Here is a 144179-nt window from a genome sequence, read left to right as displayed (position 1 = left end):
GGATTTCATTTTTGTTATTTTTATTTTACTTCTGTTGATTTCTCTCTTGTGCTGACTCGTTTTTACGTTGATATTTTTGAGAAAGCCTCTTGATTCTCCATCCAGGTACTATCTTTCCATCACTCCTCTTATATTTTTGTTGTCCCATGTGCATTGCATGCTTATTTTTTTACATTGAGGACAATGTATATTTTAGGTTGGGGGTGGGAGATTAGGTTTCCTAATCAGCATTTTCTTGGTCTTGAGCAAAAATTGTGAAATTTTTAAAATTTTTTTGGACTTTCTTGTGAATTCGAAGGGATTTTTTACGGCCATCTAAGGCACTTGGAATTTCAAGATACGTGATGTTGGTAATTTAAGACGCTTGGATTCAATATCTGTTGGATTTCATAGTTAAGTTTGAATTGTTAATCCAAAATTAGAAGTTGTAAACATTGATTGAGTTATGATCTCACATGTCACATCTCGCTTTCACGTTAAGGTTTCAGTTTGATATTGAAAGATTTACTTGGTACTCACTAAGCTTGAAAGGAACCAACCTGAGAAATTGAAAGGATTGGGCGAATGGTCTATACCATAGGTTTGCTCCCTATAGGTGTAGATTTAATTCCCTATGAATGATATGTGAAAAATTTGGGTGTACAGTTTTCATCATAGGTTTGCTCCCTGTAGGTGAGATTTTGATTCCCCTTCTTGGTGTCACTTTTAATGGAAAAACCAAAAGCTGAAGGAATGAAAAGATGATCTGTGAGGCAAGTTTTGGTTATCATGAATTTTTTTATTAGTTACCAGTGATATCCTGAAATAGAGAAGTGAATTTTAATGATGATAAGCTGAGATTATAATGTATGCTCATAGATCTCAATGATTAGAATTTTTCTAATTAATGGAATAATACTTTGAACTTGATTATGAAGTTTACCGTGTGCTTGAGTCTAGGAGAAAGTAATATCCAACATTCATGAATCTGAGAATTCTCATATCTGGATTATTCTACAAAAATCACTCAAGTTTATAGAAATTGTTCTGTAATTCTCAACTTACTTTTCGCATATTTTGCTCGGGACTAGCAAAATGCTGGTCGGGGGTTATGTTGAGGGTCAAATATTGCATATCAGACCCAGTTATTGCATGGATTTACAAGCATGATACCGTTTAATAGCCTGATTTAATCGTGTTTGTGATGCAGAGTGTATTTACAAGCATGAACTGAAAAAGGGTGCTTAAACCATGGATTTGACGCTCTGATGACACCCAAGGCAAGGGATGGACTCCAGGGGACCAAGATCGATGGAATTACACACCAGGGATCCGAGGAAATCAAGTTATTCACGTTAAAGAGGCTCGAAATTAGTGAAAAATGCAACATCACATAGTTCTTGCCATCTGATTGGCTCAAAACTTCATACATGGCCTGCGAGCCATAAATTAACCGTACATATCAAATTTCAACCCTCGGATCACTATGGAAGTGCCCCAACTGACAAATCAGCCCATAAACCGTTGATTCTGGGCCCACCTGATATCTGGAACTGTCTCAACTTTGGTCTCGGCGGTTTAAATAAGATGAGAAAACAAATGGATGGATCAGATCTTGCATATACATTATAGTGGGCCCCGTATACACAGCGTGTACATAAGGTACACAACTGCCGCGAGCCGCACCGAATCCACGTACAGCGGGTCAGCGCTGCTGACCCACGTCTCCTTCCCAAACACGGCAGCAGCCGTTTCACGCTGCGTAACGGTCGGACGACGTCCGTTTTACGGACGGTAGTGGGCCCCACAGTGTAATTTTTCGGATGATCCAAGCCATCCATCTTGTAGAGGGCCATGAGTTCTTCAAACCCATGCTAAACTTTTGGACCCATGCAAGCACACGTGCACGATACAGAGGCCATAAGTGGACTGCCCTGCAACATTCAAATTGATGTTTGGGTGATTTCTTCTCTGATTCCGCGTCAATGGACGTTCAAAACTACCCATTCTTGACCGAAATTTCGTTCTGAATCCAATGGACGGGGTGGATTTCTTCAAAAACACCTTTGTGGGGCCCACCGATCACGTCAGCGCCGGACGTGCGAAAGGCTACGCACGTCCGTGAAATTGGATTTTCCAGGCAGTTGTGGCCCACCATCTTTGATCATATGGCAGATCTGAACCGTCCATCGTGTAGACCAGCCAAAATACTTCTAAGAGACGCTGATTTTATAAGAATAACGCAAGGAACGCGAGAGTTATGAAGCTCCGAACTTAGCTGCGAAAAGGCTTTCGCTGCGCGTGCGATAGCTTCCCAAATCCGATTTCCACCACTCCAAAAGCTATAAAAAGAGTTCCAAACGTGGAGAAGAGGTCATGCTTGAATAGGGGACGTCAGATAGAGAGAGAGGCAACAAGAGGGCTCGTTTTGGAAGGCTTCAACATGGGATGTTCGACAGGGAGCTAGGAAAGTAATTTTTGTTTTTTTTCTTTTTTCTATTCTTTTCTTTCTATTGTATTTGTTTTGGGATCCAGCCCATTCATGTTGGGCTGAACCTCTTAGCTAGGGCTAAGAGGTGAAGCTTGCAGCATGATGGGGGACCTTTTTGCTTGTGCCTTTTGTTTAGACTGAACTGATGTTGATTTTAGTTGATTATTAAAAGAATATTTTTCTTAGTCTTTAATGGTCTGTTGTGACTGAAATTACAATGGGTCTGCAATGGCTTTGAATATTTCTTTTTCCCTTTTAATGTTTATGACGTCAGGAAGCCCTGTTGTTCACCATCGTCTCATGGGCATGGTCGGATGGCGATACCCTTCCTAATCTTCATACATTGTTGGTTGGTTGGTAATTAGTTTAATTATATTGTTTACTTTGTCTCCTGGACATGGTTTGGTGATGGAATCCATTCTAATTCATATACCTTTCATCTTTTGAAAACCGGATCGAGTAAGTTCAATTTAAATTCCATAATTCTTGATGCAGGCATAAGATCTCCCTGATCTCTACAAGTGGATCCTCTGAATCCCTAGTTTCTTTCCTCTGAATTCCTTGAAGTTTTAGATAATTATTCCACAATTATTCTTTAAAATTCTATTTGGTTAGATCACATCTTAGTCTAGTTCTAACTCTACTTGGCTTCAGATAACGTACAGGTATCAGTCCCTGTGGATTCGACCTCGGTCTTACCGAGTTTATTACTACATCACAACCCTATACTTGGGGAGTGAACATTTAGGTTTAGGTTTAGGTTGAGGTTTAGGGAATTGAGTTTAGGTTATAGGTTTAGGTTTAGGTTTAGGTTTAGGTAATAGGTTTTGGGATTTGGGAATAGTTTTAGGTTTTAAGTATAAGTTTAGGTTAGGTTATAGGTTAAGGTTTAGGGATTTGAGTTTAGGCTATAGGTTTAGGTTTAGGTCTAGGTCTTGGTTAAGGTTTAGGGATTTGAGTTTAGGCTATAGGTTTAGGTTTAGGTCTAGGTTGAGCTTAGGTTATAGGTTTAGGTTTAGGTTTAGGTTTAGGTTTAGGTGTCGGTTTGGGTTTTCGGGATTTGAGAATGGGTTCGGGTTTAAGTTATAGGTTTTGGTTTTAGTTTAGGTTATAGGTCTTGGGAATTGGGAATGGGTTCAGGTTTAGGTTATAGGTTTTGGATTTGAGAATGAGTTTAGGTAATAGGTTTTGGGATTTGGGAATAGTTTTAGGTTATAAGTATAGGTTTAGGTTATATTATAGGTTAAGGTTTAGGGATTTGAGTTTAGGCTATAGGTTTAGGTTTAGGTCTAGGTCTAGGTTAAGGTTTAGGGATTTGAGTTTAGGCTATAGGTTTAGGTTTAAGTCTAGGTTGAGGTTTAGGGAATTGAGTTTAGGTTATAGGTTTAGGTTTAGGTTTAGGTTTAGGTGTCGGTTTAGGTTTTGGGAATAGTTTTAGGTTATAAGTATAGGTTTAGGTTAGGTTATAGGTTAAGGTTTAGGGATTTGAGTTTAGGCTATAGGTTTAGGTTTAGGTCTAGGTTGAGGTTTAGGGAATTGAGTTTAGGCTATAGGTTTAGGTTTAGGTCTAGGTTGAGGTTAGGTTATAGGTTTAGGTTTAGGTGTCGGTTTGGGTTTTGGGGATTTGAGAATGGGTTCGGGTTTAGGTTATAGGTTTTGGTTTTGGTTTTGGTTATAGGTCTTGGGATTTGGGAATGGGTTCAGGTTTAGGTTATAGGTTTTGGATTTGAGAATGGGTTTAGGTAATAGGTTTTGGGATTTGGGAATAGTTTTAGGTTATAAGTATAGGTTTAGGTTAGGTTATAGGTTAAGGTTTGGGGATTTGAGTTTAGGCTATAGGTTTAGGATTAGGTCTAGGTTGAGGTTTAGGGAATTGAGTTTAGGTTATAGGTTTAGGTTTAGGTTTAGGTTGAGGTTTAGGGAATTGAGTTTAGGTTATAGGTTTAGGTTTAGGTTTAGGTTTAGGTAATATGTTTTGGGATTTGAGAATAGTTTTAGGTTATAAGTATAGGTTTAGGTTAGGTTATAGGTTAAGGTTTTGGAATTTGAGTTTAGGCTATAGGTTTAGGTTTAGGTCTAGGTTGAGGTTTAGAGAATTGAGTTTAGGTTATAGGTTTAGGTTTAGGTTGAGGTTTAGGGAATTGAGTTTAGGTTATAGGTTTAGGTTTAGGTTTAGGTTTAGGTAATAGTTTTTGGGATTTGGGAATAGTTTTAGGTTATAAGTATAGATTTAGGTTAGGTTATAGGTTAAGGTTTTGGGATTTGAGTTTAGGTTATAGGTTTAGGATTAGGTCTAGGTTGAGGTTTAGGGAATTGAGTTTAGGTTATAGGTTTAGGTTTAGGTTTAGGTTGAGGTTTGGGTTTTGGGATTTGAGAATGGGTTCGGGTTTAGGTTATAGGTTTTGGGATTTGGGAATAGTTTTAGGTTTTAAGTATAAGTTTAGGTTAGGTTATAGGTTAAGGTTTAGGGATTTGAGTTTAGGCTATAGGTTTAGGTTTAGGTCTAGGTCTAGGTTAAGGTTTAGGGATTTGAGTTTAGGTTATAGGTTTAGGTTTAGGTCTAGGTTGAGGTTAGGTTATAGGTTTAGGTTTAGGTCTAGGTTGAGGTTAGGTTATAGGTTTAGGTTTAGGTTTAGGTTTAGGTGTCGGTTTGGGTTTTGGGGATTTGAAAATGGGTTCGGGTTTAGGTTATAGGTTTTGGTTTTAGTTTAGGTTATAGGTCTTGGGAATTGGGAATGGGTTCAGGTTTAGGTTATAGGTTTTGGATTTGAGAATGAGTTTAGGTAATAGGTTTTGGGATTTGGGAATAGTTTTAGGTTATAAGTATAGGTTTAGGTTAGGTTATAGGTTAAGGTTTAGGGATTTGAGTTTAGGCTATATGTTTAGGTTTAGGTCTAGGTCTAGGTTAAGGTTTAGGGATTTGAGTTTAGGCTATAGGTTTAGGTTTAGGTTTAGGTTGAGGTTTAGGGAATTGAGTTTAGGTTACAGGTTTAGGTTTAGGTGTCGGTTTAGGTTTTGGGAATAGTTTTAGGTTATAAGTATAGGTTTAGGTTAGGTTATAGGTTAAGGTTAGTTTAGGCTATAGGTTTAGGTTTAGGTCTAGGTTGAGGTTTAGGGAATTGAGTTTAGGCTATAGGTTTAGGTTTAGGTCTAGGTTGAGGTTAGGTTATAGGTTTAGGTTTAGGTTTAGGTTTAGGTGTCGATTTGGGTTTTGGGGATTTGAGAATGGGTTCGGGTTTAGGTTATAGGTTTTGGTTTTGGTTTAGGTTATAGGTCTTGGGATTTGGGAATGGGTTCAGGTTTAGGTTATAGGTTTTGGATTTGAGAATGGGTTTAGGTAATAGGTTTTGGAATTTGGGAATAGTTTTAGGTTATAAGTATAGGTTTAGGTTAGGTTAGAGGTTAAGGTTTAGGGATTTGAGTTTAGGCTATAGGTTTAGGATTAGGTCTAGGTTGAGGTTTAGGGAATTGAGTTTAGGTTATAGATTTAGGTTTAGGTTTAGGTTGAGGTTTAGGGAATTGAGTTTAGGTTATAGGTTTAGGTTTAGGTTTTGGTTTAGGTTATAGGGTTTGGGATTTGGGAATAGTTTTAGGTTTTAAGTATAGGTTTAGGTTAGGTTATAGGTTAAGGTTTAGGGATTTGAGTTTAGGCTGTAGGTTTAGGTTTAGGCCTAGGTTGAGGTTTAGGGAATTGAGTTTAGGCTATAGGTTTAGGTTTAGGTTTAGGTTTAAGTTAAGGTTGAGGTTTTGGGTTATAGGTTAAGGTTTTAGGTCATGGGTTTTGGTTTAGGTTAAGGAGTTAAGATTAAGATTAGGTGTAGGTTCAAGTTTAGGTTTTGGTTTAGGTTAAGGGTATGGTCCGTGCAAAGCAAATACAGATATAAATACGGTCATCCGACATAAATGTCAGGCCCTTCCAATGCTGTCCATAAAAAATGGACAGCTTCATCATGGTCATAATAGCGGTTCCCTCTTTCCAGGGAACCCCGCTCTTCCGAATAGCTCCGACGCACATCCGGGTCTGCTCCATTAATTTCGATCAAATACATAAACACGGCCTATCCAAATGGCCAGGCCCCTCCAATGCTGTCCATAGGAAATGGACAGCTTCATCATGGTCATAACAGCGGTTCCCACCTTCCAGGGACCCCCGCTCATCCGGATAGCTCCGACGCACATCCGGGTCTGCTCCATTAATTTCGAGCAAATTTAATGGAGCAAATACGTAACCACTTGGTCCCAAATACTTACTTTAAAAAGAAAATCTCTCCTGTTTTCTCAAATTTTCTATTTCGATCTTTTTTAGCTCAAATCCATGTCAATGCATGAGAATCATACATAAACATGGATTTTAAGCAAAATACATGAGAGAAATTACAACATAGATATCATGCACACGATATCACATAATTTACTGTTTAATGACCTACACATGTGCATTCTTGACAAGAGACGTACCAGATGCTTGAATTTGAAATATGCAGCTCCAACCCTCCCACATGCAACATCCACCTGAAAGAATGCGCATAACCGTCATGCTTGAGTAATCAATATAGGAATGTACAAGTAAAACTATAAAACCAGAGATACTCACTGCATTTTCAAGATCTCCTCTATAGTTGACGATTCATTCTAAAGCCCTTCTCCCTCCTCCTTTACCCGGGCTTGGGACCGGCAATGCAAGGAATTGCATTGGCAGAGTTAAAAAAGAGCTTAGGCTCCATTTGGTTTTCAAACAAAAATGTTTTTATAAATACTAATGTGATGACCAAATGGAGCCTAAGACTATAAATACGTTCAAATATAGAGTACAAAATTTATTCAATATTAAAAGAAATAAAAAAGACAAGTGCCAAATTAGTTCAAAATGCACACAACAAGTTCAAAATTAGTTCAAAATGCACACAACAAGTTTAAAATGAGTTCAAAATGCACACAACACATGTTCAATTATGCAGTACCAAATTTACTGCATTTAGGCTTCTTAAAATGCACACAACACATGTTCAGCGTATGCATTTGCATATCAGCAATAATATCCAATTCAACATCATCATCACCTCAACAATAATATCCAATTCAACGATGTAGTTTATTGTTGGAGTATAAAAACATATAAGTGTTGCTGGGGAAATATCACATGGACCATAGAATATATCACAAAAAAAAAAGGTGGGACTGCTCACCTTTACTTGAAGTTCCTTCATTGGATGAGGTGTCAGCAAAGCTTGGATTGTGGTAACAATAGGCCCTTAAAATGGAAGAAGGGAATATATGTAAGGCTCTAGAAGCATTGTACAATACTTTTTCTTTCAAGAAAAGGAAAGAGAAAGAAGGGATTTTGTAGTTCTTACCATTTGGGTAATCCTCTTATAGCACTAGTGCCCATGGACAACAAGTAGTCGCTCCAGAAACCAGAACTGAGCATTAGAGAAGTCACTAGGTGGTTGTTCTTGGCATTGTCATGGCCTCGGATTGATCTCAACATGCAAAAGAGAGTTAGCTCTTGGATTATTTTGTGTGTATTAACGTTGTATGTAAAATAAAATGGAAGATAATTACACAACTCACCTTAACGCCCTTTTCCCTCCTCCCTTACCCGAGCTTGGGACTGCAATGCAAGAAGTTGCATTGGCGGAGTTAAAAAATGGCTTAAGCTCCATTTGGTTTGAGAAAAAATTATATTCATAAAGATTGATGTGATGACCAAATGGAGCCTAAGACTTATATGCAAATTTACTCACCAATCAACACAGGTTGGAATCGTCGAGCTAATGCTTTGTCCTTTTCAAAATGCATCCTGTGTTCATAAATAGAACCTGAAGGTTCCTGGTACGTGCCGCCTGCAATTGGATGAGCCCAAATGTATTGCGCAAATTTCAAAACAGAATAATGGGTCTCTATAACTGTGGACCCACCTCTCATAATTGTGAACTTTAATGTGAGTAAACATTGGTTGATGGTCAAAACTAGCTAATCGATGATCATATCTAGACTACAGTTAATAGAGCTACCATAAATAAAACAGAAGAGATTAAATGAGTTTAGATGTGCCCTCTATGATTACACTAGGATAAAAATAAACCATTTAAATGTGTCTAACTCAATTCAAAAGTCTGAAAACATTTAGTTCCAAATACTTAATAAAAAATCCTCCCATTTAGTCATCATCCATTTCTGTCTACAACCTACAAAAAATAACAAAAATAAATCAATTAGTATTCAAGATCACATACAATAAGTTCTACTGCTTAAATAAAATAAAATAAATAAGTAGGCTGCTCTAATCATAAATTGGCACACAGGTGTACGCCAAATGTGGATTGTTGCATCCAATAACAATTGAATATTTGTTTGGAGAAGTAAAAATGTACCTTTGACACTCAAAGAATGAGAGAAACAAAGAACTATTGAAATTCATATGTATGGGAAAATGATAGGAACACAATGCTATTGAACTTTTACCTTGAGGACTACTTTGCACATGCTTCTTGCCTCCATGAAGAATATTTCCTTAACACTAAATATTCTTTTATAACAGGTTTTATTTCATAATGAATTATGAAGCTTAGGCATTCTTGACAGCTGCACATGATGCATGTCCTGAAATTTTGGAAGGAAGTATCATAGAACTATCATTTTTGTCAATGATAATCAGATGATTAGGATCATTCAACACAAACAATTTTTGAAAAGGGATGGAACAACAAGAACTCATAACATATATCACACAAAATTAAGAAACTAAATACAGTGAAAGAAGAAAAAAAAAAAAAAAAAAACCAAACAAAACAAAACAAAATAAAACTTGGAACGTCAATGGCCCTGGTTTGAGATGGGCTAGCAACATCATATTAAATTGTGATGAATGTTTGTTCAACTCAGGCTGGCATTATCCAATCTGAACCTAACTAGAGGACCCTTTCAAATCAGATTGCTTGATCTCAACCATCATGGCTAACAATAATGGTTGAGAGAACAATATAACTTTCCACGATTAATTGACAAAGGGCACAAATTGAAGAGGGTTAGGATTTCAATCTGGGAGATTTCAAGAGTATCCACTATGTACAATAGGACCATTATATCAATGGTTCTGCTAACTGAACCATGGACCCACATGCATGAAATCCTATATGTCAACAAACACATAGTATGTGTTTACTGATGAGCAGGATCCTATAGTTCCACTATGTAATTAAAACCACCGGTTCATCACATTGAGGAAAGCGAAAAGAGTAAACAACCAAGCTCTGCCATGGTGACACCAAGTGGAAAAAAAGAGATGTGCACCAGTTCACGTGCACGTACCCATGGCACATGGGTTTGCATGTACATGGGCTGGCCTGTACATGCTTTCTGGCTTAGAGAAGCCCAAACAACATCGCATTGATCTTCAAAATTCTGGTGGCCCCATTCCAGTTTCAGCAGACCGAGGAATTCAAAAAAAAATAAAAATAAATAACAACAGTGCATCGCAAACGGCTAATGCTACTCGAAGTCTTTAATAGAATGGTGAAATAATGTTATGAGGGTAAGAATGTAGGCCTCATACATTCATCTACCAAGAAAATTTACAATGACACACAACCTAAGTAAAACCTAGATTGTAACTACTCAGTGATAGTTTGAGCTGGAGTCACAGCTACAACTAATGTTACTTGTCCAAGGTCAATTAATAAAGATCCATTCACTTGGATTTGCAGTTAAATAAGCTTAGCAAATTTCAGCTGGACCAGCCATCTGATCAGCTGCATATGTTACATAAGCCAGAAAATTCATCTCAGAGTTTAGTAGCATTGAGGGCCTGAAATAATGAGGGGAAAAAAAGGTTAGGCATTCAACACAACCTTTTAACCACAATAGAAATTGGAATGGATAAATTCCCAAAGACTAAACCCGTACGTGCAAGTATTCAGTGGGCCTTACCATTTGGACAGTTCGGACTTGAGTTACAGGCCGTGTGTATGCTAAGGGAGCCTCACCCATATCCTAGCTATAGTGCATATGGCTTTTCTGTGCCAAAACCCTTTCCTCAAATATGTAACAAACACAATCAAAATCTCAACCTTGGTGCAAAAATAGCATTTGTTCTCCCTGAGATTGTCAGTACAAAAATTCTGAATCCTCTTCCTATTGTACAATGCATTTTCAAACGTTGGTCCCAATGAAATTGATGTGGTAAGATTGGAAAGAACTTAAACTTATGAATAAAGGATGAATATGTACTAGTTATGAGGTTCAAATCCTTCACTAATGTGCCAGGAATTAGCTTCAATCAACTCAGGATCAACAACAATGATAAACAATGGCAATTAGAAGGATATATACATAGAATTGCTTCATGCCATTCACAGTACCACCTTTCTATCCTTATCACTTTATACACCTCTTCTGACATTTGATGTGTATCTGGCAGATTCCCTTATATTAGATGGAGTGGACGTAACAGGGTATCCTGTCTTTAATGATCCAAAGGTTTAGTAATTTTCCCCTACATCTTTGACTAGCAAGCATCCCTAATTTGTTTCCACTAAGATATAACACTCCACGAAAGCAGGTTCTAAATTTCACACTTGGATGAGAAAAGATCTAAAAGCAACTGTTAGTTTGTTAGGGATATCAAAGGGTCCGACCTGGACATTTTATAAGTGGTCTCTGCAATCTTTCGCATCAAAACCCTAGATCTGAAAAACCATTACAGGATATAGAGCATTTTATCAAAGATCTATAGGAAGATATCGACCATTCTTTTCAAGATATCTACACCATATATCACACATGAACCCTAGATCTGTCGAGAATAGAGCATTTTATCAGCGATCCATAAAGAGATCGATCATTTCTTTCAAGAGATCTACACCATATATCACATACGAAACCTAAATCTAGCAAGAAATCAAGGAAAATCAAAATAAAAGGGAAGAAAATGCATAGATCTAATGAAAAAGATCTCAGATCTGAGGTAAACTCACTGACCTGGATGCCATGCTCGAGGCAGTACAGCTCCCAGCAGGCATTGCCGACCTAGATACCGGCCTGACCGATGTGGATCAAGATGCACTCTCTCATTTTCTGAGGTGGAATAAACCGAGAGAGAGAGAGAGAGAGAGAGAGAGAGGATTAGGGAGATGGAGCAGAGATCGGGAGAGAAATAGGGTTAGGGAATAGACAGGGAGAGAGAGAGAAGGTTAGGGAACGGAGAGAGAGAGAGAGAGAGAGAGAGAGAAAGAGGGAGATTGAGGAATTTTATGGGCGCGGCTCTGTTTTGAGCGCGCGCCCATTTGGGGCGTCGATTGGGTAAGACGGACCCATAGACGGTCCTGTTAAGGGCTCCGTGGGGCCCACCATGATGCATTTGGTTTATCCATTCCGTCTATTAATTTTTATAAATATTTTTACTTCATTATCTCAAATTTCAAGTAGATTGAAGGCCCAAGTTGACCACACCATAGGAAGCACATGTGATTTAATCTCCATGTTTCCTACCGTGTGGTCCACTTGAAGCTTCAATCTACCTGATTTTTGGTTTCATGCACTAAAATAATATTTTAAAATATATGAACGGCTTAGATAGAAAACATATATTTTTTTGGGCCCTATAGAGCCCCTTACACCATCGTTAATTAGTCGTGGCGTGGCAACATTTTAGCTACGGATTAAATCCGTAGTAAATATAGCTACGGTTTATATCCATAGCAAAATACTAACATGGTCCGTAGCCTTTGCTCAATTTTTTGGTAGTGATCACACCCTCCTCCAAAAGGGAGCAACATTCAATTCCAGCTACCTCTCGCCACTGGGAGTCCACCATCATTTCAGTAACCCTTCCATTCTTGATCCATACGAAGAGGAAGCAGCACAAGCCCTACAGCAAGGGGCAAGATACCATCCGCAAGGCAAGTCTGAGATTGAGGAACTATGAGAGCAATTACAAATGGTGCAAAATCAACTCCAAAGGCAGCAAGGAGTGGACCACCCATCCACCAAATTCATGGACCTTTGTCCCTTCCCAAACACCCGGGTACCTCCAAACTTCGAGGTACCAAAATTCAAAAGGTATGACAGTAGTGGGTGCCCTACAGCACACCTGAAAGCATTTTGTGGGGAACTCAATGCGATAGTAGGGAATGATGGAGCCTTGATATGGCTCTTCCAGAAATCCCTTAAGGGTGATGCTTTGGATTGTTACACCTCATTAGACAGTCATCAAATCAGAACTTGGGAAAAACTCTCCCAAGCATTCATTGACAAGTTCTCATACAACCTGAATATTGCTCCAAGAAGATCTGACCTAGCTGCCTTGAGACAAGAAAGCGATAAATCCTTATCAACATACGTAGGACAATGACGAGCCATGGCAGCTCGAATGAGAAACTCCATCGATGACGAAGAGCAGATATCCATGATTGTACATTCAGTAAATCCCAACATTTCAGGATATCTAATCTCATATGCATACGTAAATTTCTCCCAACTCATCTGAGCTAGAAAATAGGTGGAAGCCGGGATTAGGGCTGGGACCATTTCCTCATGGCCACAGCAGACCCCTCCAATCAAAAGAAACAAAGTCGAAGGGAAACCCATTGGATATGGGAATGGAAACAGAACTGCTCCCGCATAACGCACTACGAAGATTAATAACATCGCCACTAATACTCAAGGCAGCCAATATGCTCCACAATCGGAGCCATGACAAGACAGACATTACTAGCCACAATCAAACAGGCAGTACCAACCACAACAAGCCCAACAGGGATATCAGGCATAGCCATATCAACAACAATTGCAACAGCCTAGGGGAAATGTGCAAGGTCCACAGAAGCAGGAAATGTTAGGAAGGAAGTTCACCCCTTTAGCACAAACATACAGTCAAGTTTTGACAATGTTAATGCAAAAGCAACTCTTGACACCACTCCAGTCTCGACTTCCACCTAATCCCTTGCCACCTGGTTACAATGAAAATCAGTACTTCGCATATCACCAGGCTCCTGGCCACCTAACGAACCGCTGCTTCACTTTGAAACATGCGGTCTAAGATTTAATTGAGAGCCAGAAGATTGCGATCACCCCACAAGCCAACAATACAGCTCAGACCAACATTCTCCAAAATCCTCTATCATTGCATCAAGCAGGACCCAGCACACCCAACACTTCTACCGTCAACCACATTGAAGGAGGGCAACCCGCGTACTCCTTTCCACATCACTCCATACAAGCAATCATGCCCGATACAGCAAATCGAACATGAGGATATCAACAGGCGCCATCACCTGGACCACGGATATTCCTTGAAGCGGCGCCCGCAATACAGCCACTTGTGTTCCTAGAAGCAGCACCCGCAACTCAACCTCTCATATTCCTTGAGGCAGCACCTAATAGGTCTCAGCCTCTCATCCCTCAAGGGGCACCCCAAGCACTCACCAGGTCATACCACGATCCCCAAGGGGCACTTTGAGCCCCAACCTCAGTAAATCCAAATAGGTCGAATTCCAAACCCCTCACTCTTCCAATAGGCCTCCCTGATCTCGCCCCACTAACCTTGTAAGGGGTACCTCGGGTTCAAGCACCAACTTCCTAATGCTTCACCAACTGGCACATGCCCAGAGGATCCCTCCCACTCATCAAAAGGAGGAGGAAGACTCCGCTACCAAAACCGGTTAAGACCTAGTAGTACCTCAAAAGAAATCATCAAGTTTATCACAAACAGTTCCAGCCACAATCTCTCAGCATCAAGAACCAATGATATATCTGGAAGGAAGAGCAGTTCCCTCCTACGACCCAAAAGCAGTCTCTTGGCATTACCTAGAATGCGATGAGGTGGGTAACAACGGGAGATATTCCAGGAGAGATAACCCGAACCCAAAGGAAACACGGGAAACTTTGTCAGGAACCACTTGCAAAACCAATGCTACTTATGACATAGCAGCTCAACTCAAAACCATTCCCGCACAAATATCCATTTAGGAACTTCTATGCATATCAAGATCGCATAGAGAAATCTTTGCGAAAACATTGAATGATGCCCATATCTCTCCTGATGTACCTCCCGAAATGGTGGCAAGTATGATTGGACAACTCCTCGCACCACGGGCCATCACTTTCTCTGATGAGGAACTACCACCTGAAGGGCATAAACATGGACGCTCACTAAATATAGTTGCCTGTCACAAGAATTTCAAAGTCCCACTTGTGCTTATTGATAATGGATCCAGTCTTAATGTTTGCCCTTTAACGACTGCCGAACGGTTAGGGATAGAACCGTCTTCCTTCAGACCCAGCACCATGAGCATCAGAGCCTTCGATAACTCCCGAAGATAGGTGGAGGTAGAAATCGACCTTTAATTGCAAATTGGACCAGACATGACCCTTGTCATGTTTCAGGTCATCGACATTCCTGCCTCATTTAACCTTTTGTTGGGGTGGCCATGGCTCCATGTTGTTGGAGCCATCCCATCTACCCTCTATCAAAGAGTTAAATTCCCTTCGGGAGATCAAATCATTTCAGTATTAGCCGAGCCAGAAACCATCCTACCGGTGACAATCAATATCCCAAAAACCAACATCCCTGTGATTAATGTTCAACATACAGAGGGTGACATATCGTATCACAGTTTCAAATTTGAAAATGTGAATGCAATCGCCAATCCACGACCCCTCTCTGCTGAATATGTCATCCCCCCTGCTGAACGATTAATCCTGAACTATCGTACCGAATTCCATGAAAAAGGTATGGTGGTAAAACCAGCACCTGCCAACGTACAAAGACGAGGACTGGAATATTAACTGACACTAGAAGACCAAGTTGAAAGGCCTAAAAAGGGTCAACCGTTTGAGTGCATACCCATCAAATTCATCAAGGCTGGTACAGTTTGTGAAGACACGATGATTTCCCTTGAGGACCACCTTCAGCGGCTCAAACTCTCAGAACATTCTAATCAAGAGTCTAGCTGGCCACCGATAAGGTGGGATAGGATCCTCAGGGTATCAAAAGCACATCCGAAGCCAGGGGCAGAACCTCCAGACCCACCACATGAAGCTAGGGGCAGGGAAACAGGGTCATCCACAGGAGACCCAGAACCAGGAATGCCCCTTGAAAAGGACGCAGGCAAGAATCAAGAGACACCTATCTACACCCACAGCCAAGGGGACTCATCCCCATCACCAGCTCAGCGACACAAGAGGCAAAAACAGCCCATCCATTAGGTTGACAAAGGAAAATGGCCTGCCCTTGACTGGACGGATGTCAAGGTCCCATCATCAGATGAACCTGAGGAGTTAGAACAACTCCAACCCCTGGGTGAAGAAATCGAATCAGATTCTGACTCTGAGCCCAGCCCAGCAGACATCATGGTCATCGAGACAGGTGACCCTTAGGAACAAACAGGTCAGAACAACAGGATCGAAAGGGGGAAAGAATTGCGATGATTAGCCATCCCCCTAACAATCGAATCAGCCGGTGAACCATCCATCAATGCCGGCCTAAAAAAATGCCAATGTAAATAGCAGTTGGTATCCCAAACTAGGGCAAGACCAATCATGGTTCGCAATATCGTCCTGTTCAGGATACCTCGGCGACACAAAAAAAATCAGAAAATCTTCAAAATACAAAAACATCACATATTTCAAAAAATACAAAAAAAAAAATCAAATATTCCTCAAAACCACAAAACATCAGAAAATCTTCAAAATACAAAAAATAGAAAAACTTTCAAAAATGACTGTGCCAAACACTACACATACAGTGCCTAAGTTTAAGGTCGAATTGTATGATTTCGATCTAGATTTGGACTTCGAACTCATGGGTTTGGATGAAACACTAGATGATGGAAATGATGATACTGCTCTTGAATTCGAGGATTCTCTCGAAAAGTTCGAAACAGAGGCCAATGTTGTAGCAAATGATTTCGAAATTGTAAACTTAGGGTTAACAGAACTCCTCAGATAGGTGCGCATCGGAAGATTACTGTCCCCAGAATATAAGTAGAGGATGATGGAATTTCTAAAACCGATGTTGTCTAACTTTTCTTTCTCTTATGAGGACATGCCAGGGCTGGATGAAGATTTGGTGGTACACCATCTGCCAATAAAGCCTGACATGAAGCTTGTCAAGCAAAAGTTATGGAGAATGAAACCAGAATGGGCCCTGAAGATTCATGATAAAGTCATCAAGCAATACAACGCGGGATTCTTGGTAGTCTCCAACTACCCGGAATGGCTCGCAAATATCATACCAGTTCGAAAGAAGGATGGGAAAGTCAGGATGTGCATCGACTTCAAAGATCTCAACATAGCAAACCCTAAAGATGACTTCCCTCTGCCTCATATCGATACACTGGTAGATAATACAGCTGGACACAAGTTCTTCTCCTTCATGGATGGCTTCTCAAGCTACAACCAGATCAAGATGGCCATTGAAGATCGATAGAAGACTTCTTTCATCACTCTATGGGGAATTTTCTGTTATTGGGTCATGCCCTTCGGGTTGAAAAACGCGGGAGCCACATATCATCAAGCCATGACTGCCTTGTTTCACGACATGATAAACGAAGAAATGGAAGTCTACATGGATGACATGATCGTCAAGTCTCGCATGATCGAAGGACACTTCAAAGACCTCAAGAAGCTCTTTGACAGGCTAGAAAAGTTCAAGCTCCGTCTCAATCCGCAAAAATGTGTATTCGGGGCAATTGGAGGCAAGCTGTTAGGCTTCATTATCAGCGAAGATGGTATTCGAGTGGATGAGACCAAGACCAAGGTAATCATTGAAATGCCACCACCCAAGACTGAAAAAGAAATTCGGGGCTTCCTCGGGCGAAACCAGTATATCAGCCGATTTATCGCACAACTCACTCCGGTCTGTGAGCCCATATTCAAGTTACTACGGAAGAACTCTCCAAAGGAATGGAATGACGAGTATCAAGCGGCCTTCGACAGGATCAAGAAATACCTGCTGAATCCCCCGGTGCTCATGCCACCTACTCCAAGTAAGCCATTACTACTGTATATCTCCATCGCAGCAGAAGCAATGGGGTGCGTTCTTGGCCAACACGACGATACTGGAAGAAAAGAGAAAGCGATCTACTATCTAAGCCGACGATTCACAAACTATGAAGCCAAATATTTCAGCTTGGAAAAGACATGCCTTGCCTTGGTCTGGGCAACACAGTGGCTACGACAGTATACGATTGCTCACCCGATCCTTCTACTCGCTCACATGGACCCGTTGAAGTACTTGTTCTAAAAACCATCACTAACAGGTAGGATAGCAAAATGGCAGCTACTGCTTTCAAAATTTGACATCACATATGTCACCCAGAAAGCAATCAAGGGGCAAGCACTGGCCGATCACTTAGCAGCACACTCCCTGCCCGATTACCAACCATTGAAGAACTTCTTCCCTGATAAGGACATTCTCCTGATTAAAGAAGAAGAAGAAATGAAGGCAGGAGTGTGGACACTCTTCTTCGACAGAGCGGCAAACTCGAAAGGGAGTGGAGTAGGTGCCATATTCTACTCTCTCGAGGCCGTCCCAATTCCCATATCCAGAAGGCTAGCATTCCAATGTACTAACAACGTAGCAGAGTATGAGGCATGCATCACCGATCTACGAGAAGCCATCATCCTCAACGTGAAGAAGTTACGAGTCTTCGATGACTCACAACTCATCATCAATCAAATAAAGGGCGATTGAAAGACCAAGGATGAAAAGCTAATCCCTTATCATGTGTGTCTGGAGAATTTAATCGAAGAATTCGATGAGATCACATTCTCTTACATGCCCCAAGTCAAGAACCAATTCGCGGACGCTCTGGCTACCCTCGCCTCAATGTTGGAGATCCCAAAAGGAGTGGCTGAATGGGAACTCACCTTTGAGCTCCAGGAAGAACCTGCATTCTGCCTACAGATTGACGAAGCTGAACCTCCCTCAATTGATCGGCCATGGTACACAGACATCAAGGAATACCTCGAACATCAGAAGTACCCGGAAGGAGCAACACCAGTTGATCGACGCACCATCCAACGGCTAGCGGCACAGTTCGTGATCACTGGAGGCATCCTTTACAAGCGATCCTTCAACCAAGTCCTTCTCCGCTATGTGGATGAGACAGAAGCGGTACAAATCATGTCAGAAATCCATGAAGGACTATGCGGCCCACACATGAATGGACATATGATGGCAAAAAAGATCCTATGACTCAGCTATTATTGGCTTACGATGGAGATAGATTGCTGCAAACACGTCAGGAAATGCTTCAAGTGTCAGGAACATGCAAACCTGATCCATGCGCCCACTTCCGAACTCTATAACCTGACATCACCATGGCCCTTCTCTGTATGGGGATTGGACATCATCAGCAAGGTCAGCCCCAAAGCATCAAATGGGCATGAATACATCCTGGTGGCAGTAGATTACTTCACCAAATGGATAGAGGCAACATCATTCACCACCATCACAGCCTCTCACGTGGTCAAGTTTATGAAGAACAACATCATTAGCCGATATGGGATCCCTCATGCCATCATCACAGACAACGGAACTCCGTTCGTCAATAAAAGGATGGGCGATTTCCTTGACAAGTTCAAGATTCAACGCCACCGATCAAGCCCTTACCGTCCTCGAAGGAATGGCGGGGTCGAAGCTGCAAACAAAACTATCATCCGTATACTGGAGAGGATGATGAAGACATTTGATTAGTCAGAAATGCTTCCTTACGCACTCTGGGCCTATCGAACGTCTGTACGGTCTACTATAGGCGCAACTCCACATGAGCTCGTATATGGAATGGAAGCAGTGCTGCCAGTCAAAATCGAAATCTCATCACTACGGATACTGCTGGAAAGTGAGGTTGAGGAAGGCGAATGGCAACAAGCAAGGTATGATCAACTGCATCTGGAAGATGAAAAGCGCATGCGAGCGCTAAGCCACTCCCAGTGTTATCAAAGAAGGATCGCTCGAGCCTACAACAAGAGGGTCCGAAAAAGAAGCTTCAAAGTTGGCGACATGGTCATGAAGCGTATCTTGCCACCACACATACCAGATCCCAGAGAAAAATTCAAACCCTCATGGGAAGGACCGCTGATCATCCGTGAAGTACTCCAAGGAGGTGCTCTTCGACTCAGCAACCTAAAAGGAGAAGATCTTCCCGAGCCCATCAACGCTGATAGTGCGAAAATCTATTCTAGGTAACCATACCTGACTCTGTCAATGATTACAATTGCAAAGCTACCCCTTCATTTCCACTAAAAATAAAAAGTATATATATCTGCCACCTCTCCTATCAGAAACACACGTCGTCTCTCCCAAAATCGCAAAAAAGAAGAAGAAGAAAATCGTAAAAAAAAAGAGAGAAGAAAATCCCAAAAAGAAGACCCAGAAAGGGGAAGTCCATACCTCATCCCCAAACAATCCAACCAAAAGCAGCTTATGATTATATTCGAAGACAAGGACAGGAAGGAAACTAGTCGGCCGGCTATGAAGGAAGTCCATCCGTCACTCCCAACAATTCAAAAAAAAAAAAAAAAGGAAAAAAGGCATGCCTAAGTAGAATGGGTGAGTTGAATACCTGAAAGGGCGGCTCGAGTAAAAATAGCGGGCATGTAGCGGACTTGGTGAAAATCCAAAAGGGCTCTAAGGGTAAAAACAGCACAGCTGCCAAGGGGCAGGCAATATAAAAAACTCGGGACATGGTGAAAATCCGAAAGAATGCCATGGGCAAAAATGACAAGAAAGCCGGATGTGGTGAAAACCTGAAAGGGCGCTACGGGCAAAAATGGCAAGAAAGAAATAAAAAACAAACAAAAAAAAGTACAGGTATAGAAGAAGCCGAGGCAACAAGCACCGCAATGAGATATAAGGAAAAATTAACTTTGGATCAGTACTCTATCAGACCCTGCTCAAATCTAGAGAATGTGATCCCAGACACCCTCTCAGGAAACTAAGACCCTAAGAACACAATCTAGGCTACTGTGTACAATGTGAGCTAAGCCCAAGATTCTGATCCTAATCATCCAAAACACAAATCCAAACACAAGCAAACACTGGCAAATTTGGCACGAACAAAATTTTATTTTCTGTGAAAATCTTTTTTACAAATACTTTACTTTCTTTCTTCATAAAAGCAAAAATAAAATTTTCTCATAAGCAGATGGTCAACATCAGGAATTAGAGGTAAGCTCCTACCTCTCGTATAGTGACAATCTCTACTTGAGCCTCTCTACCTCCATATGCAGGTAAAAGGCCTCATCCCTATCTAGGCGATGTGCCATAAGCATGCTCTCATCATACCGTCGTCCCACTGCCAGTCGGTGAGCCATATCCTCACATGTGTGGCGAAGGACAGCGATCTCAGAGATCAGGTGACCATGTGTGGCTAGCAAAAAGGATGGATCGATGAAAGGGCGCTCCTCAAAGGCCTCAAATGAATCAATGTCACATCAGGAAGATGAAGCAATGTCGTCCACCATATACCGATCAGCAGCCTCATCAGCCAAATACTAGCCAGGGACCTGTCGAAAAAGTGACTGCTCCACAATCCATCGTTGATACGGTGCTGTCGCCAAGGGAGGAGCCCAAGACTCGAGATCCAGAGCTATTGCATCCAAGGAGCCTTAACAGGAAATCTAGACTCGTCTATATAAGGCAATCAAATCGGAAGGAAGAGAAGCATGTCCAAATCTAGAAAAGGCGAACTCCGGAATATCCTGCTAAAAGCCGAACTAATGAAGGAATTGCATAGGATGATAAGAGCAGTACCCCCGAAGACCCAGCAACAGCAAGGGAGTGCGAGCCGCACTACAAATCAATGACAAGCGACAGAGCCAAGTGGCCTCCCAACTAATCTCCCACCCTCGAAGCTGAGAGAGCATGCGGCAGTACAATGACTTAGTGGCCTCAGCACCAAGGGGAAGGCCATCAACCAACAAAAACAGCACATCATCGGGGCGAGAATCAGGCCATACAAGCACATGGGTCATATAAAAATGTTCCCACAACCATTCCTAGGAGAGGAATAAACCAAGCTCAAGTTGCAAGCAGAAAAGGAAGAGATCAGAGCAAAGAGTACCTGAAGAAAGGAGTAACAGCCCCGGAGGATATGGGTGCGTCCAAGTGAACACTCGGTCAGTCCCAAAAAGAGCTCTGCCAGCACTACAGAAATAATGCTCCTACAATGCAAGACATGACGAAATACATCCAGCAAAGCCGCCAATGATGACTGCCACCAGCTTGAGAAAAATAGCTCAGCCAGGACACAAAATATCAGCACATTCAGACATTGAAGCTGGCAATCTGATCCAAGGCCACCTCGGGAGGTAGAACAACGACCATACAAAACCTCAAGCGAAAGCTCGCCCGCCCTACCCTCAGCAGTAGGGAGAGCAGTAAAAAATCTGAACCAAGAGATCAGATCAGAAGAACGAACTGGCTCAGACGAGAGCACGTCAGGTTCCCGAGTGAGGGGAAGACCTGATAGGCGTGAAAACTCCTCCAGAGATGGGTCCACCTCCAAATCATTAAAGGAAAATAAGTTCAGAGATGGAACCTAGTCATACAACACCGCACTCAATAGTCACCAATCTAGGCGAACTCGGTGGAAATGGAGGACCTCCCGGAAGCCCAAGGAACTCAGCTCAGAGATTTCAAACTCAGTCAGGCTCTCAATCCAAATGTGTAACCGCTCTGAGCAAGTACCGTGGGGCTGCAGCTGATAAGTACGGACGGGCACGCCCTCCACAATCTGGGTCCCTGGGTCAACGGGGGAATCATCAAAAATAGGCATTCCCTTGTCTAACAAGTCTATCTCGTGATGGTGAAAGAAGCCAGCCTCGCTCATTGCATCACGCAAGATGTCCTGGAAAGCTGCAACAGGCGGGTCCGAACCGCCGATAATCACCACCTCATGAGTAGTCTGAAATGCACAAGCCCCAGGAGTTGCAATGCCCGAAGTATCCCAATGGCTGACAGGACCTGTACTTTAGATCCCAACAGTAGCTGACAATCCCATCACTGACCCAAAATCTGCACCAAAAATCTGACCCAAGCCATCTGCAAGGAGTACGTTACTTGTCAAGTCCAAACCGCTCGAGCCGCCAAAGTGGGACCCACCACCCATCAAGGCCTGATCCGTCACACCTACGTCACCCATCACTATCATACTATTCATCACCATAACGCTATCATCCACCCCACCCATAATCATCCCTCCATCAATCAAGCCATCAGTCGCCATTATCGCACCTTCCTCACCATTCAAACCATCCATCCTCATCATATCAGCACCTGCAAATCTTGGTGGCCCATCTGGTATGGACACATCAAAAGCATCCAATCCCATCAGCCCATCCTCATAACCACTATTGTTGGAGGAGAGATCCAAGCCATAAATAACATCTACCTCCTCAAAAGAACCCATCATTCCTCCACCAACCTCCATTAATGCCTCCCTAAATGGATCATCTCCATCATTTATAGGCCCACCAACCTTCCCATCATTCAGGGACCCACCAACCCTCTCATTAAGACTGGCCATAATCAATCAAAAAAGGGGGAGACAAAAGAAGAAAGGAACAAAAAGAAGAAGAATGGGATAAAGAAAACAATCAGACGGCCAGGGCAGGATGAGAATAACAGAGGAAAAACAAAAGGAATGAACAGAGAAGAGAGAGTTCGATGGAAGAAAAGACGAACGGTGACAGTATTCCGCTTACCACCTGCGGTACTCCAACCACCACCGTTAGATCTAACATTATTGCATCAATGCAGCACCTGACAAGACAAAACGGGTGACAAAAGTCAACAAGCGGTAGTAAGACCACCGCCCGGGGCCACTTTCGGACGAAGATCGGGCAGTGTCCACTTCAAAGGGCCAGGACCTCAGAATACACCTCCATGGGATCGCGAAAATGATCAAAAGATTGACCGAGAAGGCAATATGAAGCAACTGATGTTTCATATAAACACGGGATTACATAGTTAAGAGTACATGATTACATAATGTAAGGAACTAATCGTCATTAGGAATATAAGCGTCCGTATCCTTGCGATGAAAATGGGGCCCCAAGATCCCTCCTCCAGCAAAACGTGCACTACCACCAGGAGCCTAACCAGATTGTAAGATCGGACCAATGCCGTGCTACTCACACCAAGAGCTATACTCTCTATCCGGATCGACGAAGGCGCTAGCGTCAAAACCCTCCAAGGCAGTGGCTAACTCTCTCTCAGGGATGGATCTCTAATTAGATGGACCCGAAGGCGGACTAAGTGGCACTAAGGGACTACCAGTCAGTTGCCAAAAAAGCATCTCCCTAAGGTACCACTTCGTCACACGTGGGTCCTCCAGAATGCGACGACGTCGTGAGGCTTGAAAAGCCTCCTGAGCTCCAAGAGTAAGAGCCGCATTCAATCGAAGATACGGCCTGGTATGGAACTGTAAAAAAGGGAGAAAAGTCAAGGATTGAAAGATGAGCAGAAAAACAATACATGGGCAACACAAAATAAGACAAATCACCTACAGCATCAGGGACAAGGGCATCGATGTTCGACCTCCATGCAAGATCAGAAAATAGACGCGTGCTGCTGCGGTTATCCTTATACCACAGCATCATGCAAGGAAAGGGGGCAAATGATCGATCAAGGTGGGTGTTAAGTGGGGAAAGTGATAAAAAAAAAACAGACCTGCGTAAAAATGCAATCAGAGGAGGACACACCACACCATCCCCAGAGACAACAGTGCAGAAAAGACATCAAGAAGGTACCTCGATGACTGGGTAAAAGCTAGTTAGGGATCAGCTGATAAAACGACTAAGCTTGTTCAACCCTTCGTATAAATGGGCCAGGAGGGCCACATTCCAGTTGTACGATATGGGAAAGGTGATGTCTGCCGCAAGCAACAATAGGTGGGAACTCACAAGCTCATTCCCGTAGCAGAAGATCATCGTTCCCATAGTGTACAGAATTAGGGCACGAGGCTTCACCACAGCCGCAGCTACGGTCTTAGGGATCCGCCTGGCAAAGTTCGACGATAACCAGAGAAGTTTGAATTGAGGACCGATAAATTTTGTGGCATCTGGCATCATCCCCAGTAATTCCATCTAGTCGTCCTCAAAAGGTACCGGAAGGTCATCCTCGAAGGGGACAGATCCTCTATCATATCAGAGACCCAGCTGCACATATATATATCGTAAGGAGTGATCCCCCACTCCCCAAAAGGTAACTGGAAGGTGTGAGTCTCAGGGTGCCACCGTTCGGTCAAGGCAGACAAAAGGGACATGTTCATCTTGCTCAGACGAACTCGAAATAGGTGGGCGAATGGAGTGCACTCCAATACCTCAAAGAATAGAGGCTGCGGATCATGGAACCAATCGGGCCAATGTGTCTTAACCCCTCGTCCTCTCAAGATCACGGGCGCGCCACCCTCCCGGGCTATGTCAGATAGGTGTCGGCCCTCTTATGGTACATAATACGAATCAGTCGATTGACGGGAAGGACCAACCTCATTTCTGCCACGACGAGGCATGCTGCACAGGCAAAGTCCACAAGTGAGTATCCTTCTCAAGGCCCAGGCCCATTTCCAAAAAGACCTACTTCCAAGGCCCACTTCAAAAAGCCCATGACAAGGCCCATTTCAAGGCCCCATTCAAAAAGCCCATGTCTAGGCCCATTTCAAAGGGCACATGAGTTCTAGGCCTATTTTTTAAAAATCCCATCTCCATAAGGCCCAAGCCCACTTCCAAGGCCCGCTTCAAAAAGTCCATTCCAAGACCCAAGTCCATTTCCAAAAAGACCCATTCCAAGGCCCAAACCCATCTCAAGGCCGGAGCACATCTCAAAGCCCATTCCGAGATCCAAGTCCATTTCCAAAAAAGCCCATCTCCATAAGGCCCAAGCCCACTTCCAAGGCCCATATTCAAGGGTCCATCTTCCCAAGACCCACTTCAAAAGGCCCATTTTCCAAAACCCATTTTTTTAAAGGCCCATCTTTCAAAGACCATCATCTAACACATCTGGCCACATCATCCATCCAATGGTCCAGATTGTCCAAAAAAAAAATCCAAAAAATCAAAATAAATGATGTTCTAAGGATGGGGCCCCTTTTCTTATCACATCCCATTCCAACAATAAATAAATAAATAATAATAATACACAAAAAATAAAAAAAATAACAAATACAACATGATAGTAATCCAACCAAGCATTTGGCCCAAAAAAAATCAACAAAATCCAATGGATCAGATCCAATACAGACGGTCCGACGGTCCCGATCACGGCCCTCTCCAAACCCAAGAAGAAATCCAACCCATCAAAAGCTCCATAAATGAATGGCCCAACAAAGATCCAGCAAGAACTTAATGGCTAAGATTACCTGAAATTAAGGAAATGCAAAAATATATATAAGCTGAAAAATCAAGAAAACTCCACCAAGATAAACTCCAGGGACCACAATGGAGTCCCTGGACGTCCCAAGTGCTGGATTCAAATAAGGGAGGAAGTGTCACCGGACGGACTGACGCACCCAACAGACAAGCGGTCCAAATGACGGATCGGCGGTAGCCGGACTACCGCAAGTGGCAGTCCGACTGCCGCCCAACCAAAAGCGCCTTAGGGCAGCTGGCCTGTCCCCTTGGGGTGGGTTGGAGCAACCGGTTTTCACCTCTAAGCATTGGACAATAACCCCATAAAAGATAAAAATAATATTAAAAAAAAAGAAGAAGAAAAGATTCCTCTCAAAATCTCATGACAAGTCCAAATTCTCACGAGAAATTGAACCTTAAAAATTGTTGGAAAGACCAAAAACAAAATAAAAAATAAAAAAGAAGAAAAAGAAAATACATAAATAAATAAATATATAAAATAATATTTTCAAAGCAACATCGCCAGGGAGTCTAGCTCTACAGAGGATGACTCTTCCCAAAAAAAAAAAGAAACCGGATGAACACAACCATCCGAATCATCCAAAAATCCACAAAAAATATATTACAAAATTACTAGCCCCATTAATTTATTAGTGGAGGACATCTGACTTGTGCAAAAAAAAACCAAATGACGATGCCCACCCGCGAGATCGAACGGATATTTTTCAAAAAAAATCCAAAAATGTTTTCAAATAAAATCTCTATGGAGTCTAGTTCCAAAGAAATAGTTTTCAAAAGTTTTTCAAAAAAAAAGACGCACGCGACTCGTAGTATATTGAGGAATCTTCCATATTCTCCAGTTGCGGTCAGTGCAAACAGTTAAATAAGATTCGATCTATTCCCGTTTCCCCCGTGGATGATCGAATCTGTACATGATACATGTACGATTGCCCCGACCTCTATATCTGGACAGTCGTATAAATGCTGGTAAAAATGATTGGATCTATCTCTGGAAAGAATAGTCAAACTCAAAGTGACAACAATCCATTGTAACTAAAGTATCAAAATCAGCAGACTGCATGGCGAAAGATTACCTGCACATACCTAGTCCGGGATGTTCGAAAAATTTGATCGAGTCCAAGTCGGCGTAGTGAGTTCCTCGTAAAGCCGCACCAACGCACAGGGCAACTAACCACTTTGATGATCAAATGGAACGAATACTCCTAAGGTGATTACGTAGCAAAGGAAACGACAAACCAAACAGTATGGGAATCCTCGTAAAGCCGCAACAAATGCATAGAGGCCCTTACTTTTCAGACCTACTCTCCAATGCTATCAACAATCTGACGTGAAAGGGTTGTGATTGGTGACCCGTAAAGCCGCGACAAATGTGCAGGGGACAATCACAACATTTTCCTCAACCCTGGTGATATGTGCAAGTCATCTTCTTTCTAAACAGTTAACTGACAATGATACAATGACAGGCAATAGATTCGAATCACTACCCTTTCTGAGCAGAAGGGTGGGGTGTCTACTCGCTTTAGCCTTCCGTTGCTCACAACCTTGGCCAAAGAGGGGCATCTGTAGACACCCCACATAGGCTAACATCTCAAGAAGGCTAAGACAGTCCAGAAACCATGCTCATATCCTAAACCAAACCCTAATCCCAGCCTAAACCGAACCCTAATCAGACTAATCACCCCCATCACCAAAACCATAAAAGATTTAGTCGCAGCGTGGGCGCCGATTTTTAGTGTTTACATAAAGGAAAGATATAATATTCTAAAGATCTTCAAGAATACTTAGAGTGTTTTTTACGAAATCACAATTGCCAGAATAATAAGACCTGGAGCCATCTAGAGGTATTTGAAAGCAAACCAAGTGGCTGAGAGGCATCTAAGAAGATGCAATTAAGAGAAAAGGTGCGGTTAAGAGGCATCTAGAAGTAGACCGAGCGGTCGAGAGGTGTCTAGAAGTGGACCAAGCGGTCGAGAGGCGTCTAGAAGTGGAACGAGTGGCCAATAGGTGCCTAAAAGCAAAAAAAGTGGTCGAGCGAAAGAGTGTAGACACCCCACCCATATTTGAAGATCTAACTCAATGTCATTGAGTGGCCTTCGATGACATTAAGGTGACCCTTCAATGTCGTCGAAGATCCCTCGATGCCATCGTGAAAATCAAATATATTGTCATGAGCTTGCTGGCCATATTTGAAGATCCTACTCGATGTGATCGAGTGGTCTTTAATGCCATTGAGGTGACGCTTCGATGTCATTGAAGGTCCTTCGATGCCATTGAGAAAATCAAGATATCTTGTTATGAACTCTCTAGTCGTATCTGATATTCATACTCGATGTCATCGAGCAGTCTTCAATATGCCATCGAAGACCCCTTAATGGGTGGTCGATCGGATTGAAACAGTCTGAATTTTGAAGTTTTGTTTTAAATTGATTTCTTCCATGACCATGTACTAACTTAAAAAGGGAATGACTTTTCCTATTGGATTTAGGCTAAATGAAAGGTCATGCTTTTAGATTAAGTATAGGTTTTGAAGAGGACATGGCACTTCATCATTTTCCAATCAGGTGTAAATTTACCAAGTACATGTGCAAATTGACTAAGTACTCATGAAAACTCACCGAGTATAGGTGAATATTGACTGAGTACATTTGAAAATTCACCAAGTATAGGTGAATATTCACCAAGTATAGGTGCAAATTAACCAACTATATGGTGAAAATTCACCGAGTACAGGGTGAACTCATGCAAATTGATCGAGTATATGGTTGAAAATTGATGAGTACTCGTGAAAATTCATTGAGTACAAAGTGAAAATTAACCAAGTACAGGTGAAAATTCACCTATCGAGTACAGTTGGAAATTCACTAAGTACAGTTGAAAATTAATTGAGTACAGGGTGAATATTCGCTGTGTACATGGTTTAGGGTTTAGGGTGAATATTCACCGAGTACATGTGCAAATTTACCTTTCACCAGTCATCATTCAAAACATCCGCACGGTTTAGGGTTTACAAGAAAATTTTCTCCAAATATACCTGCAATGCGTAGCTAATTGGACAGAGGCACCATCGTCTTCCCCTTTAATATCTTCAAATCCCTCTTCAATGTAACCTAGTGAGGTAATGAAGAAAACAAAGTGGAGATTTCAAGAAAAAAAATAAGGAGACTATTTAAGGAAGAAATACAAAGAGGAGACGATTTCAAGAAGAAATACGAACACACGAATATGGGTTTTTGATATATCAAGGATATTTTTATCCCAAAAAAGCTACAAGGATTAGAAATAGAAAGTAAAGTTTTGGATGTTTAGGTAGGCTGCTATGTTAAAAGGGAAGTTTGCATAGGAAAATTTTCATAATCCGTTCCAAAAAAATACATATAGATATTTTGATACTCTGCCAATGTTTGACAGAAGATACATAGGCACTTAGGAATTACTCATAATTTACTTATGTGGAAAATGAATTGTTCAAATAAACCGTTGAAGCTATGGAAAATAAGATTGTAATCACCGAGGACAAAAATGTCTCTTAACAGCATTTATAAAATGTTAGATATCTGGACGTTTATTCATGAACGGTTAGTAATGAAAAATAAACAATGGTTTTATTTCATAAAACAAGTGTCCAATCAGATATTTTAATTCTTTAAACAACTTGAGTTTTAGGTTGTCACTTCAAATGAATTGGTTACACAATCTTATAGGTTTACTTTGGATTAATATATGCTACCTGTATAATTTCTAAGTGCCTGAGTATCAATCATCATTCCCCGCCGGAGTATCAAATAGCTCCCGGAAAAATTTACCAGCTTGAAATTGGCGCGCGGATTGCCAGTGCATCCGGGCACAGGAAGTTCCTGAAGTCGGAAGCTGCGTGGGCCCACAGAAATTCCTGTCGCAAATCCACTCCGTCCATCACCTTTGAAAAAACCCAATAGGATTGGAATCTAAGCAGCAGGAAGATCTATATCTCATGTGGGCCACATCACAGGAAACAGTGGGAACGGAAATGTTCACCGTTAAAATCCTCCCGGAGCTGACCATGATGTTTTTATGCTATCCAAACCGTTCATAGGGTTTATTACCATTAACATAAACTGTACGCACAACTATCATCCTTATAAAAAAAACTTTTGTGGCCCCCACAAATTTTCCAATGGTGGGCGTTCAATTGGTGTGGCCTGTATGAGTTTTGGACGGAGTGGATTTCTGATGGGCATCTCTGTGGGCCCCACACATCTTCCAAATACAGGTGCTTTCTTTGGCAAGAAATTTCTTATTTGGGAAGGTTCCGAGGTGCGGTTAATGGACGTGGTTTGGCTAGTGACGCTGGCTACTGGTCGGTACTCTGTGGGCCCATCATGATCTATGTGTTTTATCCATGTTGTCCATCCATTTTTTCACATCATTTTAATACTCCAACCCATAAATGTGGACCACACCGTAGGAAAAACAATAGTGATTGAATGTGTACCATTAAAAACCTCATATGGCCCACTGAAATGTTTATTTGACATCCAACATGTAGATTAGGTCACACAGATATGGATGAAGGTTAAAAAAAATAAATATCAGCTTGATCCAAAACTTTTGTAGCCCCAACAAGTTTTTTTACGGTGAGATTTCAATCAACAAGTTTTTTTACGGTGAGATTTCAATCAACACTGTGTGGCTCACTGGAGATTTTGATCTACCTCAGGTTTTGGGTCATACGATAAAATTATCTGACATAATGGATGGACGGAATGGATGAGACACATACATCATGTTGGGGCGCACAGAGCACCGACGAATAGCCATGGTTAGTTGCAGGGTGAGTACCCAACCGTTTCCGCGGTTAATATGGTGAATGAATCATCACCCTACACGTGGCAGCACTACAGACGGCCGAGATCATCTTCACCGCCTATAAAATTCGGCCACCGGAGAGGTGTAATTCAACCTCTCCTTCTTCTCTCACCGTTTTTTTAAAATGCTGAAAATTAAGGTTTTACGCGTTTTGAAGTTAGTATTTTTCTTTATTATAATCATGATGACCGCTGCTGAGAAAGGGTACCCGCGAAAACCATGTTGCCCTAATGATGTCTGCTGCCAAAGCAATGGCACCACTACACGTGGTGTCTAGATGCTAGATTGAGAGAGAAGGCGTTTGTGAGAGGGGAAATGAAGCTCTCTCTCTCTCATGTGTTTTTTTTTTTTTTTTTAAAGCTTTCGTATGTGTAAATGTGTGTGGTTGAAGTGAAATCAAAGTTCCCCTCTCAATCTTACTCTTCTTTGTTGTGGTTAATGATTAAATTCCTACATAAATCAAATGATCCTGGATATTGGGTCAGTGGCCATCCAATCAACGGTACATAATAGCCATGGTTATCTGTGGACAGATATAATGGATTAGTAAAGTGAAGCAACGTTGTGAACTAGATAATTGTCTGTGAATCTTGATTTTTGGCCCACCCAAGTCAGGGCCCACTACATGGACGATTACAATTGTATAGAAATTAGGGCTGTTAATGAGCTGGGCTTATCTATCGGGCTTTTGGGCCTCTCTTGTTTTGACCTGATACCTGGCAGCCAACCCTTCTTCCCTTATTATATTTCTGCTTTATGGGTTTTTATTTATTTATTTATCTAGAAACTTTGAAAATGAGCTGTAGGGGTTATCATGTTGTGTTTTCAACATCTAACTCGGTCCATCAGGTGAGCCCCTCTCTGATAGGCCATTCACCCAATCATTTGACCGAATGGACAATTTAAGCGAGCCCTGCCGTATTCAACAATAGTGGGAGGAAGATAACCGTCGATTATTATGTGGGGTCCACCTGAGTTTGGAATGGAGTTGCTGCATCTTGGTACCTAAGATGAGTATGAGTATGATGTGTCTCACAGGGTGAATGGAGTGGATTTCATGTAAACATCGTGATGTGTCTGCACCGTCCGTTACCCTGAGCCCGTAGCCCTGCCTGCCCATTCAATGTTTCAAGGTCATTTTTTGTCACATATTTTGCAAGATGGGCCATGCTAAATGAACGACTCAGATCTTCCACCAAAGTGGGTGACGGGGCACAGTTTTGTATAAATATGAGCCCGGCTCATATCATTTGACCCATGCATGCCACGGACCTGGCCGGGCAAATAATAAACCTCTTAACCAATTACCTAAGCATTGTCTCTAACCATTTGATAACCTAACATTTTCTATTTTCTTTATTTTAAGTGCGGTTTGCTTCCCAGACTCTCTCTTCCTAAATATTTGTGCAATATGGCCCACCGGGGTGATGATCAAGACCACTCATCTAGAAGTTCGTGGAATATTATATTATATGGTCAACATGAAAAGAATCTTAATGATTGGAGACGATCACCTTCATGTGAAAGTTTAGATAGAAACCGCTCTTCTGATCATTGTTTCCTAGTTACTTTATATGAATGATTCTCTCCATGATGAGTGAGATTTTATTTCAATCCCATATAAACCATCCACAGTCGAGATCTTCTAGATCAACAGTCTCGATCATTATAAGATGGACTAAATGGGAAAAACCTTGCCAGCGAGCAATTTTTTTTTATTTTTTTTTCACGAAATCTGTCACTCAATCGCACAACTTGCATCTGTTCTTGTTCTGTCTTCTTGGTCTATCTTTTGTGGCTACTTAAGGAGGTAATGTAACTTTGAATCTTTCTTTTGTATCATGCATAGTTCTAAGATGGCTCTCCAACACATAAATGGACCTAAACAATGTGAACCCTTAAATATATAGGACATGATGGTATGGTTAGGTGGTTCCAACTGTTAAGATTGTCTACTTGGTGTCCCTTTTTCTTTACTGGTTGATAGTAAATGGGCTTGTTCACTCTTGAAGTAGTTTGAGTTTGGTTTGCATGTAGCCGGAGCTGCTAGAGTTCTTTAATATTCAGGCCATGACCCTGAAAAACCTCAAAGGAGTCACTCAGATGGCTATAAAATTTGTAAGTTGTAACGGGATATTACAGGCAATCTGATTGTTGGCCCACAATTTGTCCATATGGGAATCCAAGCCATGCAATTGGTAGGCCCAAATGTGTAGGTCCCCTTGTGATCCACCTATACTTGCAAGAAAAGTTAATAAATAGTTTAAATAACATGGTCCATGGCACACATTAATAGATAAGTATGGCACACCTAACGAGTGGACTAGTTTAACTTAAAAGCCAGTTCATCTACTGGCCATGCTGTGCCTAATGCAATGATCAGATATCACATGTAGGCATGTGAGCTTGACAAATCTCCAGCTTTGAAGTGCATTATGCTAATGATTCATACATTATGCAGATGAAATCAAAGATGCTCCCATCGAGCATTGCCTGCTTTAACGTTATGAAAATGGGTCCTAGGACTCTCAATTCTTGTGTTTTTCTTGCTACTATAAACAAGCCATCAAAACCGAATGATCATACTACGGACTTGTATCTTAATCATGGCTTTTCCAATTGGGAAGCTGATGGCAGACACTTCCATCGAAACCAGTAAGGATACTGGGGATGAGGTGGACAGCTTCGATGAATCCTTGACCATTCAACATAAGAGAGCATATCTTGATTGCGGTCCTTGCCTACACGGGACCTCACCTCCATATTCACTAGGGATTGTGTCACAGATGAAGGTTTTCTTTAATAGGAAAATCAGTCTCTTGGCAGCTCTATTGGTAACCCTAACAAGTCGAGTAATACTCTCTCCCTCTTATTGCATTTGCTGCATGTTGGCCGTGATCCACACAGATCTCATGGGCATTACCAAAAAACAGGGCAACACCAATGGATAAAAACCATTGGCAATGACCTTCCCTAACGACTCAAAGCTGTCGGTCGATCTGTCGGGAAGGGGGCGTGGACGTTATTCGCCGACGGATTTAAACCGTCGGCATATTTGATAGCCATAACTGTTGGTCAGCAAAAGCGGTCAGCCTTTCCGATGGCTAAGTTCGACGGCCAAAGCCATTGGCGTTTCTAAGTCTGATGGTGCACACTCTGTATTTGATTTATGGCACGTGATCAAATGGTATCAGGGAGGTTTTTTCTAAAACAGAGATCTTTATGTTATGTACCTCAATAAATTTCATAATTTGTGGATCATTTAAATTAGAAAATTTTCATCATGTTTTACCTCTTAATTGATGTTTGGAATGATGAAAATAGAGACCCAAAACTAAGTTCCCTGCTAATTTTTGTGGAACATAGAAATAAAAATCTAGATTCACTCCAATTTGAATACAATTTAGATTAAAAATGGTTAGTGTTAATCAAAACAAATTTTAAGGATATTTAATCCAAGAAATTCTTCTAGATAGGAATGGGCAGCGGATGGCTAAGCTGATCCCATGATTGTGGCATGGATATCGACTGAGGTCCATGCATTTCGATTTTGTGGTCGATGGGCCATGCACATATGATTCCGCTTTGAGAAATGCAACGCATCGACGTGGAACATGTGTGCAAGATTCAGATTTTCCTTTTGGACCTGTAAATTTGTTGTGGCCCAAAATCTAAGAAGATCATGGACGGCTATGGAAACATAACCGCGTATTTGTTGTTCAATTTGGACCAGTATGATTTTATTTTATTTTTGGCATAGTGGCTCCTAAAATGTGTTCTGGACAATGGACAGTTTATATCAATGGATTGGACTGTCCCAGTGACAGATGCAACTAGGAGAACACCGTAACTTATACTGCTATCTCAGCACTGCAGCATTTCTCTGCATTTGAATTAAAAATTATACCACTAGATGAACGAGCATGATTTGTAGATCAACCTGCCACGTATACTTGTGAAAGATTCTGGTTCTACCGTATGATTCCATGCCCGACGTGAACTACTGTAAGGTTTCGAGAGGATGCAGACCCACATCACCAGGGGCTGGGTTCACCATTAGATGACTCACATGCGATTGATCTGGGCCACTCATTATGTAGTGTGAACACTGTACGTGCCTTCAAAAAAAAAAAAAAAAAAGGAATAGCATTTGTATGGCAGATCAGGGGATGTAAAGTGGCCGGGGCTAACCTGATGTATGGTTTAAATTTTGTTATGACCATCCACGTGTCTTAAATCAAACGTTAGAGAGTTTCCCATTCACATAGGTAACAAGTCCCACCGTACTTTGCTGGCATGTGTCAGATTTAGGGTCTTCAGAGAACCCATGTGAGGACTACCAGATCTCCCTAATTGTTCCTTTTATTGTCCAGTCTTATGCTAGCAATAAGTTTGACTTTTACCCCATGTAGAAGGGCCCATTAATTTGGACCGTTCGGATTTACCTTTGCATTATTATCTTCCATGCCTTTCTCGGTTTAAAGGAAAATTCACTACTTTCAATGTTATTTCCATTAAACGAGGTGTGGGCCCCACCGGATGGCCCGAACTCAAACCATTTTGTCATGTAGCATGTGAGTGTAGTGAATCTATGAGAGCCTTTCATGCGGTGGGACCCAAGTGGAGATTCCCTAGCTGAAAATAAATGATGTCCATCAATCGTGTGGTCCAAACATTTGGGGAAGAGATTTGTGAATGTAAAAAAGATAACAAAGGGTTTACTATGAGCAATCAGATTTGTGAATGTAAAAAAGATAACAAAGGGTTTACGATGAGCGGATTGCTTTTGTACATGTCACAGATCAATGGCTCAAATTAAACCATCTCAATCACCTACATTAGATGAGGCGTGTGGATAGTGGGGATAGCCTGACCATTCTCATGGTTGAAAATTCAGTGATGCATCCTGGCTGTAGGCATAGTCACATGTACAACAATCGAATTGTGGGTCCACTATGAATGGGCCAAAGTGATCAGTCGATCTTGACCATGTGATCAACATGATAAACTTATGACTAAAACTAAAAGCTTTTGAGTTCTGAGAGCACTATAAGTTATGGTGTAGATCTGGTTGTGGACACCTTCATGTTCAACATGGACCAGAGAAGGCCTGATCGGAGGCGAAAGTGATCAGGACTGCCAAAACCCTAAAACAGACATATCTCACAAATCGGAATGAGTTATTTGATGTATCATATATGATTTTCGGGTAGGAGAAGCTACACCGGGTTGCCTGTGCCATATCTGTGAGATTCTATCAAATCAACAGTCGAAAGTCCTTTTTATTTCGTTTTTAATACTTATTGTAAGCTTTAGTTCAATCATAACTCTTGATCCTTTTAAGCTTTAGGAGTCATGCCCCAACAATCCAAAGCTCAAGGGGACCACACCATAGGAAACACTGGAAATAATAATTTCTACCATTGAAAGCTTTTTAAGGTCTACAGTGATGTTTATTTGTCATCCAACATCACCCAACCTGTTTATAAGATGACGCAAACATGGATGAAGGGAAAATTCAAATATCAGGTTGATCCAAAGATTCTATAGCCCTCAAGATTTTTTCAAGAGTAGACATTCAATTCACACTATTTCATGTGGTGTGGTTCACTTGGATATATTTCATTTACCCTAAAATTATCTCATAAAATGGATAGAGAGAATGGATAAAATAGATAAATCACAGTGGATCCTACGGTGTTTACTCGACACGCTTAGCCTACCAAATTTTATAGGGAGTGAACATCAATTCGATGGTTAACAAATAAATGGATAGGATCACCCCGTCGTACCTTTTTTTTTCTTTTTTTTTTTTTACTTATTTTTTATCGTTACTTAAAAAGTCAATAAGAGGGTGAGATGTGGCATTACATGAGAGAGAGAAGTTATATAAAAAGATTTTATTAGATATTTAGAACACTTTCGGTGGAATCATAATTGGCATCGATTTAATACTGTGCGTCATTAGGTGACCGATAAAGTAGTGTGATCGAGACATCTAAGAGCGAGTGGAATGCGGTCGAAGAGTAAGTAGTGATCGAGATGAACAATGCTTGCTTGAGAGAAAGGAACAGTCCAAAGTAGTGATGATCTTTCCGAGTACTTAGCCAACAAGATAAGTCGGATTTCTCTCCCAAATAGATTGGTAACCACTGAGAATCAATGATCGATCGATGTCCAGAACAACAGAGCTGAAAGGGGGCCTCAGGATGAGGACTGGCAGCCTATTCGCCACAAACGCTCCAAGAAAGCAGGGTGGAGTCTGTTCATAGGTAACCTTGCTTTCAACATCACAGAAGAAGAAATCAGGAAGCGATTTGGTCAATTTGGGGAAATATCGGATGTCTATATCCTAGTTTTTGTAGTCACGGGAAGGAGAAAAGGCTATGGTTTTGTTCGATTTAGGAAGAAGGAGGAAGCAATTTTGGCAAAGGACATGCTACATGATCAATTTTTGGTCAGGCATAGGATGGTTGTAAGGGATGCCATCCAGCGAGCAGTATCCAACACTCCATCTACCAGACCAAAAACCAAATCTGATGAGGCTCCTCGAATCCCCGAAGGTAGGAAAACCCATCAACCTCAGCAGTCCTACAGAGATGATAGGAATGCTGCTCCACCACTTCCTCACTCAATGTCGTGCGCTGAAGTTCTCAAGCCCCCCAAGCCTCCATCGATGTCCGACTCCCTTATTGTGCCTAAATGGATTTCGGATCATGGAAGGGCTAATCTAGCCTATGCTCTGGTTGGAGAAGTGTTGGCCTCATACGATGCTACTAAAGACCTTCTCGAGGGTATTCGATCATCTCCATTTAGCAGCACACATGTGGAGATATTCAGAATTTCAACTACAAGGTACCTATTCAAATTCGAATACAGGGAGAGTCTCATTGCATTTTCAAGAGATAGGAGCCTTCACAGCAAAATCTCCCTGAAAAACACAAGAACTTGGGGCTCGACCATGATGGTACCTGGAAGGGGAGCTTGGATTCGCATCGAAGGTATTCTCATCCATGCCTGGAGTGAGCATACCATAGGCCAAATAGCTGAACAGATGGGGTCAGTTTTAAAACTCGACAGATGTTCGTTGGAAGGTCCGAACCACTGGTACGCCAGGGCTAAGATCATCCCTCACCCAGATGCCCCACCTTTCAAGAAGTCTACCCTCTTGGTCGAAGGGAAACCTCATCAGATCTCAGTCTTAGTTGAAATGTGCAATTAGTTAGCAGCAGGAAAATATAGTGCAGAAGTTCCAACCCTCGTAGCCAAGGAAAGTACAAAAAATGGGTAGTCAGGTCCTTTGCCAATCAGCAGCATGGAAATCCGATTGAAGGAAAGCATCCAGGAGATGATGGGAACCAGGGGAATGAAGGGAATGCCAGCCAGCAGAGCCGTTCTCTATCTATTTGTCAAAATGACCCATAGACCCTATGGTTAGCAGCTGCTGCAGCTCCACCAATGAACATAATGCTACCACAACATCCTCTCTCTTCCATCCAATGGTCCGCACCTCTTCCCGATCACCAAACACTAGATATGTTGCCACAACCGATTTCGTCCACCAGATGCAAGTCAATCTCCTCACCAATGCAAGTTCACTTAGAAGGCCATCTACCAAACCAGCATGTCCTGCAAGAAGACCAGCAAGCAAACTATCTCCCACAGCAGCAAGTTCACCCACCAAGCCACCCCCCACCTCAGTCCCTAACTCATAGCTCGTTCCAACATAAATCCCCTGAGGTCAAATCTGCCAACCCTCAAGTTCTCGAACCCACTTCCGAGCCAGTCTAGTTATATTCTCCTGTCCCATGGCCTCACCCAACTCCAGACGTTATGGTGGCATGGGAAAAGTGGCTATCAAGGGTTAAAGATTTGTTTGGGGAGCACTCTGTGAGGCAGCACAGCAACATCTCACTTGCATGGAGGCAAAATCAGACAGAAGTTACAGATCCTATCCAAAATCTCTCCCCCTCATTAAATCAGGACCAAGATAAAGCGGGCAACGCAGAAGTCCAAATTAGCCTTCCCACCCCAGGGGAAGAAAACGATGGTAAAGTGCCCAAAGCGACTGAAGACTAGCATAATCAAAATTTGCGGAACCAAATTAAGAAGAAGTCTAAGGAAGCTCTGACATTATGGGTGGATATTCAAGGTAGCTCCAACTCTAGGAACTCTTCCAAGTCAGGAACAAGCAGTGATACCGAGGAGGAACTTCCAGGCAGCAAAGCAGGCAAACCTGAAAGCAAACTCAAACAGAAACTTAGCTTGATTAAGAGGAAAAGGCAGAGGTTGAAGAGTAAGTAGAAAAGGGCTGAGAAAAGAGGATGGTTTACTGATGACTAGCATTCTCTCTTGGAATGTGAGAGGGGTAGGAAACACCCCAATAACCCGCTACCTGAAAAGGCTTATCAGGAAACACAATCCAGCTACTCTTTTGTTTCAGGAACCGATGATTAGGGAATCTAAGAAAGAGGCAGTGGCTGCCAAAATGGGGTTCTCCAAGCATATTTCAAACGATGCAACGAGTAACAAAATTTGGATTTTGGCTATCAATAATATCCATCTTCAGACTGTGCGGGCAACCAATCAATGCCTAACTCTCAGTCTTTCCTTAGGCGATTTTTCTTAGCCTATCACCATCTCCACTATTTACACCAGCTGCTCTAAAGACCTGAGAAAGGATCTTTGGAATGAGTTGAGAGGCATTCATACGTTATTTCAGGGCCCTTGGTTGAAAAGTGGGGATTTCAACATCACTTTATCCCTAGAAGACAAACTTGGAGGGCCATCTCAGATGACCGGAGGTATGTATGAGTTCCTGGAGATGGTTAATGATATAGGCCTAATAGAGATGGGATACTCTGGCTCCCAATTCACCTGGTGCATCAACAGAGCTGGTAGAAGTCGTCGATGGGCCAGACTAGACAGAATGTTCATCAATGCCGACTGGCTATGGACTTTCCCAGCGTCTAAGGTTGATCATCTCACTAGAGCCCATTCCAACCATTCCCCTTTGCTTCTCACTTATCAAGAAGAACCAGCTAAGTTCCCCCGCTGGACTGTCCATGAAGAATTTATCAAAGTCGTTTCAGACTGCTGGAGCAATGAAGTAACTGCCACTCCTATGTATAGATTCTATATCAAGCTGAAGATCCTCAAGACTAAGCTGAAAATTTGGAACACGGAGGTATTTGGAGATGTTAACAAAAACATTTAAGAAGCAGAAAATGAAGTTAACAGGGCTGAGAATGACCTCCTCTCCACTCAGTCAGATTCCAATTAGATAAAGCTCCACATGGCTCAGGCAAAATTGAAAAAAGCCCAGTTGCAAGAGGAAATCTTCTGTAAACAAAAATCTAGGAACCAGTGGCTCAAGGAAGGTGATAGAAACGCGGAGTTCTTCCACAATTCAGTCCTGATCAAGCACAAGAAACTGGCTATATCCAAGTTGAAGATGCCCACGGGTGAAAACATCGAGACTATGGAAGAGATACGAGAGGAAGCAGAGAAATACTTCAAGCAGCTCTTCTCATCAGAAGGCAGCACCTCTAATTAGCATATCCTCAGCTCCATTCCGAGGTTGGTTAGCGATCAGATGAACACTTTCCTTATGAGACCTCTAACACTGGAGGAGTCTAAGCAAGCGGTCTCGTCAGTTTCGATCGATAGGGCCTTGAGGCCTGATGGCTTTGCTTTCTACTCCTTGTGTTGGGATGTGATAAGCACGAACCTTTATGAAGTTGCCAAAGAGTTTCTTAATAGTGGCCCTATCCCCAGAGCCTTTCATTGCACCCAAATCTGCCTCATTCCGAAGAAGAAGAACCCAACATACATCACAGACTTCAGGCTTATCCGTTTATGTAACTGTATCATGAAAATATTGTCCAAAATCATGGCATCCATGCTCTCTCACACCCTTCCAACTCTTATCTCCCAAAAGCAAGGGGCCTTTGTCAAAGGGCGACTAATATCTAAAAACATCTCAATAGCCCATGAGATGATCAATGATATTGATCGGAAAGTGTTTGGGGGGAATCTCATCATCAAGCTAGATATGGAAAAGGCTTATGACCGGTTGGAATGGGATTTCATCACTCAAGTCCTGCAGAAATTCGACTTTCATTAGCAATGGATTACTCAGTTAGAACGTTGTTGGAAAGATGTTTGGTTCTCCATTCTTATTAACAGGAGGAGCTTCGGTTTCTTCAAAACTAGCAGAGGGATCAGATAGGGTGACCCTTTATCTCCGTCTATATTCATCCTACCAGCAGAAGTGCTCAGCAAGGGCATCTCCAAGCTCTTCACATCTGGGGCCTATCAACCGTATAGCCTTCCCCAGCATTATCCTACCATTACTCATCTATTTTTTGTTGATGATGCAATCCTTTTTCTCAATGGTAGGTTATCTAATGTGCAAAAAATCCTTGATTTTGTTCGGGAGTATGAAGCTACTTCGGGTCAAAAGGTCAATGCGTCTAAGACAGTCTTCATAACTCGGAAGAAAACTTCCAGTTGTAAGGTCCAACGACTGGCAGACATCATAAGTTTCAACTAGGCATTCTTTCCTATTACTTACCTGGGCGTCCCATTATTTAAAGGAAAAATCAGGAGCCCCATGTTGCAGCCGATCGTCCAGAAGATTATCAGTAAAATAGAGGGCTGGAAAGCTAAATTTCTTAACTCGGTAGCAAAATTGACACTCATCAAGCATGTTTTAACTACCATCCCCATCCATCTGCTCTCTGCTATCAACATTCCATAGTCAGTCAACAAATCCTTGAATAGAGCCTTTGCCAATTTTTTCTAGGGTAGTTCCAAAGAGGAGCATAAAAGGCATTGGATAAAATAGCCGAAGTTATACACCCCTATTTGAGAAGGCGGCTTAGGTATCAAGCACATTGAAGACGTCTTGCTCACTTTCAGAGTCAAAATGTGTCGGAATCTCCTGGAGAGCAAATCCCTTTGGGCTTCTTTCTTTTCAGTTAAATACTTCTAGAAGTTAATCTTAAAAAAAGGAGTAGCACATTCGATTTCATCTCCAGCTTGGAACAAGCTCCTCAAAGCTCTTCCCTTCGCTCTTCATCACTCCAAATGGCTTATAGGCGAAGGTAAGATCAGTGTTTGGATCCACAACTAGTCGGGCTGCGGTCTGCTCGCAGGTGCTATAGTGAGATCTATCTCTCCTCCTCTTCTATCAGCAACCATCAGCGACTTCAATCCCTGCACTGGCCAATGGAACTTATCGGACATCGAAGATTACATCTCTCCATCAACAGTGCAGTCTATCTCAGGTACTCAGGTGGCCCTATCTAACCGATCAGACTAGCTTATTTGGGATTTATCCCCGTCAGGTAGATTTTCCCTCAAATCAGCATGGAACGCCATTCAGACCCATCGATCTAAAGCTCCCTGGACCAAATGGCTATGACATAAACTTCTTCCCTCGAAAATTTCCATTTTTGTATGGAAAACCATCCACAAAGCAATCTTAGTCAACTTAGTGGTGCAGAGGTTTGGCGTCAATATAGCTTCACGATGTGAATGTTGCGGATCACCTCCTCCCAACCTCCCGCCTATTCCACCCTCCTCAGAAGATTTGCCTTGTCGCAACATGTCTTCTTCTCAAGCCCTCCCTGCTCTCAGCCTATCTCAGTTCCCTTAGCCCAACAGTCAACTCCAAGGTACCTCGGTTGCCCAAATAGGGGGTGCAAAGGAGTCCATAGATCACCTTTTCTGCTAGGGAGTTATAGCAAGGAAGGTATGGGTTCATTTCTACAATTTATTTGGCATTTCATTCATCCCCAATCAGCCCACTCTTCCCCGCATCCAGCAATGGATCGATCTCAATAGCCAATAATCAATCTCACATCTCCACTCTAATTGGTCTCCTCCCTAGTTTAGTCATATGGGAGATATGGCTCAGTAGAAATGCTGCTCAGTTTGAGGGCCACATTATGTCAGATAAGTCCATCATCTTCAGGGTGTCCTACTAGCTGAGAGAGATAGGTTCGTCCATTCAAGTAGAGGACAGGCTCCCTATGGCAGCCAACATCATCCTTCAAATCCTGAAAATCCAAAGCCCAAACCCCCTAGGTAATGGAGTTCCTCTCATTGTCAGATGGTCTAAGCCTCCATTGGGCTGCCTGAAATTAAACACAGATGGATCATCCAGAAATAACCCAAGTGTTAGTGGAGGTGAAGGAGGCTGTAGAGACCATTCAGGTAGAATGATTTTTTCTTTCAGTAGGCAATATGGGGTTGTCACAAACACGATGGCAAAAGCACAAGCCATGCTTGATGGCCTAACCATCTGCTCCAACCTGGGCCTAGCAAATGTGATTGTTAAATCAGATTCCAAAATTATAGTTAACACGGCTGAGGATCCGCTAGCTACCTGCCCATGGAGTATCTAGTATAGAATGGGCGATATTCACTCCAAAAGGCACTCTCTTAATCTCATCTTCGACCACATTTTCGAAGAATTCAATGTAGTGGCGGATGCATTAGCTAGGATGGCAAGTGAAGGCTGCCCCGACAGAATCTATAGGCATTCCTCTGACCGTCCAAGGTTTATCAGAGGAGCTCTAGTCCTGGACAACACAGGACTAGGCTCCATGAGAAGGCCTTAATCCGGTTGTATATGGGTTGTAACTAGCTACTTTTAGGCCTCTTGGAGCCTCATCCTTGTCTTGTTTTTATCTCTAGAAGGGTGACACGATAGGAGTGGTCCGTAGTCTTTTTGTTTGAGCCCTCTCGAAAGATAGGGTTATAACTAGCTACTTTTAGGCCTCTTGGAGCATCACCAAAAAAAAAAAAAAAAACAAAACAAAAAAAAAGGAACGGTCCAAAGGAGAAACATAATAAGATAAGGATCTACATGACAACTTTTCGATTACCATAACCATCCAATAAAGAAGGGAAACGTCTAAAGAAATATCAATGGTAGAAATTTATAAATAGTCAGAGGATTAGAGGAATAAAAGACAATCAAATCCTACAAATAAATCAAATCTATCAACTTATTTTAATTCAGTCTATCTTAGGAGTAGTGATAATCAAATATTGGTAATTTCTTAGTTGTAATCCTAGTTTATGCTCATACGTTGAACTTGATCCTTATCCAATATAAGCAGTTCTTTCAAGAGATGCATTCTTGTAGTTGTTCTCAGCGATCAATTGTAAGTTTATCCTTTTGCTTGAATGCACTGGTACACTAGAAAGTCATTTCTTATAAAAGGCAAGGTGCAACCCATTTTTGAAGGAAGAATGCCACCCTTATATTATCGCCTGATCATTACAAATATTCTACGAGTAGCTAAGTAGGCAACCGATCTCCTCATATTCGGTTATATACTATCAAGTTTGACGTATTTGTCTATTTTAGTACTTGGGGGTCAATTTTAATTAATTTGAATCAAGTTGTTATATCGATTCTGACACGTTAACACACACTATACGTGAAAAAAAAACAAAATGATTGCCAACAATTTCTGACATGTCTAGTGGGACACAAACAACTACTCGGCTATTATAAATATTCATTTTACACCAGCCATACAAAAAGAACAATTTTGATACGCTGGTGAGACACTGATTATACTTGCTGGTGCAAAAGTTTTGTAGAATCATGAGTTAAAGAGGTGGTCAAAATGCTTCTTTAGCTACTAATGTTGTAGTTAATAAACCTCTTGCCTAGAAGGAAGAGTTCCATGTTCAACAAGTACTCAAACAAGTGAATACACCACTCAATCTTATGCCTACTCTTCCAAATCTAGATAGATCATCAACATCTTGATTTTAACACCTTGATATTATGTCAGTCAGGATGGTCCATATTCAAATGGAAATTTAGCATATTATAGAGTTATCACATATCCAGGATGAATAGTCATGGGTTCTAGCTAAAACCTTTAATAGATGGATGGGTAGTCAAATCAAAAGCATGAATCGGTTGATGGCTATGTTTGCCAAAATAGCACCTATTGCACCTCACCAACAACTTGACGTTAATTCAGTTGGAAATCTGGCACCAGTACCACAAGAAACCCATCTACAGTAAAAAAACATATCATGCCCCCGTTTTAGTTTAGGACGTGCAAAATTATCCACCACCTGTGGATTTCAGGTAGCCCGAATGTGAGAATAGGAATTTTTTCCCTAAATCCAAGAATTAAGGGATATATGGGAGCAACATTTGCCAACATACTAACGTTATAATGAGGAATAGTACTTAGGTTGGCCGGAGCTATCTCTAATGGCTAGATAACAACATTGGGACCATAATCAAATCAGGTAACTAGTCCAGGAGGTAGCAAGCCAAGTTTTCGACCGAACTACTACTCCAATGTACCACAAACCTTACCTTGAATATTGGCTCGACTGACAATATCTATTACCAAGGAATTATCGACTTGCTTTTATATTATTTGTTGGTAATACTAGTCAGTCGACCATAAAATATATAAATCACTTTACTATACAGTATGTGGAATTGTCTAATAATGATTACTATAAATTACAATTATTCATCTATTCACTAAATGGGGTAGCATTTACTTGGTATTCTAACTTGTTATCAAATTCAATTTAAACATAGTAAAAAATTAAAGAAAAGTTTCGTGCCCAGTTCGTTTATAAGGATAAAGAAATTTCAACGACCGATCTTGCACGATTTTAGCAATTGTTAGGAGAATTAGCAAAAAATTATTTCACTTAGTTCAAAAGAGTAAAAAGTCGACACAAGGTAGTCACAACTGAGGCAGAATTTATTTAATTGGCCCAAGATGGTTTAGAGTTTAAATTTTGATAGAAGTTTATTTGGGCAGAATTCACAAATCTTTACGATCTAAGTAAAAATCTATTATGATATGAAGCTTTACTTCAAGAGGTGACATAACAAAAGAATTCGTTAGCAGGAATATACTATTATGATCCTAACTATGACGTCGTAGTGGCCAAAGTAGTGGCTAAACAACCATTTGTTTGTTTGGCATTGGTTAAAATAAAGGTGATTGCACTGTATAATGCGCGTCCTATAAAATCCCGTATAGAAACCCTAGTATGTCTATGAGCGGAACCGTCAGAGGGAAGTACTAGTCCAACTAAATGCCCAAATTACACCAGAATTAATGGATTTAGTTTAATTAGAACCGAATACCCATTTCTGCTAATCGTAAATGGGTAGCGTTGTAAACTTAGCTAATCCCAACACTAGTTGGCACCTGCGAGAAGTCTCGTGGTTTAATTTATTCCAAAAATTTGCAAGTAACTGAATTATGTCTAAACAGTGCGTTCAAGATCTGTTAAACTCGAAACTATAACAAAAATGTCCACCTTATTTAGGCTTGATGTCCATCATGGATATTAAGTCGAGATAGCATCTAGAATGGCACAACTTTCGCTAACAAGACAAGTGCTTGGAATGTGTGAGTGCCTTGGGTGATAACCTAAACTTAAGTGAAATAATCACCCTTCACTCTTTGTCGAAGTTGTAACTTTCAGACCATTGCATGGTGACCAAATTTAGGATGTTGATCTAGATTATTACCCTACACACATTCGTATAACTATAACCATGTTGCTCAGTGACCATCGATTTGAGTTAAGACCTTTCCCATTGATCAGCACGGCCGATAATCGAATGGTCGTATCCAAACAAAAATCTACTAGTGGGGTACCTATCCCGTAACTTAGATTAACATGTAAACCTCGTGGTGGGCTTAAGTGGTTAGAAAATAACCTTACATAGGGTTCGTATAATGAATAATGGGTCATTGGGGCCATTTGTACCCATTCTGGCACTATAAATATCTTTTTATTTTACACCTCCTCTCTCTATACAAATTTTTTGCCCTAACTTTGGAAGAGAGAAAAAAAGAAGAAGTGAGAGAGAGAGAGAGAGAGATTGTTTAAGGTTTCATCCATTCCTTCAATCAATGATTTAGTCGCTCATAACCCTTTGTCAGAGCCTTTTTTTTCTGGTAATTAAAGGTAGGGCTATACATCGAGCCGAGTCGAGTCGAGGTGGGCCAAGCTTCGCTTGACTCGTCTGTGCTCTCCTCGAGCTTGAGCTCGGCTTTGAGCTTACCATTGGAGATTGGCTTGTTTGCCAAACCTTCGAGTCGAGCTCAAGGCGAGCTGATGGATTGATTCATGGCGAGCTTACCTCGTGTCAGGTCGAGCCTGCTCCCAACCTGTATCCAACTCAACCCAGCAACCCGACCCAACCTACACCCGATTCAACCTAGCCACCCGACCCAACTGACTCAACCTGCACCCAACCCAACTCCCAAAATCAAATATTTAATTAATAATATATATTATTAGATAAAGCCATATAGATACCTTGTTGTTGGTGTTAAGAGAGAAAGAGCTCGGGCGAGTGGCCGAGTGCAGGCCGTATGGCTGAGACGAGTCCGGCAGACGCTGAGTCGAGCTTAGGCGAGTGGTCAAGTGAAGAGAGAGAGAGAGAGAGAGAGAGAGAGAGAGAGAGAAAGACTATGGAGCTCTCAATGAGTTAGATTAAGGGAAAAGGTAAGAAAGGGACGAAAGGTTAGAGTAGAGTTTAAGTTTGAACTTCCTTTTTTTATTTTTAAATATAATATACATTAATATATATTCGAGTCGAGCCAAGCTCGAGCTTGAGCTTCGAGCTGAGCTGAGTTCGAGTCGAGTCGAGTCAAGATCCACTATGATCGAACTCGAATCGTTTTTTAAATGAGCTGAGTCATATGAAGCTTGGCTCACCTCAAATATGCATTCAAGCCAAGTTAATTTGAGCTAGATTGAGTCAAACCGAGCGAGCTTTTCAAGCTAGCTTGGCTCGTGTACAACCCTAATTGAAGGTAAGATCGGAGTCTTACTTCCAAAATCTAAATCGTATAGGTTGATTTTCCCAAATCTTATTTATAAAGCTTTCATACTTGCTTAGGCTTCGGTGATCTTTCCTTAAAACTATAACCCTAGAAGAGATCTAAGTCAGGTAAACCATCAAGGTACAGACTATTACCCTAGTTTTCCTTTTATATACTCTTGAGGGTGATAGACTATAATTTCTCTTTGATTTAGTACGAACCATTACGCTAAGCGTGCCCTAAATGCTTTACCCTAAAAATATTTGATTTTGTTAATATTGGTAGCTAATGTGTATAACGAAATGCTTGCTCATTATAATGTTTACGTTGTTGGTGTTTTGCTATGGTTTATGATGATAATTGTAGATTTCAACAAATAATGTTTTATATGTTTCTAGCCTTGGGCATGTTGCATGCAATTTTGTTGTGACTTGACTATGGTCACTTGTGAATTCTTATTGACATTGTCTTGGCATGTAATGTTTTGTTTTGATTTAAGGTTGAGATCCGTGTTAATGTCAATATATTGCTATCTCACCGATTAGGAATACTTTATAGATTAAACTATAATAGAAAGAGATCGAGCCTTGCTAAACTGTGAAGTAAAGGATGGCAATCGGAATTGGTTATCCCCGACTTATGTGGCTAACCGAGGCATAACTTTGGCGATCAATAGTAGTCGATGCTTGCACCTAATGTCGATTTGTCCAAGGTTTCCCTCAGACAATCAGATTAGTCTAATCATGGCTTAATTGCCTACATGTCTAGTGAATGCATGGCACAAAACAGAATCTGGGATACCCTATTACTGGCGAATAAAGTTCATTTATAACCGTTAACGCGATACGATCCAACAAGACTCAAGGGCTAGATATAATGGTATGAGAGATCATGTCCGAACTGTCAGCCTATGATGGGATGACGTACCTGCTGCATTGGTAAAATATTGGGTGGCGAGCCCACCATGCATGTTAGTAAAATATTGGGTGACAAACCTCCTTATAGTGACCATTAAGCACCGAGGAAGGCCGTGACCCTATCATATTGACAATGTCGTGGCTGATGTGCCTTCTCCACACTTGGTTCGAGTGACGACCTTTATCCTAGTTATGATTATCCATAGGCGACTGGCCTTACTATGAATCTGACTGAGTTATACGGACATGGGGTGATGAACCCTGAAATGGATTAAGGGACATTGATGAGGAGCCACCTAATGCTACAACAAGCCATGTGAACTGGATAGAGACCCATGATTCGACGACAGTATCCTTACTTCGCTAATTGGTTATTTTGACCCAAAATTAATAAATACCTAGCTAATCATACATACTATAACATTGTTTGGGTCGAGCTACATGCCAACCATTGCAAATATATTGATGTCCTCACTAGTGTTAGCGTTGATGTGGTTCGATATTAGTATTGTTGATCATGGGCTATGCATTCGCATTTCATGTCATACATCCATTTAAAGAACTAGAGATATAGATTGTCTATTTTGAAATGTTATCATCGCCTATGCTTATATATGTTTGATAACATGTGAAACTTTAGTTAATAGTAGCTGATCACTCACTCCCACTTGGGACATTGTTTTAAAACACCAACCAAAAGATTTCATCAATGCATGTACCCCAGCGGAGGATGCACTTGTTGAGTAGTATATGGACCCCACCGAGGAATTCTCATAGTTCCAGTATGCGGATGATCAGTTATAGCTTAGCGTCCTCAAACCATTAGGAGCTTTGTTTGTCATTTTAGATAGAGATACCCAATATATGATTATTTTGGACTTATATATTAAGTCTCCAGCTGGGTAGACTCTATGACTTGATGGTTGTATGGATGTACTTATTAGGATTTTTGTTTGTATACACTTATGATCATGATGATATGCACTGTTTAATTTAATTCCTACGAATACTTATGATAATTTAGTAACTATACAAATGAAACACTCTTCGTTAAAGAAAAAAGTGACACCCAGAATATCAAGAATTGAGTTGTAATCGACCCTTGAAATTCGGGGGGTTACACGCTGTTCACTTGAAAAGTTCCGAGGATGTATACATTCAATATTAATCAAGCTAACGAAATTATTGATATTATGTTGGCCGAGAAATTTATCGAAGTTCTTATTAATCATAAGATACTAACACCCAACGAGTTAAAGAAAATCAATTATTGTAAATGGCATAGAACTAGATCTCATTTAACTAACAAGTGTATTATTTTAAAGAATGTTATCAATGATAATATCAACCAAGGATTGCTGAAGTTTCTAAAAAAAAGAGAAAGATGTGACTTTGATCAATACTAATCCAGTCTCATGATCTATTATGGAAATCAAAATCGCCATAGTTAATCCTCAGATATTGATTTGACCGCAAAAAAATAAAAAAAAACAAAAAATAAAAAGACCCTGGATCTCAAAAGGACTAGGCCAAGGAACAAGATGTTGATAAGAAGATTATGTATACGGTCAAAAAGATTGAAGCATATCCAAAGGTGGCATACTCCACTTGCTTAAGGCCACACTTGTGTGAGCAATGTGAAAGGTCAATTCAGAAAAATAGTCGATTTTATTGACCGAACTACCGAACAGAACTATCCATCACTCAAAATATTGAGAATGGTAACTCTTTTTACCAAAAAATGGTTTAAAACACTATTAATCATCTTGGGTCAATTTCTAGACAAAGGACGATTAAACCTCAATTTGGAAAAGGTCGAGTCATCGAAAGTATCCAACTGTGCTAGAAGGGATGACATGTACTAAAAAACGACGTTGGTAAATGTAATAGGCAGCTAAATGATGATAATTAGCGGTTGTAAGAGGTGAACCTTAAATAAAGGACATGCAAATGCAATCAAAACTGACAATTCCAAGGCCAGTAGAAGAACAAATAGAAATACTTATATGATTGAACTTCATGTGGGAGCTGAGTCAGCTGAGAATGGCCAAAATCTCAAAAAGGAAGACGTAGACATTGAAGCATTGACCAAATACTTAAACGATGAATGTTATCGGATGATCTTTTGATTGAGGATTTTTTACAAAAGCGAAGTCATTAGAACAAACCCCATCCAAATTATATGAGGATATTGGCTCAAAAATAGTGAAGGAAATTGACAAGCAAATGAATTCAGATGCACCTAGGGGGTAATGTCTTAATCCGGTAATACAATTTGGGTCATTTCCACCAATTGTATTGGATTACAATATGATACTTGCTATACCATTGAATTTCTAGGCTAAACCGTCACAACCAATTAAAATGAAATTAGGAGGTGTGGAGGAGCTTAGTCCTTCTATAATCATACAATACGGTTCTTTCGATTCAAAAAAGGACGCTACAAATGTGTCGACTGTTTCCGTAAAACTAGGGTCACCTTCTAAAAAGATAGTAATTGAAAGACTAACTCATAGCATGACTTAACATCAAAAACTTCTGTACATTCTGTGCATTTGGAAGGATGTCCAGTCACTAAGGTCTTAGTGGATAATGGTGCAGTCGTGAATATACTTTCAGCCAGGATGATGGCCAAACTAGGGAAGATTCAAAGGTCTGAAACCGACTGAAGCCACGGTCAATAATTTTGCTAGAGGAGTGGCACAAATACATAGTGTTTTGCCTATCGAATTAATGGTGGGGAACAAGAAGATGTTGGCTACTTTCTTTGTGGTCGATTCATCCTCAAAATATATATGTTTTATTAGGAATGGACTGGATTCATTCTTTCTTATGTATTCCACTATCATTACACTAATTTATGATTATTATTTTTAAATCAAGACAAAGTAGAATTGATTTTGGCCAATAACAAACCATTCTTAGACATGTCCAATGCAGCCAAAGCTTAGATTTATGGAGATAAGATCGGAGCAATACGTTTTACAGGCTGAGATAAAAATGACAGACCAATTACGATAGATGCTAGAATCAACCCAGATAATATCATATAGTATATCGCCACCATGATACGATTGGACAATGAGTTGTTGAAGTCTATAATTCCATTCTGTGCAACTACTAGTTGTACCATAAAAGAAATTCTATGATAACTTAGACATCAGTTAAGGCTGAATTCACAGCCAGATTAGGATATTTCGAGAAAAGTCTGTAAAAATACAATAATGAATGCTTTGTTAGTTGTACGGACGGATCAAATAACTAAAGATAGTATTGATTTAAAGGATTTAAATATGTGTCTCCATTATGATGTATGTGACATATACACGCCGTCCATCAGTTTTATCAAAACATTTCAGAGAGTGAGCGAAAAAATGAGGTAGATCCAAAGCCCAAGTGACCCACACCATAGGAAACCGTGGTTGTAAAATATTCAGCGTCAAAAGTTTTTTTCTTCTTTAGGCCACAAGATTGTTTATTTGTCTTCTAACCCATTCATAAACATAAACAAAAATAATGATATTACACAAATATCAGCTTGATCCAAACCTTTTAATGGTCACAAAAAGTTTTTGACATGTGTTCAATTCCCACTATTTTCTATTGTGTCCTCCACTTGAGCTTTGGATCAACCTCGATTTTTGGCACATGCCGTAAAATCAGCTGGTAAAACGGATGAACCAAGTGGATAGGCCACATACATCACAGTGGACCCTGCATAAAATTTGTATCTCTCTTCGCTTTTAACGTTAAAAAATTAAGTTGTTACTGTCAGTAAAATAGTGTGGCAATTTTATGAGTAATTAATTATTACTAATTTATAGGGATTTACGCATAAAAACAAACAAACAAACAAACATCCCCTTAGAAACTATCAGGAGATCAAGTGCGTTAAATGGTGACGCGAGCTACCGATTGCATTTTGGATGGTGGGGCCCAGCTACGGATGCAAACGGGTCAAAGACTCAAAATAAAGAGAAGAAACAAGGATGCATTTATTTGTACAGTGAAAACAGGTGTATGTAATCTTTCCATGCACCTTATTGCATGCGGACTCAATGAAATCCATATCACTAATCTGGACCATCCATTATATCTGTTCCACTCTTCTTTAACTTATCTTAAAGATTTACTAAACTTATCTTATATATACAATCTTGACTGACCATTTTGAGAACTCCGTTTCAATGGTTCTAATCATCCGATCAGTATTTAGTCATTAAAATAAGCCCAGGAAGAGTATCCTTGACTAAATAGACGGTTCAGATCGATCATTTGGATGCCGACTCGCGTCCACATTCGAGTAGGTGCAATGGCATGTTTCCATGCACGTCGCCAACCAGATAATTTCTCCACTGTATATATGTATAAACTCCTGCAATAGTTCAGCACCATTTTAAAGTGGCGTTGAATCATCCTCCTAACAAAGGGCAATACAAACGGCTATCTAAGCCATCCAAATTTTTGGGCACGTTACAAATTATTGAGTTTTATGTAATTTTCTCAGTTTAACTTTGGGTTATGCTCCATCCTTATTGAGTCATAGATTAGAACGGTCTGGATTGTCGTACAAAAATGCAATGTGTACGGTTGTGGAGTCACCACCGCGACCTATCATAGCCATCTGTAGAAAGAAAGGAGGGATTTGAGGGTGGCAGTGGAAGACTTGTTGCAAAGTCATTTTAGGAAATTAGATTTTACGACTGCATGTGTTACTGGCGTCATTCACATGGGCGCGGCTTCGGGACTCTGACCGTGGGTCCCACCGTGTATTATATCCACGCCGTCTATCGATTTCTCGAGCTCATTTTACTGGGCGTGGCTTCAGTGGATACCCGGATCCACCGAGGTGGGTGGTTCCCTGACCGTGGGCCCATCTTGTTGTATGTTCCTTACATCCACGCCGTCCATCCATTTTCAAAGATCATATTGGGGCATGAACCCAAAAACGTGGCAGATCTAAGCTCAAATGGACCACAGAGTGGGGATTGAATGGATGGTGTCCACTTGAGCCTTGGATATGGCTCTATCATTATTATTATTACACTGTCAGAGCATCAAAAACTTTTCTCCATGTCTGCCGTATATACACATAGCTATAGATCACATCATATTGCCAGAAGATCGGTAAAATATTAGAGTATCTGTCTACGGTATACCTCGCGGGTCGATGTGGACTTATTCAAGAGCAACTACCGCTCTAATATTGGTATGCTTTTTAAATGCATAAATCACTCAAATGTATTAAGGCATATTCCCTTTATGATGCAGATAAAATTTCAAATAGTAGGCTTTAATGAAGCTTTCAAGTACAAAGAGGAGCCAAACTTGGATGCAACCTTGAAAAGGCTAGTTTTTTAAATTCATATGCAATGTGTATCTTAAATTTATCATCATCACCAAAAAATAGTAGCAATGTCTTTTTGAAATTGTCTAATCTTTTATTTTCCCTTGAACAACTTTTACCTTGCTTTAAGAGCTTGCTAGTTTCAAGTATGCATATACACTACAATGAATATTTTATATTTCACAAAATCTTCTTTCTGTGGGAAATAAAAGAAGAACGTTAACACGCCGGTTCAAATGTGATTCTAATTCAATGTGCTATTTTTATGCTCAGTTTCTACGAATAATTTGCATTATTTGGTTGCAGCAATGATAACCCTCTCAGCCAAATGGAACAAAGATTGGATTGTCAAGCTGATCATTTTAAAAACCGTCATCTGGCCTTAGAAAGACCAAATTGGGGTGATCTTAGCAATGGAACTGATTATTTTTTCCGTGTTTACTGCACTCCCAATCTGGTCACTCTTCACCAATCTGATCATCGGCTTCTTCAACATCAATAAAGGCATTGCTAACATCAGGGCCACAATCAACATCAGGATCACAACGTAGTGTAAGTTCCTCTTTATATTGGTTTTCAAGCCAGTGGAGATACCTCGTTTCAACACTCGAGGTCTTGGTATCGATCCCTAGTGGGGTGGCTAACATGGAGTGTGTGTAGTGACATGGGTGTGTAGTAACAAGCTAATCCAAAAAATTAAAAAAACTTACTATCCTTATATTGGTTTTCAAGCTTTTTTTTTTCAAGAGGTGGTTGTGTAAAACACATGCCAATGTAGCATATGTGACCGAGATCTAAGGCGCCATTCATCGGGTGGGAGCCACCACAAACATAACCAGGCCTAAAAACTGGTGAAGATTCGTGTATCTGACTGTCAGTTAATGGAGGAATAGCAGTTCTTTTTCACTTATCCCTATTCGGTTGTAGACAATCAGCATTAGGCTACCTATTAACTTTTCTTTTCTTTCTTCTTCTTTTTCTTTAAAAAAAAAAATTTATGAGAAAGCTTTTCTCTGTGGCTACGATAAGCCACAATTTCTATAGCTACAGATTTAATTCGTAGCTATATCTTTTTCGCTACGGATTTTATTCGTAGCTTTTGACCATTTTTCTTGTAGTGAAGCAAAAACCAACGACGTCGAACACAACTGCTTACCTGACCGCCAGTAAAGGCCAGTTTTCTTGTAGTGAAGGTCATTATTTTTTTCACTTTTTAGAGAGAGAGAGAGAGAGAGAGAGAGAGAGCTGGGGCTTTGACCGGACCTTGTATAAACAAGTCAAGCTGGGATTAGCCTAAACTATTTTGGCCCATCATGAGCTCAGGCCGGTTTGGGCTTATTTTGAACTTGGCAGACAGAAGTTGGCCTAGCCCTAACTCGCTTATTGACATCCCTTGTCTCATGTTTCATCTAGAGGATAACTTTGACATCTGGTGGTGTGATGCATAAATTCATTTTCACTTGTAAATGCAGGATGCAGTGTGGCAACCTATTATGGGAAATTTAAGTAAAATTTGATTTAAACATCTGAAGTTATTTACTCTTCAATTTGAACTGATTAGATTGTCCAAAAACGGTTAGATGTTGTTCATAATATCAAAAATATATGAACAAATAGAAAACGCAAACATCAGCTTGATGCAAAACTTCTATGGCCTTTAAGAAATTTTAAACGGTAGAGGTTCAATCACACTATTTCCTGTGGTGTGGTTCACTTGAGCTTTGGATATGCTTCCTTTTTGTTCTTTAGACCTCAAATTATATGTTAACATGGATGAATGGAGTGGATAAAATAAATAAATAACAGTGGACCCCACAGAGTTTACTCTGGTAAGGGTAACGAGTAACTCACCTAAAAGTAGTGGAGAAGGGTTTCCTTAAAACATTCATAATCATATATTGGGCCTGCCTAAATGTGATTCACATATCCAACCCACTCATTATGTATGTCCCACTTGGATGAGGGGTCAGGCCAAGTTTCAACCACATCCAAAACTCATGTGAGCCCCACCAAGTGCTTTTATATTTTTTAGGATGTCTTCACATAGTTTTAGATGGTATGGCCCACTTGAGTTTCGTATACAAATGATTTTTGAGATATCTCATAACCTTAAGGGGACACATCAAATCCATGGTGTTGATGTTCGACACACATCATGATGGGGCCCACAAAACTTACTAACATTAATTCTTAGGTTCTCACGAGGTCAGTAAGTTGGGTCACAATTTTGACCATAATATTTGGCCCATTTTACATGTCTGGTCCATTCACTCTATTTTACTGATCAATAATCTCAATTTGACTAGTTACTCGCCTCAATTAGGCTACATATGAGAAAGATATTGGGAATACAAGATTGATCAACAATTTTAGTGAAATTTGATTTAAACATCTGAAGTTATTTACTTTTCAATCTGAACTGATTAGATTGTCCAAAAATGATTAAAGGTTCAATTAGTGGATGTGCCTAATAATTTAGTAATTTTATTTTTCACGGATAAATTTCAATTTCCATTTAAAAATAACATATTCTTTTCAAATGTATATTTTAAAAACATTATATGCTAGAATTGTGTGCATGTCATCCATGGGGAATCCAACGATGGGTATGAAATGTGAATGTCTTCTGTTTTCTGTTGAAACGTGTATTGAATTGGGGTGTAGATACTTTAGGAGTAGATCAGGCCTCTGTCATAGTTTCGGATTCTCAGCTTGTTATGTGGGATTAACTTTATTGTCCAAGTTAAGCAAACTAATGAGTTCAGTATATTAGTTTTATGAGTAGTTGTACATCAATGAGTTTAGTATATTAATTTTATGAGTAGCGTTATAAATTTAATTTATGTTAACATTTTTTAATTATTTTTTATTTACTTACTAGGTTAGAATCTTTATATGCTATTAGATATTATTAGGAAAACATTAGAACCAAACTTTTAGACCAAGAGAGCATTTGTTAGATAAAGGAGCAACATTATTTTAATCTAAATTAGCATATTTTTTTTGGCAAAGATATGTGATAGCATTTATTTTATACAAATCTCTTTTTATGAATTCATGGATTGTTGAATTAATGAGTTTATTTTCCACATGGAGACCCCTTGATGCAAATTCATGCAATTTTCAAATTTTTCTAAGTGAAAAATATAATACTTTTACCGACGAAAATTTTCATCGGTAAAAATATCATTCCCGATGGTTTTAGTTCGTCAATAAAACTCAAGACGAAAATTTTATACTTGAGAAATATAACACTTTTACTGATGAAAATTTTTATCGGCAAAAGTGGTTTTGTGCTTTTTACCGACGAAAAGTTTCGTTGGCAAAAGTCTTACCGCGAAGTTTTCAAAATAGCGCGAAAATTTTATATCTTAAAAATTAGAATAGTTTTACCAATGAAAATTTTCGTCGGTAAAATTCTGCGCCACAATTTTTTGTCTAACAAATAGAACACTTTTACCGACGAAAATTTTTGTCGGCAAAAGTGGTTTTTTTGCAGGAAAAATGTTTTTACCGACGAAAATTTTCATCGGTAAAATTCTTACCGCAAAAGTTTTCAAAATAGTGGCAAAATTTTCTAAGTGAAAAATAGAACACTTCCACCAACAAAAATTTTTGTCGGTAAGAACATTATTCCCGACGGTTTGTGTTCGTCGCTACAACTTACGGTGAAAATTTTCCAAGTGAAAAATAGAACACTTTTATCGATGAAAATTTGTCAGTAAAAACACTATTCCCAATGGTTCTAGTTCATTAGTAAAACTTAGGGTGAAAATCTTCAAAGTGAAAAGCAGAACACTTTTACCGACGAAAATTTTCGTCGGCAAAAATTATTCCCGACGGTTCTAGTTCGTCGGTAAAACTCAGGACGAAAATTTTCTAAAAGAAGAACAGAACACTTTACCAACGAAAATTTTCGTCGGTAAAAATATCATTCCCGGTGGTTTTAGTTCATCTTTAAAACTTAGGGCAAAAATTTTCTAAGTGAAAAACAAAACACTTTTACCGACGAAAATTTTCATTAGCAAAAGTAGTTTTGTGCTTTTTATCGTCGAAAATTTTCGTCGGTAAAACTCTTACCACGAAATTTTCAAAATAGCATGAAAATTTTCTATCTTAAAAATTAAAATAGTTTTACCGATGAAAATATTCGTCGGTAAAAATATTATTACCAACGAAAAAAAATTTCGTCAATAAAAGTGCAGTTTTACCGACAAATTTTTTCGTCAACAAAAATTTCTTCGATAAAAGCGTTGTTCTTGTAGTGAGTGCTCTTAGTTTCATGGGTTCACTTGGACAGTCCATTTAATTGATATTAACTATGGATTAAGTTAATAAGATATATCATGGGCTACCGTGCAAAAAGCCCACTGAGTTTATCTAGGGCTGTTCACGAATCGAGTTAGCTCAGTTAGCTCACTCGACTCGACTCACAAAAGCTCAATTTGACTCAGTTTGAAACTTCAAGTCGAGTCGAGCTGATTTTTTGAGCTCGAAAAAATTTCGAATTGAGTTCGAGCTTGCCCGAGCTCCACTCAACTCGGATTGAACCCAACTCAAATTGAACTGGGATTGAACCAGTTCAGTGACTCAGTTACTTTGATATTGATGTTGCTCACCAAGTGCATGTTTGCTGAAATGACTCAATGAAGTATGGCTAGTGGCAAGGAAGGTATGTATATGAAACAAATACCCTTTTTTTTTTCTTAATTTTTTATGTTGCTTAGAAGGTGTTTGATAAAATACATGTAAAACTACTACTGCTATTTTACATACAGTGAGATTTTGAAGGTGCAGTCTGTGTATTTGTAAAAATGCTGCATAGGCAAACTCGGCTTGAACTCAGCTCGAACTGGCCCGAGCTATTGACCGAACCGAGCACTATAGCTTACATATATGATTTCTTGTGTATGGCGCTTACGGTGGGTTACATATACCATCCAATCCATTCATATGACTCTTCTCATCAAGAGGAAGGTTCTGCCCAAAAACAACACTATTGTGAAACTCAAGGCACCATACCATGTAAAACTTAGAGGTTTTGTAGGTTTTTAGACTGCTTCTTGTGGCAAAGCCTAACAAAGTTTTGGATCAGTGAGATACTCCGGATCACAACCTAATATGGGCTGGCGCACCTGATGTACGGAGTGGATCTCATTCACATTAATTCATCTATCCAAGCAGGACGTAGTAAGGCATTCCTTTTAGCAAATAAGGGATTTTTCAAGCAAAATTCCTAATATTACATGTTATATATTCAAGAACATCCTTCGACTTCTCATATTTATAAAAACTTTTGTCACTGATAGAGGTGCAAATACTAATTTACCTTTACAGGCAGCTAGCACAACTGAAAACCGGCCCGCTTGCAAAGCAAATTATGCCCGCAAAAAGGGAAGCTCCGTGGGGCCCTAACTTGATATGTCTCCGAAATCCAATTCCATCACCAGTTGCGTGACCTAAGTTTAGCCATCCGTCTCAAAATCAATCCCATCTGTGTGAATCAGGTGGACCATAAAATTGGAAATAGTGTACATGGCTATGCCCACCCTCATCACTGTTTCCCCTCAGTGTGCCCCACCTGAATCATGGATTGTCCTTAATTTTAATTAGGTCGGAGGCTTAACTTTTTTGTGGCACCTAATGGTATGAATGGATTTCACGTAATATGGCCCTTAAAAAATAACTATGGACATCTATCTCCAACTGTTTCCTTTGTTGTGGGCATATGAAACAAAGGTCAGTCTTGGTTTTTTTTTTTTGGATGCAGTCCTGAGGTGGGATTCCACATCTAATGGTCCGAGTGGATTTCACATAAACATTTCCTTGACAAATTAAAATAAATAAGACGACAGGTGACAAATTAGTTTCCAGAAATTTAACAGGTGACATGCACCCTCTCCACAAACACAAATTATCTATATATATATATATATATATATGCCATCCAAATAAAGTCTAGTGGCCTCCATGGACACTGCTATTCCACGACGATCCAAATGAGATTTTTTCACGTAGGCGTTGCACCACAACTTGTGGTACTGTACCAGGATTCCTATCAAAATGCCTCTTGCCTAAGGTATCAGCAGCAATAAAGCTGCACGTTCCACCACAAAGATGGCCTAAAAAGAAAATCAGGGCAGTCTGTTCATCAGGTGAGCCTCACTGTTGTAATCAATGCCCAAACAATAGTTTGACTCAACTTACAGGTGTGAGTGTGGTCACGAGAAAGGTAATATTCATAGTGGGGCATATCATCTCTTCATGGTACTCCGGTTTCCTGAACAAGTGGTAGGGCAGGGGAAAGATGCTAAGGTATATACCACGGTTTTGGTAGAGTTGCCTGTAGGTCATCCATTATGTGGTCCTACCACTAACACTAATGAGACACTGTCATGGACAGTTTTTCTTTTTTCATTAATCAGGTGGGATGGGATATTGAATAGGCCGCATATGCACGTTCAATAAGCAAATAGACCATTTTAAGCAATCGGCCATTTTAAGATAACCTACAGCTGGTAGTACGTGAACCATTTTCGCTGAAAATATGTAACCGCTTATGAGACTTTGAATAGAACTGTCACTGTGCCAAGGGGTGCACATGCAGTGGGACCCATGGACCATGTTTCATAAATATAAAACCATGTTCTAACTCCTTCCAAGGCTTTCTAAGTGTTTTGAATCTTATACCACTTACGTAAAGAAATGTCAATGGGTTTTATGCAGATAGAGAAATGGTGATTAAGGTCATCCAAATTACCATGGTCCATGTTTTAATTCATTCCCTTGATGAAGCCCACCAGATGGCTGGATAAAGATCATCAGAAACACCAGTTACGTGTCTACCTGCAAGGGAACTGGCAAAAGTTCATAAATCAGATGGTTAATTAGGATCATCCAACAGATGCTATGTTATGATACATTCTCACGATGAAGCCCACCAGATGGATAATATGGACAATGAGCAGCTTGAGCCACTGCAAGGCAAACTAAACCTTCCAAAAGTTCATTGAACAGACGGTTTAGGATCTTCCGGCAATGAATTTCTCAACAAACTAATGGATAGATGGATTTGTTAAGCACCTGCCTATTGCAACCTGCACCATCTTGTTTCTTCAAAAACGACAAACTGTCATTTTCGATATTGAAGCGGGAAAGATAAGGACTCAGGCATGCTAGGGATCTGGCACTTATAGGCCTCTCCCTCCTAGAAACCTTAATAAATGCTATTAGCCTTTAACTGCGCACGTGTACACATGTGCCAACCTGATCTGGAGGTTGGACATCCAAAGCCATATATGTGTAGCAGCAGGTTTGAGTTTGAGTTACTTGGACGCATGGCGTGGATGATCCTTAGGCAAAATGTCAGGCCACATGTTCAGAAAAATATATAAAAATTGCAAGTTTTTATTTTAAACCGTCCATTATTTTCACACAAGTGCAGCCTACTTAATTTCTGAACGGCTAAGATTTTGGGAGAATGATCTAAATGGTAGGGTTCACATGATAGACGGTTATGATGTCCGTCAGAATTTTCTATTACACTTATCTTTCGTATGTGTGGTTAAAACAAGGATCCCCACATGATTCACCGGGTGGATGTGCATATGCAATATGGTGGACCACACATACCTCGCGTTAAAGAAGGATTCGTGTCCTTGAAAAGAAAAGAAAACTCTTTCTTTTATTTGTTTAATTTTTTTGCTAAATACCATTTTGTATACGAAGGAAATGCAATAAATATCGATATTTTCAGGCGATAAATTTATGAATTGATGCAATCTGCCATGAAATTCTTTCTTCTCTTTTCCATCTTCTGCAAATTTTCAAAGCATGCTTGCCGGTCTTTCACATGCAATATCAAAATTATCCCATGGCCTCGACCCGAGCTAACATTGCATAGTGGGACAGCTAGCCAATTCTAGACAACTATATTTTTAGGGGAAGAGGTGGAGTCAGGGACATCTGACGAGCCATCTTGACTGTCCATCAGGCTCAAGATGGAAAGTAAATCCTATGGCTCATTTCAAAGATAATCCAGCAGATGGATGGTTCCCATCACCAACCCCACCATCACCACATGACCGGCCAAAAAAAAAAACTCCTAGTTGCATGCCTCTGGCATCAGTGGCACCTCTATAATTTCTTGAAAAACCAAGGGCAATTGTCAACCTCTTAAACCACTCCAGCACACAGATTTCTCATGGGGGGGTTTTATTTATTCTAGTGCATAGTGGTGTATCGGTCATTTAACATTTGCCTCCATTTTGAGTAGCATGAAAACGACGTGCAACGTCGTGGTGGGAAACGACAGACGGTCGAAAACTCTCATGGCAGTCTTTCATTCCTGAAGGGGAAAAGGACCAGCGAAGGCAGTAGGCCTCAACTCCTTTAAGACTGGTAATCTCTAATCTAACTGATGAGATTAGGGATGTGCCTTTACAGCTTTGCACCCAACATTCATGGCTCGTTGCCGCACGTGTGTTACCACATCTTAGTGCTTAATAATGTGGGCTTCACTTCCATGTGTAACACTGGTCCACCTTGGTTTGGTTGTCCTTTTCTTGGGCAGCAAGGAGAATCTGAAGGAGGCCACACGATCGACGTATTGGATGTCTTGTACCCGTTATGGTGGGCCGACGAAGGGAAGGACGTGATGGGATCAAGTAACGTCTTCCTTAATGATAACTACTCCGAATTAATGGAGTTTCTATAAACTCTTCAGTGAGATTTCTCGAATCCCCGAGTAGAGATAAAAACTAGAAATAATTATAATAAAATTCTAAATAAATTTATTGATAATAAAAAAAAAAACGACTTTATAATCCCTTAGATAGTGATATCAACTCTAGGAATATTTTTTCAGAATCAAACTACAATTCAAACTTCCTAAAATCATGGATTATTATAAATAGTAAATTTACTATTTATAGACAATCATGATTTCCACTAAACTTCTTGGTTTATAACTTTATGGCCAAGAATATTAAGTGTCTAATTTAGACTAACCATGTTATTCCTCTAAGGGCCTGTTTGGCCGGACCGAACCCACGGTATTAGGTGGTATGGGATTCAAAAATCATCATTATGACCCATGACAGGGACTGTTCCCTGTGACCATGGGATCAGCTTAATTTCCTTTTTTTGTTTGTAATAGGGTGGTACATTGAAAGGATATACCTACCATCATTTGAAACTATTAACAATAACACACGTGTTATATCTAATCCGTTCATTTGTTTTGTAACCTCATTTTATGGCATGGGCCTAAAAATGAGGCAGATCCAAAATTTATGTGGCCCCAAAGAAGTTTTCAACGATAAGTATTCAATCCCCATTGCTTTCTATGGTGGGGTCCACTTGAGCTTTAGATCTACCTGATTTTTTGCCCCATGCTATAAAATGATCTCGAAAAATGGGTGGACAGTGTGGATATAGTCCACACATCATGGTGGAACCTACACAACTTGCTAATAGTGAGTGATATTAGCATGGGACCTGATACGATTCCATCTCGCCTACTTCCAAGCTTTTCCACTCTTCCCAAACATGGAGTGGAATTGGCACAGGACCAGATGCAATTCCATCCCACCTAAGCCCATCTAATCCAGCCGGCCAAACAGGCCCTAAATTTTCTAAGCCCTTTTCATGTTGGGCGCACCTCCTAAAACCCAATTGATCAAAAGTTATGATCAAACTAAAACTTAATTAAAAAAAAAAAAAAAAAATGGAAACAAATGGGTTTTCGACCATCAACATGATGGAATCTAGCAAATTCAACATGAGAAACCCAGCATAGTGGGTTGGTTGGCTAAAGTAGCTTCTCCTACCCCAAAATTATATATGGTTTGTCGAATAGCTCATTTTTGTTTGCAAGATATGCCTATTTTAAGGATCCGACGGTCCTTATCACTTCACCATTTTCGCTGAAAATATGTAACCGCTTATGAGACTTTGAATAGAACTGTCACTGTGCCAAAGGGTGCACATACAGTGGGACCCATGGACCATGTTTCATAAATATAAAACCATGTTCTAACTCCTTCCAAGGCTTTCTAAGTGTTTTGAATCTTATACTATTTACGTAAAGAAATGTCAATGGGTTTTATGCAGATAGAGAAATGGTGATTAAGGTCATCCAAATTACCATGGTCCATGTTTTAATTCATTCCCTTGATGAAGCCCACCAGATGGCTGGATAAAGATCATCAGAAACACCAGTTAAGTCTCTACCTGCAAGGGAACTGGCAAAAGTTCATAAATCAGATGGTTAATTAGGATCATCCAACAGATGCTATGTTATGATACATTCTCACGATGAAGCCCACCAGATGGATAATATGGACAATGAGCAGCTTGAGCCGCTGCAAGGCAAACTAAACCTTCCAAAAGTTCATTGAACAGACGGTTTAGGATCTTCCGGCAATGAATTTCTCAACAAACTAATGGATAGAAGGATTTGTTAAGCACCTGCCTATTGCAACCTGCGCCATCTTGTTTCTTCAAAAACGACAAACTGTCGTTTTCGATATTGAACCCGGAAAGATAAGGACTCAGGCATGCTAGGGATCTGGCACTTATAGGCCTCTCCCTCCTAGAAACCGTAATAAATGCTATTAGCCTTTAACTGCGCACGTGTACACATGTGCCAACCTGATCTGGAGGTTGGACATCCAAAGCCATATATGTGTAGCAGCAGGTTTGAGTTTGAGTTACTTGGACGCATGGCGTGGATGATCCTTAGGCAAAATGTCAGGCCACATGTTCAAAAAAATATATAAAAATTGCAAGTTTTTATTTTAAACCGTCCATTATTTTCACACAAGTGCAGCCTACTTAATTTCTGAACGGCTAAGATTTTGGGAGAATGATCTAAATGGTGGGGTTCACATGATAGACGTTTATGATGTCCGTCAGAATTTTCTATTACACTTATCTTTCGTGTGTGTGGTTAAAACAAGGATCCCCACATGATTCACCGGGTGGATTTGCATATGCAATACGGTGGACCACACATATCTCGTGTTAAAGAAGGATTCGTGTCCTTGAAAAGAAAAGAAAACTCTTTCTCTTATTTGTTTAATTTTTTTGCTAAATATCATTTTGTATACGAAGGAAATGCAAAAAAGATCGATATTTTCAGGCGACGATATTTTCAGGCGATAAATTTATGAATTGATGCAATCCGCCATGAAATTCTTTCTTCTCTTTCCATTTTCTGCAAATTTTCAAAGCATGCTTGCCGGTCTTTCACATGCAATATCAAAATTATCCCATGGCCTCGACCCGAGCTAACATTGCATGGTAGGCCAGCTAGCCAATCCTTGACAACTATATTTTTAGGGGAAGAGGTGGAGTCAGGGACATCTCACGAGCCATCTTGACTGTCCATCAGGGTCAAGATGGAAAGTAAATCCTATGGCTCATTTAAAAGATAATCCAGCAGATGGATGGTTCCCATCACCAAACCCACCATCACCACATGACTGGCCAAAAAAAAAAACTCCTAGTTGCATGCTTCTGGCATCAGTGGCACCTCTATAATTTCATGAAAAACCAAGGGCAATTGTCAACCTCAAACCACTCCAGCACACAGATTTCTCGACGGGGGGGTTTTATTTATTTTATTGCATAGTGGTGTATCGGTCATTTAACATTTGCCTCCATTTTGAGTAGCATGAAAACGACATGCAACGTCGTGGTGGGAAACGACAGACGGTCGAAAACTCTCATGGCAGTCTTTCATTCCTGAAGGGGAAAAGGACCAGCGAAGGCTGTAGGCCTCAACTCCTTTAAGACTGGTAATCTCTAATTTAACTGATGAGATTAGGGATGTGCCTTTACAGCTTTGCACCCAACATTCATGCCTCGTTGCCGCACGTGTGTTACCACATCTTAGTGCTTAATAATGTGGGCTTCACTTCCACGTGTAACACTGGTCCACCTTGGTTTGGTTGTCCTTTTCTTGGGCAGCAAGGAGAATCTGAAGGAGGCCACATGATCGACGTATTGGATGTCTTGTAACCGTTATGGTGGGCCGAGGAAGGAAAGGACGTGATGAGATCAAGTAATGTCTTCCTTAATGATAACTACTCCGAATTCATGGAGTTTCTTTGAACTCTTCAGAGAGATTTCTCGAATCCCCGGGTAGAGATAAAAACTAGAAATAATTCTAATAAAATTCTAAATAAATTTATTGAAAATAAAATAAAATAAAAATTTAAAAAAAAAAAAGCGACTTTATAATCCCTTAGTAGTGATATCAACTCTAGGAATATTTTTCAGAATCAAACTACAACTCAAACTTCCTAAAATCATGGATTATTATAAATAGTAAATTTACTATTTATAGACAATCATGATTTCCACTAAGCTTCATGGTTTATGGCCAAAAATAGTAAGTGTCTAATTTAAACTAACCATGTTATTCCTCTAAATTTTCTAAGCCCTTTTCATGTTGGGTGCAACTCTTAAAACCCAATTGATCAAAAGTTATGATCGAACTAAAACTTTATATATATATATATATAATGGAAACAAATGGGTTTTTGACCATCAATATGATGGAATCTAGCAAATTCAACGTAAGAAACCCAACATAGTGGGTTGGTTGGCTAAAGTAGCTTCTCCTACCCCAAAATTATATATGGTTTATCGAATAACTCATTTCTGTTTGCAAGATATGCCTATTTTAAGGATCTGACGGTCCTGATCACTTCTGCCTCCAATCAGGCTTTCTCTGGTCCATCTTGACCATGAAATTGTCCGCAGCCCAATCTACATCATGAGCCCCACGGGATTCGAATAGATTCAGCTTAACTTGCTTTGCAGTGTATCCCAACAGACTCCTTTATTTATTTATTTATTTATTAAAAGGGAACTTCTTTTATTTATTTATTTATTTATTTATTATTATGCCTTCTAACTTCAGCTATTAAGTAACGTAGTATGCATGTATTTTCTGCAGGTGACTCGACCCTTTAATGAGTGGGGCCAAAATCACACATTTATGCCATCGAAGATGTTCATTAGATTGGTCGTATCCTGAAACCAACCTAGAGCGCATGACAGCTTGGTTATTAATCTATATATGAGGTGCCCCTGCATGGCATGGGGACTAGGCTACTCTGGGCCGACATTATTATTATTATTATTTTCTAAAGAAAAAGCTGGATGTGTATTAAGTAGAAGTAGAGAACTATACAGCACACCCACATTCGGGCTTTGTGAGGGAGGAATCCCCAAACAAGCCTATCGTAAACTACTTGCATTGTATACCAACGCTCAGCCCCTCTGGACTGTCCAAACGGACCTGCCTAATGGCCCCTAGCCCGACCTTATCAAGGAATAAAAAACTCCAGACAGATTGGGGTAGATCATCGGCATTTGTAGAATAAAAGGAGTTTTGAAGCTCCGACCCCTACAGGCCATGCCATCTGTATTAAAGAAGGATTCCTGTCCTTGAAAAGAAAAGAAAAATCTTTCTTTTATCTGTTTAAATTTTTTTTGCTAAATACCATTTTGTATAGGAAGGAAATCCAATAAATATCGATATTTTCAGGCAATAAATTTATGAATTGATGTGCAATAAATATCAATATTTTCAGACAATAAATTTATGAATTGATGTGCAATAAATATCGATATTTTCAGACAATAAATTTATGAATTGATGCGATCTACCGTGAAATTCTCTTCTCGTTCTCATTTTTTGCGAATATTCAAAGCATATCTGCCGGTCTTTCACATGCATCAAAATTATCCCATGGCCGCGACTTGCACTACAAGAAAGAGGGTTTTTAACGACGAAACTTTTAGCGACGAAATAACTTTACGTCGCTAAAAGTTACTTTTAGCGACAAAACTTTTAGCAATAAATATTTTTGTAGCTAAAAATCGTGGATAAGACTTTTAGCGACAAAAATTTTTGTCGTTAAAGGCTATAAACAAATTTTTCAAAAATTCGAATAGATTATTTTTAGCTACGACAATTTTTGTAGCTAAAAACCCTGGATGAGACTTTTAGCGTCGAATATTTTCGTCGCCAAAGGCAGCAAACAAATTTTTTTCAATATATTCGAATGGATTACTTTTAGCTACGAAAATTTTCGTAGCTAAGAATCCTGGATGAGACTTTTAGCGACGAATATTTTCGTCCCCAAAGGTTGCAAACCAATTTTCAAAAAATTGAAATGGATTACTTTTAGTTCGTATCTAAAAATCCTGGATGAGACTTTTAACAACGAATATTTTCGTTACTAAAGGATTTGAAAAGCTAAAGGTTAATACGAATAGATTACTTTTAGCTACGAAAATTTTCGTAGCTAAAAACCTAGATATAAAACGTTGAGAAAACTTTTACCTACGAAATATTTTATAGGTAAAAGTCTCTTTTTAAAAAAAAAAAATATTCCATCTCAAATTTCCTGATATATACCTGTTAGAATATAATTCATCATATTCTTCCTGATATACACCTGTTATATAATATATTTCATCATATTCACATTCACATCCATCTAAACTCAAACTACGTAAATTCATCCAGACATAAACTACATTCATCCAAACATAATCTGCATCCATCCAAACACAAACAATCTTATGAAAAAAAAAAAAACAAATGAAAAAAAAAAAGAACATATAAGAGGTGATCTAAACAAATGAAAAGAAGAACAACCTTAACCTAAACCTAAACCTATAACCTACACTTATAGGTTTAGGTTATAGGTTTAGGTTTAGGTTTTAGGTTTAGATTAAGGTTAGGTTATAGGTTATAAGTTTAGGTTATAGGTTATGGGTTATAGGTTATAGGTTAAGGTTTAGGTTACAAGTTTTGGTTTAAGTTAAGGTTAAAGGTTTAGGTTTAGGTCAAGGTTTAGGTTTAGGTTATAGGTTTAGGTTTAGATTTAGGTTTATGTTTAGGTTTAGGTTATAGGTTATAGGTTATAACTTTAGGGAATTGAGAATAAGTTAAGATTTAGGTTTAAGAAATCAGGTTCTGGTTCGGGTTCGATATCGGGTTTAGGTTTCGGTTTTCAAGTTTAGGTTTAGGTTAGAGAGTTGAGATTAGGATTCGATGTAGGTTTAGATTTAGGGATTTGAAATTACATTTAGGTTTAGGTTTAGGTTTAGGGATTTGAGATTACATTTAGGTTTTAAGTTTAGATTTAGGTTATAAGTGTAGGTTATAGGTTTAAGTTTAATTTAGGTTATAGGTTAAGGTTTAGGGAATTGAAAAATGGTTGAGGTTTATGTTTAGGAAATCGGGTTCGGGTTCGGGTTCGGGTTTAGGTTTGGGGTTTCAAGTTTAGGTTTAGGTTTAGGAGTTGAGATTAGGATTAGGTATAGGTATAGGTTTAGGGATTTGAGAATACATTTAGGTTATAGGTTTAGGTTTATTTTATAAGTGTCAGTTATAGGTTTAGGTTTAAGTTAGGTTATAGGTTAAGCTTTAGGGAATTGAGAATAGGTTAAGATCTAGGTTTAGGAATTCGGGTTCGGGTTCGGGATCGGGTTTAGGTTTGGTTTTTCAAGTTTAGGTTTAAGTTAAGGAGTTGAGATTAGGATTAAGTGTAGGTTTAGGTTTAGGAATTTGGGAATACATTTAGGTTTTAGATTATAAGTGTAGGTTATAAGTTTAGGTTTAAGTTAAGTTATAGGTTAAGGTTTAAGGAATTGAGAATAGGTGAAGGTTTAGGTTTAGAGATTTGAGAATACATTTAAGTTTTAGGTTGTAAGTGCAGGTTATAGGTTTAGGTTTAAGTTAGGTTAAAGGTTAAGGTTTAGAGAATTAGAAATAGGTTAAGGTGTATATCAGGAATTTTGAGCTGTATATTTAAAAAAAAAAAAGAGAGAGAGAGAGAGAGAGAGAGAGAGAGAGAGACTTTTAGCGACGAAAATTTTCGTAGCTAAAAGTTTTGTAATTTATTTCTAGCAGCGAAAATTTTCGCTGCTAAAAGTCTTGTAAAGTTTTTTAGCAACGAAAATTTTCGTCGCTAAAAGTGTAACGAATTTCGAAAATTTTCGCTGCTAAAAGCCATGTAAAAGTTTTTTAGCGACGAAAAGCTTCGTCGCTAGAAGTGTAACGAATTTTTTGGCAGCGAAAATTTTCGCTGCTAAAAGCCATGTAAAAGTTTTTTAGCGACGAAAAGTTTCGTCGCTAAAAGTGGAACGTTTTTTAACAGCTTTAGCAACGGAAATTTTTGTTGCTAAAAGTGAACAGAATTTTCGTTGCTAAAAGTCTTTTACAGTTTTTTAGCGGCGAAAGTTTTGATCACTAAAAATGGAACGATTTTTTTAGCAACTAAAATTTTCGCTGCCAAGTCTTGTACAGTTTTTTTAGCGACGAAAATTTTCATCGCTAAAAGTAGAACGATTTTTTTGGCAGCGAAAAGTTTCGCTGCTAAAAGTCTTAGAAATTTTTTTAGCGATGAAAAGTTTCGTCACTAAAAGTGTAACGAATTTTTTAGCAGTGAAACATTGTAGACGAAAATTTTTGTCTTTGAGCAATGAAAATTTTCGTCGCTAAAGGATTTTAGCTACGAAAATTCGACTTTTAGCAACGAAAAGTTTCGTCGTTAAAAGTCCAGACAACTAGACTTTTAGGTGACGAGGTGGAGTCAGGGACATCTGACGAGCCATCTTGACTGTCCATCAGGGTCAAAATTGAAAGTAAATCCTATGGCTCATTTTCAAGATAATCCACTCCCCACCCCGCCCCCCACAAAATTTGAAAGTTTTTTTTATTTTTTTTAAAAAAAAAAATTTAAATATTAACAATTTTTAAATTTGAAAACATAAATATGGCAAGTTATTATCTATCAAAAATATTAGATGTGTTAAATTAAAAAAATTTTGGAAAAATTAAGTTTTCATGTGATTTCTAGTTGAAATGTATTCAACATGATGGATGCTCTGGATATTTCACCTAAAAAAAAAAAATAATCAACTTTAGCCAAAATTAAGTATTTTTCCTTTTTTTTGCCAAAGAAAGACAGGCGCCCAAATTTTTTATAAAAATTTCAAAGATTTATATTCATTGGTTAAAAAAAAACCTAAATATAACTTTGGGGCGAAGGAATAAAAGAAAAGTTACGGATTAATTTGAAAGTTATTTAATTTTTTTTGCAAAAAAAGAAATTTAAACCTGAAAAAAAAAAAAAGTCAAAAATAAAGTCCTAATACTACCTTACCACCTTTAACCTACTAAACCATTCCTTTAAACCAAAAAGAAATAAAAAAAAATCCTTTAAAATAATTTAGAAAACCTAAATTTCTTTTATCCCCTTTTTTTTTTCTACCAAATAAATATATTTAGTACCACCTTCTTTAAAGAATTCCCATTCGGTAACATGAAATAATCGGTTTAATACAAACTATGACATATGCATTCGAATAAGGCTCATGAGATATATCCTCTTTTCCTCATTTGTTTTGAAACATTGTTTTGAGGAAAGCTTGAAATGAGTCGCATTAAAGCTTTGCTTGATCCATTACATCCTTGATCAATATCTACCTAAGGTATTTTGTCTGAGATAACCAAAGCCTACTCCTCTTTCATTCAACTTTACCCCCTCCATACTTATTTAAATGATCCCAGAAACTTGAGACCATTTTCCCTTATACTTTAATTTCCTGCCCTTATCCAAAGACTCGAAACCTCTACTCCACCCTTTCCCACCACCCCAACCGTCTTGACCTCTAACAAAACTGCCCACATTGCCCCCCGCTCCCCTCCTGACCACAAGGACCCCTTTAACAACCTATTTTCCCCCCTCTACATATACTCACAAAAAATTTTTGCCCCCAATACCACATAATCCAACCCCCCACAAACAGAAACTTCCTTTTAAAAACACAAATGCCTACATTTTGTTTACTTTTTTCTCCCAATTTTCTCCTCCTGTTAACAATCTTTATTCCAAACTTTACTCCAGGAAGTTTTTATCTAAAACATAAATTTTTTCCCAATTAAATTTAATACACCTAATCCTAAGATTTAAGTTTTTCACCATCTTTTCATACTCAAGAATTATCTAATTCTACTCCTTTTAGATTTCAAAATTTTTCCCTCTCTTACCTCCCAATTTCTTGTTTGTGAGACAAAAATTAAAACCGAAAAACAAATAAATTTGGGAATACATTTAGGTTTTAGATTATAAGTGTAGGTTATAAGTTTAGGTTTAAGTTAAGTTATAGGTTAAGGTTTAAGGAATTGAGAATAGGTGAAGGTTTAGGTTTAGAGATTTGAGAATACATTTAAGTTTTAGGTTGTAAGTGCAGGTTATAGGTTTAGGTTTAAGTTAGGTTAAAGGTTAAGGTTTAGAGAATTAGAAATAGGTTAAGGTGTATATCAGGAATTTTGAGCTGTATATTAAAAAAGAGAGAGAGAGAGAGAGAGAGAGAGAGAGACTTTTAGCGACGAAAATTTTCGTAGCTAAAAGTTTTGTAATTTATTTTTAGCAGCGAAAAATTTCGCTGCTAATAGTCTTGTAAAGTTTTTTGGCAACGAAAAGTTTCGTCGCTAAAAGTGGAACGAATTTTTTAGCAGCGAAAATTTTCGCTGCTAAAAGTCTTATAAAGTTTTTTAGCGACGAAAATTTTCGTCGCTAAAAGTGTAACGAATTTTTTGGCAGCGAAAATTTTCGCTGCTAAAAGGCATATAAAAGTTTTTTAGCGACGAAAAGTTTCGTCGCTAAAAGTGGAACGTTTTTTAACAGCTTTAGCAACGGAAATTTTTGTTGCTAAAAGTGAACAGAATTTTCGTTGCTAAAAGTCTTTTACAGTTTTTTAGCGGCGAAAGTTTTGATCACTAAAAATGGAACGATTTTTTTAGCAACTAAAATTTTCGCTGCCAAGTCTTGTACAGTTTTTTTAGCGACGAAAATTTTCATCGCTAAAAGTAGAACGATTTTTTTGGCAGCGAAAAGTTTCGCTGCTAAAAGTCTTAGAAATTTTTTTAGCGATGAAAAGTTTCGTCACTAAAAGTGTAACGAATTTTTTAGCAGTGAAACATTGTAGACGAAAATTTTTGTCTTTGAGCAATGAAAATTTTCGTCGCTAAAGGATTTTAGCTACGAAAATTCGACTTTTAGCAACGAAAAGTTTCGTCGTTAAAAGTGCTGTCCCTAGCCGACTATATCTTTAGGTGACGACGTAGAGTCAGAGACATCTGACGAGACCAGACAACTATATTTTTAGGTGACGAGGTAGAGTCAGAGACATCTGACGAGCCATCTTGACTGTCCATCAGGGTCAAAATGGAAAGTAAATCCTATGGCTCATTTTCAAGATAATCCAAAAAGTAATGACTCTAATGGTTCTAATCATCCAATCGGTATTTAGTCATTAAAACAAGCCCAGGAAGAGTATCCTTGACTAAATGGACGGTTCCGATCAACCATTTAGATGCCGACTGGCGTCCACAAAGGAGTAGACGCAACGGCATGTTTCCATGCACATCGCAGACTAGATAATTTCTCCACTGTATATATGGATAAACTCATGCAATAGTTCACTGCCATTGTTAAGTGGTGTTCAATCATCCTCCTAACATATGGCAATACGAACGGCTATCTAGGCCATCCGAATTTTTGGCCACTTTATAGATGGGATACAACTCTAAATTATTGAGTTTTATGTAATTTTCTCAGTTTAACTTTGGGTTATGCTCAATCCCTTATTGAGTCATAGATCAGAACGGTCTGGATTGTCGTACAAAAATGCTATGTGTACGGTTGTGGAGTCACCACCACGAACTATCGTAGCCCCGTGTAAAAAGAAAGGAGGGATTTTGTAGGGCGTGAAAGACCAGTTGCAGACGCATTTTAGGAAATTAGATTTTATTACTGCATGTGTTACTGACGACATCACATGGGCGCGGCTTCATAATCCTGACTGTGGGGCCCACCGTGTATTAAATCCACGCCGTCCATCCGATTTCTCGAGCTCATTTTACTGGGCGTGGCTTCAGTGGATACCCGGATCCACATAGGTGGGTGGTTCCCTGACTGTGGGGCCCATCTTGTTGTATGTTCGTCACATCCACGCCGTCCATCCATTTTCAAAGATCATATTAGGGGACCCTAAAATGTGGCAGATCCGAAGCTCAAGTGGACCACAGAGTGGGGATTGAATCGATGGTGTCCACTTGAGCCTTGGATATGGCTCTATTATTATTATTATTAAAATCTTATCTTATCTTATATGCTAAATGATATGAAAAATGGATGGATGGTGTTGATAAATCCATATATCACGGTGGGCCCCTCAAAGCCCAGCCTAAAAATCATGTTTAATTACTATGCAATCCTGTTGATGTGATTGATGTTTTTGAAAACAAGGGAACTTGCATTTATATATGTCACATACCAAGAGTTCAAATTAAACCATCTAAACTCATAGGGCTCACATTAGATAGATTATAAACCCGAAGTTCTGATAGGAGGCATGTGAACAAGAGGACACCTGGTCTGAACCGTTTACAGACGAAGTCATATGTACAACAATCAAATTGTGGGGCCCATCATGGATGGGACCCAAGTGATCAGTGGATCCTAACTATTTGACTAACATAGACGGTTGATGATTAAAACTCAAAGTGGGTAAATGGTCCACCATACGGCTGTTTTGAGCCTTGAATTCAAGGACCTTCAATAAGAAATGTCATCACCTATTGCCAAATGCATCCATGTATCATATTTCCCTCCAAAATACCACTTGTTTAGAAAATCGGTGCCATTGAAATTGTAGGGTCCACAGTGAATATCAGCCCACTATGAAAATCACACCTATCGGTTACTGATATTTTTGAAGAATATGGCTAGAAGAGCGATTGAATCTGATGCACGGTTCAGATAGTTGATGTGCTCACTGAGGAGTACAATCCAAACTTTCAAGATGTAAGGATTGATAGTCACAAATCTCAATACCCTTCATTGGACGTATTTTTTTGTGAAATGGGTCCCTAGGATATTTTTATTTTTAACCGTTCAATAAATGTCCACCGATCTGATGAACGGATAATCCAACATGTGTGATATTTGGTTAATCATATATCTAATTAGCCTAAATCCGTTATTTAGATAGTTTAATCTGAATTGTTTAATGACATCTAGACCGTTCAAATTGCATACCAACTTAATTTGATTTATTTGTTTAATAATTATATACCACTTATTCTAAATAAATTTTAATAATTATTTGTTTAATAATTATATACCACTTATTCTGAATAATTAATTTCACATGAGCGCGGCTTTGGGATCCTGACTGTGGGGCCCACCATGATAAATTTGTAGAGAGAGATCCTGACTATGGGCCCATCATGATATATTTGTATTATATCCCCACCTTCCATCCGTTTCTCCGCTAATTTTAGGGGAAGCGGATTAGGTGAGACCCCGGATCCACCGAGGTGGGTGGGACCCCTGACCGTGGGGCCATTGTGATGTATTCGACTACATCCACTCCGTCAATCTGTATTGAAAGCTAATTTTAGGATATGATAAAAAAAAAATGAAATAAATCGCAATCCCAGATGGACCATAGTACAGGAAACAGTGGTGATTGACCATTAAAGCATTATTGTGGGCCACGAAAGCTTTGGATCAAGATGATATTTGTGTGATATTTTCATCTAGGTGTTTTTTACCTTATCAATAGGTTGGATGAAAAATAAATATTCCGGTGGAATCCAAGAAGTTTTTAATGGTGAGGATTCAATACTTCCTGTGGTGTGGTCCACCTAAGACTTGAGTAAGCTTCAATTTTGGAATGGTACGCTAAAATGAGCTCTCAAAATGTTTGGACGGTGTGGATTAAAAGCGCATACATCACTGTGAGCCCCACTGCCAGGTCAATGTTCCTGGTGACGCCAAAGTAGGGTCCACATCAGTATGATGGAGGAAACGGATTGGGTACTCCGCTGCCACCAGACAATGGCTGGTGGTCGGTGCTCTGTGGGCCCTACCATGATGTGTGTATTTCATCCGTGCCGTTCATCTCCTTTTCTAGACCATTTTATGGTAAGAGAAAAAAAAAAAAAAATTAGTTATATCCCAATCTCAAGTGGAACACATTATAGGAAACAGTGTTGAATGTATGACCCACATTAAAAACTTTTTGAGGCTATAAAAGTTTTGGATCAAGCTGATCTTTGTTTTTTTCCTTTCATCTGGGTCTGTATGACCTAATCAACAGATTGGATGTCAAATAAACAGTACAATGGGCCTTATGATGATTTTAATGGTGGATATCCAATCACTATTGTTTTCCTGTGGTGTGGTCCACCTGAGATATATAGCCCTTAATTTTTTTTTGATAAAAAAGTAAAATGATCCTTAAAAATGGATGAACGGAATAGATGAAACACATACATCATGGTGGGGCCCACATCGGACCGACCATCAGCCACCGGACCGGTGGCAGGGAGAGTAGCCAATCCGTTTCCGTAACTTCAATAATTTTAGCTAACAAAAAGCTTTTTCTAGCAAATAATAACTTTAATATTTTTAGGGGAAAAAAAAAAAAGCTATTTAAGTGTGTCCAACTCTTCCCACGTAGATATCGCAAGGGCCGCACGGAGCTTTCTTTACCGAGAAATTTCTCATTTGGCCCTCTTTCCGAATTCGAGAGAAAGGGAAGGACGAAGAGGTGCGGTTAATGGCCTTTATAAGGGTGAATGAATCATCACCCTACATGTGGCAGCACTATAGACGGCCGAGATCACTCTCACCGTCTATGAAACTCAGCCACCGGAGAGGTGTAATTCATAAGGTTTCTTCCTTATCATCGTGATGAGTCGCCCGTAAATGCAAGACCTTCCCCTACAGCTCTATCTCAATCTAGCCACCATGTGTAGTGCTGCCGTTCTTGGGGCAGCACTTGCTGTGGGGGAGGGTCTTGCATATGCAAAAATACAAACTTCAGGATGCTTACAACTTTAATTTTCAGCATTTTAAGAAACGGAGAGAGAAGAGGAGGATGAATTACACCTCTCTGGTGGCCGAGTTTTGTAGACAGTGAGGATGATACCGGCCGTTTGTATTGCTTTCACATGTAGGGTGATGATTCATTCATCCTGACAAAGGCCATTAACCGCACCTTCCCCAAATGAGAAATTTCTTGGCAAAGGAACCTCATGTTTGGTGTGTTTTATTTCTTGGCAAAGGAACCTCATGTTTGGTGTGTGTGTGTGTGTGTGTGTGTGTGTGTTTTTTTTTTTTTTTTTTTTAAGTTTTTGTAGATGTAAATGTGTATGGTTGAAAGGAAATCAACGTTCCCCTCTCAATCTCGCTCTTCTTTTTTTTATGGTTAATGATTAAGTTCCTACATAAAGCAAATGATCCTGGATATTGGGTCAGTGGGCATCAATCAACGGTACATAATTGACTTGGTTGATTTTTGAAAGGTAGCCCACTACATGGACGATAATAGTTGAATTGAAATTAGGGCGGTTGATGAGCTGGGCTTGTCCATGGGCTTTTGGGCCTCTCTTGTTTTGGGATGACACCTGGCAGGCAACCCTTTCTTCTTCCCTTTCTATTTTTCTGCTTTATCGTTTTTTTTTTTTCTTGAAACTTTGAAAATGAGCTGTGGAGGCTATCATGTTGTGTTTGCAACATCCAACTCGGTCCATCAGGTGAGCCCCTCACTGATAGGCCATTCAGCCGATCATTTGACCGAATGGACAATTCAAGCGAGCCCTGCCTGATTGAACAATAGTGGGAGGAAGATAACCGTCGATTTTTATGTGGGGCCCACCTGAGTTTGGAACGGAGTTGCATCATGGTACCTAAGATTAGTAAGAGTATGATGTGTCTCACAGGGTGAATGGAGTGGATTTCATGTAAACATCGTGTTGGGTGGAGCATGGAGGTACGTTACCCACGTGACACAACCGCACGCGTGTGGATGCCTTGGGTACTGTGGGGCCCAAGTCGATGTATGTGTTTTATATCCATGCCGTCCATCTATTTTGCCCCCTCATTTTAGGGAATGACTCCGAAAATTAAGGAGACCCAATTCTCAAGTGGACCACACCTCAGTAAACAGTGTCGATTGAATGACCACCACAAAAAACTGCTTAGAGTATTGATCTAAACATTGTGTCAGAGTTGATGTTAGGGTATCTGCACCCAGGAAAGACTCGCGCATATCTGACGTTCAAATCCTACTGCATGCTTTGCATGGCCCATACCCTCGACTTCCTCAGCAACCTGAAGCTAGCTAGTTTACTAGCTGAAGATTCCTCCAAGATCCTTCTTCTTTGCTCAGGTAATTATAAATAATTTTATGATTATTAAAATAGCCATGGCTCACCAGCTATCTTAGGATCATGCCTGAGTTGCTATTTTATTTTATTTTTAACAGAAAGATAGGAAGTATAACACCTGTAATTTTGTTGATATGAACACAGATTACAAGCATTGCATGGACTGGGCCCGGAGTCTTATAATATTAAATTAGCCAGCTGGGCTTCAAGATATTCAAACCTAGTCCCAGTCTAGGCATTGGCAGGACTGGAAATGGGTCACGACGGCATGGCTCAGGTCACACCAAATGGATTGGGCGTTGGGTTGTGGCTAGAGAAGGCGACAAACTGATGTTGCAGCTCTGGCTCAGGTTAATTTCTTGGTCCTAAATGGGTCGGAATTAGGCTGAGTCATTATAACTCAAACCCAGCGCATTGGTACCCAAAGATTTGGTCCTGGCGATGGGTGGGTAAGCCCGAGACTGACCCATTTATTAAACAGACCAAGAATTCTGGCCTGAACCCAACCCACTTAAAATTCATCAAGCCAAAGCCTGTCCTAGCATTACTGTTTCATTGTAAGTGGTTTAGTTTAGGCTTGACAGACCTGATCCGACCTAGGATAACCCCGGTTGGGTTTAAGAACGGAATATAGGGCTTAAAGTATGCCTAGCTAGCCCAATTGGTCAATACATACAAAAACATATGTATTGTAGATAAATCTATAATTATACAAGATGTGGATGTATGTGAGTTTGTTTCAGGTTTTGGGATGGGTTGGGTCATTTGGCCCAGCCCATTGATAAGCTATATGCATGGGTTGGGTTGGGTTGGGTTGGGTTGGGTTGGGTTCCACTCAAGCCCGACCATTTACTTAAATGGTTAGATTTCTAGCCCAAGCTGACCCACTACCCACCCACCTCAGAAGCAGGTTGGCCTGTTGACTTGTGGATCACCAGACATTGCACCCTTGCTGAAACTCATCCCCCAGTCCAGCCCACTAGCATCTAGGCTACGGCCAAAGTGAGCTGAGCCCATCAAACTCATCAATGTTTAGAGTTAAACCATGATTTCTTTACAAGGATCCACATAAGCCCACAAGGTGGGCCCTTACAGTGATTATGTTTGAATGACCTAGGTCGTTGCCATTTAACTACGGTGTGACCCAGTCGTTACTCTCAACTGTGGAGAACATCACTGTGACTAGATCAAGCTGCCCCATGGGAGCCCGTGGACATGATCCATTGAACACATGGGCAACACCATATTAGCCATATGGCGTGTCGTGGGCCCTCGCTGCATGTTTGCCCCATACCGGCACTACTCGATGATGTACATCTTCTTCCTCATTGGCCAGCTGGGCCCATTGGTTGTGTGGATCATGATGCTTCTGTTTCCTACAAAGAAGTGGATCAAACTCAACTTTCCAGCCATACTATGGGAGTGTAGTTTTAGGAATGCTCATTTTCTCTATGAATGCTTAGTTTTCGAATCTTCCTTGAAAGGGTGGTAAAACTTACAAGCATGGAGGACAAACTGCTACATTGCTGCCTAACTGGAGAGATCGGACTGAGGTCGATTACTCAGCGTACAAAGCTGCAGGAAGAGAATTTTCCAGCCGAAAATTCACATGCACGTTAGATACTACACTGGTGATTGGATACATATTGCCAAAAGAAAGTGTATTGGGAAAAGATGCAGAAATCCAAGTGGCATGGACTGTAGCTGTACGTTTTGGACAAATAGACTAGTAGAGGCAGGAGCAGAACTTACATCTAGGAGGAAAAACCACCATCAGGTTAGAAAAATCTTGCTGTATGGAAGTGCATGATATACATACTCCCCTAGTGACTTTGAACTTGGTCTTGAACCATGTCTAACATCTCTCATATTTGTACTTTCAGAACTCGGCCCATGCTGCAAATCTAAGCTATCGGAAGATTGGTGGTCGAACTGTAAAAGATGGATCCGCCATGAGCTGATGGGCCAAATAGATCTTGACTGATGCCAGTCTAACACCTTTAGGACGTCCATGGTCCTGCGTTAATGGGCATCAAGTTGGGATATATTATGTAATCATATGGATCAAACTGTCCACAAAATGTAATCATTCGAATCAAAATTATTTAAAATTAGCAAAGGTTTTCTAAAGCTATGGCCCTTGATAGTGTGGAATGACAGAACAGGATTCATGTAATTGACCTCAATTAGCAGGCTTAGATGATGATGATGAAAGCTTTCATGAAAAAATATTCATCTACTTCCAATTCAAGACAGCCATCTTGAGAAAATACTGTGCAACATGGAGTTGGTGTTCTTGGGTGAAGTTATTGAAAAGAAACAGAAATTATCATGATGATATTGTTTAGCAGCATGGAATTTGGCACTTTGGAATTGGAATCTAAGATTTTCGATCCAAATCATTTTTGGCACCCACAAAATCCTAGATTTCAAATACAACTTGGATTGAAAATCTTCAAAAGGGCACCTTTTTAAATTCAAGAGAAAAGGTGGGGTGCCAAAATCCTGGATTTTTAATCATATCTGTCATAACTGCTCTCTCCTCCTCTTTAAGGCCCAAAATCCTGGGTGCCAAACATAATTTCTACATTCCACAGGATTGAAAATCCAGGCTATCAAACGCAACTGAAAGAATGAAAAATCAAGGTTTGGAAATCCAGGATTCGGCTTCTTAATTCAGAATCCAAATCCATGCTGCCAGACGGCCCCAAAGAGTTCCACCACAAAAGTTATTATATAGCTAATTTATTTGTCATAGTTGAATGCCCAAAACAAACACTTAGGTACAAGGATTGGGTTTGAATTTTAGCAACTAGTTGATGCACTCAACCAACAATTACAATGTTCCAATTGGTTCAGCTCCCTCTAAGTGGATATTGGTCATCCAGGGCTCTGATCATAGGACTCTACCAGTCGACATACTGAAGAATCCAAAGAAAGAATAATATTGGCTATCCTATTTATTATTGTGAGACAGTATAAGGGCAATGACAGTCAATTTATGTTTCATTCTACTGGTTCTCACATTCTGAAATAAAGACATTTATATATACTTTCAGGAAGCCAAAGTTCATTGCACAATGTGCCAATCAACAAAAAATAAATAAATAATTGCAATGTTTTCATTACCACAATTTGTGACCGAAAGCGACGATGAACAAATCTTCTTCTAATATTGATGGTAGGCAACAATATAAACTTTCTTTAGATCAGCATGAACCTTGAACCAAACCAGATGAAGAAATTCTTTGAACTTATAAAAATGTTTTTAAATAGGGAGAAAAAGTACTGGACAACTTTCCAGTATAAATCAAGATGGGGAACAAAATCAAGGATATAGATGTCATACCATGTCATAAGTAAATGTTGTCACTGCCATACTTAGGACCTGTTAAATAAAAGGATAAAGGAAACCCTAAAGACGCACGGTTTCCATCTTGTGTACCAATCACTACAAGAAATTGGCTTTTTACTGGCAAACTTATTTCCGACGAAATCAATTTCGTCGGTAAACATGACTTTCCTTGACGAAATCATATTTCGTCGGCAAAAGATTCCCACCACAACTAAATATATTCCCGCCACCATTTACAACGACGGCCTGGAAACTTTTCCAAACGACATTATGTATCATCGGTGAAAACTATTTTCCCGATGATTATTTCGTCGGTAAATGTAATTTTTCCCAACGAACCAAAGAGTTTGTTAGCAAAAGATCCCATGGTATCCTTTGCGATAATGGAGAAAATATTTTTACCGATGTTATACAATATCGTCGGTAAAGGAACTTTTTACTGACGAAAAAAAATCGTCGGTAAAGGAGCTTTTTACCTACAAAATAGATACATCATCAAACAAAATGAACGGTGGACATATTATTTCAATTTATGTGGTTGATCATGGATGTTGAGTTGTAATTTTTATTTTTGGTGTAGCTAAAAAGTATATTTAAAAATATATGTACGGAGTGGATGAGGCTGATAGAGCACGGGTGGGCCCAAATATTTTTGAATCCTTTTACTGACAAATTATGAAAACTATCACCGACGAAAATTTTCGTTGGTAATAATGTTATGTTTTAAGATGAAAATATTTTTTACCCTTCCCTCTTCTTACCCTACCCTACTCTCTCTCTCTCTCTCTCTCTCTCTCTCTCTCATACGCTCTCCTCTCCCCCTATCCCTCTCTCGCCCTTAGTCCCCTCTCTCCTCTCTCTCTCTCTTCCTACATATCTCTCCCTCCTCTCTCTCTCTTCCTTACTCGATCTCTCTTCCCACCGTCCTCTCTCTATCCCTACCCAAGATTCTGTTGCCGAATGCTCTACCCATTCACGCCCTCTCACTCTCTCTAAATCTGTGGTTGAAGGCTTAAAACTCCATGAAATTTGAGGTATTATTTCTCTCCCTCTCTCAATCTCTCTCAATCTCAATGTTGATTTAGGGTTTTTCCATTATCAGATATGGAGAAGAGAGAGGAGAGCATTTGAGGAAGGATTTCTCGCAGACTTCATCAATATCCAGAGGTAGTATTTCTCCTCTGTCAACAGATTTGAGTCTTTTCTCATCTCTATTGTGCTCTTCCCACATTTTAGGATTCTTTTCCTCTTCTTTTATGCCGCTTCTCGAAAAAGAGTAGGGTTTTTGCCCTTTTATATATATATATATATATATATATATATATATATATATATATATATATATATATATATATATATATATATATATATATATATATACTTAAGGTGGGCTCTTGCCACAAAAATTTATTCAACAAGGCCAAGACCTAAGAAAATCGCACTGAGCCAAGGCCAGTCCTGTCTAGAACCAGCTCCCCCCAGATGCGAAGAAGGAGGGCAGAGGCAACATCAAAAACTCTGGATCTCTGGTTGGCGCTCGCCGAACAAGCAAGGCTGTCAGCTACCTTGTTTGCCTCTCTCGGGTAATAGGAAATGGATATAGAACCTGAAACACGTAGCGATCTGAATTGGTTCTTCCAGTAATAAGTGATCCAAGGGCCGTCAACTGGCCTTGACAGGACCTCAACCACTGAGAGCATGTCACTTTCGACGTCAACAGAAGTCAGTCCTTTACTGGAACAAATCTGCAGACCATCAATGATTGCTTTGATTTCGGCAAGAAAGCTGGAGTCTTGCCCATAAGCTTTAGAGAAAGCGAAAATAAACTATGCATTCGTTATCCTCTATCTGCGTTTTGATTTTGTCTTTTTTCTGATTTCTTTTGTCATATGGAAGCTATGCATTTCACTACTATCATTATTCTGGTTAGTTTATGCTTTCATATGCATTGCTTCTTTATGTGTTTTTTTAAAATAAAAAAAAAATCATATGGAGTCCATTTTTGGTGATCCAGACTTTGAATATGATGGGCATTGTTGTGGATGGACCATTTGTGGAGACCCTTTAGGATTAGATGATTAGTAGGGATTCACCTACATGGTTCTTTTACAGAATTTGAACAATGATATACATACAGGCTAAGTGTCTAATCGCTAGGAAATGGTAAAGATCAAATTTATCTTCATAATAGATATTGGAATCATCATTAAAGTGAGCTCAAGAAGATGACTTATATCTTATTAGTTTAGAGGCTTAGGATGAAATATATAAGTGGGAAATCACAAAAGCTTATATCATACCAAAATTTCATCAAAGTGTCCAAATGTTGTATGTCCTTTATAAAGGAAACAAGTTCCAATAGTAAAAATTTAAAAAAAAAAAAATTTAAAAAAAAGGTATAGAAAAATGACTCATTTGATCGATCGAGCGATACCTTTAATCAATCGATCGACCCTTCGATGGGATCAAGAAAGTCCAGAATATAGGTTAGTTGTTGCTGGACGTTTCAGGTACCTTTGATTGATCGAGCCCAAGATTCCATCGAGATACATCGATAACCTATCAATGTGATCGAACTCCACTCAAAAACTCTTGTTTTGGGCTCTATTTTTTACACTAGTTTTGCGTTTCTTCTAACCTATCTTATTATGTTCTAATTGAGTTCCTAAGGCTCATGGATGATCAAATAAGGATTATCTATTAAAGTTAGAATCATCTAAATGCTAGGTTGTTTTGAGTCTCAGGTTAGGGTAACTAAGGTACCTCAATTTACATTTTTTTCATTCCTTGATGCTTCTTGTCCTCCTGTGCTTTTGATCTTTAGCTTCTACGGGCTCAACTGACTCATTAACATACAGACTCACATGATTGACAAATGGATGCACAAATCAACACAATAAAAACTCATACCTACAATGAGATTTCACCACAATGGGTACTCGAACCCCATGACCTTGTGTTGAAACTCTAGTGAGTCTACCACTAAGGCATGAGTAAGGACCCAACCTTTTGATTTGCCTCATTTTTATGATCATGACCTAAAATAAGTTGAAAAAAAAAAAAAAACAGATAAATGCTATGGATATAACACATGCATCACAATTTGCCCTCAGAAAGCTTTACTATTATGAAAATTCTTTTTGCACCTTAGGCAATTCACCCTCTGATGACTTATTAGGCAAAATTTGATTAGGCCACATGCTGCTATAAAAAATTAAAAATTGCCGAACAAAAAGGATTCAGGTTTAGCACCAAGCTCGGATACCAAGCTCAATGCTAATAGGAATTTTGTGGTCTCCACATTTATCATCTCATTTTAGTGTATCATCCTTAAAATGAGGCAAATACAAAAACAACACGATTTGAATGCCTGCTGTTGAAAACTTTTTGTGGGCCTCACAAGTTTTGGATCAGACTGTTTTATTTATTTATTTATTTATTTTTATTCATCCAAGTTTATAGGACTTTATGAAGATGGCAAATAAATGTCACCATGGACATCCCTATTCCTACTGCTTCTTGTAGTACGGCCCTCTTGAGCTTTAGATCTGGCTTATCTTTCGGCTTGTGCTAGCAAAATGAATGGACGGCCATGCATACTTCACGACGGAGCATAGGGAGCTTTTTCTGCAGCGACTGGAGGGGTTGCTCCCCAATGATTCCGGGCGCGAATTGGCTACTGACAAGTCGCGAAGCCATACCGCTGCTGAAGTGACGTCACCAAGTTCTGTGGGCCCCACTGTGATGTATGTTTTGTATCCATACCGTTCATCCATTTGGAGAGATCATTTTAGGTTAAGATCGAAAGAATGAGTCACATCCAAAGCTCCAGTGGACCCCACCAGAGAAAACGGTGGGGAGAGTGACACCATCGTCAAAAACCTCTAAAGTCCACAAAAGTTTTATATCAAGCTGATATTTGTGTTTTCCCTTCTTTAATGTCTTTGTTAACTTTTGAATAAATTAGATTTCGAAAAAACATCACGGTGAGCCTTAGGAAGGCTTCGAGAGGGCATTTACCTTCCCTGCTGTTTTCTTTGGTGGAGTCCACTAAAGCTTTTTGGATATGCCTCGTTCTCTGGGTCATCCCTTAAAATAATATATCAGAATGAACGGACGCTGTAGATACAACACATACATCATAGTGGCGTCCACGTAACTCCGTGAACTAGCGAGTCTTGTTACTAGTATCTAGTCGGCGTCCAAGGAGTCCAAGCAAAGCATATTTGAAAGTTAATCAACATCTCTTTGGGAGTAGCCAATCAAATCCTGCCACGTGGGTCACCAAGCTATCAATGGAGATTAGGTCACTTCTCGATAATATCAATGGATTTTGCCAGCTAGAGATTGAAATATTTCTTGCCATTACAGGTCTCACCGCTGCTACGTGTGATCCGTCCCAGCCATTCATAATATGGGGTCCATAAAGGATATTCTAATGATTAGGATATTAGAATTTACAGGCCATTCTTACTGCTGAATATAGCGCTATGGAAATATCCTGACTATACAATTTCCAGTGGTATGGTTCACTTGAGGTTTGGATCTGTTTAATTTTTTTGATAACCTCATTAAAGGAAGTGAGAAAACGGATGGACGGCGTGGATAATTCATAAGAGTGGACCCATACGGTAAGGGTGGGTGTTACCCGGGTAGCAGCTAATCCGCTCCCACATAGGACATGGTTTGGAGACTGACGCTGCCGATAGTAAGTGGCTACTGATAGGTGCTCTGTGGGCCTCACCATAATGTATATGTTTTATCCACACCGTTCATCCATTTTTCCATGTCAGTTTATGACTTGTTCCAAAAATTACGGAGACATAAATTTCAGGCGAAAACACTACAAGAAAACATTAGTGATTAAATGTCCACCATTATAAATCTCCTATGGCTCACTGTAATGTTTATTTGACATCCAAACTATTGATCAGATCATTAAGACCTGGAAGAAGTGAAAAAACATATATCAATTTGATTAAAAAAATTGTTCCATGAGGGGCTTTTAATGGTGGACGTTTCCTCTGATGTGGTTCACTTGGGATTTGGATCTAACTCATTTTTGGGATTTTGTCATGAAATGATCTGAAAAAAATGGAAGGACAGCATGGATGAAACTCGTTCGCCATGATAGCCGACAGAACACCGACCAGTAGCCACTTGCCAGTGACAGCGTCACGTATCCAAACCGTGTGCCATGCGGACGCGGATTGCGTCCTAACCCCGCCCGTCTCTAGCCCCGAGCGGGTAGTTATGTGGGCTGTGGGTGGGCCCACCGTAATGTATCTGTTTATCAAGCCGTCCATTCCTTTTCTCAGATCAGTTTAAGGCATGAGCACAAAAATGAGACACATCCAACGTTCAAGTGGACCACACCATAGATAACTCTTGCATTTAATGCTTTGAGCATTTAATTCAACCCAACTTATTATATGGTGTGAGAAAAAAGATGATTGGCTTGGATAAACAGATAGATTACAGTGGGCCCGCCCACTGAACTTCCCGTTCAGGGCTAGAGACGTGCGGGCGTAGGACGCAATCCGCGTACGTCCCATGCAACCGCAAAAGACGCAACAGCAAAGCCTGTGCCGAGCGCGTGGGCCGTGGCGTGTGCATGCACTACGCGCGGTTGTAAGGTAGCCGGGCTTACCATGGCCTACAAAACTCCATGGGAAGTTATTTGATGCTCTGGCTGTTTATGACGCATGAAACACGGTCACCTAGAAATTGTAAAACTAAATCGTATAACCCTCTGCGTATAATTTACTGTCCCAAAAATCAGATTGGTTGATCAATCCTAAGCTATGAAGGACGAACACAGTTTGGCTGGTGACCCCATGACCAACCAACTAGCTGGTGTCAAAGCTGTATGCCCCACCATCATGTATATTTTCTATCCACACCAGCCAGCCATTTTTCTAGCTCATTTTAGAGAATGAGCCAAAAGTTGAAGCATATCAAAAGCTCAAGTTGACCACACCACAGGAAAACAATAATGATAATGGTCCACAATTGAAACCTTTCCAAGACATACGGTGTAATACTCCGTTTCTTTTAATGGTGGGTTCCACTGTTGCCGTTGGTATGGACCACCTAAACTGTGGATGACCCTCGTTTTTGGGCACATGCCCTAACCTTGATGGGAAAAACTGATGAACGGTGTGGATTTGACACATCACTCCTGTGGGGCCCATTCACTTAAAAAAACAAAGCAAGTGACATGCATCACTTGCTTTCCACTCCTCCACGACTCCCTCTCTTTCCACTTCTCCACGATTGATGATGTGCATGACCCCACAACAATATCCTCCACGACTCTCTCTCTTTCCCACTTCTCTGCAGTACGGTTGCGGATGGGAACCCATCCATCATGATTGCCATCATCATGGTGGGACCCACTCCTCAATCTAAACTGTCCATTAAACTCAAAACCCACCAACTCACCTGACATCATTTTTATACTCTATTTCTCATACTATCGAGAGAAAAACCATAGAGAAATTCTGTGAGAAGAAAAAGAGAGCTCAGGAGAAGGGAGAGTATCCGTAAGGGTTCAACATTGAGTTCAGAGTTGATCAATTCAAGCTAGTACACGTAGAAATTAACATCGCTTCAGATTATTTTCTTCCCATCACGTAATTTTTTCATAGCAGGTAGGTGATTAATCCCTATTGAAAAGATTCATAAGAAATTGCCTTATATAATCTAGACATTGAAAAAATCATAAGTAATTCCCTATTGAAGGATATTCTTTATTTGACTACTGGACTAATGCAAATATTATTATTATTATTATTATTATTATTATTAGTATTATTATTATTATTATTTGTATTTAATATTATCTAGTGGTGATGATGAATATTTATTATGTGAACAATTATTTTTTTTAATGCGATAATTCTTACAGGTGCTCTACCTTAAAAGGATCACCATATTATTTGTTATGGGTGCTCGGATATTATTTGTTACAATGTTTCCTTGTAAGTTAGATGCATCACATGTGAACAATTATTCTTTTATTCTTTTATGCAATGATTCTTACGGGTGCTCTACCCAGGGTCATTCCCGAAATGATCAGCACGACACAGGTGCTCTGCTCAGGGTCATTCCCAAAAGGATCGGCATGAATACTCTGCCCTGGGTGATTCCCTAAAAGGATCAGTATACATAGGTGCACTGCCCTGGGCTTTTGTCCCTAAAAGGTTATACCGGTGCTCTACCGAGGGTCATACCCTAAAAGGATCAACACCGGTGCTCTGCTGTGGGTCATCCCCTAAAAGGATCAGCATACATGAGTGTTTTGTTCACTCTAAATCTTAATATTTTTAGAAACGTTATGTTAAACAATTTATTCATTCCATATTCATGAATGTCAAATTATTTACTATAATTTTACGTCCAATATTTGTATTATTTTGATTAATATGTCAAGATTAAATTTGATAATATTTGTGAGATTTTTAACTTGAAATTGATGTGATCCTATTGAATTGTCAACTCATTATGTTTTAACCGTTTCAGGTTATAAATATTTTGAAGATGCAAGGTATTACTATTAGTAGTAGAGCATGGAATGTGGTTATATGCACGTGGCATGTCATTCTACACAGGATAAATTTTATTTTATTTTAGAACTCTTAATGTAGTAATGTTTGACTTGATTTTCTTACTTCAAGTTAAGTTAAATAATTATGCATCGATGTAAAACAGATTATGTAATTAGTTATTTTAGTTTGTGTTTGGATTTTAAAATTTTAGGCTATGGTGTGAAAAAAAAAAAGATGAAATGCATATGAAATTGTCATACCTTATCTTTTTTTTTATTTTTTTTTATTTTTATATATAGGTCACGAGTCTGAAATTCGGGTCCTGGTCATCCTATTCGGGTACCCAAATTTTGGGACGTGACATGCGGTGATGTTTATCTGTCATCCAACCTGCTCATAAGGTCACACAGACCTTGAAGAAGGGAAAACACAAATATCATCTTGATCCAAAAATTTTATGGTCCCAATGAGTTTTCAAATGTATGCATTCAATCCCTACTATTTCCTATAGTGTGGTCCACTTGAACTTTCGATTTTCTTTATTTTCGAGATCATGCCCAAAAATAAACTGAAAAAATGGATAGATGGCGTGGATAAAAAACACATACACCATGATCTGAGAAGTTCATTTTGAATTATTTTGCTCCAAATATGAAATTTCTACGTGCATGCGTTGTCAAACTTCAAGGGAGTCTTCAACTCCATGCAATGGGAGACTGATAACTGACTGACTAGATAATGGCACATCCACGATCATTTGAGTGGTGAGGCTCTTTGAGGAGGCTGATCTGGTGGGGAGGCTTTGGCTTTGGTGGTGTGGGTTTGCATGAAAGGGCGTGGATTAGGTACTACCCGGCCTATTCCGAGCTTGGGACAGGCGGAGGCCCCACTACTTACGCTACGTACTACATAATTGTAGACTATGGTACAATCATTGTAGCATACACTACAAATAATTTATGCTATTGAGGACGCTACGTAGCAAGGGTACAACTAAGCTACATTACGTGTGCTATTTGAAACACTGTTCTGGGGAGGGGATGTCCAACTTGATTGGACTCGGAAGTGTCAGTGAATGGATTGGATTGCACATACAAAGAACAGTGGGCTCCATTCACAATCCGAGCTGAGTAGCCCTCTCTTAGCCGTTCCACATTGTGAGGCCCACCTAAGTCATGAATATATATATATATATACCGGTAAAGCCACCCATTCTTCTAGATCATCTTATAGTATTAGCTCAAAAATGAGGTTGATCAAAATCTCAAATGGACTGCACAGTATTGATTGAATGCCCATCATTAAAAACTTTTTGGGGCCACAAAAGTTTGGGACCAAGCTTATATATATTTTTCCCTTATCCAAGTCTGCATGACCTAATCATCATGTTAGATGTCGAATAACCATTACAGTGGGTCTAGGAGGTTTTTAAGGGTCGACATTTAACCAAAACTGTTTTCCCATGGTGCGGTCCATCGTAGATTTAGATATATCTTACTTTTGGGATGGCCCTAAAATTATCTTTCAAAATGGATGAACGGCGTGGATAAAACACATACATCATGCGGGTCCACATAGCACCGACCACTATCCACCTGGCCAACGGCAGCGTCACGAACCAAACCGCGTCCCATTCATTGTACATGTGGGTCCACATCGTTATACCTATGTAATATGGAAACGGATTGGCTACTCCCTCGGCCACCAGCCAATGGCTGGTGGTCGGTTCTCTGTGGGTCCCACCATCTATGGTAGGATACAATGGATAAACTGTCTGGATTAATGAAAAGTGGACCCCACTTGTCATATTTAAAAACATGCATGCATATCATATAATTCTCCCATGAAAGCTGTCTTTGCCCGCCAAATCTGTTAAGCTTGTTGGCCATGAAAGCTGTCTTTTCCCGCCAAATCTGTTAAGTTTGTTGGGCCGGCCTGGCTCACACCTTTACCGTTTCAGGGAACTCATAATGCGATGACTCTGACCCTTCATTGAAAAGGTGCGTTGGCCACATCTTGTTAATGTGAGTGTCCCATTCACATGCATGTTTCGAATATCAATATCAATGGAGACTGTCCAAATAGCCAGATCTACTTTCAAAATGAGATTGATTGCATGACTATACACATCTATAATGATCCAACGTAAAATTCATTGTAGAAACAAAATATGCTGATTTAATACTAGGCCCAAAATTTAGACGGTTTAGATTGAGAAATATTATAGCTCATCTTGTACCGTGGATGAGTCACCACAATCTAATATATTGTGCAAAACTCACAGTTCAGCATACAATCCTATAACTGGAGGGGACGCGGATTGCGTCCTACCCCCGCCCGGACGGTAATCCGTTCGGGCAGGGATCTGTTGGGCCCGCCGTGATGTAAGTGTTTTATCCACCCCGTTCAACGGTTTTTTCAGATAATTTTAATATGTAAAAAAAAAATAAGGCCATTCAAAGGCTTAAGTGGACCACACCAAAGGAACCTACACTGATAATGACACCCACCGTTGAAAACTTTCTAAGGGCCAACGTGATGTTTTTTTTTTTTTAACCATACAAACCTATTCATAAGGTCATGTAGACGTGGATGAAGTGAAAAAACAAATATCAGCTTCATCCGAAACTTCTCCGGCTCCTAGGAAGTTTTTAATGGTGGACGTTCAATCCCCACTTTGTGGTCCACTTAAGCCTTTGATCCGCCTCGTTTTTTGGCTCACTAATTAAAATTATCTGAAAACAGCGTTGAACGGCGTGGATAAAACACTCACATGACAGTGGGCCCCACAGAGCTGGGTAGGACGCAATCCGTGTCCAACTGGAGGTCCACAAAATCTCCAGGTCACATTGACAGCTAGTGAGTGTCCGTTAAGCTATTTGTCACGAGAATTGAGCAGCTGGCACTGCATGACCGTCCGTTTGCGTGATAGGAATAGTCAAATGGTGGGCCCCACTTGGGTGGGATGTAGCCTAAAAGTCAGATTGATTGGACTTTCCTACCCTTTGATAATTTGTGAAAATTGGACCAATGACTATCTTTCATTTCAACCGTCCGTCTGATGATCACTAATCGGACAGCCAAGTACATCTTTTGACCGTTAATCTTGTCATTTGCTCATCCAAAATGGGCCCTCACGGTTTGAACGGTTTGATCGAGTTGGATTTATGCCACGTATACAGTGGCTGTTTGCTTGTACAATGAGTATCCGTTCTGTCAGAGAATTCACAAAAAATGATAAGCTATTCGCGCGCGTAGAGATTAAAGAAGTGAATCGCTTGTCCGGCTCGTTTCGTAAACCTTGTGACCCCGGGCACATGAAAAACTCTGTGCTGGGCTGTGTGGGGTTCACAGACATGTCCGTTACAAATCCATTCTTACCATCTGTTTTGAAAGACCACAATAGGACACGATTCTAAAAATTAGGCATATCTAAAACTCAAATGGACCACACCAACAAAACAGTTGGAACAGCAACGTCCACCGTTGAAATCTTCCTGGAGCTGACCATGATGTTTATATGCCATCCAAGCAGTTCGTAGAATTATTGCTACTCAGATAAACTGTACGAACAAATATCATCCTGATAGAGAGCTTCTGTCACTGCTAAGCATTCAATCCCCACTGTTTCGTGTGGTAAGGCCCACATGAGTTTTGGGTCTGACTGATTTTTAGAATCCTATTCTGTTGTGGTCTTTCAAAACAGATGGACGGAGTGGATTTATCACGAACATCTCTATGGGCCCCACACAGCTCCGGGCGTGGTCACAGGCAATCCGCTCCCGTCCGAAAATCCCTTCCGGCTTATGTCCCACGGACGCGGATTGCGTACTACCCCGCCCGCCTCTAGTTCCGAACGGACAGTTTGGTGGGTGGCCCACCGTGAAGTATCTATTTATCTAAGTCGTTCATCCCTTTTCTCGGATCATTATAAGGCATTAAGACAAAAATGATGCAGATCCAACGCTCCAGAACGCCACACCAAATAATAAACTTGGTTGCATTAAATGCACAAAGCATTAAATGCCAATTGTATCCGGATGGTTACTGAAGTGACGTCACCAAGCTCTGTGAGCCTACCATGATGCATTTGTTGTATCCATACCGTCCATTCATATGGAGAGTTCGTTTTATGAAATGCGAAAAATAATGCCACATATCTAAAGTTCAAGTGGACCTCACCATAAAAAACAGTGGGGACAGTGACATCCACCGTTCAAAACTTCTTGAGGGCCACGGAAGTTTCCAATCAAGCTTTATATTTTTGTTTTCACTTCACCTATGCCTATGTTAACTTATGAACGTTTTCTGTAGTGGGTCGATTTGACTTTAAATCTATTTCATGCTTTTTCTCGTGACATAAAATGATTTTAATGGTTGGACGTTATCGATACAGCACATGTATCGTTGTGGGTTCAAAAAATTAGGTGACGTAACTTCAGCAGCGATTTGGTTATTTACCTTGTCAGTATCTAATCCGCGCCCCTTCAAACGATACGAGAAAATTAGCGATGACCGGCTTGGATAAAGGGATACATCACGGTGGGCCCGCGCACAGAACTGCCCGTTCAGAGCTAGAGACGGGCGGGGGTAGTACGCAATTCGCGTCCTGCGTGGAGAGGTTAGAGGTTTCTTCCTGGGACGATTCCCAGTCTACAAAACTCACCCTACCTTTCTCACAATTTACCGTCCTTGCCATCCCTGATATATATATAATAAAACCCCAGAATGCATATGCCATTTCCAAAAGCCGCAGAAATCTTCGACTGGGACAAAACCCTCACGTCCCAGTGCTTTTAAAGTTATTTTTTTTTTCTTCTCGTTCTCGTGCTTCGATTTCAAGATGTCTCCAAATCGAGATTCACCAAATGCAATTCGTTACTTGCTTTTCTGATTTATTTTGCATTTTTTAAACTTCGAATCGCTTTTAGTTAGATTTTTTTCCAATATTTTATTGATTTCTCCCTCTTTATATGTTTTGGAGTTCGTCATTTTTTAGTTGATTTCAATGTAATTTCAGTATAGAGCAGAAAAATGGTATTTTGATAAATTTATGATTTTTAAAATTATATATATATATATGGGAAAAGGTATTATGCGCATGACCTCACGTCCCATGAGGTTGAGCTATGTGGGCCCCACCGTGATGCGTTTCGAACATCTACTCCATCAGTCAGATGGATCATTCCACCATGGGCCCAGGTCTCAAAAATCAAGTCAATTCATGACTTGTGTGTGCCACACCACATACAGAAGTAGGGAGGGGCCGTGCACCATTAAAATATTCATAATCATTTTTTGGGCTCACCGAGATGTGGTTTGCAAATCCAGCCCATCCATTATGTGTGTCTCACTTGGACGAGGGTTCAGACCAAGTTTTAGCAGCATTCAAAACTCAGGTGAGCCCTACCAAGTGCTTTTATATGTTTTAACGGTGTCTTCACATGATTTTAGATGGTATGGCCCACCTGAGTTCCGTATACGGCTGATTTTTGGGATATCCCATAATTTAAAGGGGACCCATCAAATGCACGGTGTTGATGGTCAACACGCATCACAGTGGGGTGCACATAGCTCAACCTCATGGGAGCTTATCGTGAGGTCGAGTACAGAGTACCTTTTTTCATATATATATATATATATATATATATATATATATAAAATAAAAAATTTTAAAAATCATAAATTTATCAAAATACCATTCTTCTGATCTGTTCTGAAATTACATTGAAATCAATTAAAATATGACAAGCTCCAAAACATATAAAGACAGAGAAATCAATAAAATATTGGAAAAAAATCCAACTAAAAGTGATTCGAACTCTAAAAAATGCGAAATAAATCAAAAAAACCAGTAATGAATCGCAATCGGTGAATCTTAATTCGGAGACATCTTGATACCGAAGCACGAGAACGAGAAGAAAAAAGATACCTTTAAAAAGCACTGGAACATGAGGGTCTTGTCCCAGTCGGAGATTTCTGCAGCTTTTGCAAATGGCATTTGGCTTCCTGGGGTTTTATTATTTATATATATCAGGATGGCAAGGACGGTAAATTGTGAGAAAGGTAGGGTGAGTTGGGAATCGTCTCCAAGAAGAAACCTCTGTCCTCTCCGTGCAGGAGACGGATTGCGTACTACCCCCGCCCGTCTCTAACTCTGAATGGGCAGTTCTATGCGTGGACCCACCGTGATGTATCCGTTTATCCAAGCCCGTCATCGCTTTTCTCGTATTATTTGAAGGGGCACGGATTAGATACTGACAAGATCAATAGCCAAATCGCTACTGAAGTGACGTCACCAACCTTTGTGAACCCACCATGATACATGTGCTGTATCGATAACGTCCAACCATTAGAACATTTTATATATATATATATATATATATATATATATATATATATATATATATCTGATATGATTTAGGGCTTCTGCTGATGAAATCTGTATGTATATATATATGGGATAGTTCGAGAAATGCAGGGCTCATGTGGATAAATGGGATAGTTCGAGAAATGCGGGGCTCATGTGGCATTTGCATGACATCCAACCCGTACCACCGGTGCGCTCCACCACGCTGATCAAACGAACCAAAAATATGGCCGATGAAATCATCTAATGAGAATTCGGATATTTTGAGTGGTATATAGTGTTCTTTATGGTGTGGCCCACCTTATGATTGGATCACCTGATTACCATGGTGGGTTGCATTTGTTGCATGGTTGGATGTAATACACATACCACATGGGCCACACTATTCTCGACTTAACTTCTTAAAGAACAAAAAATTAAAAGGGTAGTTTGGTCATTTTATCCCTCAAAAGCACCTCCCCAGAATTTCGACTAGTGGATACGCACTCTTTGGTATAATCGGAATTGAGGAGGAATTTCGTGGCTAAATTCCCTTTTTTATTCTAATTCGTGAATTGTCTCTGAATTTTTCTCTCTTTGTTTTTTCTCAGTTGTTTTCTTATGTAATTTCAGTTCGGCAGTTTTTTTTACAGTTGATTTTTATGTTATTTCAGTTCATCTTCTTCATATGGAAAAAATCATTTGTATATATATATATATATGTTATTTTGAGATATTTGAAAATTTGTTTCTCTTGGTGATTTTATATTTTTCTTGAACGTTTTTTCTTTTTTAATTTTTTTTAATTTTTTTTTAATACAGTTAAGTAGAAGTATGGATGTGAGGGGATCTACACCTGGACAGTCACAATTAATTGTGGGCAATGGGAATAGAAGTCTTTCGAATGCTCCCCTCATTGAGGACACTGGGTTGCCTGATCAAATCATCATCCCTGAAGTGATAGTCAGTAAATGTTTGATTTTCATGAGATTCCATAATTACCATTTTCTAATCTATGTTTTGGTTTTTTATTAGTGCCTAAGAATTACATGATAATCAAACAATCTGTATAGGGCCATGAGTTCCCATGAACGGAGCCCACAGGTGTTGGGTGACCCAACTGCTGAATTGATGGGGCCCTGAACCTGACCCAGAAATGTCCCAGGTTGGAAGATCCTAGCTGCTCGGTCTTTGTCCTTTTTACCATTGCATGTTGACCGTTGATTTATTCTTTCTTCATAACCATCCATTTCCAATAAGGCCTCTCTGATTGAACGGTTAAGATTGTCTCATCAATGAACTTTTTCGACGGTGTCCATCAACAATGGTGTCTGTATGGGTACAGCAAACATATTTTCTCTATCTAAGAATAAACGTCCCTTAATACTTGTGCTAATTGGCAGAAAGATAGAAATTGAAAGAAAAAAGAATAATAAAATTCGAGACATGGGGATTGTGTGGTTCAGCCTGGTGTGTGATGATGTTGACAGGAGAAGGCAATAGGAAAAGTTTCATTTTTGCAGAAAAGTATGACAGAGTACAAGATATCAGAACCACATGTGTATGCCCCTTTAACAGCAGAGGAATTCTATGATCTTGGCAGCGAAAAATGCAGCACCTTTGCTCTTTGAGTTTGTACTTGTGGGGCCTGTGGTTTGATGATGTAGACTGTTTACTGATGGGCCCTACCATGGATGGACCATTATCTGAAGACCTCCTAGGTTGGATGATCCTAGACATCCAATCTTTGGCCAATGGTGATGAGATGATCAATGGAAGATTTTGGGGCATGGTCCTCACATGCAGGCGCCCTCCTAGGTCAATTGTCTAGATAACCAATGCATGGGCCCTACTTGTTGGAACTCAGGACCTGATGATGCTAGATCTTGGGCAGATGATCGTATAATGCTAATTAAGTAACTGTACTTTTTGCGGTCCGACTAGGAATGCCTTTCACTGATGGAGAGATGAGTAGTCCTCATTTGAGCATTAGGGTTGGTTAATAATACATAAGCAGGGGACATGGATGTTCTCATCAAAGTCTACGAATCTAAGATATCCAGGTCAAGGATAATTGGTGTAACACATACAATTGAAGATTGAAGTATCAAACAAGATATGATATGGACACATTACCTGTTGTGAGGTATTTGGATATCAAGGTGAAATATGTTCTAGGCTGATGTGACGGGGGTAGTTCTCTATCTGTTGATTTTTGTTATAGTTTACACAAGTTGGGGAAGATTCGAGGTGAAGGACTTCCATTGAAACAAGAAACTTTCCAGTATAAACATAAATGTTATTTGCAGTACTGGGGGAAGGACTTCTATGTTTTGTGGACTGTCAGTTCAAGCCTTAGTTCTTACTACAAAGGCTCAAGGAAGCTAAACTTGGAGTCAGAGTCAATAAAGCTTATCAAGCAAAAGAGACCAGCGAGGATTGGTTTGGATAGGGATGATTAGTGTTACCCAACTATGGCATCGTTTGATAACCAGCCGATCTGGTTTTTTTTTTTTTTTTTTTTTCTGGGAAACGTAATGAAAACTTATTAGAAAAAGAACACTCAAAAGGCTATGAAGAGTCAAATACACACACCAGCACAAGAGCCCAATCAAGAAAGAAAGAAAGAAAAGCTCATCCAAAGCCTTTAAACTTGAAGCCCACTCCATGACATCTGACTTTGCCCTTCTAAAGACCTCCATGGCCAACCCACTCTGGTTCCAAAAGCACCAGTTATTCCTTTCTCCTCAAAGAGCCCACAAGCTGACCAACAAAGCTAACCTCCACATTACCTGTCCCTTTTTTCTGTCCCCACCCCCAATCCATGCGAAGCAAGACCTTATGATCTCTAGAAACTGTCTGATCTGATTGCAAAATGTGTAGTAGAAAAGGAAGAAAAAGAAGAGGAGGTCACTGGGAGAAAGTGGATTCTAAGGATAAAAATGGATGAATCACGGATATATAAACATAAACAGTTCCTCTAAAGTTATGTTACCAAATCGCCCAATCCCCCTTACATTTTCTGTTCAGGATATCGTTATCTGGATTATGGGTCATTTTTTATCCAGAGCACTATTTTTACCGATATGAAATTATGGTCCTATATTCTTAGCATTAATTAAGTTGTGATCTAAATTTATATTTAATATAAATGATACTATTTATGGTTATTTAATATACTATCTGCTGCTTGCTGAAAAAAAAAAAAATAAATAAATAAAAATCTAACTATATATTTAAAGTGTAGAAATTATATTTTGATTTATTTTATTTTTTTTTTGGTTTTCAATAGCACGCATATAATTTAATAATATGCATTTGGAATATATAATAATAACATTTATCGTTTCATATATAATTTATAATATCAAATTGTATGTAAAACTACATTGCAAATACTTGGTGTATGAAATGGAATCACCCAGATGTTCCTACCCCTTGTGTACCACATATTGGAGGAAGCAGTGTACAGCGTACCGTTTTCTTCAGTATCTGAAAACCGTATTAGAACTTCTATACAACTTCACAACTCAATTTCCTAATTGTAAAAGACTCCTAACACAACTTGATAAGAAGGTTGGAATATTCTAGAACCTATTGCAACTCAAGATCCAAATTTGGTTAGGACTCTTAACTATGACTGAATATTTTCTTCAAACTAACCTCATACTTATTTAAGTCTTTGACTAAGGATCCAACTTACTAAGAACTACTTCAGAAAGTTTTAGAAACATCTACATTTCTAGTCTGCTAAAGTTGCATCATTACCCTCCTATTACATGATAACCTGACCATATTCCAGTCTTATCTTATTCAAATGATGTTGGAACTGCATGATCTTGGACTTGTAAGGAAGCTAACTCAATAAGATTTCAAATGGGACATGATAAACTCGAATTTATAAAATTTCTTACGAGTCTAAAAGCTGAATTATTCTGCTGATGGACCAGTGACACGTGGGACCCATGTATTCCTCATCATTGCCCTGTATCTTAAAATTCTGCTATTTATGAGAACATGACCATATATTGGTTTTATCTTGTTCAATTGATTTAGGAATTGCATGATGTTGGGCTTGTTGTAAATCTAGGATTTTGAAGGGAAGACAAATTTACATATCATTCTAATTTCCATTGACCCTCGAATCAGATCTAACCTTTATATTATGAGAACAGAATATGACACCTCACATAACATGCCACCCTAATCAGAAAGAAAACTGTTGATCAGATTTTCTTCCTTTTTTTTTAGCTTGGGCCTTATGCAGGTAGGTTGGGACCATATCACATGGGTACACCATGGGCATGTGCATGATAAGTACAAGTGCAACATTAAGACCTAATATTGCCAGTGTTGGATGTAGGTTTGGCTGATTTGAGGTGTTTTGGTTGATTAAGGCTGGTACTCAATTTAATTGCATTTAAAGAGTAACTTTTATGGTAAGTGTTGGATTGGGATGATTTATGGAACTTTGCTTAACCCCACACGCACTTGCAATAATGCTCACGCACACACCACACATGTGCAGGCATGGCATGTTAGGTCAAAGATCCAATCCATCCATCAGAATCTCACCACCATGTTGATGTGCTAGCACAAGAATCAGGTTGATCCACTGGTCAAGTGGGCCACTGTTTTAAAAACAAATGCAAGCTCTGAAAAACTTGGCTGAAATTTTCTAACCCATCCACCCGTTTCCAATTTTGGGTCCCACATGCTGAATGGACTAGATTTAATTTTTGGGAAAACATGTAGAAGATCGGACCACCTGATGGAGGGATTAGATTTCGAATATATGTGCCATGCCGGCACATGTTTGGCGTATACACGATCATTATTGCACACATGCGTGCACATAGCAAGGCTCTGATTCATGTTACCCAGATGTGGCATGGGGATGCCATACATATGTCAGACGTACAACTCTGACAAATACAAAGGTAAGTGTTGGATGCAAATCATATTCTATTTTTGGAAATGGCTTCTTATAGAACCTACTACATTGATTTTGATCCATGTAATCTCATATACTCTATTTTGCATTGAATGGGCTTCCAGTTCATCACAGTGTGCTTTTACTTCTTACTCCCTTCTCAAACTTCAACACTTCCATTCAGCGGTGACAGATTTTAATTTACTTTTCCCAATTCCATAAAAAAGAAGATTGGTTATAGATGTGTCATGGTTCATGTGCTGTGGCTTCTGCAAGTTCACTTTTATCTAAATGATCAGTTTAATCTTCTTCTTCTTCTTCTTCTTCTTCTTTGCATGCGCAGAGTGGTATCATTTATGGTGTTGTTTTTTCTCTCTTGGAAGCAATGTTTGAATTATCTCCAATATTATCGAAATATCTCCGATATTATCTTTATCTCCAGCTCAGCGATACCGATAACACTGGTAGCGATACCGACAACGTTGGTAGTATAAAAAATTCTGGACATTAGCAATGTATCACTAAGTATCGTCAACGTATCAATATCGCTAATATAATCGCCAATATTTTCAACTATGTAAATTCTAGGTCTCGCTTGTATTGTCAATGCATCAATATCGCCAATATTTTTAACTATGTAAATTCTAGGTAATGCTTGTATCATTCGCGTATCGATGATATTTCAATAATATCACCAACGTATTGATATCATCAAAATTTTGTTTATTAGAAATGTTTTTATTTCATTTTTTTTCATGGGCACATGATTATATGTACTGTTCAAATTTTCATTGATAATATTGATAATATCTCAAACTTATCGATATCACAACTTGCGCGATATTGAGACCACAATCTTTTGATTTCTTTCCAATTGTTGATGATTTTTTAGTGAAATATCATGTATTGTTGATATTTTGCAATATCGATGGATATTTGGATAGAAGGTTGGATGGTTAAATAGGCCGGATGGGATGGTTGGATTGATTTCTTGCAACAACACATGCTTTTAAGGCTCCATTAAATGGAAACTTGTTATGTATGCATTCTTTTTGCAATTTTTATTTTATTTTATATATATTTTAAATTTCTAAATATATAAATATGCACATTTTAACATCTCCTGAAGCTTTGCTGAAAATTCCACAAATTTTCCCATGTTTCGCCACATTTCCAGTTATCAACGATATTGATAACGTTTCCGTATCCCTGGCCAGCGAAACTTATAGTGATACTGATACTTCAAACACTGCTTGGCAGTTAACATTCATTTCTCTTAAGTCAATGATTTGATCCTGGAGTATGGTGCAGTTATTCTCAGTGAATGTTTGTCCAAGAAAGCTTTATTCTCTTTGCAAATTTTATGCTAAATGGAAATATGAACTGGGTCCTCCCTTATTTTTTGCAGAGAAAAAGTTGGATAAACTTGTTTGCATATATGGGATCTTGTTTCAATTGCATATATTGATCCTGGCAATTGTAAGTAGTTAATTTTCAACCTTCTTCCATGTAACCAATGATTTTGTAATGCCTAACTCCCATATTCTCTATCTAATTGTGTTTTATGTTGATAATTCACAGTCGAGACTGATCTTCAAGCAGGAGCAAAGTACAAGTATGAGGTGTGTGAGCATTCTTGTGTAGTTGTGTTAATCAAAGTTTCCCTTTGATGCAGTGAAATTTCCGTATTTTCATCGTAATCTCTCTACCGTCCATCTTTGAAAGCATCTTTCTGTGTTATTTGTCAAAAATACTTCAATGTGCCAGTTTATGAGGTTTGTTTGTATATTGCACTAAGAGGTTCTTTTTTGTAGAGTCTACCTTACAAATATTTCTTTCTTTCTTTTCTTTTTATCTTCCCTTTTCAGTTACTCTGGATAATCCTAGTAGCTTCATGTGCTGCTCTCATCATTCGGTCCCTTGCAGCCAACCTAGGGGTTGTGACAGGTCTGTTTATCCAGGACTAAACTTGGATACACTACCAAACAAATGACCGAAGGCTACAGACTGCAGGTTTTTAGCTACGGATATAAACCGTAGCTATGTTAAATCCGTAGCAGAAAAGTTACTACGCTACTAAAAATTGACAGTCCTGTAAGGGACTTTTTTAGGCCCACCACAATCTATGTGTTCTAGATAATCCGTTCATCTGTTTTGAAATATAATTTATGGCAACATACCTTAAAATGAGTTACATAAAACCCTCAAGTGGACCACACCGTAGGAAACAATAGAGATTAAATCACACTTGATTCCTATGGTGTGGTCCACTTGGGCTTTCAATATACCTCATTTTTTTGAATCATTTCCTAAATACATTTATAAAAATTAATGGACGGAATGGATAAACCATGTACATCATGGTGGGCCCCACAAAGATACCCAATCCACTCCCAAAATAATTGGGCGCGCGCTCAAGAGAGCGCCGCGCGCCCAAATCAATATTCGGCCATCCCTCTCCCTCCCTCTCTTCCCCTCTCAATCATCCCAAAACCCTCTCATTCCCTCTCTCTCAATCATCCCATTTTCAAAGACCTTCTTAAATTCTTCTCTCCATCTCTATGCAATCGGACTCGGAATTCCAATTATCCCATATAAAACCCCCATATCATTTTTCTCATTTCCTCCACACCTAAAAAACCCTAACCGACGGCTCTCTCTCTCTCTCTCTCTACAAATGGATCGCCCAAACTCACCTCCTTTTCCTTCCAAAACCCTAACTCCAAGCAAAAGCTCCTCTGATTCTTCTCTCTCTCTCTCTCTCTCTCTCTCTCTCTCTCTCTCTCTCTCTCTGCAATTAGACTTGGAATCTGGTCATTTTTTTCTTGCATTTTGTTCATCAGGAGATGCTTCATTTCTCATCTAATTCAACATGATGATGGTCTATTAGTAGGAGGCATCGGGGCTAGGCCCAAGATCGAGGAGGTGGACTAAGGTGCAATCCATCACTAGTATCTATTCGTTTATGTTTTTACTTCTAAAACGTTTGGATGTTCTAGACTTGGCTTATGATTTTGATTATATGCATGATGACCATATACTACCTCCTATTATATTTAAAATATTGAGTTTTTATTTTTTATAGAAATATGCCCTCTAGTCATTTGAAGAAATACTTCAACCAATACCTGTCAATCCACTATCGCCTTTCCTCAACCATATCTTCAGATTTTACCTCTGTGATTGACACAACATGGAGCACACAATTGAAGTGTATGTTTCCTCACTTAATTAGGTCTTTTGAAGCTTCAGAAGCAGAACAGAGCATGTTTGATCGATGAGAGTGTTTCATGTAGCACTTTGAACCAGCTCAGCCCTGGCTCTGTATCCGAGGTTGAGTTCTTTGGATTTGCATTTGCTCCATTATGCTCTACTTCTGCAAAACGGACACAGGTAGGGCCCCATTTTGGATCCCAATCACATTCTGGGGTACATCCAAACAGGCAGTTCATGTCCTACTTTTCATCGTGGACTCGAGGCTTCACCTTGCTTGTTGTTTCTCTCTATTCAACTGAAAAAACTAACAGCTATTGGAATTTAATTACTCTCTCTATTCATTTCCTGCATTTGATCATTTGCTAATGTGTCTGTACAAACTTCATTGTATTTTAGGCCTGCATTGCTAATGTGAGATCAATGGTGGATGTCAAGACTGGCACTATTTTGGAAGCAATGCTAGAAGCAACAAGAAGCCGAGAAAAAAAAAATGTCCAGCCAGAGAGCCCCACCTTAAACATTGCAGAGTTCATCATTTTTTTTTTATTGATCATTATATTATCATATTTAGTATGTAAAAAAAAGGAAGCGGTCTCCTTATTTCTGTGATTGAAGCTTTGATATGATTTGCCCACTTTGGATGGCCACTGCTATGCACCACCATTGGATCTGTTTGTTACAATGAACTTTGGCATACATAATGACATGGACTTGTTTATGTTCTGGATAAAGAAAGAATTGTTGTTTAAGAAGTTGGTGTGTGTCTTCCCATGTTTGAAGGTTTTAGCAATACTGACATGGTTGTCCAAAACAGAGTCCACTTCTATTATATAATCGAATCCATGGTTGCATGATCCTTCTAATAAAGTGCCATTGTGGCTTTTAACTGTGCTACTGACTCGTGCCCCCGCTCGTGCTTCCTAGCTGTTTATACTTGCTAACATTTAAAAAAACATTTCCCCACTCCTGCAACCCAAATATCTTGCTGCTTCACTTCACACTCTGCAAAACTATAATTAGAATATCATTATTTCCACCCACTGCTGTAAGCCTAGATGCTCATTAGTCCATAGGTTAGAAATTTTCAACTCTGCTATCTTAACTTAAAGATCACAGTAGTCAGACGATCTTAACTTCCAACCAGAGGGCCCTACCTGCAGCATTATTAGGCCGATCACAAAAGCTCCATTTCTTTCCATTAAGCATCATATACAATACCCCCAAAACAAACTGGTAGTATATAATGTTCAGTACTTCAATTGAGTTTCTATGGCATAGGCCAGTTCTTCAATTTGCACAATGACTCGATTAGTTGCCAGCAGATGGTCAGTTAAGAAAGAAATATGACAGCATTCTACATTCAATGAAGAGAAGGCCATCAAAACAATAGCTAGAAACATTTAATGAAGAAAAAAACAAAATAGCCACTGGGTGTGAGGGTGTGTAAAAAAGAAAAAAAAGAAGCCACTCATTTCTTTTGTATATTGTGCCACACTTTAGGATTGAAAAGACCGATTCTTGCATGTGGCTCATCTTATGAAAAGCTGAGATCTCACACATGTTCCATATTGGCATGTGTGGCTGCACGTGAATGGACACAATTCCACATACATATGGGCTTAACCTCTGTTTTATGTTTACTTCATATGTTTTCAGACTTTTTTAGTCACATATGGTAGTTGGCATCATGGCTTGTATAATGTTTAATTATAGTAGCTTAGTTTTGTTTGTACATGGAGAACTCATTGAGAAGCTAGTGTGTCTAGATTTGTTTGCAGTCATTCTTGCCATATAATCTTTGGCCATCTTTTTTTGTTTTTTTATCCAGGCAATTGATTTATTATTTTTTCTTAACCGCCTTTTGTAGGACATTGATTGATAGATTAGGAAATTTGATCGGTAAGAATTTTGGAGCATCTTCCATCTATGGCAGTGCCTATAAAATCAATGTTTGGATTTTAGAAATATTGGCCCCACTTATAATTTTGGAGCATCTTCACCATTTGGTTGCTTGCTTTTAATTTCAAACCTCCATTAATAAATCTGTGAACTCTTGTTCCTCCTGCCAGATGGGCATCTCCAGGCGTTAAGTTTCTCCTTCCACCCCCCATGCAACATATCTACGTGAGTTTCTCCTTACAATATGGCATCTCCAAGCATATTTCAAGACTCTCTATAAAAGAATTTAGAAACAGTCCTAAGACTAACTCTAAAGCTCATTGTAAAATGCAAGCCATTGATTGTATTTAATTATGGTGTTTAAAGTCTAACTTCCTAAACAAAACATGCTAACTCTAGTTTCCTTGACTCTTTCATCCAAGCTAACTTGCTCATTGGGCAAACTGACCTAAATTAGAAAACTCTATGGAAATTCCAAGCAACTTACAAACTTCAAAGATAACTCAAAGTTGATTTCAAAGACCCCACATCTGACCAAAGGGTCTAGTCGTAGGCAACCTGATGGTTACAAGTGTTGTTTACCATGGAAATGTTAAAAGGTTGAGAGTCAAACATTGAGAGTGATTTCTCATTACTGTGGAAATCACAGTAATGAGATCCATTTCTTGTTGGCATGACTGTCTGTCCATTCTCCCTTTGTTTAAATGACCAAAGGGGCTAGTCATACGCCTAGTTGTCTTTATTTGTTGGCATGACTGTCTTTGTCACCTTCCTGTAATCCTCAAAGATGGAAGCTGCACCAACGGCCTTCCAACAAGGACCAATAATTAACCCAGTGGGAATTGTTTACAAACCATTTGTTTTGCATATATTGTTTCCAAGAATAATCAAGTAGCAACTACTTCGCTGGCAATAAAGGAAATGAATTGCAATCTAAATAGGTAAACCATAGAAGTTGAAACTTACTAGAGTACATCACTTAGACACAACCATCTGGTTGTGGTGTTCTATGGACTGCAGGAATACCCCAAGATGAGGTCCATGGTTTGTGTAAGGGCCATATATAAAGGGCCTGGTTGGACTTGTGGGCTGTGCAGTACAACTGGTTTGCTATTTAGGTAGTTGGACTTATGTGCCCAGGAGTGCAATAAAAATGCCAATCTGGACCAAATATATTAATCAGATGATATGTGAGGTCCACCCTTGGACCTCCAATTGTTAACACACTTTATGTGTGGCCTAGATGCATCAAAATATAAGCAGATAGGAAGCAGGAGCATGAGTCTGAAGTGTGATTTGAAGTGAGAGTATTGCTTAGGTGGAAGGTTCATGCAACTTGATGTAAATCAGATTTGTATCCCAGCCAAGGGATTTGGTCTACACTGGAAGCAATTATTTGACCTTACATTTTATTTTTTGCTGCCCAATAAATAGATCTTGATTTGTTACTCTAACAAAAGATAGAATTTTCTTACTTAATGGCAATGGTTTGGATTTCAGGGTGCATGAAAACCTAAATATCCTGAGCAGTGGCTCCAATGCCTTGAATGTTCAGGAAAGGGTGAGAATACCATTGTATTGATTAGGCTAATGATAAATAAATGGCAAAGTTCACCAATTTCCCCTTTTAATGAGCACAACTGTGGCATGGTAAGCTGGGCTTGAACTTGAGACCTCAAAGTTGAAGTGAGGAGCACCATACATTGGTCTACCAGCTCAAACCTGAAATACCCATAATAAGAATAATGTACATAGAACCATGGGTGTTCCTGGTCTGTGTGAACTTATAAACAGGTTGGATGGCAAATAAACATTACTGTGTGGATCTAGGAAGTTTTAAATGGTGGGTTTTCAATCACCACTGTTTTTCTGTCGTGTGGTCCACCTGGGATTTGTATCTGCCTCAAATCTTGGACCATGCTCTAAAAAGAGATGGTGAAATGGATGGACCACACACACACACACACACACACAAGGATAAGATAAATAGCATTTTTTCAATATTTTTGACGTTTCTCACCAGACGTTTGATAAGTCAATTGTATTGGTGTCACCGGTACAAATATGATACCTGATAATTAGAACCATGCGTGTAAGATAACTGAATTTTTTTATCCACTTCTCAGTTTCTTTTTTTTGTCTTTCCGTTTGACTAACACAGCAACTGTGTGCAGATAACCTGCGTATACAAGGGAAAGGAGCATGCTGAATTCTGAGTTCACTGTAAGCACACATTTTTAACCTGTGAAAAGCTATGTTCACTCACAAGAGTAGGATTTTGAATCTTACTCTTCTGACATGCGCCACTATGGCATGAGTGTACGAGATCCAAGCTGTTTTGGGCCATTTAATATCAGCAGTTCCTGGATCTTACACACACTCGTCTCATTGGCATGTGACCAAGAAGAGTAACATTTGAAAATCCTGCTCTTCTTGCAATTATTCACCAAATGTTCCTTCTCTGCAATAATTTTGATAACAATGATATGATATCCTCAATTTTAGGTTGGGCCTATACATATTGATGATGGAATTGGAAAACAAATCATCAACCAAATTGCAACGACGATGATGACAAATAAAACATTCTACACAGAATCTAATGGACATGATTTTATTAAAAGATTATGCTTCATACTAAATTCCCTGTATTTCACTTGGATGACTGAGCAATGCACTAGCAAGATGTGGTCAGTTTGATATTCCGAGGGTTATTGCTCTACATTGTTTTTGCTGGTACTAATATAATTTAGCTAAAATCTTATTTGATTTGTTGATTTGGGATTATAGATCAGACTGGGACCTGCAAGTGAACCAACCCATTGCCGAAAATTACTATGTAAGGGCTTTAATGAAATGCACCCTTTCTATAGTGAAAGCTTGACCATCTGTTAGGGAGGCTGAGGCAGAAATTGAGATGGAGACCTGTTAGAGAATAACATCCACTGACAGGTAAAGCACTTCTAGGGAAATTGGAACAATTGATTTGGGGGAGCACGATGTGAAGGGGCTTTTATATCTGAAAATTAGAACAGTCGGATGGACTATCTTAACTGTTGCATCTTCTCAATTTGCTGGGTATGTTGAGGACGTCGTTGTAAGTTGCTACAATTAGTGTTTGTAAATTGTGCATGGCTCATTCATGGTGAAACTGTGATCAACGCTTTGGATCACTGAACCATGAGTGCCACTTATACAAACTGATTACTGTCAGTCTGCCGGAGCATTGTCTAGTACCTCTAGCTTATTTATATAACATGCTAGTAGCATTTGATGGCCCGCTTTGCATTTTGATCACTGTTTTATGGTTTGATCTTATTTCATGTTGCAGTTCCTGGAGATGCCACTCCTGCTTCTACGACCACTAGGCACACGCAATGCCAGTGACTCTGTATGTATATTACTGTCTTTCAATTCTGTGGATACTTTTGTTTATTTTTACAATACAATAGCACATCTAAGGTGGATGAAGTTGCATGGAGCCGTACTTCATGGATTCGAATATGGGGCTTTTAGATGCATTATACAATGCTCATGCAGCGGCATTTGGATTTTCAGTTTGAACAACTGGAGCCCATCTTTCAATTGACTGATTCTTTGTTTTTATGTTGAAAAGTCCTCTAGTGTGGTTTGCCCTCGAATGATTATAGAAGACGCACAGGAGAAGTTATCGGTATAGCTGTTGGATGTGCAGGTGGACTAGTGATACTCGCATCCATTTTCTATGGTGGATGAAGGATGCACCTGGCCATATGCGAGTGCACACGGACTCACCAAGATTTGTATTTTCAACATTATTGTAAATGTATTTGTAATTGATTCATTATTGAATGAATGAATGATTATGCAGGTGGTAATTGATTGAATGAATGATTATAAATTATTTTAAATATAGGAAATAGCTACGGATATTGACAGTAGCTTATAATCTGACAACCGTAGATGTTATTAACTTGGCATATTGCTACGGATCTATTCTACTTTTAGCTACAAATACTATCCGTAGCTGTAGAAGTTTTTGCTACAGAATTAAATGCTACGGATTTTATCTGTAGCTATTTAGTTTATAGCTACGGATTAAATTCATAGCCATAGATTTAGACCTACTGAACCGGCACCTACTATACGAACGTGCTACGGACGAAAACCGTAGCTCAATTTTCTGGTGGTGATAGCTTCCAGAATCAATGCGGCATCTGTATTTCTTGGCGTTGAGATGTGCCCTTTCTAAAGAAGTCTTTTCTGTTGTAGGAAAGCATTTAGCAGAGCATTGTAGAGCTGAATATCCAAGGGTTCCAAACTTCATTTTATGGGTGCTTGCTGAAATTGCTATAGTGGCATGTGATATTCCTGAAGGTACTGGTACTTAAAAACTGATTGAGTGACATCATCCTGTGCTTTGTTTTAGGGCATGTGTTGAGAAACCTTTTGGATGCAAACAAGAAAGGTGACGCAGTTTGTTTGAAGCATGCATGGCCAATCAACATCAGCATCTGATGATCCCAGACCTACACCCTCAATATCACTATCATGTGGCTTCTAGCTCGTAGGATAGCAAGAATCATCATAATAGCCTTGCACCAGCTATTATGAATCCTATCATGTCACTCTTTCCTAAGGTCACATCCTTCAGTAATTGAACAATCTTCATATCCTTCCCACCACCTTGATTGAAGTCCTTTTAGGTCTCTCTCAGGCTCTCAGCCTCCTTTCATTCCTTTCAACCCTAATCGAAGTTTCCTTAATTACTGGGTCCGTCTTTGTTAAGGTCAATGAGCTCATGGCACCAAAATGCTCAGCCCACCTACATGACTTCTATGTGACCTTTTTTTTTTTTTTTGGATGCAAGGATCCTTTCTCTGTAAAAATGCAGTTGGAAGTGGTTCCAATCTTCAGTTCCAAATCACTATTTCAAGGGGTGATATGGATATGATACCATTTGTGTAATCTGGATACTCTTGTTATTACCAATTCTGTACACATTAGGTTTCTGTTCTTTGCGTTTGGTTGAAAATGGTTCAAATTCTTCTGGCCACATTCCATTGTTATCTTGTTACTGATTCCGCAAGTGCCAAGACTGTATTTGTCCTTCCATTATTTTCTGTATGTTATTAAGTACTTTATTTCCTTTGCTTTTCAGTGATTGGAACAGCATTTGCGCTGAACATGCTCTTTCACATTCCTGTATGGTCTGGCATTCTTCTTACAGGGCTTAGTACTTTCATGCTTCTAGCATTACAACAATATGGGGTATGTCGTTGCATCCATTACACCCAAAATTTCTCTCAGTATCAAATCTGATCAATTTCTACCGTTAAACTTTTGAGGTACCAATGTTAAACAATTTTCTAGTATTCATTTCTGCAGCTGCTGATATTTGGTATAGTTATGTACCCTGGTCAAGATAGAATCTGCTATCACATCATGTACATCGTTCATACTATTATTCTGAGATAGTTTTTAACCTTTACAGGTGCGTAAACTCGAGTTCTTGATAGCTTTTCTGGTATTTACAATAGCTGCTTGTTTCTTTGTGGAGCTTGGCCATGCAAAGCCTGCTTCATCAGAAGTTCTGAAGGGACTCTTCATCCCTCAACTTAAAGGAAATGGTGCAACTGGCCTTGCAATCTCACTTCTTGGTGCCATGGTTATGCCGTAAGGTTCCTACATCTTCCTAACTCAATTTGTTTCATTGATGAATTGTTTGTCGCGTTTTATGGTGAATATAATGGGCTTTCTGCAGGCACAATCTCTTTCTCCATTCTGCTTTGGTGCTTTCCAGGAAAATACCCCGATCAATACATGGAATCAAAGTAAACCTTTTATCTCCTCATTTTATCTTCAAAAAGTGTAATTATTTTACATTACTCTTTTATTCCTTTGATGTCTTCCTCCAACCATGGAATCATTTTTATTTAAAACTAGTAAAGTTGTCATACGAAGGAAGACATTGGTTCCCTGAATCTTATAGCCAGTGTAATTATCGCTTTTTTGGGAAATTTCTTGAAAGACAACAAAAAAAAAAAAAAAAAAAGGAAAGATAAAAATCCTTTAACACTATCATTACATGCTATTACTTGGTCCATTTTGATAGAAAAAGGATGATTGACGAGTTTTTTTTGAGTTTTTCTTGTTTATTCATATTTTTCCTTTTATTATTTTTATTTTAAGAAAATCATTTTTAATTTTTTATTTTATTTTATGGTTTATGATATGATTTTCTATTTGATACGATTCAACTCCTATTACAATTTTCGATACAATAACGTTTTTTTTACTACATTGATTTAGACCACTTGTAGGATGAGCAACATCATCATCATCTAAACCTTATCTTAGTTAATTAAGGTTGACTACATGAATCCTATTCCTCCATTCCACTCTATCAAGAGTTGTACCTATTTAGAGGCATTGTTCTGAGTAATGGCAATGTTATCAATAATGTTGCCAATATTATCTGTATCACCAATTCAGCGATCCAATAACATGGTAGTATAAAAAATTCCAGGTATTAGCAATATATCGCTAAGTATCGCCAGTGTATTGATATCGTCAATGCTTTTTTACTGTGTAAATTCCATGTGTCGCTTGTATTGCCAATGTGTTGGTGATATTTCGCCGATATCAGCAATGTATCTCTAATGTATCAATATTGCCAAAAATCTGTTTATTAAAAAAAATTCCATTTCAATTTTTTTTGGATGGATCGTGGATGGATGGATGTATGTATATTTGTATCTATGTGTGTATGCATGCACTCGTGGATGGATCATGCATGTGTGTATAATGTACGTGTCATTGTATGTATGCATGCATGCATGGATCATGCATGTGTGTTGTATGTATGTGCATGGATGGATGGTTGGATGGATCCATCATTTTCCACGTGTTTCCCCAAGTGAACGATGCATCCTTTTAGGCCTCCATTAAAGAGAAACTTATTATTTGATTCCATGTGGTTGGATGAACCATATAAATCTGTGTTTCTTGTGTGTGCATGTATACCCATGCACATGTTCTACTTCTGTTGGTTGCTTCTTCTTTTTTTCATTATGATCTACCAGTCTACACATGTTTGATATATTATCATTGTTTCGTTGTCGTTGCAGATTTCAACGATCACATGGATCACAGGCTCTCTGATCATGGCCATCAACATATATTTCTTGGCAACCAACTTCGTCAAGTTGCTCCTTCGGAGCCGTTTATTCTTTTTTCCATTATGATCTACCAGTCTACACATGTTTGACATATTCTCATTGTTTCGTTGTCATTGCAGATTTCAACGACCACATGGATCACAGGCTCTCTGATCATGGCCATCAACATATATTTCTTGGCAACCAGCTTCGTCAAGTTACTCCTTCGGAGTCGTTTAACACCTGTGCCCAAAACGTTCGCAGGTATATTTGGCTTTTCAGGTATGTTGCTGTATCTAGCTGGTATCGCTTACCTGGTCATGCGCAAAAATAAGGAAGTCATTCAGCAGATGGCTCCAAAAGAGCTGGAGCTCGGACAAAGAGACAGCAGTTCAGATGTGGGAACTGCTGGGTCGATTTACCCGAGAGAAGACATTGTGAGCATGCAATTGCCACAAGGGAGGACGTCACCATCTGATTTGGATTAATACAATCTCCAATTCAATGCTGCAAGGTGTGGGCCAACTGCCTATTGGAGCCAATCAAAAGTGCACTCACGCACTTTTTTTTTTCCTTTCTTTTTAATAATAATCTCTCTCTCTCTCTCTCTCTCGGTTGATTGAGAAATTTGATGGCCCATTGTAGGGCCACTTGATCATCCAAACTGTTCAAATGGTGGCCCTCATCATGAATGGGAATCATGGAAAAAGAAAATCCCCTTTGTTTACCCTGACCAACTGTCTGTATCCCCATTTTTTATTTTTTTTAAAGAAAAGGATTTTCATTTCACCAAAAAACTTTACATGGATTCTTTACATTCGTGATTGACAGGACGAAAAGAACCTTGCCAAACCTATCATAAAGCTGGATAATAGAGAGGGGAAAAACCCCAAGGACGTGGAAGGCAGCGATGGGACAACCTGTGGCTAGCACTTGAGCGTCCCCAACCCCACCTTGTCAAGGAAGATTAGGCCCTTAACTTCCCTAGGGAGGTCAGAGACTGCGTGGAAGATAGCTGATGACTGGGCCTCACTGCCCATTCTGGCCAGCCTATCTGCCAGCCCATTACCCTCCCACAGGATATGCTGAAACTTCACTTCCCTTATAATCTGCAGCCCTTTAATCCTAGATAGCCAGTATTTCCACTTCCAGCCAGGGCGGAAACTCCCAGAAATGAGATTGATCACCAACAAAGAATCAGATTCAATGATGATTTTAGAGAGTCCCTTTCTAAGGCAATGAAACAGCCCATCATGGATGGCCCTGAATTCTACTCTGGTGTTAGAAGCTATCCCAAAGCCCGTAGTGAAGCCAAATATGACCTCGCCTCTCTCCCCTCTGCAAATCCCACCTCCCCTTGCCAAACCCGTCGACATTCATCTTGACCCATCCCAAAGGGGGTTTAATCCACTTGACCACCTGCGCCACTCTTGCAAAGGGGCAAGGCGAGCCTGGCCACCGACCCGATGCCAAAAGACCCCGGCTATTAGGCCCCACCGAAGGAAGATGAGGACGTCACCGGTTCGAGATAGCGTGGATACACCCTTTAACCTGGGAGGCTTGGGCCTGGATCGAGGGGTGTCTACCTTCGAATTTTGCGAGATTTCTGCCTCTCCACAGCTCCCAAATAATTAAACATGGAATTACTTTGTAAATGGACCCAGCCCAACCCCTCGGATAGGGGCCACCCCACCAGTAGTTCAGCCTATCCTCCACAGACGCACCACCCGGAGAAGACCTCCCGAAGATATTGGCAAAGTGGGACCAAAGCGTTGACGCCCAGGCGTTGAGCGAGAACAAATGGTCGTTGGACTCAATAGCAAGACCCTGGCATGCCACGCCGTCGCAGCAGACACAGCGGGAGGCGAGTTGCACTCCTCTGGACTAAACCACTAACTCCACTGGGACCACAACCTTGAGAGTCCTCCAAACCAGCATGGAGACCTTAGGCGGGAGCTGAGGGAACCACAGCTTGGAGCTCCAGCTCACGATCGGACTAGGAGATCTGCATGAAACCCAGGCAGAGTTGATCGAGAAATCACCTGACGGATCAAGTGGCCAGTAGGGGACGTTTGGGCCGTCGAACGTGCAGAATCCCCCTTGGAATATGGCGTCAATCTCACCCTGAGGGAGGCAGTTGAAGGCCGCTGATGGAGGGAGAGGCCCTGCCCGCCCCAGGTAGTCCCTGACTTGGATATCCTTCAGCCCAGTTGGAATGGGGTGCAGCACTCTGGTGACGAGGGGCCCTCTCCCAGTCCAGTTGTCTTTCCAGAAACTGATATCCCCTCTCCCAATTTGCCACTGCATCTTGGATTCCAGCAAGGGGAGTAGCTCCCGAATCCTCTTCCACCGTGGAGAGGCCACAGACACCCTATGGACCTGATCGGACAAGGAAAGGTCCTGCTAGTACTCGCCCCTCATGAAACTGCCCCAAAGACTCTAGCTACCCTTGAACCTCACGGCCCAGGCCATCTTGAGACGCAACACTTGTATGACTTCTGCCAACTCTCTAAACCCCAGCCCACCTTCCGCTTTAGGGGCTGCAATCTCTGACCATTTTCTCCAATGATGCTTCCTCCTACTGTCAGCCCACCCCCAAAAGAAACTGGCAAAATGGCTTTCTAAGGCCTTCAAAATCGAGGCGGGAATGCCCGCAGCCGCAAGCGAATGCACAGGAATGCTGCTAAGCACGTGTTGAATAAGAGTAGCTCTACTGGCCATCGTTAAACACTTAGACTGCCACCCATTCACCCGAGAATCCACTTTATCTACCAGCGGCTGAAATTCAGAACCTTTCCTTCTGCCCGCAACAACTGGAACTCCGAGGTAAATCATGTTGGCCGAGGCCTTAGCCATCCTCAGAATTCTTTGAATCGCGTCGACCCTGGCTGAAGAAAGGCGATCGGAGTTGATAAAACCGCTTTTCTGGAGGTTAATTTTTTGCCCTAAAACCTTCTGAAAATAGTCTAAGAAACTCTTAGTGGCGCGGACCGATTTGAGGCCGCCACTAAGAAAAAGCAACGTGTCATCGATGTACAGAAAGAGGGAAATCCTAGAGCAGTTTCTACCCACCTGGTATGCAAGACAGCTACCCCTGTCCATCAAACTTGTGAAGCCTCTGTTGAGCACCTCGGCAGCTAAGATGTACAAGCTAGGGGATAGGGGATACCCTTGTCGCACGCCTCTAGTCGATTTGAAGAAGTCGGCTAACTCGCCATTGACTAGAACGGAGAACCAGCAATTACTCCAACACCGCTCCACCAACCTGATCTATGGGCCCGAGAAACCAAATCGGCCCAAAACCTTCCTAAGGAAGGACCATTCAATCCTATCGTAAGCTTTCTCCATATCTACCTTCAAAACTATGCTGCCGCCATGCACTTTTCTGTTGATGTCCCCTAGAACTTCCTGAGCCAACGCAATATTTTCTGTCATGGACCTGCCTTGAACGAATGCACCTTGTTCTAGGGAAATCAGGTTCGGGAGCACCCTAGCTAACCTGCCCGAAATGATTTTGGCGAGGATTTTGTAGACACAGTTGCAAAGACTAATAAGGCGGAAGTCTGTAAAAGAATTGGGGGATTCTCCCTTGGGGATCAGACAGATCAATGATGTCGTGAATGCTCTAGGGATGGGGCAACCGAGAAAGAGGGCCGAGGCAACCTTCAAGAGATCTAGCCCCACAATATCCCAACAACCCGAGAAAAATGCCCCTGACACCATGGGATGGGCCATAGCCTCAGGTTCTTTTCGTCCTGCCAATCCCGAATGTAAAGAATCCATGTAAAACTTTTTGGCGAAATGAAAATCCTTTTCTTAAAAATTTAAAAAAAAAAAGGGGATACAGACAGTTAGTCAGGGTAAACAAAGGGGATTTTCTTTTTCCATGATTCCCATTCATGATGAAGGCCACCAGTTGAACAATTTGGATGATCAGGTGGCCCTGCAATGGGCCATCAAATTTCTCAATCAAACGATAGAGAGAGAGAGAGAGAGAGAGAGAGAGAGAGAGAGATTATTATTAAAAAAAAGTGCGCGAGTGCACTTTTGATTGGCTCCAATAGGCAGTTGGCCCACACCCTGCAGCATTGAATTGGAGATTGTATTAATCGAAATCAGATGGTGCCGTCCTCCCTTGTGGCAATTGCATGCTCACAATGTCTTCTCTCGGGTAAATCGACCCAGCAGTTCCCACATTTGAACTGCTGTCTCTTTGTCTGAGCTGCACCTCTTCTGGAGCCAACAGCTGAATGACTTCCTTATTTTTGCGCATAACCAGGTAAGCGATACCAGCTAGATAGAGCAACATACCTGAAAAGCCAAATATCTGCGAACGTCTTGGGCAAAGGTGTTAAACGGCTCCGAAGTAGCAACTTGACGAAGCTGGTTGCCAGGAAATATATCTTGATGGCCATGATCAGAGAGCCTGTGATCCACGTGATCGTTGAAATCTGCAAGGACAACGAAACAAACCCACCGTAACTAAGGTCTTAAAAAAACAGGGTTTTATATGAGAAATGAATTGCTTGGTACTCCGTCATAGTGACAATCGACACGCGTGCTGACCACTTCACGTGGCATACATGTAGCTGAATCCAAATTGTGGCCCCACCATGGATGGGCATAATCCAAAAACAGGAAACAATGAATGATGCAAACTGTTCAAATAGTTAAAACTGTCAAGTGGATGGTTGAAACGAAAAAAGCTCTAAAGCAACAAACAAATGTTTCAATAATTAGAGGTCATAATCATCCAGTCTAGTCTGACTTCGGCCCCACGATTGGACAGTTTAGGTGAGGAGCATGTAGGCCATGAGTACAGTGGGTGTGGTTATACGGCTGCATACTACACGTGGATCACAATACATTGCCATGAGTATCAACTAACCTCTCATTAAAAATTCAAGTATTGCCTTTGAACTCAACCTTAGTCAAGGGCGAGTTGATAAATTTTTCAAATGCTCAGTTTAAGAGTTCTTACCAAAATAGAATTGGCATGTGAACCCATCTTGGTCTTGCTGCTGGTGAACTTAAGAAGTGGAATAAGAGCGAAAGGGAGTTCAAATGATAGGATCATCTGCCCCACAAAATATTAAAGTTTAGGTTAACGAAAAGAAAGATCAAAAGGTAATGAGATAAAGATGATGTCTACAGAGAATTGAAATCTTATTATATGACTTAAGGCAGCAAAATCTGTCATGTTCATGAAAAATGGGATGCCCAAGGCAGGTCATTCTATATTGTGCCGGATGATTATTAGCTTGTCGTTAGTAATATCAGTTTCATCCAGTATGACCGACCCATTGTAACTCATATTTGTATATATGTTGGACGAACATTCACAATTCAATAACTAAAGGAATTTACTAACGTCCCCAAATCCTTTTGAATGATGTGTGGGATGCCCAATCATCATTTGGGATGGTTCATTCAATAGTAGACAAATGGGAGCAAGCCATGGTGCAATAAGGGTCCTTGCTCTTGCTCCAGTGGTAGACTCTTAGGAGTTTCAACACCTGGTCAAGGGTTCAAGCACCCATAGGTGGTGAAATCCCACAAAGGCGTGAGTGTGTGGTGGTGTGTGTGCGTGTGTTTTAAAAAAAAAAAAAAATTAAAAATTAAAAAGCCATGGTGCAAGAATCATGCCAATCAGATGATCCTAACCCATTCAACGAGGCCAATTTATTACGATTGTCTATTGTTTATGAGCCTTAGATCATGTAGTTAGAATCAACACCAGAGTGCTATCTTGAGATCATAAACAATGCAAAGTGGCATCCGTCGAATAGTTGTTTCAAAAAGATGATTGGAGCTATATTGTTTCAGTGAGACCCGTATCTTAGCCCGTACCGTTCCATATGCTTCCGCGGTCCTCCTGGTCGAATTCCGGCAACCCACGATCTGTTATCAGCGTTTGCGCCCGATCTTGAGACATATCCCGTATATCAGAGTCGGCTCGACCCGAGACTTGTATCCCTGCGACCGCGCCGTCGCCGCGGTTCCGATGCCGCGTCTCGCGCACTGAGATGATACTCGGGCCAGGAGATGTGGGCCCGCGTTCAGTTCGAAGAAAAACGCCGCGCGTTGCAAATACAGAGGGAATCTCTACGACACGTCATATCAAATGTCAAGTACAACCATTCCATCCCCAAGTACAACAACCCCCCAAAGTCAGCTCTCTCTCCCTTACACAAGTACATCCACCCATCACCTTTCACCCATCCCTCACCTCTCTCTCTCTCTCTCATACCTCTCTCTCTCATTTTCCTCCCAAGCAACCCACGTCCAATGCTCCATGAGAGAGTTAAGTGTGGCCCACCTTCCTATCTCCCATCTCCACCCTTCAAAATCGATCTCGACCGTTGAATCATGTCCCATTGGAGCTATGATGAGGAGGAGCCCAAGAAGAAGCAAAAGGTGGGTGCTTTATAGGTTATATTTTCACGTTTTGATGATGGGCCAAGTAGGGCCTACCGATTGATGGTATGGATATCACTTTGGACCCTAAATGTGGCCGATGGCCCACTATGATTCACATGATTATTCCTTGATAGGGTCATGCTCCATGGACCCCATCATGATGTTTACTTTTCTAAGCTTGAAAGAGGTCATCTAGACCTTCCATTTTGGTGGAGAAAGGATCTCCACCGTTGATTTTCGATTTGATGGGCCCACGTGTAATGGGACCCACTTGATGTATGTTGTAATGAATAGAAGGGAGGGCCCATAGTGTCGGGGTCCCTCCATCATCACGTCTCTCTCTCTCTCTCTCTCTCTCTCTCTCTCTCTCTCTCTCCTCCCTTTATTTTGTGGCCCACATGATGAGTGTATGTGATATCTAAACGGTCCATCAAATGGACCCCATGGCCGTCCAAGCTATGTGGGCCCTACCCTCTGGACGGATGATGGGAAAACACGAATAGGAGCTTGATCCAAATCACGTGGGCCACGTCCATGTGGGACCCACTATGATGAAATGTATGTTCACACCGTAGTGAAGTGTGACAGGCAGTGGGATGCACTCCAGCGTCTGGATGTGCTTTGTAAACAATAATAATAATATTATTATTATTAGAATTTCGGGTGGGCTGCTTATGCTGGCCCCACCTTGATGTATGAATTCAATCCACACCGTCCATCCTATTTCCCAACTCATTTTAGGCGTTGAGCTGAAAAATGAAGCTAATCCGATTTTCTGGCGGGCCATGGCATAGAAAACAGTGGTTTTTACTATTAAAATGCACTCTGATCTTTGTACACACCAAAACATGCCAAATATTAGGCTTGTTTGGCTTGTCTTGAGCTATAGGAGACAGTGGACGGGATGGATTCTATTGATGCGGGCCCCACCTAGGAAAAACCATGGAAAAAAATGATTTTTTCCAAAAATAAAAAATAAATGAAACAGCAGTAGGCATTGTTGCCCGTCCAGAGGACGCTACAGCAGCCTCCTGCGCTACAGCGCTGTGGACGGACGAGCAAGGGGGTTCCCAACCGTGGGCCCCACCGTGATGTGTGAGAACATCAACACCGTGCATTTGATGGTCCCTTAAGGAAGTGGGCCCCACCCTGAAAATCAGCCTCATATGCAGCTCAGGTGGCCCACAAGGCAGGGGACAGTGGGACTGATCGTCTGCCATTAAAACCTCTTTGGTTCAGAAGTTTTGAATAAATATAAAATTTATTTATTTATATTTATATATATATGGGTCCGTCTAACCTTCTCAACAGATTGAATGGTAAATATACCTCATGGTGGGCCCTACGTGGGACCCACCTCTGTCATTCTTAAGCAGCAGCCACTGCCAACTGCTGCTGCAAGTGGTGCACGTGCCATCCATGGTGCAAATGCACACCGTCCGTTTGGTTGATGGGTCACGTGTGTGGACCCTACCATGATGCATGTGTTGTATCCATACCTTCCAACCATTTTGAAAGATTATTTTAATGGCATGAGAAAAGAATGAGTCAGATCTATAGTTCACACAAACCCCACCATTGGAAATAGTGGGGACAGTGGCATCCACAGTTCAAACTTCTATGGGCCACAATAGTTTCCAATTAAGCTGATATTTGTTTTCACATCATCTACCTCTATGTTAACTTATGAATAGGTCGGATCTCAAAAATACATAAGGGTGGGCCCGATTGATATACATGAAGCCCATTTGATTCGGCCCATTTGATAGGGCCCGATGTAATGTATTTGAGGCCCGTGGGTTGAGGCCCATTGTGATGTATTAGGGCCCATGGGTTGAGGCCCATTGTAATGTATTTGGAGCTCATGGCTAGAGGCCCATTGTGATATATTTAAGACCCATGGGACGTAGCCCAATGTGGTGTATTCGAGGCCCATGGGATGTGGCCCATTACAATGTGTTCGGGGCCCATGGGATATGGTCCATTGTAATGTACATGTGGCCGTATATGGAGACCATTATGATGTTACACATGGCCTTGTGTGAGGACTAATGTGATGCATGTGAGGCCTATGTGATGAGGCCCACTTTGATATACTTGTGGCCCATCTGTGAGGCCCACCTTGATATATTTGTAGCCCATCTATGAGGCCCATTAGTGCGGCCCATTGATGCAGCCCACCTGTTGTGTATGAGGCCCATATGTGAGGCCTATATGTGGTGTATATCAGACCCGTTGATGAGGCCCACTTGGCGTATCTGAGGCCCACGGGTCGTGGCGCATTGAGATGTATTTTCAGCCCATATGTCGTGGCCCATTGTGATGTATTTCCGGCCCATTTGGTAAGGCCCATTGAGATGTATTTCCGACCCATATGGCGTGGACATTGTAATGTTTTTATAACCCATTTAATGAGGCCCATTATGTTGTGCATTAGACCCATGGGTTATGGCCCGTGTGATGTATCTGAGGCCCATGTGCAGGGCCCACCTGTTGTGTATATGAGGCCCATGAGCGAGGCCCATCATGATGTATTCGAGGCCCAAGTGACGCGGCCCATAGTGATGTGTATGTAGCCCTTGTATGAGGCTCATGATATTGTATATTAGGCCCTTGTGTGAGGCTATGGGCCCACTATATGTTCGGCCCTATGTAAATCACTCCTTGGGAGCAATGTTGGTTAAATGTCCACATTAATGGGCAATGATGGTTAAAGGTCCACATTGTGACATTCCCTCAGGCCTTGTTAGGCCAATTATCGATGCCAATTATGAGTATGTGACAGCATAACATCATAATACATACCCATAAGCATCATCTGCATGTTTATTATGAGATGTGGTTGACCATTGCATATGTCCTTGGACAGGTTGTTATGAGACTCCTTGATAGGCGGAGATTGTCTCACATGAGCGCACGGTATGCGCAGGATTGATGCATGGCAGAATTGTATAACTCATACATCTTGCATTGTGTGTTGTGATTACTATACGCCCTAGCGACATCAGGGTCATAGCCTTCACAGGCATGTCGTGGATATCTAGATGGGACACCGAAAATATTTGGTTCGAGCATCTGGGCACTTTAGATGTCCGTGAGTGAAAGTCCCTAAACCTCTGTGGCCAGGAGACGCCCCAATGTCGACACCGAGTAGATACATGAGCGCCGGAGTGCAAAATACCAGGAGGCCGCATCTCCCACTGTGTTGTGGTCAGTTGAGAAGGGGTGTGGCCTTACCGGCCCGAGAGTAGGGGGCATAGCTAGGCTGAGTTTAACCAGCTCGTGAATGGGTCCGCTATCGACGTGCCGGGTAGATATTAGCTGACTACTATTCAGGCAGATAGTGAGGTCTCTTACACTTGCATGGTCGCGCGTCAGTGGACGGCGATTTGCATATAGTGTACTAGACCCCGGTGATGATCCCAGAGATGTACAGTACGGATTTGTGGAGCAGGCGTTGCATATTCATTCATTGATTCACTATCCACTCAGGCTGGTGGTGCGCAACTATTTGTTACGTATGCCTTCGCAATGGCCAGAATTTCGGTTGGGGCGCGCGACTAACTTGAGATCAGGAGTTTACTACATTGAGTCTGACTATCCAAATTAGGTATGTGACTGGTTTGGATAGAAATCCCTTGTTGTGGACCCCGTAGTCTGCGATACTACGTACTATCATCCTGACTTCACGCTCCAGCATGGTCATTTCATTCGCACCGCATATTGCATTACATCCGCGAAATATGACATTTTGGATTACTGTGTTTCTGCATTTATATAGTTTAAATACGGCTAACGGTATTTGTGAACTCATTAGGAATTGTATATTGCATTGCATCCTCGGCCTCTGATATGTAACTCTCTTCATGACTCCTTATTTGCATAGCTGATCTGTATTGCGTACCCTGATATTGTTTGACTCATGGACTTGTCAGTATTTTCACTTACTCTGATATTGTATGATTCATGATCTTACCAGAATCTCCGATATTGTATGATTATGACATTATATTGAATATTTGGCACTTACCTTGTGCACACACTTACACCACCCTCTAAGCTTTCTATAAGCTTATGCACGATAGATGCGTACAGGCATGTTAGGTTGCAGCAGCATGGAGTTTGGAGCATGCAGCTGATTTCTGGAGCTTTGATTTTGACATATATATTTCTCTTTCAACATTGTATTCAAATGTTTATATTAGTGGATATGTGATGATGATGTTGTCTTTGTGATTTGGGTATACTTGTGGTTATGCTTCTTATGAGACAAATTGATATTAAAAATAAAATAAAAAATCCTCCTTGTAGGATCTAAGGATCGGAACCTGGTGTATGCACACTTGGAGCCGAGAATGGGGCACTATGGAGACTGTCGGCACCGGATTCGACGATCGAGAATTTTATGAGCCCGGTCTCCGAGTTTGGGGCGTGACAATTTCTCTGCTTAATCATAAACATGGATTTGTGACAATTTGACATTGATTTAACCTGACTTACATTTTTTTTTTTTTTTTTAAAAAGGACCAAAAATAAAAATTGCTCACCGGATCGAACATGTGGAATATATCCCAGTACTTGCGCTTTTAATATCGCACAGGTGGGATACAAGAAATATCGTGGGATATATTGGCTGATATCGTCTATATTTAAAACATTGGATATATCCTTTCGAGAGAAGTACGAGATAATGAGGTAGGGGATCTTATTGGAATTAGGACCCAGAGGAAACTTCGGCATTTATTACTTGGACCATATTCAGGATTTATTTTCACACTTAAGACACATGGAGTTCGAAGGTGTGAATTCAGCAACCGTGGCTTCTATGGGATTTCTTATAATTTGGATATGCTATTTTGGGGTCAATCTATTAGGAACAGGACTACACAATTATGGTCACAAGCCATAGATTACATAGTTAGAATCATCAAACCAAAGTACAACTTTGAGATCATAAGCAATACAAAGTGGTATCTACCGTATAGATATTTCAAGATGATGATTGGACCTATTTTGTTTCTCCGCTCAATCTTGACTGTGTGTTTTTCATGCTATTGATCAGATGTTTGCGATCATCCAATTAGTGCGATTTTGGGGTCCAGACAGGTGCAAAGTGGATGCCTAAAATGGTTTGGGGTCTACATGCATTTGGAATTACTAAATCACCACAACTAATGCATGACAAATTACTGCTTTTAAGCAACAAATCACTAAAGATAGGATATAAAATCAACTTCCATTGATGGAAACAAAATAGTCTTCCCTTTCCCATATGACCATCTGTGGATTTCAGAAGAGGCTGACAACTTCAAGATCCAGACTAGTGAAACTCTATAGCTAAACAGGAGATGAGCTCATTTGTAAGTGTGCCACAGAATGAGGTTAGAATTGTCTTATCAAGAGATGTTTTTTAGAGCATGGTCCATCCACGGTAGGCCCAAATAAAGGTGTGGATCACTGAACTAGGCAGCACCTATTTATACAACGCAGATCCTCAGGTCAGTAGTCATATAATGCCTCCTTGCAAGAAAGTAAATAACATGACATCTTTTTGAGACTCGGACTTCTGATGCTGCAAATGACGACTCATTCAGTGCATCAGCATACAGACGCTAGAGATGATCAAGGATCATTAACCAATGCAGTGGTGCGTTGCAATCTTGGGATTAAATACCAAGATATTTCAGACCTTCACCATACTTATTTTCATTACCAGCAAAGTACAAGTTAAGGTTGTGTTCGGAAGTAGTTCAGACCATGGCTTTGGTTAAAACACTTAAGTCTGCCCTGCACTGAAAAGGCTCCTTTTTTGGAAATGTGGGGAAAGCTGATCCTGCAGTGAGCAGGCCAACCCTTTTCCATCAAACTGGCCCAGAACTGTCATTTAGCTCTTCTCGAACAGGTGGACTAAGAGTTTTCGGCAGAAATAAATTTAGCCCAATACAATTTCAAGACAACCAATGCAGCCTAAATAGATTGGAGAGAGAAAGGTGTCATACAAAGACAATATGAGAATCCAGCCTACTCATGAGGAACACTTGTTATTTCACTAAGTACTGAAGTTAATTCTTGGGGAAAACACCAAACACCCCCTCCCTCATGCTTTAAGGTCCAACCACCCTTTCTTAATATTTTATTTCTTGCAAACCCCTCAGTGCCCCCTATCGTTAATTACCTGATTAATTTTGTTATTTTTCCTATTATATCCTCTCTATCCACCTGAACCAAGTTGATCATCAGATGTACCTTGCCACATTGACCTCATGGGGCCAAGGTTGGGCTGGTCCTTTAATCTAGTGGATGAAATGCCATACAATAATGCCTTATGCATGGTTAAAGGCTCACTGATATTCAAAAAATTATGGAAAAATATCATAGAACCATGAACAGGGGAATAAATGTACACAAAAACTCTAGAATCCCTCCACTGTTTTCAACAATCCATGGAGCATTTAGCAAGGAATTTTAAAACAAGGACTTGGTTGAAACAAAAATAGAAGTAGGGGGCCATGACATAACAGTAATAGTGGCTACTGTTACACATTATGGCTCATAATGGTCAGTTACTGGGCTGTTACACTTATGTAAAAAAAATAAAATAAAATAAAAAAGAGAGGCCATAAGGGATGTTTTGGGGGCTTTAACGGCCGTTATGGCCTACATTGTAATCGTAATGACAGTGGCCGTTATGGCCGCCGATACCAATATTGAATACCTTGAGTAGATGGCAGTTAGTCCAGAAAGCATGACGGAGGGGTTTTATGGTCCTTGTCCCTTATTTCTATTTGCCAAAGTTACTTAAATGTTCTGCTCAAATTAAGGTTTTGCAAGTAATCTACGCACACTACTAAACAAGATTGAAAATTCCAGTCATTTTAAAGATCTAGTCTCCACATTACCAGCAAAAGTAGAGATAAAGTAAGAATAGTTCACAATGAAATGAAACTAAATACCGATGCAATAATGATTAGCTGTCCAGCTCCAGCAGATCCACCAACGATTGAAACAAGTAAACATGGAACTATCGCCAAGCATCGGGTCACAAGATTTCGCAACCATGGTTGGAGCCGTAGATTAAGAAAGCCCTATAAAAACAGCAAATGTAGTGGAGAACCAATAAGCACCACAAACACGGATACTGTGGATAAGTATATGATGATTCATATGACAACCATGTTTTAAGCACAACAAAAGAAAATTTCAGAAGGACACTAGTTGTACATTGAAATGTGTCAATGTACATGCATAGAGGCATTGACATTAACAGAAGAATAATCGATCTCACTATTTTTGTAACCGAAATATTTTTGTTGGAAGTTTTCCCAATACAAACAATGGAAGTTTACCCAATCCAAACAATGAGAATATATCAAACATATGTGGACCGGTAGATCATAATGGAAAAAAGAAGCAACCAACAGAGGCAGAACATGTGCATGGGTATACATGCACACACAAGAAACACAGATTTATATGGTTCAGCATAACTTGTGAGTTGTGACTGCATCCACAGGAGGAGAGTTGGAGAGCTTTCACCACATGCAGAACCCCCCCAACCCCCGCATATATTTGCATATTTAGGAATCAAATAATTAGTTTCTCTTTACTAGAGGCCTAAAAGGATGTATCGTTCACTTAGGGAAACACGTGGAAAATGATGGATCCATCCAACCATCCATCCATGCACATACATACAACACACATGCATGATCCATGCATGCATACAAACATACGATGACAGGTACATTATACACACATGCATGATCCATCCATGAGTGCATGCATACACACATAGATACATATATACATACATCCATCCACCAATTTAAAAACATAAAATGAAAGCCCAGTGAAGCTAAAAATAGAAGAGAACAAGCATAGTTTGAACCGTAAATTGAGATTTGAATCGTAAATCGCAGGATTCAAATCATAGAATCATAGGATTCATATAAAAATGGATTAAAGGTGGGATTCAAATCATTTTGCTTAAGATTCAACTCAAATTGTAAATTGCAGGATTTTGAGAACATCGGTATAAATACTGAATTTTCTGCAATAATTTAAAGCGTCAGAATAAAGATCACCATAAGCATGAGAGAACCTGGAGGAATGATTCATTTAGAATAAGTATAAATTAAGAAGGTAAATTATCAAGTCTTGTGGATTTTGAGAAACTCGTCAGGAAGGTGTATGTGATGGTGATGCAGTTGTAGTGAGTCGTCCGTTTAAAAACAACAGATGTGTTTGTTTCACGCATTTCTGTGGTAATTCTCAGTTCTTGCACAATGATTAATTTCAAACACTATTTGGAAGGGCTGTGAAATGGGGCCGGCAATTACTGCCCTTTCGGTTGCCTATGTAATCAGACAGAAACACTGCATTCACAGCTTTCCAAGAAAGATCCTCATAATTCCTCCCTAGGCGGCAGATTGACTGAGTGTATTTTTAAGTGCACCACCAGCATAGCCTCTGTTCCTACACCCTTAGCTCCAGCACCTCTATAAGAACCGACAAAGGTGGTGAAAAATCAAAACCCTATGCAGATGGGTATTGTGATTTTCATCCCCTTTAGATATATTGGGGATAGGCATGTTGATTTCATTTTCTCGAATCTGTGTTCTTGATCGCAGGAAGTGGCCATGGTTATTCATGGGTTGCTTGCTTCAGTATCCGATGGGGTGAACCATCAGACTAGTTTGGATCACAGCAATGGTCACTCAGATAAATAAATGGGCGTCGTTACACTCATTGTCCCAGTTCATGTTCCTGCTTCGGGACTCATCAGTGAGGCTTTAAGCTGCTGGAGCACTGAAAGTAGCAGTGTTAATTTACCTTGCCAACCTAACTGTACCCAAACACAGGATCATTTGGTTAATAAGACTTCATGGGAATTTCCATTCGATCAAAACGCACCATCCATTGGTCAACTCACCCCTTGACTACAAGTAATTTCATGCACATAGTAATCATTATGTTAGTCCGTTATCTTACCGCGGTAACACACTAAACGATCATGGCCTAAGAAATTTATTCTGCATCAGGCCACGTCATTCATCCAGTTGGGGGGATTCAGTTGCACTAAGCTGTCCTGGCAGACAAGAATACGATTAGAACAGATTTCCTAACGAAAAGCCATGGGCCCTGTTAGAAAGTACCTGCATGACATACTGACCAGCATAGGTCCCTGTGATAGTAGAACTCTGACCAGATGCCAACAAAGCAATTGCAAAAAGCTTTGAGCTCCAACTACCTAATACATTCTGTAAAAATCATTACCATCAAACATGTATAAGAAGAAGAATTCAGGAGTGTTAAACTTAGATGCTAAACCACCAAAAAAATTTTAAAAATTCTGCTTGATTTTTGGAGTTTGGAGAGTTAAGGGAGGGCACATATTAAACATGCCATTGTGTTCTGATGCTATTGTGAGCTATTAACTTCTGTGACTTCCATGAGAAAACAAGTATTATAAGAAGATGCATAGATACTGATTTCGGGTTACAATATGGACTGCTAACTGTAAGGAAAATGGCCAAAAAAAAATTTGCTTGTCGAACTTTTGAAGGATACGGTATGATCTTAATGTTAAACTCTGGAAAGATGCCGCATAGGGCATTAACTATTTTCGTAGCATATGATATGGAAAAGAGAGAGTATAGATCTTACTCCACATCCTGATTTCCTTCAAGAGCTATTATCTTGAAAATGTCAAACTTACAAACCACAAATCGATATGTTCCATTGGTACACCACATCTTCTGAGTAACCAATATGTGATTGAAGTAGATCCCTAGCAACAGGTTAGAACATCTTGAATTGACATGTTTGCCTGAGAACGATGGCCATTTGGGAAAAGACCAATTCGTTATGTCTATCTGAAAACCAGCATACATATTAGTTTGAAAACAAGCCAAGCATGGGCTGAGCACATTCAAAATTTTGAATAGGTTGAACCTGACAGGCCTGGTCCAATCAGTTCAAAGTCCAGGCCCAGACTCACCCTGCTTTGGCACATTTGCAACCCTAAATATGTAGGAGCTTTTATTCTTTCAGTTTTGTTTACCCTTATTCAAAACTTTGGTCGATGGAATTTCAGTATTGTTAAGGTCTTGATACCAACAATATTGTTTTTGGAAGTGATTCAAAAAGTCCGATTGATACAATTAATGCAGATTCTCTTATTATCTGGAATGCTTGGCATTGGTGGACAGAATTAAAAAGGCTTAGTAGTTCATCCAGCATTCTTCTGTTCATGAGTTTAGAGAAAAATAAATAAAGAAATAAATATAAAGTAGCTGGTGATCTTGCTAATTGGGAATGCTGTTCAGTGTCCAATTCCTTTCATCACTGGTCTTTGCACACAAGTTCAGCTAGGACCAAGTTATTTTTGGATGGGACAGGCAGGTTCAATATTAGAGTTAAGTTGTTACATGTTTTATTTTAGTGATGCATGTGTATTCTTTGGAGGTCAGGCTCCTCATCCCCCTCCCTCCCTACGATGCAATTAGAATTTCTTGTTAATAAGATTCTGATGGTCCTGTCCACCTACTAGAAAAAATAAAATAAAATAAAATAAAAAATTGTTGGCCTTCTATTTATACTCATCCATTTTCGAACCCATGGTTGGGATGCTTAGGATGATCACGGTGATTTTATGAAACCATAAACAATATACATTAGGAACCACCAAGCGGATGGCTAAGATTGATAATTGGACCTATTATCTAATAATGGTCTTGACCATCCATTTATTATACTATCGATCTGGATGGTTGAATATATCTGATGCGTGTGATTTTGTCGGATGGACTAAGAAGCATGTACAAATCGATTGATACATTTGTCCATAGGCAATTAATAGCAACACCACCATCATCATGATCTTGTCCCAGCTATTTGGGGTCAGTTATTCTCATTACCCCATCCAAGACACCAACCAAAACAACATTCCTAACTTTGTTTTTGTTGGAGACATCCCCTAGAACGCCCCAATTCAATGGCCACGTGAATGGGACAGGGATGATCTAAGTTGTAAATCATGATGACCAAGTGTCCTTGGTGGACAGCTTGCTATTCCCTAATTAATGTATGGTGTCACCTTAAACATATATGGTGGAGGAGTGATTCCTCTGGATGTCCTTGGGAACTCGAAATTGGACAAAACAATCATCGAGTGTTTAATAATTAATTTGGATTTTGAAACACTGTTTAAATCGGTACGTTTCCATAAAAATCCAACAGTTTTTGCCTCTGGCAGTAACCTCCTAGTTATTTTTCATGAGCCCATTGGAGCAATGTTCAGAAGTGACATAAAGCAGGAGGCTGCATCATCATCCCAAACCTTAAGTGAACTTATGCCATTGAGCTGACTCAATCCAGTCAACGGACCACAGAGAAGAATTCCTGTTTGACAAGTGGCAGAGTAGTAGAAGTATAGTTCTACTCATTATTTGACTTTTTAAGATAGAATTATGGTGTATTTATAAGATAACTCTTGGGATTTCTCATCACAGCAAACCATCTGTATCTAATATCTTCCAATTATATTATCATTTCAGTGATGGCAAGTTCCTTTCGAAAAGCATCACAGGGAATGTAGTCTTGAGCATCATCAACAACAAGCTAGCTGAACTTGATAAAGACAGAAGCAGAACAAACATGCAATCATCTGATTTCATTCTATCCATATTTTCTACAGTTATTTCTTTATTTGGACTGACAAAAAATCCCATTTACCTAATCTCTCAAAAAAAAAAAAAAAATCTCATTCGCCTAATCCAATTTGAAATCAGAGACAGTGCCACTCCACTTTTGTTGGTAGTTAATGTCAAAGGAAATTGCAATAAATGCATGCAAACTACTCCACATCAGCAAATAAGCTACAAAAAGACATGTATTCAAAAGCTAAAATCTCACAATGCTAAATTAAGACAGTAAATAGCAAAACTATGGCAGTTCCCCAAAACTAATCTATGCAGTAGTACTGTGGAATGCATATAACAAATAATTGAAAAACAAAATCAGAGACGATGCAGAAGCAGACCTCTTAAACAGATAAAAAGCACTAAAACCAGTCCCATTACAAAGTATTTGAGTGATAGACAGAGAATTTAAAAAGTAAGTTTACACCATATAAATGTATAGGAATAGCTCCCCAAAATAAGCAGCTTGCTATCCAATCACTAAAACTTATATAGAGGGCACATTTAACAGCAGCACAACAGAAAAATGCTTGTGGCAGTTCTCCTTGGCTGTAAATGGGATAAACATATGCCACTAGTCCATTGGTGAAGAACTGAAAGGGCTGCAACACAAGAACTTCCGAGGAGGTCATCCATGCTACTACTCTTGCTTGCTTAACTGTATTGTTCTGTAAATGCGGCGTCCCAGCTCTGTGGGTATTTCAGTGCTCTTTTTGTACAAGAGAAATTTCATTTTTTTTTTCCAAGAGTTCAGCTATATTTAAAAACTAAAACCAATCTCGATGAGGTTAGGGTCATTCAAAAATACTAGGGGTGTGGCAGGTGCAATGCACATGGAGGGAGTAGGAAGAGAAAAACATAGAGAGACTTGGGGGAAAGGGTGGGATTACACACATGCAGTCTACACGCAGGGAGAAAAAGAGAGAAGGGCTTCAATGGTGGGCGACTCATGGCCTCTTTTCCAGTATAGTGACCCACTCGAGCTTTAGATCGACCTCATTTTTGGGCCGACATCATAACATGATCTGGCTCAACAAATATACAGTATGGCATCATAGATTCATAACAGTGTGCCCCCACAGAGTACAGTGTCTATGCGTGCACTCCCTAATGTTATGTCTTCTACACACAAAGAAGAGTGGGTGCGAGCTATCCCAGAAAGGAGCTAAAGGACAAAAATACCCTGGTCTTGAAGGGCTACACGAACCAAAAAATAAAATGGAAGGATATTTCCCTCATGACTAGTAACAAGGCAAAATTGTACAAAATGTACCCATGTCATATATTGTATAGATAATAATACAATCTATTCCTTCTTTCTTTTCTTAATTAAGAGAAGGCTAAAATACTGAAGTCTGAAGTAATATGTGATGATATTTAAGCAGATGGCAGCCAGAAGACAAGGACAGATATTCTAAGCCTGACCTGTCAGCTGAAGAGTGATGGAGAGCTGAACTTTCTATTCCATCCTGCATCTCGACTAGCTTCTTGAAAAGCTCTGGGCATTATTGAACACAATCTGCCATGGTACTTCATATAGAATAGTCCTACATGATGATAAGTCCCACATACTAGCGATCATAATCTGAATTCCAACTAAATTAGGCTCTATTTTCAAAAAGGGAGAGTTCTGACCAGTCTCTTTCAGATTTGGTAAGTTGGGCCTGGAGAACAGGAAATGTCAGTAAAGATGCTTCAAGCATTTCAAGATCTTCTTGCAAATTTTGGCTGAGTACATTTATTCTACTTGGGCGCTGGGCACATCAGGTTATAACTGACCTCAAATGTAGAGAAGAGGTGATAGGTGGCTTGAAGATGTGGGATATCAATTCTTGTTGTTCTGTTATTGCCATTAGAGCTGGACATACTGTTCTTTCACAAGCACGTTTGGTTCTTGTACAATTTTCACATGGGTATGGAATTGTGTAGTTGCTTTCATGTGGGGATGCTTTATTTTTACATAGATGCAGACTTATCATTCTCTGCAATATTTTCTGGTATAGAACCTTAGCAGCATCCAAAAGCATGTATTATGTTTCAAGGGGAAAAAAATCCATTCATTAACATGTAATTAAAGTGCTCTACTGAAAGTAAAATGTCCATTAATGCTACTTCACTTTCAAAAAGATACAGCCAAAGCCCTCAACAAAACCTAATTCAAAGGCATTAGGACCATGAACTTACATGGCAAAAAATCACAGGGAAAAAAAAAAAGGAACCCAGGCAAACACGATATGATCAGCTAAGGCCTTCAATTGCGCCAAACTTGATAATGAACTTCTTTGGACTACACTCGAGCATGTCACTCAAGCTACAATTAATGTTCCTCTGTTTCAGTAGCCTCTGCCTGAATTCCAATCTCTTCTTCAGACCATGCCGAAAGAATTCTGGATAATCTTCAACTTCATCGATTCTTCTTCCCATCGCCTCTGTCAAGAACCTGATCCTCGGCTCCAATGAATTCTTGATGCTCTTGATCAAAACAGGGGGATACCCAGTTACCAATACCGCTATCTGTCTGTCGCTGAACCCAATTCTCTTCAGAAACGCCCAGTTGGGTCTGAGAATCTTCTCCACATCTCTACACAAAACTTCAGGAAAATTCATCGCCAACCTTTGCAGATCTGACTCCATTAGACCTATGGATTTCAGAAATTCCGTTGTTGGTTGGAGCCTTTTCTCAACGCTGTAACCCATGATAAACGGGTTCTTCACCAGAATCTTACCAATCATCCCGTCTTTGTTCAGACTGAGACTGGCGAAAAAATCTACAATGTTGGCAAGCTTTGATTCAATGCTGTAGCTGATAAGCCTAGGGTTGAACAACAGCAACTTGCCGGATTGCTTTTCGGGAACTCCCAAGGCCTGAAAGAAAGCTAGAAGTGGGCAGAGCTTCTCTTCTATGCTGTGGGAGAGTATGTGGGGGAATTTGGTTATGGCCAGAGCCACTTCACTTGGTTTTGTTGCTAATGTTGAAAGGCACTGAACCATGGGCATGAGCTTCTCATGCAATCCAAGGGTCAGGATTTTGGGGCACTTGGCAATGACAGACGGAAGCTTCCTCTCTTGGATTCCTATGCTATTCAAGTAAGTCCAATTCTCACTGGCCCTCTCCCTCTCCGCACCCTCCAAGCGCTTGCATTTCTTGAACATTTCATGAATGTTTTCATCATCAAAACCTTTCTCTCTGAAGAACCCAACGATACTGCCGCCGATTTCCATAATCTTAAAGCAAAAGTTTGAATGAATTCAGATATATTATTGAGTTAATATGAACTAAAAACCCAATGAAACAAGGCTAAATTGGGGTAATAACATTGAACTGAATCATGAATTCAAACAAATAGAATAAAGGTAATCAACGATACTGAAATGGCTATCTTTTTCTAATTGAAATTGGTTTTATAGATCAAGTTCACATAGAAATCCCATTTTGCCTAAAACATATTTGGGATTATACTGGTTGGAAGAAATCAAAAACTTCAAGGCTGTAATCTACTCAGTTGGAAGATGAAAGAAAACAGCATATTATTTGGAAAAGAGAGCCTACTAAAATGGTTAGAAATCTCCCTATTGAATTTGATTGGTGGAATCGAGAGGGTTGGTCTACAACTACTGGTTTGAAAGATTAAAATATAAAAAATATATTTCTTTAATCTCTTAGCTTGCTGAAAGAAAAAGGAAGAAAATACTAACCGGGAAGAGAAGAGAAAAGAGTTATTTCAAACAGAGCTGTTGCTGAAATTGGGGTGCTTCAATCCTAGGAGATTTGAGAGAGAGAGAGAGAGAGAGAGAGAGAGAGAGAGAGAGAGAGGAGACGAGCGATTGCGAATGTCTGAAAAAAAAAAAAAAAAAAAAAACCTTATCTTTTGAGCTGAAAATAGGCGCCCTATCCAATTTCCCCCAATTGCCCGGACGGGGTTCGAGCCGTTTGGCTGGTGACCCCAACATCAGCCAGCCAGGAACGCGGATTTCCAAGTTCCTGCGCTCGAAACATGGGTGGGGCCTAACGTGATGTTTTTGAGAAATCCACACCATACATACGTTTTCTGAGATATTTTCATGATATGAGTACAAAAATGAGCCGTATCTAATACTCAAGTGGGCCTAAAATGTGAGTATTGAACGTACACAGTTGAAATATTCGTGGGCCACAGAAATTTTGAATCAGGCTAATATTTGTTTTTTCAGTTCATCCCAGTAGGTATGACGTTATTAACAGTATGGATGGCATGTAAACATCACTTTCTACCCCAGAGAGCTTTCAACGGTAGAAATTTGCCTACTCACCTTTTACTCTAGTGCGGCCCACTTGAGTCTTGGATCCTTCTCATGTTTGGTCTCAAGTCCTAAAATGGGCTCAGAAAACGTATGCATGGGGTGGATTTCTCAAAAACTTCACGTTGAGCCTCACCCATGTTTCGAGCGCAGGAACTTCCTGCGAAAGGCGTTCGCATGAAATCCTCGTCCGCCAGCTAGCTGATGCCAGGAAACGGATTGGCTACTCCCCCTGCCACCGGCCAATGGCTGATGGTCGGTGCTCTGTGGACCCACCATGATATATGTGTTTCATCCATGCCGTCCATCTATTTTTTCAGATTATTTTATGATATAAGACTAACAGTTAGATATATCCCAATCTCAAATGGACCACATTATAGGAAAAAGTGTTGCATGAGCGTCGACCGTTGTAAACCTTTTAGGGGCCATAAAAGTTTTCGATCAAGATAATTTTTTGTTTTTTTCCATCACCTAGGCCTGTATGACCTAATAAACAGATTATATGTCAGATAAACAGTACAGTGGGCCTTAGGAGGATATTAACGGTGGATATCCAATCAATATTTTTTTTCGTGTGCTGTGGTCCATCTGAGATTTATATACCTTCATTTTTTTAGATCAAGCCTTAAAATGATCTGTAAAAAGGATGAACGGAATGGATGAAATACATACATCATGGTGGAGCCCACCGAACACCGACCACTGGCAGGGGAGTAGCCAATCCGTTTCCCTGATGCCAAAGCTTTGTGGGGCCTACCATGATAGATGTGATTTATCCAGGCCGTCCATCCATTTATCTAGTTTACTTTAGTTTATGATCCCGAAAATAAGGCAGATACCAGGCTCAAGTAGACCACACCCCAGAAAACAAAACAGTGGGACAATGGCATTCATTGTTGAAACCTTCCAAGGGCCCACAGTGACTTTATTTGTCATCTAACCTGTTCATGAGATATATATATATAAACCTGGACGATGGGAAAACACAAATATCAGCTTCATCTAAAACTTCTGTGGCCCTAGGAATTTTTCAACGGTAAGATTTCAATCCCCCTGTTTCCTGTGGTGTGGTCCAGTTGAGCTTTATATTTAACTAATTTTTGGTCTCATATTCTAAAATGAGATGAAAAAATGGACGGATGGAGTGGATAAAACACATACATCATGGTGGGTCCTACAGAGCTTTGACATCAGCTACCTGGCTGATGTTGAGGTCATCAGCCAAACTCCGTTTTATCTTTCACTACCCACAGCCCACCACAAAACCGTAGCCGACCGACTTCCCACTAAGGTGCCGAGCCCAAACTGCTCTTTACTCAACCCAACCTCACCAGACCTGACCCGACCCAACATGGTCCAAATACATGTGATTGATCCTAACTTAACACGAATTTGCTCAAACCGAATTCAATTCAGCCTGGAGTTTTTATATCCGAACCCGACCAAGGTTTGGGTTGCCCGAATCCAAGTCAGAAATAGCTCGCATTCAGCAAGTTTTGACTCATGTGGGCTATACAGGAGACGGCGGAAATTGAAACCTCCCCCATTGGAAACTTTGTATGCCCATGACATATCCACGCCGTCCATCAGTTTTTCAAGGCCAAAATTGGACAATAACTTAAAAATAGGCAGATCCGTAACTCATGGGGGCCACAGAAGTTTGGTATTAGGATTGTATTTGTAACTACAGTTTATCTGAGTGGTAATATCCTTATGAACGGTTTGGATGGCATATAAAAATCATGATCAACTCTAGGATGGTTTCAACAGTGGACATTTCTGTTCCCACTATTTCGTTTGGTGTGGTCCATCTTAGTTTTAGATCTTCCTGAATTTTAGGTTCCTCCCCTATAATTGTTTTGAAAAACAGATGGACGAAGTGGATTTTTCACAGGCATCTCTGTGGACCCCACACAGCTTCCAATAACAAGGAGCACAGGCATTCAGGTCCCACATTTTCATGGAGTGGATGCTCTACACAAGCCATACGTTGATAAAACTTGACTTATTATGTTGTTGCCAATACAATCCTTCCTCCTCAAGTCTCAACCTTTCCTCTTCTCTTGAGAAGAGATCTCAACCATTGACCATGAATTGCTACTCAATTTTGTAACCGTCCATTTGTGGACCACCCATCTAAAGCGTTGGATGGTCCAATCAGCACAATTTTCTGGCCATGGCCAATCCATGACGAGATTTACAAGATGGGCAGTTTAGATATTCCATTGTCTAGATCACTGTGTGGTTGTGTGTAGGAATGCTTCTCGCTAAAGATTTCCTCGTGAAAATCACGGACTTTTTATCATCTCTTCCAACAAAATAAAAGGGGTTTGGCAATTTCCACATGCTGGCACACGTGCAAATGTGACAAACGTATATGAGATACAAGCTTTCGATAAGGTTTAGAAAGAATGATTAGATCTTCCGTCTAAAATATGGGGCACTTTCAATCCTAATTAAAGGGGGTCCAAAGCGTAAAAGTTAAATTTGAACGGTTAAAATTTTTTCTAACCATTCATTTGTTTTGATATTCTGTGGCCCATTTAAGGTGTGAAATTGCCTTATTTTTATGTCATAAGATCTAAGAAACCTTTCACACTTGCTAGAAAGTTCGAATCTCACACACAACAAATTGTGGGACACGTGGAGGCATGGATGTGTACGGTTCCCACCTTATGGATTGCCAAGCTTTCATAAATTAAAAAATAAAAATTAAAATAGCACCCTAAATGCTTCCCTTTTATGCCTGGTTTTTTTTCGACAGCAGAAAACTTATGTTACGAAAGTAGATTTTTAAGAAACAGAAAGAGACTTTTGGACAAAAATATTCCTGGTTTTTAAGGTAAAGCAGCTGAAAAAAGTAAGGATATTTTCGTCTTTATTGGTTCGTCTGTACGAATAGAGGTTTAGTTTAATAAGGTAGATTTTGTTCGGGTCAAATAAAAAAAAATGGATGGTAAGTCGCGTCTATAGTAAAAAAATTACCCTCATGAATACATAGTTTTTAAGGAAATATATGTGATTAGACAATATCATACACCTTCGGAGCACCGGTTGGAGAAGGAAGGATGAAAAAATTAGCATGGTAGATGCTTACCTTTTATACTTTTTTTTTTTTTTTTTTTTTAAAATTTTTTTTTTTATGAAAGGTCGAAAACTTATGTCACGAAAGTAGTTTTTAAGGTATAAAAAGAGAATTTTTGATAAAAATATCTTTAGATTTTAAAGTAAAGTAGCTGAAAAAAGTAGGAGTATTTTCGTTTTTATAGGTTCGTCTGTATGGGTAGAATTCTAGATTAGTAAGTTTTGTTTATGCCGAGTAAAAAAGATGAATGGCCGGTCACATCTATAATAAAAAATTACCCAAGGACCCATTGTTGATAATTATCGGCCAAAAGTCACCCATTCAAAGATCATCCATATGGAAAAATGATTCAAAAATTACCAACGGTTGATATTCGACGTGCAAAATACCGTTAGTGCAGAGAAATGCAAAGAGAATCCTCGTGAAGACCAATATAAGAGGTGAATCGTTGCAAATATGGAAAACATGAACCGTTCATCAAGTGGGCCCACCATTACAAGATTTGTGTCCCACCTACTGAATGGACTGGCATTCTTTCTTGGTGCCACGCAGGGTTTAACTGACAATCTACCCATGGAATGGTAGAGATGTATGTACATGGGGTTGTCGATGGGCAGGGTTTGCACATGGGCTTTTGGGCCGGGCTTGGGCTACAGTATTAGGCCCAAGAGCCTCCTTTGGGCTTGAAATTCAAGCCTTTTCTCAATTGGGCTAGGCTTGGACTGTGTACAACGCCCATCAGCTCAGCTCCAGTCCGTCCCATCCAGACCTATTAAGTTCTGTAAGGACAATTTTCTAATATATAATATGTAAAAATTCTCATTTACTCATTTTACAGCTCCAGCACCCCCATCTTTCTCTCTATGCCCAAAGGTTAGTGTGGCAACTAATGTTTGGAGATGATTTCATATAATTATCATGATGGCCCCATAAAAATCAAGAGGATGCGGCCATGCTAAATTGCATGTGAGCCTGTTTTTTTTTGTCCTCAGGCCTAACGTCGATTACACATGGCCGGAGTGGATTTCCGCATACATATCCAGATGGGCCCTATAAAATATAAAATAAAATTAAAGGTTCGGCTCCAAAAATTTTATATTAAAAGCTCAAATTTAGGAACAATTGGGAGATACTCACCATCATTTATTTTTTAAGGCACTGATTGTACTGCATATGTGAAATCTACTCCAATCATTAGATGCATAATCTCACGATATGCATAGGCCCAAAAAAAATCAGGTTCATCTGTGATTCTAGTGGGCCGCACCAAAGGAAGCATTTGGGATAGAGACATCCACCATTGATTTTTACAGGACCTAAGGCACTGATTATGTAAAATCCACTCCAATCATTGGATGCCGCCCCAAAATTTAAGTTCGAAATCAAACATTAGACCTAACCATGATTTAAGTGGGCCACACCAAGGAAATAGTTTGGAGGGTGGCTTGCCCTGTATATAGTTTCCAATTGCGCGGTCCCAATTGTGTGATCTACTTGAATCATAAATGAGGCCGATGTTTGGACCCTTCGGACTAAAATGGGTGATGCAGCAGGTGATCAGGGTGGATTTCACATAACATCAAGGTGGGCTCACCTGAGCCATCCCGACCCAACTTTTGTTAAAAAATCTGATAGTGTATTAATGAGATAGTATTTTGTTAAATTCCCTATTTAAAACTCTTTGGGTATTGGCATTCTTAGATAATTAATAAATGGATAATTATAATTATTACAAAAATATAGGTGTTTGACCGAAAATTTCCCTTTCCTTAAATCTCATCCATCTTTACAGTTACACCTATTAAGTATCTTGGTTACTGGCTAGGAGGCGGAATGGTACGCGTTCAGGTTGGGTTTGAGGCCAGCCCATGCCCAACCATGACCCTTTCATTATATGGGCCAGGAATCATGGCTATAGCCAACCCATGGCCCTTTATTCTGTGGCTAGCTCAGACCCACGTAAGTCTATTTTGCTCAATCTTGTCCCACCCAATCCATTCAATTGTAACTAGGTCAGGCCTAACCAATCAAACCTGGCTGACCCTCCCCAACTCATGTTTAAGAATGCCACACAAGGCCAAAGGTATGCCAGACCTAGACCTGATCCAATTTGCATGTGTATATGCATCATAGATGTTTATTATTTTTATCTTTTGCTTTTATCTTAGGGGTCGTTTGGATGCCTGTAAAGTCATTAAGTTGTAATTGGATTACTAGTAATTTGATTATCGGTGTAAAGTGTTTGCTCGTGGTTCTTTTTTGCTTTAAGCTGTAATCTGATTATAAGCAAACTGTTGTATGTGCTTGGATGACTTGAAATCTGTTTGCAGCCTTTATTTAAGTATTTACTTATAACGGAGCTTGGGGTAATAAATTCTTTATAAATAATTCAAAGATATAATTTATTTTTTTATGTAAGAAAGATCATTTTGAGATAAGCTCAACTCAATAAACCTTGTAGTCAAATTTTTTTTTTTTTTGGATAAACAAGTCATTTGATGAGCCATATAAGTGGGTTCACTAATTAAAACACAACACTAAAGTTTGACAACATTCCGACCTATGAGAAGTTTCAACTTAACAACAGTAGCAGATAAAGAGGGAGATGTTTGTCTTCTTTTTATTATTCTTCATTTTTTCTTTCATTTTGGGTCCTCATAATCGTTGGAAGATGATTCACAACTTTTTTTTGCTTTGAAAATTTTGAAAAATTATAATTGTCACTTGAAATTCATTTACTTGTAATTTAAAACATGTCTTTTTTTTTTCATATTTCAAATTATAATTAAAAGTTGTAACCGGATTACAATATGCAATCTCATTACAAGCATGTATATCTATCCAAATGGCTCATGTAATTTGATTACCTATAAACAGATTCCTACTAAAGGACTTTACAGGCTTCCAAACGACTCCTTTAGGTTTTAAGTTGAGATTGACTCTGCCCATTTATAACCTACATGTGCCTTTCGTGTTGGGTTGGTTCAACCCAAGCCCAACCCATTTACTTAAAAGGGTCGAAGTCTATTTATAGCCCAGGCATTTCCTATTTACTTAAATGGGCTCCATTTTCACCAGAGACAGACCGACTACTTATTTCGCTGGTTAGCCATTTAACCCATCACCCCAGCCCTTGCTACATCATAGTGCTTGATTATTCTCCCTTAGCAGTCCATGATGGCATTTCAATGCAAACGTACAATATGGTCTTGCTCATCCCTTCGATCATTGCACCATTTTCTTTTGCACATGGCTCATTTCTTTAACCATCTCTCAATGTGTGTGAGGGTGAAACACCGGTGGGTTGGATTACGTTGAGTGCCAATTCAAACCCGACCTGAACTTAACCTGAATTCCTCCATACTTAACCCCAAACCAACACCACCCAACCTAACCAGACCCAAATGTATGTGATTAGTCCAACCCCTATCTCACCCGATTTCAAATTGGTTTGGAGTTTTCGAACCCTAACCCGACCTGAGGGCCCTAATAACCTGACCGAATTTAACCAGAAATCAGGTTGTCTCAGTCGCGTTCGGAACAGAGGAACTTCCTGCTAGACCCTAGGTGGGGCCGACCTTATTTTTTGTATGAAATCCATCCCGTCCATCTGTTTTTCCAGATTATGTTAGATCACGGGCCAAAAAATGAGTCAAATCCAATAATCAAGTGGACCACACGATAGTAAAAAGTGTGTAGGAAAATGCCTACTGTTGAAACCTCCCTAAGGTCCACCATTACGTTGATATGTCATCCATACCGTTAATGAGGTCATTCCTACTGAATGAACTAAAAAATTAGCCTTTTTTAGCCCCTGAAAGTTTCAACGGTGTACTTTCATTTCTAACTTCTTCCCACCGTGCAGCCCACTTGAGTTTTGGATATGCCTCATTTTTTGACCCATGTCCAATTATAATCTGTAAAAACGGATGGACGGTGTGGATTACTCAAAACCATCACTGTGGGGCCCACCTAGCTTTCCATCGCCGGGAGCTCCCGCCAAAGTCTTTAGCAGACCATCCGCGTCGGAAACGGATTGGCCACTCCCCCTGACACCAGCCCCGTGGCTGGTGGTCGGTGCTCTGTGGGCCCCACAATGATGTATTTGTTTCATCCATTCTGTTCATCCATTTTTAAAGATCATTTTAGGCTTGATTTAAAAAATGAGAGATTACAAACCTCAGGTGGACCACACCAAATGAAAACAATAGTGATTGGATATCCACCATTAATATCCTTCTAAGGTCCACTGTACTGTTTATTTCACATCCAATCTGTTGATTAGGTCATACAGGCCCAGATGAAGGAGAAAAACAAAAATCAGCTTGATCCAAAACTTTTATGCCCCCAAAATGTTTTTAATGGTCAACGCTCATTAAACACTGTTTCCTGTAATGTGGTCCAATTGAGAGTGGGATATATCTCATTTTTTGTCTCATATCTTAAAATTATCTGTAAAAATATATGGACGGCACGGATGAAACATATACATCATGATGGGCCCCACAGAGCAACGACCACCAGCCATTGGCTGGTGTCAGGGGGAGTAGCCAATCCGTTTCCATCCGCGTCCGCACTAACAAGCGCCACGGCATGCATGGAAAGGCCACTCTGGATTTTCCTCGTCTTCAGGAAATGCAATTGCGATTCCCGCCAGTTCAACCGCTGTACGCACGCCAGCACATGCAATATCCATGTGGGGCCGACCTTGTACATTTAGGGACCGATAATCCAGGTCAATCCACTCATCAACCGTGCCTAATCCCAAGACCAAATTAACCGTTGGATAAAAATAAAAAAAAAACACCAACGGTCTATATTCAAAATACATGTGTGGCCCACCTAAATTGCTGGACCAACGTAGACCTTTGTACTAGAATTTCACGATTAATCCCTACCCAATTCATGGGCCGAATCTCACACACGAAAGCAAAAGTGGCACGTGTGTGGCGATTCACCTCCTCCATCTCTCTTCCTGTTAATCGCTTTTACACATGCTAAAACCGTTGGGAAGTAATTTAATTCGCTGGCAGATTAAAATGGTTCACACGCATGCAGTAGGAAATATTACAGGAGGGTACGTGTAACAATCGCAAGCCGTTCAAATCCTGGTCCACTATGCATATTAGATCATAGCCATAAATCGGAATGACTGGATAATCACAACCTCGGATTAATGGATTTTTAATTGTCCAATAGATGTTCACTAATCAACCATTCATAACATATTATTAATACATTTTTTAGTTTGATAACCTATCTGATGTAAGGCTCACGACATGGACGGACTGATTTTAGTTAAATGTACATGAGATGTACAATTTCGCAGTGCATGCGTATAGAAAATCTCACGCTACCAGAGCATAAAAGCTTTCATCTCAGAAACCGTTACATACAGGCGTCATTTAGCAACTGGCAACTGGCAACATCCGGTAAAAATAAAACCAACCTGACCTGTCCTCCAGAAGGAGAAAATAGGAGAAAAACGGAAGAGGGTTGGAGATTACAGGGCTCAGACAAGGGATCCTCCTTTCCTTTGCCTTTTTGCCTTTTATTTCCAGTTCTACCCTTGCGACATCTTATTTCTTCTTATTCCCGTTTTGCCCTCTCAGATGCAACGAATAAATGGGCCCCACATCCGATAATTCAGAGATCGAACGGCAGAAAAGGAGGGAGGAGGTGGAATCTGGAAATGAGCACAGAAAGGATGTGATCTACACCGAGAGAGGATGTTGCTTCTGGGTTCCCCAATTCACATCGAGTCGATCTCCAGCCTCTGGATCGTCATCAGGATCGTGGGAGAAGATCAGGGCCAAGGGCACCGCGGCTGAGACGACGAAGGAGGAAGGAAGGTGGTGGAAGAAGGGCTGGGATGTGCTGAAGAAGGTGAGGGCATGGTCGGAGGTCGTGGCGGGGCCCAGGTGGAAGACATTCATCCGACGATTCAACAAGAGAATGGGGGTAGGGAGGTCGAAAAAATTCCAATACGATCCCTTAAGCTACGCCTTGAATTTTGACGACGGGCATGGGCAGAATGGTAATTCGGATGAAGAGATTGGGTACCGGAGCTTCTCGGTCCGGTACGCTTCGCTCCCGGCCTCCGCCAAGACATCCATGGATCTTGGAAAGGACGGGCCCGATTTTGCAGCGATGACCGCTAACGTGCGC

At 40.0% G+C, this 144179-nt stretch overlaps 6 protein-coding genes and 1 pseudogene across 6 annotated transcripts in view; 2 read left to right on the top strand and 5 right to left on the bottom strand.

The window, feature by feature from the left end:
* Nucleotides 1-94938: 94938 nt before the first annotated feature.
* On the top strand, nucleotides 94939-113235 carry LOC131217328 (metal transporter Nramp1-like). The gene is made up of 12 exons (XM_058212239.1): nucleotides 94939-95001; nucleotides 96159-96299; nucleotides 97646-97778; nucleotides 101678-101748; nucleotides 101851-101884; nucleotides 102037-102044; nucleotides 102138-102216; nucleotides 109636-109740; nucleotides 110525-110634; nucleotides 110858-111039; nucleotides 111128-111197; nucleotides 112494-113235. Exons 1-12 carry the CDS (start codon nucleotides 94939-94941, stop codon nucleotides 112608-112610), a joined length of 1113 nt encoding a protein of 370 aa, XP_058068222.1. The 3' UTR covers nucleotides 112611-113235.
* Nucleotides 113236-113449: 214 nt separating this feature from the next.
* On the bottom strand, nucleotides 113450-113899 carry LOC131217326 (uncharacterized). Its single transcript, XM_058212237.1, has one exon. The coding sequence runs from the start codon at nucleotides 113897-113899 to the stop codon at nucleotides 113450-113452; it is 450 nt and encodes a 149-aa protein (XP_058068220.1).
* A 508-nt stretch (nucleotides 113900-114407) lies between these two features.
* On the bottom strand, nucleotides 114408-114830 carry LOC131217325 (uncharacterized). Its single transcript, XM_058212236.1, has one exon. The coding sequence runs from the start codon at nucleotides 114828-114830 to the stop codon at nucleotides 114408-114410; it is 423 nt and encodes a 140-aa protein (XP_058068219.1).
* A 132-nt stretch (nucleotides 114831-114962) lies between these two features.
* LOC131217324 (uncharacterized) lies at nucleotides 114963-116306 on the bottom strand. The gene is made up of 2 exons (XM_058212235.1): nucleotides 115811-116306; nucleotides 114963-115744 (listed from the first exon to the last, which is right to left on the bottom strand). Exons 1-2 carry the CDS (start codon nucleotides 116304-116306, stop codon nucleotides 114963-114965), a joined length of 1278 nt encoding a protein of 425 aa, XP_058068218.1.
* Nucleotides 116307-116556: 250 nt separating this feature from the next.
* Nucleotides 116557-132498, bottom strand: LOC131217323 (metal transporter Nramp1-like; annotated as a pseudogene).
* Nucleotides 132499-132716: 218 nt separating this feature from the next.
* Nucleotides 132717-134474, bottom strand: LOC131257939 (transcription termination factor MTERF6, chloroplastic/mitochondrial). The gene is made up of 2 exons (XM_058258912.1): nucleotides 134342-134474; nucleotides 132717-133870 (listed from the first exon to the last, which is right to left on the bottom strand). Exon 2 carries the CDS (start codon nucleotides 133865-133867, stop codon nucleotides 132884-132886), a length of 984 nt encoding a protein of 327 aa, XP_058114895.1. The 5' UTR covers nucleotides 133868-133870; nucleotides 134342-134474; the 3' UTR covers nucleotides 132717-132883.
* A 9006-nt stretch (nucleotides 134475-143480) lies between these two features.
* The window catches only part of LOC131257344 (uncharacterized), a 970-nt gene continuing 271 nt past the window's right edge, over nucleotides 143481-144179 (top strand). Inside the window, exon 1 of the mRNA XM_058258240.1 lies at nucleotides 143481-144179. This exon is cut by the window's right edge and continues 271 nt beyond it. Within this exon, the coding sequence (XP_058114223.1) occupies nucleotides 143637-144179 (543 nt within the window). The 5' untranslated portion in view covers nucleotides 143481-143636.

The sequence above is a fragment of the Magnolia sinica genome, chromosome 10, assembly GCF_029962835.1.
Source record: "Magnolia sinica isolate HGM2019 chromosome 10, MsV1, whole genome shotgun sequence".
In the NCBI taxonomy this organism is placed as follows: domain Eukaryota; kingdom Viridiplantae; phylum Streptophyta; class Magnoliopsida; order Magnoliales; family Magnoliaceae; genus Magnolia; species Magnolia sinica.
Note: the sequence above shows the minus strand (reverse complement) of the source record. Positions and strands in the feature narration are given on the sequence as shown.

Bases quoted from the DNA above. Each gene is read 5' to 3' on its own strand.
- LOC131217325 (XM_058212236.1), bottom strand. From the start codon at position 114,830: ATGCAGTGGCAAATTGGGAGAGGGGATATCAGTTTCTGGAAAGACAAC.
- LOC131217324 (XM_058212235.1), bottom strand. From the start codon at position 116,306: ATGGATTCTTTACATTCGGGATTGGCAGGACGAAAAGAACCTGAGGCT. The intron at 115,745-115,810 runs GTTTCTCGGGCC...TCTCCGTTCTAG, and splicing joins GAAGGTTTTGGGCCGATTTG to TCAATGGCGAGTTAGCCGAC.
- LOC131217328 (XM_058212239.1), top strand. From the start codon at position 94,939: ATGAGGGTCTTGTCCCAGTCGGAGATTTCTGCAGCTTTTGCAAATGGC. The intron at 101,749-101,850 runs GTAAGTAGTTAA...GATAATTCACAG, and splicing joins ATATATTGATCCTGGCAATT to TCGAGACTGATCTTCAAGCA. The intron at 110,635-110,857 runs GTATGTCGTTGC...TAACCTTTACAG, and splicing joins TAGCATTACAACAATATGGG to GTGCGTAAACTCGAGTTCTT.
- LOC131257939 (XM_058258912.1), bottom strand. From the start codon at position 133,867: ATGGAAATCGGCGGCAGTATCGTTGGGTTCTTCAGAGAGAAAGGTTTT.
- LOC131217326 (XM_058212237.1), bottom strand. From the start codon at position 113,899: ATGTCGACGGGTTTGGCAAGGGGAGGTGGGATTTGCAGAGGGGAGAGA.